Source organism: Liolophura sinensis, chromosome 3 (genome assembly GCF_032854445.1).
Source record: "Liolophura sinensis isolate JHLJ2023 chromosome 3, CUHK_Ljap_v2, whole genome shotgun sequence".
Lineage (NCBI taxonomy): Eukaryota > Metazoa > Mollusca > Polyplacophora > Chitonida > Chitonidae > Liolophura > Liolophura sinensis.
In genome coordinates, this window is record NC_088297.1 from 22,755,016 (window position 1) to 22,897,507 (window position 142,492).

The 142,492-nt window shown below is 41.4% G+C and overlaps 4 protein-coding genes and 2 long non-coding RNA genes across 6 annotated transcripts; 1 reads left to right on the forward strand and 5 right to left on the reverse strand.

Annotated features, from left to right (window-relative positions):
* The first annotated feature begins 4,529 nt into the window (after positions 1-4,529).
* LOC135463469 (sodium-dependent glucose transporter 1A-like) lies at positions 4,530-19,887 on the forward strand. The gene is made up of 3 exons (XM_064740727.1): positions 4,530-4,709; positions 17,786-18,071; positions 18,806-19,887. Exons 1-3 carry the CDS (start codon positions 4,530-4,532, stop codon positions 19,885-19,887), a joined length of 1,548 nt encoding a protein of 515 aa, XP_064596797.1.
* A 9,148-nt stretch (positions 19,888-29,035) lies between these two features.
* On the reverse strand, positions 29,036-37,910 carry LOC135463470 (glutathione peroxidase 7-like). Its single transcript, XM_064740728.1, is given in 4 exon segments — positions 29,036-29,332; positions 34,979-35,031; positions 35,034-35,121; positions 37,496-37,910. Coding segments are annotated over 4 exon segments (747 nt in total). The 5' UTR covers positions 37,805-37,910.
* A 16,501-nt stretch (positions 37,911-54,411) lies between these two features.
* LOC135464229 (uncharacterized) lies at positions 54,412-67,646 on the reverse strand. The gene is made up of 4 exons (XR_010443644.1): positions 67,320-67,646; positions 56,798-56,956; positions 54,682-54,776; positions 54,412-54,508 (listed from the first exon to the last, which is right to left on the reverse strand). It is a non-coding gene; the product is annotated as an uncharacterized LOC135464229 (long non-coding RNA).
* Positions 67,647-71,285: 3,639 nt separating this feature from the next.
* On the reverse strand, positions 71,286-73,698 carry LOC135463546 (uncharacterized). The gene is made up of 3 exons (XR_010443552.1): positions 73,591-73,698; positions 73,006-73,190; positions 71,286-71,426 (listed from the first exon to the last, which is right to left on the reverse strand). It is a non-coding gene; the product is annotated as an uncharacterized LOC135463546 (long non-coding RNA).
* A 1,961-nt stretch (positions 73,699-75,659) lies between these two features.
* LOC135463472 (contactin-2-like) lies at positions 75,660-82,408 on the reverse strand. Its single transcript, XM_064740729.1, has 7 exons — positions 81,995-82,408; positions 78,944-79,087; positions 77,784-78,125; positions 77,349-77,457; positions 76,626-76,801; positions 76,049-76,225; positions 75,660-75,826 (listed from the first exon to the last, which is right to left on the reverse strand). The coding sequence occupies exons 2-7, from the start codon at positions 79,011-79,013 to the stop codon at positions 75,660-75,662; spliced, it is 1,041 nt and encodes a 346-aa protein (XP_064596799.1). The 5' UTR covers positions 79,014-79,087; positions 81,995-82,408.
* A 3,983-nt stretch (positions 82,409-86,391) lies between these two features.
* Positions 86,392-116,187, reverse strand: LOC135463473 (hemicentin-1-like). The gene is made up of 24 exons (XM_064740730.1): positions 116,142-116,187; positions 115,256-115,285; positions 113,871-113,979; positions 113,148-113,323; positions 111,882-112,058; positions 111,356-111,487; positions 109,055-109,160; positions 108,468-108,652; positions 106,056-106,199; positions 103,060-103,203; positions 101,901-102,242; positions 101,466-101,574; positions 100,743-100,918; positions 98,972-99,148; positions 98,446-98,577; positions 96,145-96,250; positions 95,558-95,742; positions 93,440-93,583; positions 90,444-90,587; positions 89,285-89,626; positions 88,850-88,958; positions 88,127-88,302; positions 86,899-87,076; positions 86,392-86,504 (listed from the first exon to the last, which is right to left on the reverse strand). The coding sequence occupies exons 1-23, from the start codon at positions 116,185-116,187 to the stop codon at positions 87,027-87,029; spliced, it is 3,441 nt and encodes a 1,146-aa protein (XP_064596800.1). The 3' UTR covers positions 86,392-86,504; positions 86,899-87,026.
* Between the last annotated feature and the right edge of the window lie 26,305 nt (positions 116,188-142,492).

Here is a 142,492-nt window from a genome sequence, read left to right on the forward strand (position 1 = left end):
TATATAGCCTCTTAAGACCTCCCCATCCCTCTCCACGCCTCCAATCTATAACACGTCGTTGTGATACACAAGTTGTCCGTTCGTTGAGTCTTGTCCGGGCGTTCTTGGCAGGTAAGTACATACCACAGTAGACTGGAACATATAGGGATTTTTTTTTTTATTTTTATCGACAAGTTTGATGGTGGTCACAAGTAACCAGTGAAGTGTGGATTATCAAATCCTGTTTGTTATCATGAAATTAACAGTAACATGCAAAAAATGCTAAGGGACCAGGCCTGGGGACCCTTAGCTGATAAACATGTAAAAGTGTTTACTATATAAACATGCCCAGTTGGGCCTCCGTGGCTCAGTTGGTTAACGCGCTAGCGCAGCTTGATGACCCAGCAGTCTCTTATCAACGCTGTCGCTGTGAGTTCAAGCCCAGATCATGCTGGCTTCCTCTCCGGCCGGATGGTCGTGGGTTTCCCCCGGGCTCTGCCCAGTTTCCACCCACCATAATGCTGGCTGCCGTCGTATAAGTGAAATATTCATGAGTACGGCGTAAAACACCAATCAAATAAATAAATCAAATTAAACGAAAGGAATTAGCTTAATGTTTACCCATGCGAGTATTAACAACGCCGTATATTGTAAAATAAGCATAAATGAATCAGTAGAGAAATTAGTCAATCATTCAGTCTATTAATCAGTCAGTCTGCATCACTGTCTGTCTTTCTAGCACATAGAGCGCGAGGCGATTTTGTCGCAGCAATAAAGAGAGGGCAAAACAAGAAACCAACGAGAAACATACAAAATGCACATCCGTACTGAAATATTTAAACAACTATTTGAAGCCGACAGTTTTTTCTTTTAGGTTTTCATTTTATAACTGAAATCGTCTTTCAGTGACCTCGTTAAGTCACCTTGTTCACGTACCCATGGCGAAGGATCATGTCACGGTAATCTGGATTGACTGACACTTTTATCATGTAACTAACGTCTGATGTGTCAGCAATTATCGGACCGGGAGTCACTGTGCCTAGGGCATTGGTCGGAGGCTCATGGGTTATTACACGTCCCTGGCGTGCTAATCACCTCGGCCACGAAGGCCCCTACTAATGTTTCTGTCGCAGGGTGAAATATTACAATTTCAAGTAAAAACACCATAGCTCATCTTATAATTGTGAACAGTTTAAACAATTTCACAATATGTGAAACCGATGAATGTTTACTTGAAATTGAAACAGTGTACGTCTGCTGACAGCGTCCATTAATCTGACGCAGATATCTAATTAACATAATCCAGAATGGCCAATAGAAACGACCGTAATATCGTACGCAAGACATGGCGTGTTGTTGTCGTTTGCCGTGGTATTTTTCTCGTTCATTGGCTAACACGGATTAAATCACTTTTCACTCGCACCAGAAAGCCAGTTGTCTTTCGACGGAACTTCGGGTCGATAGATTTGAATGACCTGTCTTGGAGAAAGTAAGTTGACGTGTACGTCAACACCAATAGCAACCGATTACTCTCCACGAGACTTGGCGCTCCGCTGAAGAAGAAATGGAATGAAATGATCCTAGATGACAATGGACGCGAATAAAGGCGGTTTCACAAGTTATTGACCACTTCGATTTTTCATGATAAATATCGCCTTGAACTGCAGGTGTCACCAAGATTCACCAGGGGTCATTGTCAACTCATCACATGGCCGACTAACGTCCAGAGCACTGACTGAATTCCTTGATCAAATTTATTTATTTCATTTATTTGATTGGTGTTTTACGCCGTACTTAAGAATATTTCATTAGCGTTATGAAATATTATTAGCATTATGGTGGGTAGAAACTGGGCAGAGCCCGGAGGAAACCCACGACCATCCGCAGGTTGCAGCAAGACCTTCCCACTTACGGCAGGAGAGGAAGCCAGCATGAGCTGGACTTGAACTCACAGCGACCGCATTGATGAGAGACTCCTGGGTCATTACGCTGTGCTAGCGCGCTAACCAACTGAGCCACGGAGGCACCCCCCTTGATCAAATGTGATATTGATTAACTGTCAGTCTAATTAATGGCGTTTAATATTTATAGTTATTACTTGATTTCGCAGAGTATCTCTCACTTTTGTAATTTATATATTCATACGAAAATTGAGTTACATATTTGAATAGAGCCTTTCTAATTACGATTTATGTCGTTAACTTCCTCGGGTCTTCAAAGCGGAAGACTTAGTCCTTCAAGGTCGTATGAACAGGTAAAGAAATGAAGCGTGCATGAGTGTCAATGCCGTGATGATCATTGTATACTGGCCGTGACCGCCAGTGACCTATAAAGGTTTATATCAGGAAAGTCCATTGAGTGATGCTTTACAATTTGTGTCTCCAACTAAAATGGGTCGAGGACGGCAGATTTGAGGACATCCCTACGACATCAGCGGCAGGAATGTGCACGGAGCTGAGGTTTTCTTTTGCACACGAGATCTAGGGCCACGCCCAAGAGGGAGTAGCTACTGTGATATAGATAACTGTTTCCTGCATGGGCGACAGGAGAAACACATTCTGTAATGGCTGATAACATACTGCGGATAAATCAGGCTCCATTTTCGCGAAACCTCTCGTGATAATTTAGTACTATACTTAGTGTAGTATTTGAAGTTTCCTGAAACCGGGCCCTGCCCTGCCTATGGGATACAATGTGAGTTCTGAGCAGATCTTACTATGATTTTAAACATCATAAATTTTTTCCACGATTGATTTCCACCCCTGTTTCCCCTAAGTGTGACAATATGACCGCATCTGAAGTAAGAGGGGCGGGCTGACTTGACATGTTTACTATGTAAACCTGTCATATGTTTACTACAGCAAACAACTAGTAAACTCAATCATGTTTACTAGCCTGTTTGTATTTATGGAAAATGCCTAGCACATTACTATGTAAACGTTTCGCATGTTTATCACACTAAAGACATCTCTACTAAACATAGTTTTTAGGAATAAACAGCACAATGCATTTCCAATCTGTATATAACAGAAATCTGTTTATAATCGAAACATTGATTTTTAGTGGGCTAAATTGATTGTTTCATTCATTTTCTCTTAAAACTAAGTTCATTTTACGCCTGACACTTATAATTTGCGACTGCGTTCGGGTTTGCGGGTAAGCCAAGAAAAAAATACACCGACCTTCGATAGACACCTGACCAACTTCAGGCCGCAGCCGACACAGTGTGAATGCTTTAACTGGAAGAGATTCCACACGATATGGCTATGACATACATATACACAACGATCAAGAAACTATCGAATAGGAAATCTCATTTTCCGCAAGATAATTACTTATTCCTCGTCTGTGCAAATACACTATATGTACTGCTGATTCGGTATTTAGAATAAGCAGGTTACATGCTCTGTATTCGCTTGGTGATTAATCAGTGCTGCTCATCCATAAAGAGTAATGGTAAAAACTGCTTCACTATAAAGTCCTAGCATACATTGTGTTACTGCAACCATATTAGTATTATGTCACATGGTCAACATAAGCATACATTGTGTTAACTGCAACAATATCAGCATTATGTCACATGGTCAACATAAGCATACATTGTGTTAACTGCAACAATATTAGTATTATGTTACTATACTACCTCTCTGCACTCACAAAACCATGCTGTTGGAATAGCAGAATAAGTCTGTCATATGTAACAAATTGTGCAGCATTGACATAATCTGTTCTGGCATTGCTGGCAAAACATAATGTCCGGTCAGTTTAACAGATTAGAGTTTAGTGTGCAATTGAACATAACCATGTCTTTCAGATACCGGCCGCCATTAAAAATGGACATCTGTATGATGTGTCCGATCTTTAGGGTGTTTTTATCCCAGAAGAGTTTATAAATAGGTTCCTTGAACTTCTATCCTGTCGAGCGTAAGTGTGAAATGGTCCGACGGCCATTGGGGTTGATAAATACATGGTGAATTGTTTGTATCATACATAGGTTTATTCTTGCATGACTTAAACCAGACAGCAGGATATGTTCTCCAGTATTAGCTGTGATAAGTTGTAGGCCAGAACTTCAACAAAGTGTGGCATGCCGGATAAAATCATGTGTACAGAGCTCAGTAGCATGCGAGCTGATATGCGGATAGAGGATTAAAGGCGTATAACCGTTTTTAACAGTTGATAGCCTATATATATATATATATATATATGCATGGATGCATTCAACGCTAGTGTGTTGTCATCCTGTTGATGTTGTTGAAGATTGAATTATATGACTAAATATAGAAAAGCTAACATGTATGAAAGTATACAGAATTACATAATGGAAAGGGAAAAAATCGCATCTCTTCTTTCAAGTTTTTGTGCAGGCAATGAAGCAAGTATATCAATTTGTATACACAAAGGACGGTGTGGGCGTCAGCGACATGCTCCAGATTGCTGGCGGACAATTCGTCGTCTGACGGTGCTAAAGGGAGAGAAAGCTTCAGGTAATGCGGAGTACCATGCCCACCCGAGGGTGAGCCCTGAGAGCGCTACTGTGATTGGTCAGCATGGGTTGGCTGGTGTGGAACAGAACAGTCACCCCGACTGGAACAGAAGGCAGACGACCACACGGCACAGTGGAAATCAGCATGGATCCCGCCGACAGCACTCCGTTGAAATCTGGACAGATGGATAGGAAGAGGAAAATGATCGAAACGTTCTGGATATTCTGGGCCATAATGCTTGTGGTGAGTATTGTACCTCGTACTATTGTGGATTAGCGTATGACTTTAGCGGGCGTGGTACAGGGTAGTAACAAACGTGATGCAGAGCGTCATCTTCATCTCTCTGTATACATGTACAATTCCCACACGGTCTGGCACAGCCAACTTGCTAAATCGATAATAGAAGGCTGTATGTCTCTGAAGCGATCGCTGGCACAAATTCCTCCCTATCATCACTTCCTTGAGTCGTAAACAGTGTTAAACAGCAGTTCACTCGACATTTCCAGTAAATAAATTATCACGGGAATCGTTTCTACAAATATTAAAGGTGACGTGTAATTTTTAAGAATACCTTTAACAGGTGCAAAGATAAATATCTAATTCCCACAAAAGTTATGCTCAAAAAGTGATTCTTGAAAATATTTTGTCTCAATTCTAATAAATATACACATCATTGAGCCGGTCTAGTGAAAGTAGAGCGACGACAAGCGATAGCTGGTAAATGGCCACACATAAATAACTTTGAGTAAGGCCTTATGTTAGTTTACCTCAGTTAGGATTTTGTCTTAACTATTTATGTTAATGCTTATATAGTAACAAAAGACACGTCCCCTCTGGTTGAAGCAGAATTCGATAGAAATTAAAGTGATGTTAACTGCATGTTTAATGTTGTTTTGTCAAATTTTTGACATACAAAAACTTTATAACAATGTAAAGGGACCAAGGAGAATTACTTCGATCTGCTGTCATAAACCAATCATTAATTTCGAATACTAGTAATTAAACAAACAAAAAAATAGAAAAAAAAACAAAAAAAAGCAAAAAACAGGACATGTACATTGATCATTATCAACGCCGTCGAAAATACTTTTTTCTTCTTACAGTTTCTGCTTTGTAAATCTTACTATGAGCCAACCACAACAAATACTCTTGAGGACACGAGCTAGTAAATGGAAACTTGAGCCCTAACCTATATTCAGGAGTGTTGGTATTGTAACCCCAATGTCAAGACGTGTGAAAAGAAAATATAAAAGACATACAAATAGATGTCAATAGCCTAAAAAGCACCGAGAGAAGAAAGTATCACACCCCGGCAAACACATGTAGCTGTTAGAGCCCTAGGTGTCATATGATAGTTTAGCGGCAAAGCAATTAGTGGAAGAAAGGATCAACCATTACAGCACTAGCTGCTAGCGCGACATAGAAATGATATATGACATTCGTAGCAAAGTAAGTGCTGACAGAGATCGGGCACTAAACATCACAGCAACAGATGTTAGATCTTCGTGTAAAGATGGTGTGAAAACATGAATAATTAGATTAGATTAACAGACATCATACCATAGGTTTTACACATGACGACAACAAAAATATTGAGTATTTCTAGACAACTGACGTGTGATAAACTGCAGTTAATATTAGTGTTTTTTTTTAAACATAACTCTATTTTGTTCTATGCACGGTACTAAGGGGTGTTTAGGCTGTTACTTTTTTAAGAATCTCCATGGACAGTTAGAATAAAACTCTACATTGAGAGAACCCGGAACTTTACAGGTTACGTGTGACCATTTTCCGACTATGACCCGCTGCTTTAGTTTTAATGCTTTACACTGTAGTTTACATTGCCACAAACTTGCGACAGTAGGGAATCGTAGTAATACACGTCCCTTACTAGACTTTCATATACTATAATTGGGTTTTTTTCTTGTACCTCCAATACTTGGTTTTTCGTGTCGACAGTCGTTAGCTGATTTCGCATTAATTGTATTGTATTAGTTTTCATATTTCATACTGACAGCTCAAGTCACCCGTGTCCTGTTTTTGGGGTATGTGAGCGCATGGTCTGCTTAGTGTCCTATAGTAATAGAGAGCTCTGGCTCATCGGCAATAACCCACTTACATGTACAAAATGTCCACCACCTCTGATATTCAGTGGTTTTCATCTGAATTCTCCTTAATGGCTTGGTTTTTCATTGTTGTTTCCTGTAAACGTTTTCATTATTGCATACAGGTAAACGTCCGATAAAACTGAAATGACAACTATTATATCTTTTAATACCGTAAATGACCCAAAATTTAGCGCATATCTAAGTTGCACATTTTGCCTATTCTTAGCAGTCTGTTCGTCTTAGTTCGGTCTGTGTAGGTTTCCCTGGCAGGTAGGATAATATCGTCTTTAAAGACAAAGGAAACACTAAAAATCTCCCAATATGGACAAAAAAGTTGAACAATATCCTAAAAAATATATCACTATTTCCCCGGAAAATATTTAATGGCCTTTCATCTGACAACTGATTCGTGTTACTGTGTTCTTTGCCTTTTTAGCACTAAAAGTAAAAATTTTTAACTAATTCGCCACTAATTTTTTTTCACGCAATTTTTGGGGTCATTTACCGTAGAAAAAATAAACAGTGGCGGGTTAAGCGCATCACCATTGTGTCCATATGGCCCCGAAAGGATTAGGACAATCGATCTATCAACCCTCAATCAGTTTTTTTGTCACCAGCGGGCCTTTTCATGGAAACACGTCAAGGCGAACCCCGTTGGAGTAAATTGGATGGTCGTTGACAACTGAGTGACTTACGTAATCCAGTGGTTTAAGATCGATTTCGTTTTGAAGCACATGGAGATTGGCATAGAACACGTGTGGGGTATCGATAAATTAACAGCTGTCTTAAAAGGCCAGATGCCATGTATAGAACTGTTCTACGACTCGAAACATCCAGTTGTACCTAGTTCCGTAAATCTACGTGTGATTGCGTCCTGTTGTACCTAGTTTCGTAAATCTACGCGTGATTGCGTCCTGTTGTACCTAGTTTCGTAAATGTACGCGCGGTTGCGTCCTGTTGTACCCAGCTCCGTAAATGTACCCTGTTGGTCACGTGAGGCATCACATGCATGTGTTACACTTTGAAAATGGCCACCACCGACTAGACCAATGGGGCGGATAATAAATTCATCGATATATGGAGGCTTAGCCCGAATTTGTTCGACCCCTCTTGCAAGGCACAAAAAAAGCAGATGATGTATATGTGGATTTGTCTATCCTTTCATTGAATAGGAGTATAAAGTGAAAAGCTGGATGAATAGGACAAGAAAATTTTCCAAGAAACCTTAAATTTAAAAAAGACAACTATGTTAGTACGTGGGAAGGTCTTCCAGCAGCCTGCGGATGATCGTGGGTTTCACCCTGGCTCAGTCCGGTTTTATTTTATTGGTGTTTTACGCCGTACTCAAGAATGTTTCACGCTTACGACAGCGACCAGCATTATGGTGGCAGGAAACCGGGCAGAGCTCGGGGGAATCCCAAGACTATCCGCAGGTTGGTGGCAGACCTTCCCATGCAAATAATGGCGCTTACACTACTTCCCTATGATGGCACAAACGTAGAAGGCGGATTATAGATTAACAACTCTGACGTCAATATCCAGAGTTACTTTGTTTCTAGTTCACAACGTTTCCGGCTATTAAAATCTGTGTCTGGCAAAACTGGACCAATCCTGTTTTTTTAGTGTTGGTTTTTATTTTTTTTGTACGCTAAAATGTTTGCAGTTTAAGCTGTATATTTGCATGCGCTTTATCGAAGTAGAGTATGCCGTGTATTTTTTTTAACTGTATAGTTTTTCCTATATCCATCAAAGGCGCTTATTTTCCACGTCCACATTCTTTATCTGCATCTAAATTTTTTTTTTTTGCTATACCATACATTTTATCACAAATCATAGTAGAATGCATGACAAAGTTGCGGTACTTTAATGTGAGCGAAAGTGACCTTTTAGCGAATGCATGTTTAGATTTGCCTCAGGCTGTTAAACTATTTTCACATTAGAAATGTTAACTGTTTTTCTTTCTGGTTTACTAGTTAGGATAGATCCCAAAATACCAGTACAAATTCATTTTGAAAAGAAAAAAAAAACAAAAAACAAAACAAAAAAATTATAATATAAATATAAATAAAAAATTTTTAAAACTTTATAAGACAAGCTTAATCTGCCATGATGATCATTACTCACGTAACCAAAATCGGTGTTGATTGTTTTTTACCAAAATTATAGATGATTATATCCCTGGCTCTGGCATTGTATAGATGCTGGCTTCATATTGTGTGATGTGTACAGTCACGACTAGAGCATGGCATTCATCATGTTTAGTTATCAAGCGATTTACACCTGTATTATAGTTTTTTGTGTATTTACCATTCATAAAAGAACGATCATGACAAGAAAGGCGCTAGCAAAACCAACACAAAAGTGCGTAAGTTGGATTTTCACCAAAAATTTGCCTTCAGTGCGCTTTATTTCTGGCTTGGAATGTTGTGATGAGCGTTTTTAGCGAACTTAACTCATAAACAAATGACAGTATGACGTCATTAGAGGGAGAAGGATAGGAAAGGACATAAGGATGAGAAAATATATCATATGAATGATAATTGCTTCTAATTAGGGGGATGCTGTTTATGAGTTTATGTTCAGAGTGATAACAGACACAATTTACACGCAAATGTGTTCTGCCGACGACGTGACCTCGTGTTAAATATGGTTGATGCCATATGTCGAAAGTGATAATCACGCTAGTAAGTTGTACATGGGCGATATTCTATCCAATGAAAACAGTCTCTTAAAATAACGTTGAATGACGTGAATATCACGTGTCACACGTAAAACCTCGCGTGACAACATCGCAATTTGAATTACATTTGAATGTACTTTGGGAGTAATATTCAGCTCTCACTCCTTTGCTGCACAAGGATCAGTTGTCTTCAGAACGCCAGAAATTACCTCCGAATTCGTTAAACACAAGTTTTCATTGAGAAAACGTTGACTTACATTGTTGTTGTCTTTTTTTTTATCCCATTGCAGTTCATAGGGAGGTTGTCACGTGTCAGCTACTCACGTTTTCTGAAGTGTGTCCTTTGTGGGATTAGTCATGTGTTTCAAGTTTTGGTTTAGATACTTTCTTTAGCATTTTTGCATTGCGGTTATCCTCTTGAAAAACGTGAAACTCCACGTGCTAGATGAAAATCGTGATCCTTTATACATCCATTGCTAAACTGAATAACAGCCAATTAGGAACTCATTGATAAAATTAATCGCAGCCAATTGTTTGTTTGGTAATTTATTACGCTCCAGTTAACTTTAATATTTATTTAATAAAAACAGAAAAGAAAAAGCGTACGGGCTTGGTGACAATAAACGATGGACGACACTCGTTGGCCCGTTTGCACAGCCCTTTGCTCGTGGAATACTAGCAGTTGTCTGACGCCATTGTATAGTGCGCGCATTTAAATTGTAAATACCGAGCACCTATCCGCCATACACTGAGTTTGGATCAGCTGACTAAAAAATCTGAGTTATACAACTAACCTAATTCATCTTAGAAAAGTCATATGAGTCGTATGACGAGATCAGCCGAGGCATGAAACTCATCCAGTTATATTGTTGACCCACTTAATTAGTCGGACTCAGTTTCTGAGTTGAATTAGCTCAATTGTATAACTCAGATTTTTAATCAGTTAACCCAAACTTTTCTGTCAGTGTATGCATTTGGATGGACTAAAGAACCAGCTTAATTCCTTTCCATTATAAATAACGACATTATTTTAAATTGGTAAGTTGTTAACAGTTCCGATTTTTTTAAACATTCGGAAAATGTGTTGAATTATCGATGTGTTGAATTACATCAAAGACTCAGCAGAATTTTGTAACAAAATTAAAGACATTCCAGGCACAGCCCAACTGATCAGTTACGACGTCATCGACCTATTTACCAATATCCCTATAGAAGAATCCCTAGACATCATGAACAGCTTAACAGCGGACAACACCCTCTCAACACAGCCATGAAACCTGACAGCATAATCAGCCTTCTGGACTCGTGTATGCATTCCACCTATTTCACGTGGGGGGGGGGGGGGGGGGACATATATGAACAACTCCACGGTTTACCGATTGGATCCCCCCTATCACCACTTATCTCCGAAATATACATGACAGAATTTGAGAACAAAGCCTTAGCTGCAAGCCCCATCAAACCGTTGTGTTGGTTCCGTAAGGTAGATGACACATTCGTAGCACTAAACAAGACTGACAACCCCCAGTCCCTACTTGACCACCTCAACACCCAGAACAACAGGATACAGTTCACCATGGAACAAGAATGCAACAAAACCATACCGTTTCTGGATGTACTCATTAGCAAGAGGAACGACAAACTCCTCACTTCAGCATACCGCAAACCCACACACTCAGACCAATACGTGAATTACCAATCTAACCAACCTAATCGGATCAAGAGAGGAATAATATCTACTCTAACAAAACGAGCCCTACAGATATCCAGCATCAACCTCCAAGAAGAAATAAATCTCCTCAAAACAGCCTTCACCACCCAAAACCGATACCCCCCACAATTAGTGGAGAGAACGATCAGCAAAACCCTCAATCTGGCTAACAAGACCAGAGCAAGGAGACCCGACCACCCCAATATATATATAACCATTCCGTACATAAGCACTCCAAGCTACCATATAAGAAGACTCCTGCATGACAAACTGAACATACAAACAACGTTTACCTCCGCCTCTAACCTTAAAACCCTACTCAAAGCCAATGGAAAGAAACAGCCTACCCATAGGGAAGAACCCAAAGGATCTGTGTACTGCATTAATGTTACATTGTTGCCTGTTTTTGACACCACTCACTCTCTTACTGTATATATGTTGTCTTGTATCTCTGTATGTTCATAATGTTTGATAACGATGTAAGAACCTACATCGAAACGTCACCAACACAATAAATCCAGGAGTTGTTATCCATAAGTAATGCCTCTGTCAATCTATACCATCCCAATTCCTAAATGCCTCTGAAAAAAGTGTGAAATTGTTTTTAGAAACGCGTCGAAAAAACACGTTAATTTGAAATAGTTAAGGCGTTCAGAATTTTATCTTTTATTACATTTAATTTATTTTATCAGCAATTATATGGAGTGAGAATCTGTAAACTATGAATGCCGAGACTCAGCAAATGATTCTGTGAAGCCTGCGGTATTATAGCAGATGACAGGCTCATTGTCGACACGCTGGCAACTTTGAATCCAGTTGCTACTGTTTGAGATCGGATTTTCATCGGGAGGTTTCATCACGTAGAATGTATACTGTTATTATAACACAATATCCTGTCATATTCAACATAATATCCTGTTAGACTTATAGAATCTTTATGTTGAATTAATAGAATATGTGTGTTATATTTAACAAAATAGTCTGCTGCAACAACAGAATACATTCTAGCATCACTCAGTCAACAGACTTTTTGTTAAAATTAACAGATGAATTTTTTGAGTGTAGGTGATCAGTTTACACACCCATCACGTTCTGTGCCACAGAACAAGGTTCATTTTCAGGTACTCAAAAGTCAGTTGTTTAATCTCCTCATAATACTCGCCGCCATCGTATAAGTGAAATATTACTGAGTAAGGCGTAAATCACCTGTTAAATAAATAAATAAACAAGTAAATAAAAAATCACTTGTGTTTATCACAAGCAGCATAAGGCAATATGTTAGTAATTGCGTAAGAAAATGCTGTGACACCGAGTTGTTTGGCTGAAAAGGGTTTTTGTGATATCAGTTACAATGAATGTTTGGATCTATTAAGGAAAAAATGACATTGCTGTTTAGTAAAAAAAAAACAAAAAACAAAACATTGCCACTATATCACTATATTGTGACGAAAATATTGTAAAATAAACTACGTGTAACAGAACATCGTGCTTCCAATACCATGGAATAAACGTCTCCTGAGGCTAGGGCCGTGCATTTACCATGTGTTCTATAAGGTGCTAATATAAACAGTTGCAATTGCAAAACGTGGGAGAGAAAAGTGGGAGAGAAATGTATTTTTTTCTGTATTAAGCATAATTAGCACCTGCATGAATTTCCAGTGCAGAACGTGTAAAACGGCCTCCTGATTTTAACACATCAGCCCAAAGCCATGTGGTCTTTGTACTTATATCTACACAAGGATCACCAATGTATGTCCCTACACCGCCTTTGTGACAAAAGGGATTTTCAATTATAATATTGTTAATCAGCCTTATTTGGATACTAATATGCCAACAGGTCCTTGTATATAGCGTATACACAGTGACTGAGTCCATACCATGAATTCGGAAGCTGAGGTCAGACTCTACCTTTGCCTGTGGTTTGAGGTTAGATCGAGTCGGGTCAAGTCAGCTTGCCAGAGTCCGACCTCAGATCTGTAAATTTATGGAATTGAATCCGCTACAAGTTAATAAGTGCTTTACTGTGTACTGAAATTAATTTTAGGTTTGCTGTGTTAGCATGAGTCTCAAAGGTATGATCGGTTCATATTTTTGTTTCGAGTTTTTAAGTTGACACTTGAGCAGAACAGAGCACATCAAGCCATAAAACGTTGAGTAACAATAATTAAGTTAGATGTAAGTTATACACGAGCCCACTCAACTTGGGTGAGCCAACCTTAAATTCATCCGCCGTCTGACGACCTTAAAGCGCATTTGCTCACCTGAGTTGTCAGACTCGGTTCGGCTCAGCTCAGCTTATTATCAATAAATGGACATGTACATGTACTGGCTTACCAAACCGGCAAACTAGTGAAAATAAACGTAAGCCGCTTCTGTTTCGTGAAATAAAACACGTAGAAACATTTAAGAGGCGAATATAACACCATAAAAATACCACGCATAGTTAAGACATAATAATATCACAATTTTATTCCCAACACAAACCAGCTAATACTTATTAGATATATAACCATATACTGCTATACTATAAAACATCGTAAATATATAAGTTCACGATGACTACTCATCATACACAGAGAAACTGCAAGAGGGCTGCACTGGATCAAAAATATATTATGTGTTCTCGCGGTTTTTGTTTTTCCCGGAAACGACTTTTCTCTTTTTTATAATCAAAATATGTTTCTGGGTAGAGGCTAGAGCTAGCAAACATAATGGGCATGATTCTTCAGTGGCGGCAGCACTTAGCGGCATGGACACGCCCTGCCACAAGAAGACACAGTATATGTACACACATCTAATGACTAAAGGTAGATGAAACAGGTTAATAAACTGAGCACGTAGTGTAATATAACCCTTCTTGATTTTCGCGCTTGAATGAAAAAGCAAAATGAAGCATTAACAGTGCCCCCATGCGCACATTCTCTCATAAAGACATTTTCTAGTGATTATGGGATGTACGCTTGTCTACTAACAATATTTATTTGATTGATGTTTAACTTGGATGTCCTTCGATGGAAGACAAGTTGTCTACAACGAACGAAACAGAAGTGTTGACGGCTCTTATCGTCCCCACATCCCCCTCCCCCCCCCCAGGGCCTAGAAAATTTCCTGTTAAACACCGAGACTGAAACTTGCACATTTTCTGAATGGGTTTGAAGTCACGTTCATTGACATTAATTCACATACCGTTTCCAAATTTTAGTGGCAATGGCAACGATTTATAAAGTTTATATCATGTAATAACAAGGGGGTACAGCTGCTGAAATATGCCGTTATCTATAGTCTGCAGTTTTAATGTATAATTGTGTACTTTGTTCTACATGTACTAGACGTCATGCTTTGATCGTTGGCTCGGTTTCGTTCATCCATAAATATAGCCAAAGGTGTATTTAACTATGGCCTACCGTGTCACAGTTTGATGACTCTTGAGAAGGGTTTCATGATAGCTGAACATATTGGCATTGTAGTTGTAGTGCGTGGTCTGTAATTTTAAGTGCCTTTACTTTGCATTGGGACAATTCCGCTGATTCCCATGTAGATCTAACCAATGTTTGGATGGCTTAGAATTACTAGACTTCTCCAAACGAGTTGCTTGTTGGCGTAAGAATCAATTTCCTCTTCACTTCCGCCTGGTAGAACTAGCTTTAATTGCGGAAGGATATCTGTCAAGGCGGTCTGAGGAAATCACGATTCTTAATAGTGCAATCTTTAACGTGTTCAGTTTATCATCCGTTTGTGTGTGTTGACAATAGGTGCCTTTGGAAGTCGCCGAAACGATGGTCATTCCGCCTCCCGAACACGCCGGATAATTTCCGGCGAGTTCACCTTTGAACTTCGGAAATCCAGTTTACCATGACAGCATCACACGCTCGCATCCACTACCGATTTCCTTATTTTTCAAGTTTTATTTTAGCAGACTTCTTTGTTTCCATATCGTTTAGTGCAAATGTGTCAGGCAATTGTGTTTTCCATATTTACCAGCATGCATACCACGGAGCAAGTTACAGCGGGTATTAAGTTTATTTAAATACTGATTAATTTGTTCGAAGAGAAAGAAAACATGTGAGAAAATTGTTCGAGCTATAGTGTGAAGACCAGTAATCCATTACTAGGCGGAAATGCATTAGAGCCTGTGTCAGAGTTATTTATGTCTTTTATTGGTATCGAATGCCTTACAGAAAGATTTTTCACTGATAAAAAGTTTCACTGGTAGAGGAAATCATGGTCCAAGTGTTAATGACGAAGTTTTCGCTATAGTGCTGGAAAACAAGTTGTGTTTTAATGGGATAAGATGGCGAAAACGGCCTGTTGAAAGTTGCTGACAGCTGATTATTGTCAGCATGGCCCTACGGGCAATAAGGCCAAGAAAATCGGCAAATTGTCCACTATCTAGACTCAAACTGCACCTCGTGTGTCTAATTGAGTCTAATTCTGCTATACAACCCAGGGCGATATTATTTATACGATATATTCATCGTGTCTAATTAGATCGCCACGTTGGATATGTGTACAATTGCGATCAAAGCGCAACCGAGCTACTAATTTTTATTATCGACAACTGATACACTAACATGGTATACACGATCTGAATATAATTCATTCGCCTAGAACACTCCTTGTGTCTTTCCAGCATCCTTGGAAAGTGAAGACTTCTCCTGTGCATGGTTTCTTTCTAGTTTCGTATTTTACACACCTCCTCATTTCTTTGGTGTTGAATGTTATTTTGGGAATTGGTCTTGCGATGATTGACCCGGAACGTCCATTCTGGTAGGCCTCTACGAATGTTTGCTTCCCCACATAGGTTATAGTGAAGTAAGGAAACATCTAATCATGAAAAATTAACTACATATATTTCATTTGTAAAGAGTGTTTCGCCTCCACCTAGTCATAAGGACTTGACAAACGTATACCTGAAATCCGAGCTTGTCTGTTTTATCTTCAGCATTCAAAATATCGATTCATTATAATCGACCAGGTGATCGATATAGCCTATGCGGATTCAGACATAAATACATGGGCTATATATTACATGATATGGAATCGTCGATTTATAAAACCACTCCCCGCCGACGGACTCAGCCGTACAGCACAGGTACGTGGGCGCTCAGGCAGTAAATCAGCCGCTCTCAGCTACGTACAGAGGAAAGTTTTTATTAAACTCGGCAGGCCAGAAAGCAATTTCGGCCGATCTGGCGGCCGCCTTCGCAGTCTTTGCCGAACACTTCGCCCCAGGTTACGGGAGAGTCGTATAATCGATTTTCATTTCCCGGCGACTTGATCCCTGGCTAACTGAGCTTGATGTCAATGGCCCTACATTCTCTGAAGTCTTCTGCGATGCAGACCGTCAACAGCCTCTGCCATATTGTCTTTCGATGCGCTTTTATAACTCACTAAATCAGTTGTGACGAACGGACGTAATTGCTTTGGACGTGTCAAGAGCCCTTGCACATATGCAAGAGGTGTTTACATGTCCAAGTATATCTTTCAATTTCTTTCTAATTTAACTTTTAAACGCAACACAGCGCATTCAGTTAAATTGGCATGTTTAATTTGGATGACTTGTGAAATAACCATGCACCCGTTTTGCAATTTTGTTTTAGTCTAAACATTTTTTACTCCACACAGCACATTCACATAACACGGCACGTTGCTATGAACAGACGTAATTTTTCTACCACGCAAGGGACCCTAATATAAAGCATACAACTTGCTCAGGATTTATTGTTGATTATATTTTTATTTATTTGTTTGATTAGTGTTTTATACCGTACTCAAGAGTATTTCACTTATACGATGGCGGCCAGCATTGTGGTGGAAGGAAAACTTCGACTTTTTACATAAAAAAACACTGCCCATGTTAGCTGGCTCATTTGTTGCAAACAGACGCAATTGGTGAAACGGATAAACAACACTAGCACAGGGTTATTAATTTGTTTCAAGATGTAGGCCCATTTCTGAATTATATACATGAAGGTCACCGCTAAATTGTTGACTTTGCTCTGAGATAACAATCGTACCTTAAACTTAGCTTAATACTGACTTTAGTAATGAGTGGTGAGCTCAGGCTTGACCACTAATATTGGTGTTTGACATGCCAGATTACATCTAGTCTGTGGTGTGTCACAAAATTAGAAATGGCATGCTCTTGGGACGTTAACACTGCCCTTCCACGTAGAATGGGGACTTGAATGCGTGAAAGTCGTTTCTTATATGTAGGTCTTGATTCGGAATCTTGTACATGTAATTGGTTTCAAGTTGTCACGTTGAAATAGTTGGGCTCAGCCAATTTAGGTTGTTCGAATTTTATACAGGCTCATAGTCTCCTAATTTGTTAATAAGGTTGTCTTTGGAATGGCGCCCCAGTGAGGCAGCATTATACACTCAAAAAATTAATCTGCTAATTTTAACAGAAAGTCTGTTGTCTGAGTAATGTTACAGTGTATTCTTTCATTATAACATGATAATGTTCTGTCATATTCAACATAATATCATGTTAGAATAATATAATCTTTCTTTATTTATTTATTTGATTGGTTTTTTACGACGTACTCAATGATATTTCACTTATAGGACAGCGACCAGCATTCTGGTGGAAGGAAAAAAAAGGAAAAATGGAGTGTTAATAGAATATGAATAGAATTAACAGATAAAGTTTTTGAGTGTAACTATGTCTGCCAGAATGAAATTAAGGTGTGTTGAAAAGAACGTTCTATTCAAATACACAAACAAGCATTCACACAACATTTTGCTCGAAAATTTTCATATTTTCCCAGTTTCCTTTAATCAATGACTCAAAAGTTAAAATTCTGTTTCATTTCAGGGTTTTACCAACGCCATTCTTGGTCCAACGGTCGTCAGTCTCCTGTCAGTCACCAACTCCCCAATATCATACATTAACTGGATCTTCGTCCTCCAGGGTCTAGGCTTTATTTTGGGTATCCTAGGAGCCGCCATGCTGACACGTGTTGTCATCGCTCCCGTGATTCTCTCGGCCTCCATTTTTTTTGCCAGTTTTGTCAACGCTGCTCTCCCCTGGATGAGATCCTTCCCGGCGCTAGGTGGTTTCGTTTTCACGCAGTTCTTATTGAAAGGAATTGTCGATTACGGTGAGATGTCAGTTCTGATCTCTACGAGATTTGTGAGGTGGAAATTTGTGAAATTTGTTTTTGATTTGTGTACGCCGTATTAAAGACTACTTCAATTATACGACGGCTGCCATTATTGTGGTGGGAGGAAACTGGTCAGAGCCGGGGGGAAACCCACGATCATCCCCAGGTTGCTGTCAGACCTTCTCACGTACTTATGTTTTTGTGTATACGGTACCCGAAAATTCAGGGAACCATATCTTTTTTCATTCAGCCTTGTTTTCTTAGCTTTGAATTGTTTACTTTATTTGAGACGTGACTCAGTGAGTAAGGTATTCAACTCCTAACCACGAGGTGCACGAGATCCGAGTTCAATCCTGGCCATGGATTTGTGGCTTTGTGGACTCGTAAGGGCTTTTGCACAGCATCACGTTCGCCCAACAACGTCTATATTACACCAATGTGGTGTGCATATATGTACGTCACAAGTGGAAAGTTTATCAGAAATTTGGTCGGTGGCTTGCCACGGACGCTCTCTTTCCACCGCTAATAAAACTGACTGCAATCGTTTAAGTCAAGTAATATTACGCATGGCGTTAAACGGTGATCAGACAGTCATTGAAGTCAATCATTATCATATAAATCGCCACAGATTCAAGTCTTTTTTATTCCCCTCACTGGGTTTCATCACACTCACCACTGATTTCTTTAATGCGACTGTTTAAATTTTGCTTTATTTCAAATTTGTGTTGTAGGTGCTATGTATCTGTGTGGTTTGCTGTGGCCCCGTGACAATGACGTTCCGTTCCAGTTTATCTCAGTAGGTGTTGGACTTGCCGCTTTTATCGCCCCGTTCTTTGCCTATCCCGTTCTAAGCAAAGAAGCTTTCTCCGAGACAAACCACGGTATATCAGGAGGAGCCTCTACCCTTCAGTGTGAAACTCCAAGCGATTCACTCTTGGGCAACGCTTCCCTGACAGCAAACCTCTTTCCAGCCCAGTGCATGGCACAGCCCACAAACGTGGACAACATTTACATCCCTTTTCTAATCATCGCAGTAGTGATGCTGCCACCAGGTGTGGCTTTCGGCCATTACGCCGTTTCTGACAATAAACCGGAAGAGACGACATCGAACGCTAGTTACGATGCCTTACCGGAATTTGAATCGGAGGAAGGGTTGCTTAAAAAGCGGACTAACTTCTTGTACTGGTTAGTTCTGTGCTTGCTTATGGTGTTTTATGTGCCATACGGTGGAGTGCTGATAACATTCAGCCACCTATTGGCGGCGTTTGGTATGAAAAGTCAACTGCATCTGTCGGCCTCCACCATGGCGTTAATGACTTCAGTCTACTGGGGTTGTTTTCTCTTGGGGAGACTTCTCAACACGCTCTTCTCCACGTACCTGAACCAATTCGTCATAAATCTGTGTAACTTTGTCGGACTCTTCGTGTCCATTTTCATCTTAGTATTTCTCGCTGGCGAATCGGAGCCGGCGTTGTGGGTCGGCACCGCGCTTATGTCGCTCTTCAACTCGGGGTTTCTTCCGGGAGTCATGACTTGGATCGGTTCTTACGTTTCACTGGAAGGAAACGCGATATGCTTGTCTCTGGTTGGTGTGGCAATTGGTGAGCTCTTTATTCCGTTTTTGGCAGGATACGCTTTTAATATATTCGGATCTATGTCCCTGATGTACATGGTTTTGGGCATGTCGATCTTTGAATTCGCCGTGTTTGTAATTCTCTGCATCATAGTCTGTGCCAAGTTGAAAGACAAAGACGGTGGAGGAAAGATTGCTCAGTCCCAGTACGACGCCATCTCACTAACAAATGAACACTGATCATCTATAGCTATCTTTATTTATTTATTTGATTGGTGTTTTACGCCGTACTCAAGAATATTTCAGTTATACGACGTCGGCCAGCATTATGGTTGGAAGAAACCGGGCCGAGACCGGAGGAAACCCAAGGCCATCCGCAGGTTGCTGGAAGGATAGCCGGGGAGGAAGCCAGCACTGAGTTAGACTTGAACTCACAGCGACAGCCTTGGTGAGAGGCTTCCGGGTCATTTCGCAGCGCTGGCACGCTAACCCTGACAGCCAGGGAGTCCCTACCTGTACATGTAGCTACATGTATATGTGACATTGGGCACGGATCACGTAATATGCCATATGTTTTTTTGTTTTGTAAATTTTGGTGAGCAATAAATGTTTTATTCATATGCACAATCACTGCATTTCGATGTCAGTGTGGTTTGACCGCAAGTGGATCACCCAGGTACTATCCATAATAAAGTCGGCAGCTTTGGCCCTTCCTCGATTAACAATCAGTGTAAGGGAGTGGGCTCCAGAGTTCATCGGGTCATTGTCAGAAACCCATTACATCTGGTATCGTCTACTCTGTAAGTGAGATGTTATATCTGGTATCGCCTACTCTTTCATTAGGGCGTTATATCTGCTTTATTTATTTATTTGATTGGTGTTTTACGCCGTACTCAAGGATATTTCACTGCATTATGGTGGGAGGAAACTGGGCAGAGCCCGGAGTAAACAAACGACCGTCCGCAGGTTGCTGGAAGATCTTCCCACATACAGCCGGAGAGGAAGCCAACATAAGCTGAACTTGAACTCACAGCGACCGCATTGGTAAGAGGATGCTGAGTTATAACGCTGCGCTGGCGCGATAACCAACTGAGGCCCACGTTATATCTGGTATCACCTCCTCTTTAAGAGGGGTGTTGTATCTGGTATGGCCTACTCTGTAAGTGGGTGTTATATCTAGTATCGCCTACCCTGTATGTGGGGTTCTGTATATAGTAGCGCCTACTCTGTAAGTGAGGTCTTATATTTAGTATCGCCTACTCTTGAAGTGGGGAGGGGGGTATATCTGGTAAAGGCCTACTCTTGAAGTGGGGTGTTGTATCCGGTATCGCCTGCTCTTTAAGTGGGGAATTGTATCTGGTATCGCCTACACTTTAAGTGGGGTCTTGTATCCGGGTATCGCCTACTCTTTAATTGAGGTGACGTATCTGGTATCGCCCTCTCTGTAAGTGGGTGTTATACAGGTATCGCCCACTCTGTTAGTGGGGTGTTATATCTGGTATCGCCTTCTTTGTAAGTGGGTGTTATACAGGTATCGCCCACTCTGTAAGTGGAGTGTTATATCTGGTGTCGCCCATTCTATACGTGGAGTGTTATATCTGGTAGCGCCTACTCTTTGAGTGGGGTGTTACATCTGGTATCGCCTACTCTGTAAGTGGGTGTTATACAGGTATCGCCCACTCTGTAAGTGGGGTGTTATAACTGGTGTCGCCCGTTTTATACGTGGAGTGTTATGTCTTGTAGTGCCTGCTCTTTGAGTGGGGTGTTATATCTGGTATCGCCTACTCTGTAAGTGGGTGTTATACAGGTATCGCCCACTCTGTAAGTGGGGTGTTATATCTGGTGTCGCCCATTCTATACGTGGAATGTTATATCTGGTATCGCCTACTCTTTGAGTGGGTTGTTATATCTGGTATCGCCCACTCTGTAAGTCGCCTTAATCAACAATGAATAGAGTTTGTTAACTACTCAGGGAGTGGAGATTAAACTGGTGAGCTATAAAAACAGAAACTTCTGTTTAGTAAATCATAATACGGCTTTGTTAACGAAGCAAAGGATGTGCTACATGTAATTAAAGCATTCCCAGCATTATCACTGCCAAAAAACAAAGCATTTAAAGTATTTAAAGTGGGATACCCCATGCAAACAATTGGTGTATAATAAACATGAAGAACGTTTGATAAATACAAGAAGTGTTCGTTCATTAAAAGAGAAACAACGTAGATGTTTTGGAAGAACTAAATCGGTGGTCCACAGAAAGAGAAACCCCTCCGTCGACAACGCAGTCAAGGAACAGTTATTCGTAGCATTACCATTAACGCGAGAAATCTTAAGAAACTTTAGTCCAAAACGAAGCCGTTGTGTATATGATTTTAAAAGCAGATACCTGGAATGAAAATAAAAATATAATAAAAGCATGTACATGTATATCTTTATCAATGGAATCAGTTTAACAACTTTTCCCGCCTAGAGTTCTACGTGTTAAAGTCTATTTCTTTTAGCGAGTCGTCTATAATCAGTTGTCTGTAAAATCAGATATCAAAATTGCCTTTATTCAGTGACACGCAACAGTCCAAGCTCTACACATTGATACGCTGAACACCCATATTATTACAGAGAAAATGCGGTTAAAATACGTTTAAATATTTTAATAACGTTAAACTCCATCAGCTTAGTTTCGATACCAAAAAGTCATTGCCTCGGGTGACGTCATAATTATTAAAAAACATGTTGCATGTTAGGCAGTGGGCGTGAAGAGTAATTTGTTTTACCATGTCTTCACCAACAAGCGACAAGAACACGCAGTAGTACAACCTACACTACTGTATCTGCGAACAGACTACATGGCTTTAATTTCCTAACATCCATCTCTAAATCCACACCGCAGTGAATACACATATTACAAGAGATAAAATAAAATTCATTTCTCAAATTTTTAATATACTAAATGTATGAAGAGATCTCACACAACAGCTTTTTGTAATTGATGGAAACGTATATTCTAGTCCCCACATACAGACTGACTCCTTCCGGTATATTACGCATAATGCCGCTAGGGGAGCGGCTATTATTTACTATAGACACTACATTCCTCCCACCTTTCAGAGGAAGAAAATTTGTATGCTAGGTCATAATGGCACAGTATTTAACACGAAAACTGTACGTTTTCACGTCATTTAAAGTTCATTATTCATTTTCCGCATAACGTTAATATCAATTAGCAAATAAAATGTCAAATAAAGTCTCTCAAATAGTTCACTTTTGATGAACTGAATTATTTAGTAAATAAAACTCCCAATTACTATAACTAATACAGGCTTCGAATGGTTCGACTTGTAAAATGGTCACTGTTAAGAAGAGTCACATTCATTTTCAGGGTCAGTTAGTCTACACATATGCCTGGAGGTAAGTCGGCCTCTTTCTGACTCCTGGGTACCACTTCAATGTCGGGTTTCCACAGTTGATTGTCGTTGGGTTCATTGGAATGTCACTGATGTCGTCGATGTCGCCCGAGGTTGATACTGGAAACTGGGTGTCAAGGGGAACAGCTTTAAGCTGAGAACTGTTTCTAGCCAACCATTCACCATTTGGGCCTATAAGACTGATCATGGATCCTTTGACAGTCTTGACAGCGTATGTCTTTAGACTGCATCTCGTTGTCAGTTTGTTCTCTCTGTTGTTTTATTAATACTCAATCACCTGGTTTGAAGACAGAAATTTTGGCTCCAAATCTTTGATGGTAATACACCTTCATTTTTGTCTTGGCTGTGTGATCTAGAGATCATGCACTGTTGTGACAGTCAGGAGATTGATGGAGCTCACAGGTTTGGGGAGTTTTGTTTATTTGGTCGACTGAATAGAAGAGTAGCTGAGGCAGCTCCTGATGTTGAGTGAGGTGTGGCTCTATAATTAAAGAGAAATTTTAGGTATTTCTTCCAGCCCTTTCCTTGGGGAAACGAAATACGAATATCTTTGTCTGTTGTCCGCATAAACCGTTCGGCTGCCCCATTTGATTTCGGCCAATAAGGTGTGATCCTGTTGTCCCGTTACTTTAGCAAAGTGGGCAAAAACACGTGCATTAAATGGAGGTCCATTATCTGATTTAAGTACATCCACTATTCCTACTTATTGAAGCACATGTTTCCTGAGCGAAGAACAACGAGCCTTGTTCTATGTAATACCGTGTCTGAAAGAGTAAGGGTCAGTTCATGTCTCAGTTTCTAGCATCACTTCAAGTGAAGGTCATGCTTATTTCATCAACCTGATTGAGTTGCTTTCGTCAATTTTGTCTTTTCTGATTACGTTTTGTATGAACCCAGGATAGTCTGCAGCGAAGGTGATTTTGAAATGGTGTGTTCAGGTACGAAGTTCACATATTGGTCAGCAATGTCTGATCATTTAATGGTTTAGATCGTTGAGGGTGTCTTGAGAAAAGAATGGGCAAGAATATCTTCTCCCATTTGGTACACAAGTGAGAATTCATAGGGTTGGAATCGTAATTGCCATTTGACAATGCGTGCTGGGGGTTGAGACTGTGGTTTGTTGAACATTGGATCAGGTGGTTTGTAATCTGTTACAACTGTAAACGGGGTTGCCGAGGATATAGATGTGAAATGTTTCACATGCCCAGACAACTGCAAAGGACTCTCGCTCAGTTAGGGAATATCGCCGTTCAGTGCCTGATAGAGATCTGTTGGCATAAAACAGGTTACGTTGTTTCCCATTTGAGTCTGAGTTAAAAAGCCACCAAGTCCAACAGGGCTTGCGTCTACGCAGCTTTGGGTCAAAGTATGACACAACAGGATCAGACGATAATGCATCCTTAAGTTGCTGGAAGGCTGTTTGTTGTCGATCTGACCATGGTCCTGCTGTGTTCTGTGGGGCCAGCTCTCGCAGAGGATCCGCCAGTGTTGCGTAGTTTGGAATAAACCATCATACGTAGTTCGTCAAGTCGAGGAAATTCTTGACAGCAGCTGGGGTCTGGGACACCGGCATGTTCTGGATGTCATGAGCTTTCTGAACATTTGGACAAACACCATCTTTGAAGAATGTGAATCCGAAGAATGATATTGAAGATTTTTGAATTCACGCTTGTCCGTGCAAGTTTAGGTTAAGGCTCTGATGTTTAAGACGTTGCAGAGCCTTGTGTAGTAAAGATCGTTGTCTTGATCATTCTTGCCATATACAAGAGCATCATCATTGTTAGTTGTAAATGTAGCTCGTGAGCCGTGGATGTAATTCAGTCTGATGGTATCCTTGCTTAAGATCCCGTTTTGAGAACACTGTACCACCGTTAAGATCATCTATCACTTCATCAACTGTTGTCATAGGATATCCTTCACGTTGTACAGAGCGTAAGCACGTCGACGCACGATCGCACAGTGTAGTCTTTTTTTGGGTACAACGACGATGGGGGAAACCCAGGGTGTACGACCTTCTGCTGGTGCAATGATGTCTGCATTTCTAAGAAACTTTCGTTCAGCTTCTACCTGCTACCTTAAGTGAAAAGGAAAGCGACGAACAGATTGAGCCACTGGATTAACGGATGAGTCAGCGTGAATCTGGAACTGATGGCCAACTCCTTGGAAACTGTCAGAAAATTCACAAACAACTTCCTTGACATCTGTTGTAGTCAGGTTCTTAAGAAAGTCTGGTTTAGGTATGGCGTTCACTGAGCTGTCCGGAATCTGTATGTTCCAAGTATGTTGCTGTGTTAAACTCAAGAAGCGATATGCAGGGTTTGTCAGTGACGTAGAATTCAACATTGCATAATTGGTGTTCATTTAATACAATGGCTTGAAAAGTCCCGAACATGGTTAAGGGTGTGTCTGCGCCAAGCACATATACCTTAGGTTTGGCTGGTTTTAGCAGTGTGGATGCGTGTTTTGATATTGTATCATAGCTGGACTTGTTGACTACATTTACTGATGCTTCACTGTCAATCTACACTTTCAATGTGGCACCGCCTATACAAACATTTGTTGTAGGTTGTTTGGCACCAGAGTCTAAATGTCCAATGTGGTTTCTGACTGTGAACGCGTAGTCATTATCTGATGTATCATTCTCAGATGTGGAATCATCAACTGTATATGTGGCGTCCAAGTAATTTACATATTTCTCTTTCATATCCATATGTTGTCCATTCATTTGTTTTTTGTTTTGTCCACCATGACATACTTTTGAAAAATGGTTTAATTTACTGCATATCTGACCTTTAGCTGGACAAGGGTTTCCTTTATGTGGACAGTTTCCATCGCAGTTCCTACAGATATTGTTAGATCGGCTGTTTGCGTTCTGTTTCCGGTGGTTGTGTGAGCAAAATTTGTAACTTGGTTTAGCTTTGACTGGCGAATTTCAACACTGTTTCCGTGTTGTGCACGTCGGTTTGCTACAAGTTGACAGTGTTGCGGGCGTGTTCAGAACTGGTTTCGATGTGCTGGAACTACACATCTTATGTTTCAAAAGCTCTAACAACGTTGATAATATCATGAAGCTTTATGTTTACATCTCTGAAAAATCTCCGTCTAAGATGAGTAGGCTGACATTTTTCAACGACTTGAACAGCAATGGTGTCGGAGGCGTCAGTACATTCACATGTACCAGCCAAAGACCTTTGGCGAGTAACAAACTGCGAAATAGACTCACCGGCTTGCTATTGGGCTTGTTTGAATATGTATCTCTCAGGACGAATGTTTTTCTGTGGTAAGACGTAATTGTCTAGTTCTTCTGCAGCATCGGGAAAAGAGTCACCTGTATTGGATAGTCCACGAAAAACCTCCTGAGCCGATTCGCCTGCTAAATGAAGAAGTGCTCGCTTTGACGTATTATCAGTCACGCCAATTGCTGTGATGTAGAGTTCGAACTGGTCGCGTCATTTTTTCGAACGTGTTACCAGGGAAGTTTGATCGACGTCTGTCTGGAACGGGGGTATAGTGGGTAGGTTGAGTAGGCCTGCTATAGCGTATGTTGTCCGTTTTAGCTCGTCATCAAATGTAATATTTGTGAAGAGATCTCACACAACAGCTGTTTGTATGTGGTGGAAAGGTATATTCTAGTCCTCACATACAAATAGGTCTGGCTCCTTGCTTCTGGTATATTACGCATAATGCCTCTAAGGGAACGGATATTATATACTTGAGACACTACACCAAAACGTCTAAACAATTTCAAATATCGCAGTCGACAGCAGTTTAGGTAAAACATGATGAACTCCGCCCAATATCCAGCATACCACAGGTTTTTGAAATAATTCTGGCATCACCCAAGGCAATGGGCACTTGCGGTCGAAAGCGAGTTAATGGACCTTAACATCATGAATTAGAAAAAAGTGTTCTAACTTCATTTTCGTTCCCAAAATATGAGCTTCCAACATATCCACGTGTGGTTATGGGTCACTGACTAAAGGCAGTTTGGTAGCAGGTATGATTGATTTTACAGATCGCTGAACATAGGTCACTCGCAAAAACAAAAAAAAAACGAACAACAAAAAAAAAACAAGGAGCAGGGAATAAGAACTACTTCTCTTTTAGAGTGATCTCCCTTAACTCTCGTTCAAGCCTGGCAATCGTTTATTTTCTACCAAGTTAAAGGATTCAATCTCTTAAATAAAGAATGAAATTTAAGTTTAATAATATTGGATGTAATGGAATTTAATTAACATGTAAAGAAATTTTGAGCCTGTCGTATGTAAAAGCCCTGTTTTGTCAGCATTGCCTATTCGCATATTGAGTGAGAGCGTTGAGTAGAGAGCTCCAGCACTTTGCGTTCTTCTTTAAACTTTGAAAAAATCTGTTTCCTGAAAGTGACACCCAAATGTGGAAAACAACCTTTCATTTTTATAAACGTCTGAATTCAGATTGAGTTACGAACCAAGGCCTGATCCGATGGAGGCCTCGGTACAAGTGTAGAGTGACTGACACGGACAGGCTTTACCAAGCACCAGACCTTCTGGCTTTCCCGATGCAATCGGATTGTCCGTCTTCAGGTAACAGTCTGTGCATAGAGAGAATCAACATAAGATATACTGTCGGCTTTAGAACACAATATACATGTAGCAATAACGTACGTACGCACATAGGTATGTATGTAGTCTCTGGTTTTTTCTTCGTACTTAACCTATTTTCTGTCATTTGACGCTAGTAACACAGAACCAAGTGTGGGTTCTCTACCCTATACCGAGACCAGTCATATGGAAGTTAACGTAGGAAGCTGTTAGCACAGAGCCTACTCTCCCACCTATACTGAGCCGTTAGCGAAGAATCGAGTGTGAGTTCTCTCCCCTACACTGAGATTAGTCACATGGGAAGCACCATTTGTGTAATACCATTGTTGGCTTCACAACATAGTATATTCCCAGCCATAACACTGATAAGTTTTACGTCAAAGACAGACACTGGCTTTATAATCTTTTTACAATATATCTTTAATTGCACGTACAGCACTGACCGATCCTAACGATATAGGCCTACCCTACGCGTATTATTAGCGGCCCATGCGCGAATGTTGGCAGCATCCCGATCATCGCATCTTACGCGGATCTTGATCGGCCTGAGCATGTAGTCTCGTTTAGACCGCTTTATGGCAGTTTAGCCTTTGTCTACTCGCTAGCTATGAAAATGACACGAAGTATCTCCAGTTTGCTTACCTGTCAAGGCAGGCGTGGTGACCATAACAGTATAAGTTAATGGTTTGCCTAACTCTCACTCATTCAAGCCACTTAAGAGATGAGCTAGTCCAAAACATGATCTTCGAGTTGCGCTTTCCCGTTTCTCGACAAGGTTTATCAGTGTCAGTCGAAATGTAAAATCGTAACCGCATCTAAAGCTGTACTAATATTACTAACTAGCCATTCATGGTGCCTAAACTTTCATGTATATTGTTTGTTGTAACTACATACCGTATTTAGGACTTAATAGCGAATAATTTGCGGAAACAGTCAAAAATCTATGTCCGTATTATGATAAATACGTGGAATTAGTAACAACGCTGGGAACTAGACCGTTTGTGAATGTTCTATAACAAGCTTGGTGTCGAACAACGCTGCATTTGTTGTAAGTTACATGAGTTTATGTATGAATAAACTCATCTTTATATGAGTTTATTCACATGTCAGTGTATGTCGTAAACCCCACGCGAATGATAGTCGGATCCTACGCCCATCATACGCGAATCCTACGCCCATCATACGCGAATCCTACGCCCATCCTAAGCGGATGGTTCGCCCATCTTGGTTGTATGATCGGCGTATGATGTGAACATCTTCCTGTGATTTTGTCCCTCCCTACCCACATATTCCTACCCATATCCATGTCAGATATATCGCTAGGATCGAGCAGTACTGTAAAAATCAAAAACTAAACTGAAATAAAAACACAAGGCGTTCGTTAATTTAGACTTCTTCCAGCGTCAGTGTGCTTAGCCGAACCCGGGGTATAACACCTGATACCCCCACCTCCACCTCGATCTCCTCCTCATCCCAATCTCCCATATCGTTAGTGCACTGAGTCTTACCCGAGTTGTAATGTCCAAGGTTGGTGCAGATCCCTCTGTACTCCTTCCCCACGATGCTCCGTCCTATTACCACGGAGTCTGGCTCGTATTCCAAGCAGCACTCATTATCGGTGCAGTGAGTGCCGTTAGCACAGAACCTAGGGTGGGCTCTCTCCCCTATACTGAGGCCATTCACCTGGAAATTAACACAGAAAGCCATTAGCACAGAACCTAGGTTCTCTCACCTCTGCCGAGAACAAGCAACTTGGAATTAACACAGGAATCTATTAGCACAGAACAGTGCGGACATGCTTCCCTATACTGAGATCAGTCACCGTGGAATTTACACAGAAAACCGGTAGCACAGAAGCAAGTATGATCTCTCTCCACTACAATGAGGCCAGTCACCTGGGGAGGAACTCAGGAAGCCATTAGCACTGAATCTAGTGTAGGCTCTCTCCCCTATACTGAGGCCAGTCACCTTTACAGGACGCCGTTGGCAAGGAACCTAGTGTAGGTTCTTTTTCGTATACTGAGATCAATTATCTGGGTATTAACACAAGGAGACGTTAGCAAAGAACCTAGTGTGGGTTCCCTGTCCTGTACTGAGGCCAGTCACCTAGGAATTAATACAGGAAGCCATTAGCACAGAACCTAGTGTAGCTTCTCTCCCCTATACAGAGACCAGTCACCTCGGAATTAACACAAGGAGACGTTAGCCCACAACCTAGGGTGGGCTCTCTCTCATATACTGGGACCAGTCACCTGGGTATTAACACAGGGCGATGTTAGTTCACAATCTAGTGTGGCTTCTCTCCCCTATACCGAGGCCAGTCAACTGGGAATTAACACAAGAAGGCGGTAGCACGGACCCTAGCGTGGGCTCTCTATTCAGCGGCATTTATTCAATTTAATACCAAATTCTAATCCAAGTCAGAAATCCATGAGGTACGATATTTTGTGAGTCATTATAATCGCCAATGTGATGGGTATCTTTCATTGATATGAATGTTCAAATCGATGGAAATTGAAGACTTCAGATCTGAGCCAGAAGAGGAGAAAACTCAATTTGTGGTTAGTACATTGTTCTGCAGTAAAGGGTCACTGTACAAATTTTAAACTTTGAACAAAGCATTTTATTTGTGGTTGTGTTTGAATTTTTAAATTAAGTCTTAAGACGTGTGATTAATACGGACCCTGGTTAACAGGCTGGAAACTTAAAATGAGACACCAGGTGAAACAGTGAGACACCATTGGTCTTTGGATGCTTTATCGGTTTGATCATTTTTAAAACAATAACTGAGGCTTTGTTTTATGATAAACAAAAACCAACACCCGCTGTAGGGGGAAGGTATTCTAGCAACCTAAGAATGGTTGTGCGTTTCCCGAGGGCTCTACCCTGTTTCCTCCCACCATAATGCTGTCCGCCGCGGTATAAGTGAAATATTGTTGAGTACGGCGTAAAACACCAATCAAATAAATAAATTAATAAACAAGCAAAAACCAGCTTTGTATATAATAGACAGTTAATTTACCAAATATTTTATTTCCAGGAAAGTAGATTTGTCTGTGATCGATTTTAATTGATGACATCAGACTCCAGATTAGACAGACCTGGGTTCATTTCCCTTTTTGTAAAGATGGCTATGTAGAGTTCCTTGCTTTCATAAGTTCTGCTCTGAGCTTAAGAGGGGAAATTCCGCCGATTTGATCTCGTGTGATATTAGATGAATTTCATTGGACACTGTTTATCTTTCTTCATAATAACCTCGTTCACACGGGGAAATGTTCACGTTTAACTCCCCTAGGGCCGGTGGATTACGCCTGTACTCCACATTAAAAAAGCTGATCATCACCGCACGTCATTAAACCTATAGGAAGTCAATTAAATTCTGTTTTGCTGCTCTTTTCGTGTGGTGAAGGTGATACTAGTAAAACCATTCTTATGCACCTGGTTTGACTGGAAACGGTTTGTGTGATGTGAAAAACTTTCAGCATGGTTGATAATGCACACGTTTGAATTTACAGGAATATATTAATTAATACAAAGAAGAAAACAGGGTCCCCTAAACGGATATAGTTTTTCAACTTTCTGTTGCAGGTGATTCCTTAGCTTTGAAAGGCGCTGGTATCAAACTGGTAGAAGACTTTGCTTTTTCGCTTTGCCACTAACGCCGTATACGTTTGGTGGATTCTTTTGATTCAGGGGTTTGGGTAAATCAAACAAACACATAACGGTGGACTAGATACGGCTCACCTTGCTAACAGCTAGAACCCCAATAGCAACGATGGAAATCACTACCAACTTCATTCTGGATTCCAGGGATCAACTGTTTACGGACAATCACGTCTACTTTAAAACTCGCTGCTCAGTCATCCAAGGTTATCTTTTAACATCGCTCTTTTAACCCCCAGATAATGCCTCACTTATCTTACCCACGTGTTTTGGTGGAAATGTTCACACGCCGGATTTCACATTTTCAAATAGCTTATCTGAGCGAAAAATAGCTTCTGTATGCACTGAAGAATAAAAGGTTATCTATGACCGTTTTAATTTCCACTTTATCTACGATTTGAGAACATACATTTCACAAGATGTGACAAGAAGTAAATGAGTATGCTTTATGATGAACTGGTCATAGCTTGTCAAATTTCACAAATTTTTCGTTTCAAAGTGTAAGGTTTTGTTTTGACCGTCATATTATTCGTCTTTACATTTATGGTTTACTCTTCAATATTGTAAGTATACCACGACCGTCGAGAATGCGTGGTCAAAGTCTGATGGAAACCACAAGCTATCCACAGTTTAATATCAAACCACGGGAGGGAAAATCACGGCTGAATTGGGATCAGGCCCCGGTATCACTAAGTAATCTTAGACTTATGTCAAAACTTCAAATAAATTTAAAATGGTTATTTCTTAGGTAACATAGGTAAAATTGCATGAGTCTGTACAAGTACTCTCCAATGAGATTATCCTCATTAAAATGCTGGAACTAATTTCGAAATTTTACTCCATTGATTACTTCACAATTGCTTTTCTACAATGTTTCTTTCATATGAAAAGTTGGATTACTTTCAAATATGGTCGAACACCTCCGTTTCCGGAATTTTTATTTCTAGCAGGCGTGCGAGTGTGTGCGGAGGTGTTTGGGTGTGTGTGTTGAGGTGGGGTGGGGTGGTTTGGGAGAGGGGTGGTTGGGGGTTGGGGTTAAGTTGCTTTGTCAGATAAAACGCTGGTTCGGTGCAGCTATACGACCAGCTATACAAACGAGGGTACGTGATAGAATCACTGCTGCGTCGATTGTGGCTTTAAGTCAGGAAGTTTGAAAAGTAGCTGGCGCTGATCGGTGGTTAACACCTGGTACTCTGGTTTCATCGACCCGTAAACCTCCCCACCTTACGTGTGAAAAACTGAGTATTAAGTAAAACACCAACCAAATGTATATATACATTATTTGTAGCTAACACCGAAATATAACATTAGAGAACCCCAGCGCTACACTCAGCCGAGTTAAAAGATTCTCAACAAAAATATAAACGCACCAAGCAGATTTTTATATTGTTTTCTCTCAGTATAAAATACCGTGTTAACTCAAGAATTAGGGTAAGTAGTTATCATCAAATGTGACTTCAATTTCCCACAGATTTTCACATTTTGCTTATGAACCTGACAAGTCCCCTAAGGAAATAGCCAAGCCAGTGAGAGCTGGGTTTGAACACGCGCCGGATTTATGGGCAAATCAACTCATCAGAAACAAATACGTTTCGTGCCAGACAACCAGGGACATAAAGTTAAAACTGTTAACTATTTCAGATGACAAAAAACGGAAATGTTACCAAATGGAACACCGGGTATTCTCAATGAACAGCTTTATGTATGTAGCCAATCAAATAAACCAGTTTAATTTTCACACAGTTCAAAGACATTCTTTGGCTCCTTGGATTCAAAATAACAATCTTGGGGGTTTTATTTTAGATTTAGATATGTAAATGTATTTAAATTTGACTTCTTTAAATAGCAAGTAAAATATTCTTCAGGCGTTATACATCAAGACAAATAAACTGAATGTATGCAAGCTTTACACGAGGTTTAGTGAATGAACACGAAGACGTTTCCTTTATATTTCACAAAGCACAACTTCTAGACGAAAAGCTGAAGGGAATGCACCGCTGCGACGCTGAATGCACAAAGCCCCCCGGCGGCAACATTCCATCAGGGAAGGTAATCCAGTGTTTCACTGGGTTCTTGCCTTCTCGTCAAACGCTCAGCTCTTCGCCCAGAAATGATTCTTTAATTTGTAATTCAAAAAAGGAGTTAACAAAATATAGATTATTCATCAAAATTTAAGGTAAGTCCACCACCAGATTGTTTACGAAACGGTTGGTTCCGTAGAATTTCCCATCACGCTTTCTTCAAGGCAAGATAGCCGATTAACTTCCGGTACAGGGTCTTGCAGCAAAGCTTCGATGTCCTCCATAATGTCCATAGGGTTAACCCGGAAGAAAATTCGATCGACTGGAAATCCAGCACGATTTATGAGGAATTTTTCAAAATTCCATCTGACGTCACCATTCCTTAGGGGCCTATAGTATATCCCAGGTCCGTCTTGCTTGAAAATATCAGTAGTTGGAGGACAATATCCCTAAAAAGATAAGAAATATACAGATTTATTATTCAAATTGTATTTAAAAATATATCATTGTATTTATTTACCATATAAGCAGTGAATAGAAGAAAAAAAATCATAAATACATAATGTAGGTACGTTGGATAAGGTGCTGTAAAAAAGTGATATTTTAATTCATTATAACCTAAATTTACCTTAAAGCTCTAACCATCCAGTATTAAAAACGAGAAACAAAAGTTTCCACATGCAACATGCAACAAAGGGGCGAGGCTGCCATGCAACAAAGGGGCGAGGCTGCCATGCAACAAAGGGGCGAGGCTGCCATGCAACAAAGGGGCGAGGCTGCCATGCAACAAAGGGGCGAGGCTGCCATGCAACAAAGGGGCGAGGCTGCTATGCGAAGTGGGCGAAACTGCATAGACTTCATCCTTTCGCATCGCAACTTCACAGCACTTGGTATTAATGGAGGCATACTGTAACCCTTATAAACCATCATACTAACTTGTTCAAGTTTAATTCACGAGAGGGGCAATGTCAATATGGCTTGAAATCGTTTTTTCTCTTCAGTCCGATAAAACGATACGATAAGTTCGCAAAAAACTAGTTTGAACAGATGATCATTCCTGTGTAGTGTTCTTGGAGACACAGGAATGATCATCTGTTCAAACTAGTTATTTGCGAACTTATCGTATCGTTTTATCGGACTGAAGAGCAGCGGATTGCAGTGGGTTTTCTCCCGGGCTCTCCCCGTTTTTCCTCCGACCATTATGCTGGCCGCCGTCGTGTAAGTGAAATATTCTTCAGTACAGGTGTAAAACATCAGATAAATACAATAAATAAATAAATGAAACGAGCTATTTTCAAGCAAAACAAAAATGACGCTGAAGTCACTGATACTGATACCCTCCTGTTTTACTACAGACCACCGTGGAACCTGATGTTGTAAAACCATTTTACTCGATTGAAGAATGTAAACAAAAAAAATGGAGCTATTTTCTTAGACATTTGTAATGTTCTTTCGTCCGTTATATACTCCATTTTAGTGTTTTATGTAAGGCCTGAGGGAAGGATTCCCAGTGTAATCGCAAGGCTTGTTGGCTCAGGGATGGGAACTGAACAAAGACTTTGTGTACCCCAGAAATTGATTGATTAACAGCCTAAAAACTGCTATCGTGTTTCATGTCGGGAAACGAAAGTGAATTTCACATTACCTTTAGGTAAGTATACAGAGGATGTTCGTTCTTTCCGTTCACCTCGATCTTTCAAAAAGCGGGAAGTCTGGTACAAAACCGGATCCTGACGTACGTATTTTAAGTTGTTCATGAATTTCTGTCCCGTTAGCGCCAGGCTCTTGCTGAAATGGAGAAATAAATAAAAATATGTACAACCTTTTTTCTGTTATGTCGCAAAAAAGCAGAAAAAAAAACTCACATCTAAACAATGTATTTGGTGACGGAGTTTCGAGTCCAGCAGTCTGTATTGGTAATGAATGTTTATTTTTTATTTATTCGTTTGTAATGGTCAGGGAAGCGCACCATTTAAAAAATATTACCATTATATGTATACGACAAATCAATTAACAATATAGAGGATACCTATGTTATGCATTTATTAAACTTGAATGGTTTATCCTTGTAGAATCTAGTAAAATGAGTCATAGTAAAACCTTCAGACTCATGGGTCATTAGGTCATCTCGTGCTACCAGGGTAACACGCATTATGCAAGACGTGACCAACATGTGATGTCCAGTAAACACAAAGACGTACATGTGTTGTCCCACATTTGACGTCCCTGTATTTTGATACGTGATGAATAACAACACGTTGACATCAGAGATACGGAAACTCGAGACCCTGGGGACTGTCCTTAGAACTTCCAGTTTTGACACTCATGATTGTTAGTGATGATCTGCATTTGCGCAGAACGGCTGGAGAGGTCACTCTGGTGACATCGCCGTAAACAAACCTGTGGGAATGACCCTTGGCAGATGTAGGCACAGGTGTAGAATTACATTAGAATTAGTATCGCGTATCACAGGGATAAACCGCAGATAGTCTTAAGTTCGGAATGGTACACGCCCCCCACCCTTCTTCCCCACCTCAAAACCCACTATTCTGTATGATCACGATACAACAGTATTCCAAAATAACATTGTACGCAAGTAGGTAAGCCAGCCAGTTTGCAGCCAAAAGGTCTGGGCAGTCCAATTCACTCCACTAACCACACTGATTTGCAATCGTTCAATTAAAGTGAAATATTCATTAGTATGGCATTAATTAGGGGGGGGGGGGGGGGGGGCTCCGTGGCTAGCTCGCTAGCGCAGCGTAAGGACCCTGGCTTCCTCTCCAGTCGTACGTGGGAAGATCTGCCACAACCTGCGGATGGTCGTGGGTTTCCCCCAGGCTCTGTCCGGTTTCCACCCACCATAATGCTGACCGCCGTCGTACAAGTGTTCTTGAGTACAGCGTAAAACACCAATCAAATAAATAAATAAATAAATATGGTGAGAGGGAAGCATCGACCATTCGCAAGCTGCTGTAAGACTTCTCGTAAGACCGGAGATAAAGTGGTAAACATAGAAATACATAGATAGGACACAACATCGCTACGGTTAAGGTTTCGGTTCCAATCTTGAAACAATCTGAAGCTTTCAAAAATGCCACGACAATTCCAATTACAATCCAAAACTCTTAACATTCATGAATGGGCAAACTAAACACTTGACGGCGTTTGCCACTGTCTAACATAGGGTGCATTGGTATCGTGTTCATTAATGTAAATATTTACTTATGCGTTTGTTTTTCAAAATTTTTGTAAATTTTTGATAAAGTTTTAAAAAAAAATTCGGTTAGAAATCCATAACTTAGATGAACATATACATATTTAGGAATTTATCATAATGATGAGCTCTTAGGAAACACTTATTGGCAGTTGTAAAGGTTAGGTCGATGTGTTTATTGTTCAATGAACAATTTCTCAGATGTTCGTTGCGGAAAGCAGGTTCTTCACTGAATAGACATCACTACCACGTTACCACAGTCTCATCTTAAAAACTCTCAATTTCACAAAAAACGGCAAATTTCTAATATCTACGACTGCTATTTATTGCTATGCAATAGTCCAATTGGTAATAAGTACGAACAACCAATCAAGTAAATAAGTAAATAAATCAGTACGAACAATGACCCGAGACGACTGGGAACAGGGCGTTTTGGCAGAACACTGCTGGATAGCACATCTCAAATCCAAAAAAAAATTGCATAATTTTAATCTATTAAGCTGAAATTACGACTGTGTATGCAAGCTATTCAAACTATCAGAAAAAATATTTAGAAACTTTAAATATATGGTAAAAAACTGATCGATTTATAGAAGAAAACTGGTCAGACATTTTTCAAATCATAGTGTAAAACATTCAATATTCACCACCTGGTATACAGTTAAACTTTTCTTATTTTCACTGTGCGATTGAATTGATGTATCATATTGTATCTAGTGAAACTCGCTTTAGGCGGTGGTCTACACAAACAAAAGAACAACCTCGAAACTGGGCAGAGTTGTACAGATAATAGTAGTCCACAGTTTGTCGTTGATCCAGTTATTGAGCTGCTGGGTGTTCTAAAATACCGAGTGCTTCCACATGGTAGAGGGATGTAAATTTCCACAAGAGTCAGCAAAGAATATCGAAGATGGTTAGTATATTTCTGGTAGTATATATATATCCTACCTTGCCAAACAAGTTACAAGGGAATCCTAAGATTTCGAACCCCAAATGGGCGTATTTTTCTTTGAGTGCATTCAGTCCGTGGTACTGGTGAGTGGAGCCTCAGAAGCTAGCCACGTTGATGATCAAAAGAACCTGGCCTCTAAACCTGTTAAGGGAGACCACTTCCTTGTTGTGTACATCGTACAAGGAAAAGTCGTACACGGTCGTGTTGGTCAACTCTGTGTGCTCGCAAGCGTTGTGGTATCGGACCCACGCTTTGGCTGTCATCAACCACGCCAACATGGCGAGGCAGACTGCTTTTGGGTCCATGACTGGTGGGCGCTGCACCAAAGGCTGTGTCCAGTGCCGTACTTCTTGCAGTCCTACACCGTAGCCAGATACTGGGGTTCTGGTGTGTTTGCTAAGCACGAGCTTATATAACCTCCTGTGTCAGGCATCGACGTGTCGAATATCAGCAACCCAGGGGAGATCGGGAAAAGGAGACGGTCACGGTGATGCTGACGTCACAGTATACGGTGGACTAGACAGGCCAACTAACCGGCTTCATAATAACGGAATGAAAAACTTTAACGTAACCTGTTTATCCATAAAACATCTCTCAAGCATTTATAATAACTGTGAGACGCAATCTTAAGCAACGTTGCAAGCGATACGATTGAGCAATGTTACCATGGACCGATGCGATTCAGCAATATTGCAGTTGAGCGATGGTGCGATGCGATAGAGCAATGCTACACTGGAGCTATTCGATTGAGCGATGCGATTGAGCAATGCTGCATTCGAATGGTGGAGCGATGGAGCAATGAGATTGAGAATGTATCCAATGGGGCGATGGATTGACCCAATAGAGCAAAGTTAAAATGGAGCTATGGAAGTGAGTTATGTTGCGATGAAATGGTGGAACTATATAGAGCGACAAAGCTATGTGATTGAGTAATGGTACGATGTAGCGATGGAATTATGCAACGTTAAGGCTAAGGTATTTTTGTTGAAACACGAATGGCTCTTTTCGGTTGTCATAGTTGCGTAAAATTCTGGATTTTTGAAACATCATCGCGCCACGAATACATGAAACTACAATTTGTGATTGTTAGCCACTTGGTGTCATGGTATACGAAGATTCCATTCAGTCTGGGTTAAAATCAATTACGCTGATCGGACTGGTGTTCTTATTTGTCAAAAGATCTAAACATCAAGAGTTATTATATGAATATAGTCCGGTACTATCTGGAAAATATTCTTAAACACGTAATAATGATGTAATTCTGCTTCAGTGCCATATTGTTAAGGGTAACATGTAATCTGCCAGAGATGTTTAAACAATCTAGGCAAGGAACAATTTACAAATCATCAACAATTAATTCGATGTTACTAAGACTGTAAGTAAAACCGTCATTCATAAGGCTTTCACTAAGTATTCATTTATGATCATGTGTAGAAGCTATTAGATATAGGAATAAAAAATCTCTGGCATGTTAGTTAGAAAGCTGGGGAAGTTAATAAACCAGTAATCAGTTCCCATTTGTATTTATTTTGGCCCATGCCCTTTCCCATCTGCTTAGTCTCTCTGTGAGTAGAATTTGTGAATCATTTCTTATTTATTCATTTATTTGGTTGGTGTTTTTACGCCGTACTCTGAATACTTCACTCATACGACAGCGTCCAGCTTTATTGTGGAGGAAACCAGGCAGAGCCCTGGGGAAACCTACGACCATCCGCAGGTTGCAGGCGAATCATTTTTTTGAGCAGCCTTACTAAATCAGGTACTCAACAAAAGTCTCTTACACACTCGTTAACAGCGTCCTATAAAGTTCACTTTCACAAAGCGAAAGGCGTGTATTCACGAATTCTGTGATGTGGTATAGAAAGATTAGCTTCCACATTTCTTTGCCAGATGTTAAAGAAACGTGTATTATATCACTGTCATGTCTTAGTTTTTTATACTTTGTAATAATGGGTCTTTTTAACTTTTTTTACTTGATTTAAAAGTTTAAATTTCTTTTTGTGGACATTGCGTGTTATTGCGTAGTATTGGAGGATTTGTAACATCTATAAAATGTGTAGACAAAATCTGTTCCATATTTTCCTTCTGCAAAACCATTTAAATTGAATAAATGGCATCTATATGTATATGTATGTATCCTTGGGGTTTAACGTCGTACTTAACTCTTTCTCAGTCATATGACGACGAGGAGTCATTAGGTGTGTATACATATTCTGAGTCTTCTTGTGCTCCAAATTGCTGGTGCCACTGAAGTATTAAGGCCGGGCTAGGGTCTTAAGTAAAAGGTCACCACCATTTATCTTCATTGTCTAACGTAGATAGGATTTATTTATTTATTTGATTGGTGTTTTACGCCGTACTTCGAGCCACGGAAGTCCCAACGTAGGCAGGAAAACTCTCCAAGGCGTTCTCACTGAACAACAGGCATTTATTATACAGCACAACATGGGAGTGACCAGACTCTGAGGTCCTCACAGGTCAACCCCCAATCTCTTTTTCCTCCCGCTCTTCTACTTGAGAAACAACCATATTTATACTTACAATTGTTTGTTTACTTAACTATTAGTAACAGTTTCTGGTTTCAGGTATTAACTTGTTCTTTAATTACAAACACTTTATTTATTTATTTGATTGATGTTTTACGCCGTACTCAAGAATATTTCACTTATACGACGGCTGACTGATTAGTCAAATGCACATATGGAAAGTTAATCCCCACATTTAATATACTTAACTATACATGTTAACCAGCTGGACAGAGTTGACTGCCCTGTCTATAGCTTGATTTAACTATTCGTATGTCACATGTCTATTATAACTATTTCACATGTACATTACACTTGACAAACTACACGTGTGTACCCAGCTTGTCTGTAACTGGTTTACTAGTAGTGTGCATGAATTATTAGGATGATCAGTATATAGCTGGTCATAGTATCATCCCGATACCAGACATGACCCATTATGCCAGCTATTGTCGTTAGGTATGGTAATTGTTTGGGCTTAGGGGTGTACAAATCTTTGTTAGCAGTTGGTAAAAGAATGTAATGTTTCTGTGTAGGAGCGTCAGATAATTTTAACACACGATTTTCTTGTGATAATCGACAGAAGACAACATCAGCGACAACAATAAAATTCTCAGCTGTCCTGGGGTCAACGCCTTTGGTCAATGAAAGTTCAAATCCATCTAATCCTGATCCATCTACTGCCTTAGATGCATGAGGTTGTCCGTCGCTTTGTCAGGCTAAGTGCAAGCCACGCCTAAAGGCAACGAGCACTTTGTTGGCGTGACTGGAGATGTTGCTTGTTTAACGTCCTTTACCTGCTTTAAACGTTTTTGAGAGAGTTTGGAGAGGCTGTAGGACAGCCGCTAGCCATTGCTCGACAACGGCAACGAGGCTACGTACTGGGCACCATTCCAGTTCAGTTCACATCTCGCCTGCAGGCCCGGATGTGCACGTGAGACTCCACTGCACGTCGTACCTTTCAGCCGGTGACGTGAACTCAGACAAAAATTAAATCGGCATTTCTATGAGTTATCAATCGCAATTTCCATGTAGTATAACTCAAGTCTTATTTATTTTTACCGGTGATACTTCTTTGGAGCTTCTTTCACCGGCGTAGAGCGAGAGACTGCTCTCGTCACTGCTAATCACAATCCGCTGGTCCGAATGCATGGTGCCTCGTGTCACAGCCGGTATATCGCTCGATTTGCTTTAAAAATGTATATCTGTGGATTGCGAAAACCGTGCCAATTACTTCACGGGTGCTATCATCTTTCCACGGATGCCCAATTCGTGTCAGACAACCAGACAGAAGCGACTTTGTGGCCGGTATGTGAGCGAAAATCATCCAGTCCTAATGCTCCACACGCTTTTCAAGTGTCTAATATAACACCGTTATCTTTCAACATATTCGCTATAAAACTACTTTATTTATATGCTTTTCAGGTTTCTAATTAATAGGTGAACACGTAGGGGTAATTATGGAATACGTCATACAATGGCTTCTGGACGAGGGCAGAGAAGGGTAATGCATGGGTTTGTCAATGCTTTGGTGGGCTTTCAATACCTAATTCCGGCAGCTCTTCACATCACGTCACACAGCCTGGATTCGGGCCGACAAGATAGTCAGACAGTCTGACTTTATTGTGTGCTTTTTTTTTCAAAATGGAACTAGTTAGCACCATATTTTGTCTAGGAAACATTTAGTGTGAAAATTAAGTCTTTGATTCATTTATTTATTTATTTATTTGATTGGTGTTTTTACGCCGTACTTAAGAATATTTCGCTTATACGACGACAAACCAGCATTATGGTGGGAGGAAAGCGAGGAAAGCATGTCTGCTGAAAGAAGACGCAAACCTGATACACACGACGAATTAATATAATCCAAAATGACGAGTGGAAATGACCGCAACCTAGTAAGCATATTGTTGTTATAAAGTTAAGCGGGAGGGTAAGTACGGAACAAATTAAATTTTGCAAACTTCGTTGATGGAGATCCGGCCCTCTATTTACTGATCAATGACCCCAGGTATTGCTAAGGTAGCCTTTTTTTGTTAGAAATTGCGAGATACGGCAGTCGACGCACTGCCTCTGTGAAAATTATGTGAATATAAATGAAGACACACCTCCAATTCGACTGATGAAATGTTGTAACAATTTGCCAAGGTATTTTTTCGCGATGTTCGCCTAGCACGTATATTATGTCACTTTTCACGCTTATCAGTATAAACTAGTCCCTGGGATCACGATGTGATTTTAAAACTGAAGTCAAAATTCAATCATTAAATCTGGTATATGCCTTTTCATCATTTTAGCTGAAATTTGTCCCACGGTAACTTATCGAAAAGTTATCTCGTCAGCCAATATTTTGACCTTGTTACGTAAGAAATAATTTTAAAGTGTAATGAAATTCTGATTTAAGATTGCTTTGTGATCTCGAGGTCAGGTGTCATTCGACAGACCATAACATCTGATTGATTTGAATTGTCTGTCGTAGAGAGGATAGAGCCTGGACCGAGCTTGAATCTATCATTTGGCGCTGTAATTAAGTAGACACTAAAATACGTGTTATATGTGTATTTTACCTAATTATTGGCCATCGAATACAACAGCTATAATAGGCAGTGCTGTAATTTCCAGAGTATGAAACTTCAACTTAAGGCAACGGAACATCATCTTTCATCTGTGTTGATAAGAAGTAAATGACAATTGTACTGATCTGCGAATTGGAGGAAATACGATTCGATCACCTCTGATGCATGACCACAACAGTTAACGTGCACAAACCTGTGTTGAATCTAATACTTAAATTCACCGTTATCAGTATATGAATATACGAGTAAGGGATCAACGCATATGCTCGAACTCGCAATGCGAATGTTATAGCTTAATTGTGGCTCACTTATAAATGCTTCACGGCACGGTCATGTTTTACCGAGCCGTTGCCCGGGGTAACCATTCCCACCAAAACACACGTTGTTATGCTTTGTTCTTCCCTGTGCGACCTTCTCTCTCCCAGAAGGCTCCCATGTGGAGATAGACGCCATTAATCTCCAAACCTGTAAGCAGTATTGTAGTGGTTGGGTATTTGATTTCACCGATTTGAGTTGCGACTCTGCTTGTATTGTTAATGGAAACATGGCGTCTATTTACACCCGAGGTGTTAGGTATGCCGGGCGAAGATAAGGAAGGCTTCATTCAGACACACAGCGTGGTGATATCGCGTGTGTTGTGGGGCGTCAGTGATCATAGTAGAATACCAGTACGCCACATCGTGGAGGTAATCTTGAAGGTAAGCTTATTAATAATAACCATAACTTCCCCCAAAGCATATAGTAACGTTTTCCTATTTCACCGATGATGAGCCCCTCCCCCCCACCCCTTCCTTATTTCCATTCTGTGAATTCTATATGGCGTGAAACTAACCAGCCACTGGGGATATCAGTGACAGCCCGTGATCATTATCCTGGGAACCATACTGCTAAGTCTCATTTTAGCGCATCTGAGAAATGCTTACTGGGTGGTTTTCGGGAATTCAAATTAGCATGTATATTGTAGGAATCTTAATGCGAAATTTGTCAGGTACTCACCATTTCAACTCCTGTTATCCACCAGTAAACCTTTAAATTATGCCTTACATTTTGACTTAAATTTAGACTTGTGAATTCAATAGTTGTCAATTAGATCAGTTAACCTCCATTGCACAGTGAAAGTATTCATCTATTTGTTTCCTTGACTTGTGTTTCGTGCTGTAAAATATTTCACTTATACGATGGCGGCCAGCATTATATGGTGGGATCGGGTGGGGTGGGGGAATCGTGCAGGTTGCTGAGAGACCTTCCCACGTACGGCCAAATAGGAAGCCCGCTGGAACTGGATTTGAACCAGTGATTGTAATGTAGACAATTATGTACACTGAAGCATCTCTAACGCAGAAACACGTAACTGTCTATACTTGAGCAATGACATTACGGGGGGGCCTCCGTGGCTCAGTTGGTTAGCGCGCTAGCGCAGCGTAATAACCCCGGAGCATCTCACCAATGCGGTCGCTGTGAGTTCAAGTTCAGTTCTTGCTGACTTCCTCTCCGTCCATACGTGGGAAGGTCTGCCACCAACCTACGGAAGGTCGTGGTCCCCCCCCCCCCCCACACTGGCTCTGCCCGGTTTTCTCTTACAATAATGTTGGCCGCCGTCGTATAAGTGAAATATTCTTGAGTACGGCGTAAAACACCAATCAAAAAAATTAATCAATGACAGTTTTCTACACTAGAGTGATAACATTACGTGACCATGTACCTACAGTTTTTCTATACTAGTGGAATTGCAGCAAGCTTCAGAACAACAGTCAACACAGACAATGTCGACTCTAGACCACTAACACCACCCTAGACCAGTAGGCCTAACTTCACGTACATAAACAATGTCGACTCTAGATCAGTAACAGCACGTACACAGACAATGTCGACTAGACCACTAACACCACGTCCACAATATCGACTGTAGAGCCGTAACACCACGTACACAGACAATATCGATTCTAGACCAGCAACATCACGTACATAAACAATGTCGACTCTAGATCAGTAACATCAAGTACACAGGCATTGTCGACTCTAGGTCAGTAACATCACGTATATAAACAATGTCGACTCTAGATAAGTAACATCACGCGCACATACATTGCCGAGACTAGGTCGTGTAACATCTCGTTCATACACAATGTCGACTCAAGAGCAGTAACATCACGTACACAAACAATGTCGACTCTAGACCAGTAACATCACGTACACAGGCCATGTCGACTCTAGATCAGCTACACCACGTACATAGACAATGTAGACTCTAGGGTCAGTAACATCACGTACACAGACAATGTCGACTCTAGGGTCAATAACATCGCGTACACAGATAATGTCAACTCTAGGTCAGTAACATCACCTACACCGACATTGTCAAATCTGGGTCAGTAACATCACGTACATAGACAATGTCGACTCTGGACCAGTAACATCACCTACACAAACAATGCCGACTCTAGACCAGTAAACCACGTACACAGACAATGTCGACTTTAGATCAGTTATGCCACGTGCACATACAATGTCGACTCTAAAGTAGTGAAACCATGTACTCAGGCAATGTTGATTCTAGATCAGTTGCACTACGTACATAGACAATGTCGACTCTAGATCAATAACACAACGAATACAGATAATGTCGATTCTAGACCAGTGCCACGATATACCCAGACAATGTTGACTCAAGATAGGTAACACGATATACACAGACAATGTTAACTCAAGATCAGTTACGCCACGTGCACAGACAATGTCGACTCTAGACCAATAACACCACATACACAGGCGACGTCGACTTTAGATGAGTAACACCACGTAAACAGACGATGTCGACTCGATATCAGTAAGGTCACGTACACAGACAATGTCGACTCAAGCTGAGTAACATCACACAGACAGACAATGTCGACTCTAGACCAATAACACCACGTACACAGGCGATGTCGACACGAGATCATTAACATCGCGTACACAGACAATGACGACTCTAGATCAGTAACATCACGTATACAATGTCGAATCAAGATGAGGAACATCACATACACAGACAACGTCGACTCTAGACCAATAACACCACGTACACAGGCGATGTCGACTTTAGATGAGTAGCACCACGTACACAGACGATGTCGACTCTAGATCGTTAACACTGCGTACACAGGCAATGTCGACTCTAGATCATTAACACCCCGTACACAGAGAATGGCGACTCTAGATTAGTAACATCACGTACACAATTTCGACTCAAGGTGAGTAACATCACATACACAGACAATGTCGACTTTAGACCAATAACACCACGCACACAGGCCATGTCGACTTTAGATGAGTAACACCACGTACACAGACGATTACTACTCGAGATCATTAACATTGCGTACACAGACAATGTCGACTCTAGATCATTAACACCCCGTAAACAGAGAATGGCGACGCTAGATTAGTAACATCACGTACACAATGTCGACTCAAGATGATTAACATCACACAGACAGACAATGTCGACTCTAGATCATGGTATACACAATGCCAACACTTGAACAATAATATGACGTGCAGACATCAGCAATAACATTACGCATACAAACTACGTCGATAGAGGATGTCGACTTTACAGCCATAACGTCACGTATACAGGCAACATCACGTTACCTAATTCTAAAAAATATTAAAACTGTAATTTTTTTAGGTTATTTCGCAAATATTGTACTGATCAACTAGAAAGTGTGCTCTTTATGTTTGATTGGTACATCGATAATTGCCTGAATCACTTTGTAATCTGCGTTAAATTTAGATCAAGGTTTTCTGTGCCTTGTTAATCTGTCTTAATCGTGTTTATTTGAAGTCCCTCTTCATTAAGATTCATTCACATTTTGCGTTGATGATTTGACCTCTACATGGGGCTATAATTGTGAGCTTAACATATATGAAGAATGCATTTTCGCTAATCTGGCATAAGTTTTACCAACGAAAGTTCACTCTTATAGAGGTGAATGTGCATTTTGTTTTCACTGTGAATAGCTCTAGCCTTGGGATATATGACTAAAGTATGCATTCAACTCAACGGGAGACCATGTGTTAGGTATTTTTGAAAAAATAGTTCCTCGTAATGCCTCTACCATGCCAGTCAAGCTATTTCGGTCAGGATCAAACTATCAGGCTGTTCTAATTTTTGTACAGTTTCCCAGTGACTGAAGAGCAGAACTGCGGTGGCCGTTTATAAAAACGACTGTGGAATTCTAGAGTGATCACGTGACATGAGAGGCGAGTAACACTGTTGCGACATTGACGGGAACTTTGCTGTTCATAGGTAAATGTGCGTCAGTGCGCCACTGGCACCGTGACTGCCACATATGTTGTTTCAGCCGGCTCATGGAATCGGTTTTTGGCCAACGCGTTTATCACCTTTATAAACAACACGTGTGGTAATCCTCATAGCGCGTGGATATGCAGCCTGCGCACCTTGCTGGGATTAGCTAGCAACATATATATGCTTACACCTTCCGGTATACACTTAGTCAGGTATATCCTGATTTATGGTGTGTAATTGAGTCGAAATGCTTCTGCGTATCTCACAGAAAGCAGTTCAAAATGATCAATCATGTAAAGAATACGGCTTGCCGTATTGATCAGTTAATCTCGTGAAAAAATGGTGCTGAGAACTTAACGTGGATTCAAAAGAACGTCAAGGGCCTTAAACGTAAAACTCTGAGGAAACTGTACACTTTGAAAAAAATAACTAAGAAACCTGAGTATAACAAGGAAAGCACTGCGTGATGGCAAACGTTTCACAGTTTCTAACACATGACCACGGTGAGAGCAGAGAGTTGCATTCTCGTACCCGCGCGAAACCCAAGCCTAACCCCAACACACCGTACTACATGAACTTTCTCTTCCCACCTGGTACCATCTTCACCATTGTCAGCGTTTGGTACTATGGATTTTTCACAGTGTTTCCTTACGTCTACGATGACCCTAATGCAATTCTGGGACATCGGATTTTCTCCACGTTTATTCTACTTGAAATGATGTCGAACTGGCTGTGCATTTGTTTCGTGGACTCGACGTTTGGTCGACCACCGGCATGAAAGGAGGCCGCCCTCGAGGCGGAAGAATCGGGGCGACAGAGGGCGCTGTGACACATCTGGAGGAACCCCTACAGCAAAATTATTGTCCACAGAAATGGCAGTGTCAATAAACCCATTGGAGGAAAATCCAGCGCACGGCGACTAAGTATTACCGCACATCGGACGGCTCAGTGATAGTTTCCATGCCGAACAGTTTATCCTGTACGGGAGAAAAATCTCCGTCTCGCACCACTTATCTCTACTTCTCCTGGAAACCTTGTCTGGTGTGCGAGCACGTCAGGCCGCCTCGTTGTCACCACTGCGCCTTATGCCAAAAATGCGGTCTGAAACGTGACCATCACTGCTACTTCGCTGTGAGCTTGCGTCGGCTTGTATAATCAGCGCCATTTTATCGTGTTTACCTTCTGGGCTTCCGTGGCTACGGTGTACGCCTTTTGCCACTCATTGCCGTATATTTACTTACGAGTTTTTGGAGCAGACGTCGTACGTCGACCTCTTCCTTCCACTGACATTGGCACGGTTTATACTAGGGTACACCGACTTCAGGGCCGTCGTTCTCATGACGATGGAATGGTCGCTCATGTGCTTTGTTTTTTTCAGCGTTGTCTTTTTCGTCGAACAAATGATCCTGGTCTCGCGAAGTCTCACGACGTTCGAGAACGAAAACAAGATGGAAGCTGGAGGACAGTCGTGACTTAAATGGTAGGTTAAGGGCAGTGTTCGGGGAACACTGGCCCCTACATTTCCTTGTCCCTCTCCATACTGTATATGAACCAGAGGAAGACGGTATAAACTGGAAAACTATTACAAGGTGACGTAACCAAATCTAAGAGGTTCGAATCCACTAGGTATCAATTTTGTTTCTTACTTTTGTTTAATCCACACATGTGTATGTATATGTGCTATGTTTGTATCGCTCATCGTGCAATTTACTGTTGATCATTTGCTTAGCACTTTTATTTTGCGATACTGTTTTTGAACATGGGCTACAGATTAGAATTCTTTTGTTTGTATTTCTGTACAAATCTACCTTCGTATGCAGATATCTTAGATGTACAGCTCTACTGCGCATGTCAAGTTATGATAAACAAACACACATGCACTTAATAGTTATTCGCTACAGTGTTATAAAATCTTAACCAGAATGCAATAGTAGCGTTTACTCGGGGCCTACGTTACCGGAGTGGCTAGCGTGCCAGCGCAGTGCACCAACACAAGAGCCTCTCACCAATGCTGTCACTGTGAGTTCAAGTTCATCCCCTGCTGGCTTTCTCTCCCGCAGTACGTGGGAAGTCTCCCAGCAACCTGTGGATGGTTGTGGGTTTCCCATGTGCTCTGCCTGGTTTCCTCCCTTCACAATGCTGGTCGCCGTCGTATAAGTGAAATACTCTTAAGTACAGGGTAAAAACAACAATAAAACAAATCAAAAATATAATAAATACGGTCGTAGTCCCGCGTATTTAGATGTCAGTAAAAATAGAAGCCAGATATATGGTTTTCAGCGTGAATAGATTTTGTTTTTATTTTGGCGTTTTCTTAGCTGTTTTTGTGGCCTTACCCCAAAACCTGTTTGCCCTCGGTAATTTCCGTCTCAGCACTAGTATAATTTTACTGAATTTTATGAAAACAATGTATATAAAATACAAATAGTATGGAGAAAAGAGAACTGAACTAAACTGAAATTGTTTTTGCTTGAAATTATCAGCTCTGTACAGTACAGTGCAAACAACGTGTATATATTTAGCCCCGTTTTGTGTTGTATTAGATTTACTTCCCCTTGTATAAGAGTAACGTCCCTTTATATGTGCTCTCCAGATTTGAGAGGCTTCGCAAGTATGATTTGTTGCTGCGAAAATACTTTGGAGCTGTCATTCAGTCTTTGTGGCATTCTTTAATTTTCCTAATGTCTCACCAGACTTAGCGGTATATCAACAACATTACATGGTGTTAGAATTACGGGATCATGGATCTGACGGGTATACCAACTCCACAGATGGAGTGGAGCTCAGCAAATTTGCCTGAAGCTTGGCGCCGTCTCAAACAACATGTTGAGCTGAGTTTTCAAGGTTCTCTCAAGGACAAAGAAGAAGCTGTACGTATCTCTTTATACTTTGGATTGGTGAGAAAGGGCGTGGCCTTTATAATACATGGTAGGCGAGGCAGAGGAAAACGCAAAAATTACTGTGATGTCACATTACTGTGATACTCTGCCTACGTCCAGCCCAAGCTCAACCGCCATTTTCGCCACATATAAATTTGACAGAGAGGCACAAGACGATGGCCCACTTGAGCAATTTGTCACAAGACTCAAACTACTGGCACAGGACTGTGCGTTCAGGGGTACAGATGAGAGAAACAGAGATCGAATTGTGTTCATCATCGATTCACAAGCTATAAGGGAAAAAGTCATCAATGAGGGAGAGACACTTGCCCTTGAGAAAAATATTCAAATTAGGCAAAATTTTGAGTATGCTCCAGAGCAGCTTACATCCATGAAGCAGCCTGCTACCAGTGAGGGAGCCTCAGCAGCCTCACTGGTAGGAAATTTCAAACAGAGACAGAACAGGTCGAATAAACAAACCAATTACAACTCTGAACAGAAGACGGTATGTTCTTTTAACTTTCAAAGTTTCTCTTGCTATGAAGTCATGAAGTAAAACAAACGTCGGAGATCTTTTCTAAACTATATCCTCGTGAATACGCTTCTGTGAAAACAGCAAGAAATAAAACAACCAAGATCAAATTAATAAATTCGACGATGTACCATGCGATATTAGCACAATTAAAGTTATGAACGTTGACTTTCAGTAAATAAAATATCATACCTTCATATAGTTAAGTGAATATTCAATTGCTAGCTCAAGTCTACAGAAAGGCCTCAAAATTTCAATGCAGTAGATATTCCACGGGAAAACGATTAGCAACATCAACAAACTTTTATTACTTTGGCTCATACATATTCACGAGCGAAGAGTGACTTCACGACTTTCAACGGCCGTTTCACTAGGTTTACCTCTCCACTGGTTTCAAAGAAATATAACACGTTTACCGGTGACTGACAAATCAAATGAATGAGAACTAAAAATACCTCTTTGGCGCACTTCAGTAATATTTTGTTTACATTTAGGCCTACATCAAATAAATGCTTTACAAATACGAACAGTGAGTGGGCTTGTCTGGTTATATTGTTTACTCAGACATAATCAAAATACATTAAATTTTCGTGTATTAAAGTTTCCTAAATTTTACATGTGAATAAGCCAGAAAAAGGCCTGCGACTTTTCCTGAAGAGTGGACCTCCGAACTCTTATCGACAGAGTTTTATGCAGTGAAATTCTGCTGCGAAAATAAGCGCCACGGAAATTTCTGATAGTATTGTGGACGGAAGCGGTTTGTCAGTATTTGCAAAATATACTTGAAACCGTATGGAGCCTCACACTGAACATTATACATATTTAAACAGAGCCACCACTCGTGAGCCTCTTTAATATTTCCACTGTGAACCTTTGCATAGCTTCGACGTAAGTTTCTACAAAATTACTTAATTTCAGGAAAAATGCTTTTGGACACTTGTTAAATATATAAAATTATATTTGGAGCGAGTACGAAGCTGTAATTCGCTGTAGTTTAGCATATAGAAATTTGTAACGCTGAATATTTACATCGCAATCGATGTCTGCCAAGTTTTCGGTGAACTTCAGTTACCGCCAGCTGTAAAGTCAGAACCGCGAAATAAGTTAATGTCAGGAAATATAAATTAGTTTCTAGCAAATCTAGCATAGGTTTTACAAATCTAGCTGTGTTGACCACTTATCGCCAGCATGGTCCACATTAAAGGCTGGAACTGAACCCTCACCCTGTGTATTGAAAGACACGACCAATCAGCCTTGATCTGCTCCAGCTTGAAGGAGCCCCACCACCACTAAAGAAGTGCAAACGCAGAAACATTGTCGACAGACTTCGTAAACTCAAACGCCAGCGCGCTGATAATCAGAAGATATATATATGCTTACTAAAGACGTGTTCTAACTGGGCCAGTATACATAAAATTGCTTCTTGTGTGAAACACCGCTGGGTCGTAATGGCCTTGACTCCTGCAGCTTAATCATAGCTGATTCTGACCGCTATTTGCATTGCAACTACCTATCGAAATGCTAAGTAGTTGCAAAGTTGGTACCTGTATGATGCTCAAGTGATGCCGTACTATAAATATGTCGCCAAATATGCAAGGCGACACCGTCGCAATATGGCCAACGTACTGTTAAAATCGACGTTAAAGCCCAATCAAACAAACAAACGACAAACACTAATTTACAAGAGGGTATTAAGATATTATATCTCCAAATGTTGTTCTTTATGTTGACATTAACAGATGTATTTATTTATTTATTTGATTGGTGTTTTAAACCGTACTCAAGGATATTTCACTTATGCATTACGGTGGAAGTAAACCGGACAGAGTCCGGGGGAAGCCCACTATGTAAATATATATACTTCACTGTTACTGTGTATTTCAACGGCAGCGTATACATGGTTCATGTACTCAAACAATGGGCGTCATTCTTTTATGCCACGTACAGGAACAAAACACAGGACATGCGTATAGCAGAGATTCCCTAATGAAAGAGAAAACTATTAAATTCCAATACTAGGGTTCATTATTTTTAAGCATATACATGTATAGGCATAACCGGTGATATGGCCGAGGTGATTAGCACACCAGCGCGGTACGATAACTCGGCAACATCTGCGCCATGCTGTCGCTGTGAGTTCAAGTTCAGCTCATGCTGGCTTCCTCTCCAAAAACAGTGATATTCTGTATATTGGGCGTTCAGTGTGGTTTGAAGGAGGGCGACACCAATTATCTGAACTGCTATGGACTTAGCTGTAAACCCTGTCACTGACACTGCCATATTTGAAATGGTTTACGTTTTAGTAATATATAACCTTAGTAAATAAATTTCGTTTTATCTCTTGTAGTATATGATCTCACGGCGGTGTAGATTTAGAGATGGATGTTGGGAAATTAAAGCCATGTGGCCTATTCGCAGAGTACCGGCCCGGATAGCACAGTTGGTAGAGCGTCCGCTTCTGGACCGGTACATCCAGGATCAATCCTTGAGTCACACCTAAGACTTTAAAAGAGGAAGTTGTAACTTCCTCGCTTGGCGTTCAGCATGAAGGGGATAGTGCAACGTATCAGTATAATGGCTCGGTAAGTCGTCTCAGTGAAGCAGCACTGGATAAAAGAGCGGTGGAAATCCGTCCTGCTACAAGGAGGCACATTACACGTACATGCACCCTAAGGATTCCTTCGTCGTCATATGACTGAAAAATTGTTAAGTACGACGTTAAACCCCACTCACTCACTCTATTCGCAGAGATAGTAGTATAGGCTTTGTTACAGCGTGGAGTTTGTTCTAACCCCTTATTGGCGCAGCCATTATAAAACAAATTACTCTCCACGCCCGTTGTCAAGTAGGCAACTTGCTTTTGAATAATTAGGACTTCATCCGAGGCAACGAGTCCTTCGTATGGAAACTAAGCTTGTGGAATTTAACAATATGAATTAGAAAAACTATTCTACCTTGTAATAATATGGACATTCAACATGTCAATTTGTAGCGCTTGGGTTGTTACGCGCCACTGGCTAAAAGCAATTTTGGTGGCGAATATGACTGGTTTTACAGACTGCTGAATATCGGCGACTCTGAAATATGTAGACCATAGTATGCTGAGGAATATTTGGATACGCCACTATCATGGCTGTTCAGCCTCTAGTCAGACACATTGCCATTAAGATATGCGGTGTAAAACAGATTGCAGCGCGAATAGGCACTCCTAAGTGTTAGAAAAACAATTAGGAACAGAAAAAACATAACTTTGAAAATTTCAAGTATGTTTTTTTTAGTAAGTCGTGTTCACGAGATAATTGACCCATAGAAATGCGCAACTATGTCGTTCTCACGAGATCTGTGTTAAGTCATGCGCACGACATAATTATCTCGTGCTCTCGAAATTTTTATTAAGTCGTGCGCAAGAGATCTTTATTAAGTCGTGCGCTGGTGATCTTTATTACATCGTGCGCTGGTGATCTTTATTAAATCGTGCACTGGTGATCTTTATTACATCGTGCGCTGGTGATCTTTATTAAATCGTGCGACAAAAAACCTCGACAAAAACCCTTCACATATACACGTGTGTTCTATGGGACAAAAAACGTTACACATGAACACTTATGTGTGTTGTAACAAGCAGGAATGGTTACACATGAACACCTGTGTGTGCTGTAACAGGCAGGAATGGTTACACATGAACACCTATGTGTGCTGTAACAGGCAGGAATGGTTACACATGAACACCTATGTGTGCTGTAGCAGGCAGGAATGGTTACACATGAACATCTATGTGTCTTACAACAGGCAGAAATCCTTACATATGTACACTTATATGTGTTATAACAGGCAGCAATTGTTACGTATGTACGCATATATGTAGTAACAGGCAGAAATCGTTACACATAAACACTTATGTGTGTTATAAGAGGCAGAAATTGCCACGTATGCACGCATATATGTAGTAACAGGCAGAGATCGTTGAACATGGACACTTAAGTGTGTTATAAGAGGCAGAAATCGTTACATATGTACTCAGTCCTTTGATAACATATTTACTTCTAATGCAATCGTATTAAGCGTATTAAGCCGTGCTGAATTACCCCCCCTCCCCGATCCCAACGTATCCCCCACATTCTCGTATTCACCGGCACTCCTTAACCCAGAGGTATCCCCCATCTCATCGTAGACACCATTCTACTCGTCCTCTGTTGGTTTTACCTGAGGAAATTAAAAGTATCAGTAAAACTAATGCTTACACGGAAAAGTTCTCTACATCGAGGATACTGATTACTTTAAAAAGAAAACAGATACACTTGTTAGGCTGATATGTTTTTGTGAGAAAAAGAAAAGCACATCTTATGAAAATAAACAATAAATTATAAAATAATAACCTTGTAGGCGACGTATCGAGCTTGTATCTCTTCCCTGAGTTAACAGTGAAGTCTCCATCGGTTTACAACTGACACAATGAAGCATATCAGTAGGCCTACAATCACAAACAGAATTGATAGGACAATGAGAGCGGCCAGAAGTCCTGTATGGCTACCGAGACTGACAAGTAACTCAGTGCCTGAAAAAGACAGCATTTGGTAAAGATATTGAAATATGCAAAAGTGCTTATTCGGAAAATGCAACTGCCAAAGAAGTAGTCAAACGGTTGAAAACATAGACGTACACAGATTCACTTAAAACACTCATGGATTGACATGGGAAAGATTCCTCTTCCCGTCACACATTGTGTGGTCTCGCGGAACACAGAATTCTGTGACGGAAAACTGGTCACGGCTGTATTAACGTCAAAGGCAACAAAGCCTGCTTCAGTTCCACTACATACAAGGGTTACCATTCATGGGGCTTTTCAAAGTTCATGGAGTTGCTTGAGTTTTTCGTTACATATATCGACAGTGTACATTCCGATGGGCACAGATTCTGCCTCCCCTTTTGGCTGACCTATGCCTGTTCTCGTATGAATACGACTATATGAAGAAACTATTAAAGAGTAATTTTGACATTGTAAATCATTTTAACGTGGACAGCAAAACGTTCCGCATACAACAACAACATATACATGACATCTCTGAACTCTGATTAGTTACCCGTTCAAATGACTGTTGCTCAGGTGCATTACCTGCTCCCAGGTGTAAACAAGATCTCGTGTGGAAAAGACCTAACCAATCAGAATTCATTATGCCACTGATTTGAACAAATTGTCTTTGGAGTATTCCACAGTTCCTTCTTCACCGACCTCTCCCCTAGACGTCAGCTAAAACTTTTGTTGTATCCTGAATTGATACGCAATAGGATGCTTTATTGTAAGATGAGAGTGATATTTATTTGCCGTATGGAGTTATGACCCCTGGCCTAGATAGCCGATGGAGGTACACGATAGCTGAAGTTACATCACGCTATAACTGCATTCTTTTGAACTCAATGTCATCTGGTTGTCAGTTGTCGATATCACATCTTCCGATATCACATCTTCCGATACCACAGCTTCCATCCTACTGTTTTTGTTGTGACGGCGACGCTCACGTGACTCTCTGTTCCATATTTCCAAGTAGCAAAACACCATAACCACGACACCGTAACCTTAAATTTGAGTCGTTTGGGTAATTGTTTAGTTATAACTCGACGTGAAGACCAGAATGGAGCAAAATGTGGCAACATATAAGTTGTTTATATGCACACTGATACACTGACAATTATACAACAAATTCTCAAAAATATAATTATTTGCCCTAAATCACGTACAAATATATTACAAGCGAATCTTCAACGTGCTAGATAGAGAGGAAGTATTTGTAATTAATGTCGGACAGGTTGTACGGCAGACTACGTTGTTGACCCCTATGTAAGACAAGACAATCAAACACTATCTTTCTGTTGATTTTTTTTAATTAGTGTTTTACGCCGTACTCAAGAATATTTCACTTATACGACGGCGGCCTCTTTCTGTTGACAATGAGGTTATGTGGGAATGTGATACATAAACACATCAGCTTTGACTTGAGTCAACCGGAAGGTTTAAGATATTTGAAATTATCAACATAAATAACATACACATATACACCTGTAATTCAAGGAAATTCAAAATAAAGTTTCTCTCAACTAGTAAAATCCCGTGGGTCTCGCGAGATTTCTGTGGATTAGGCCTATCCTCCTTGTCATATACGATACCCGTCACAAATATGGTGCTGGTCACAAATGTCATACTTTGGTTGAGTACTGCGTTAAACATTAATCAGAGAAATAAATAAATACTTAGCTATTTGTCAGTGTCTCAAATACCCCAGGCAAAACAGGACTTGAAGTGTTTCTCGTCTGTTTCAAGACGTTGTACCGTTCGTTGTTATATGATGTCATGTGGAATGTCACAGAACAAATCTATATTAGAAGATATTCTCCAGATTGACCTATGGGGCAGGGTAACGAAATTTTTCCTCTCTAAAGCATACACCAGATATCATAAAATGAGGCACCGGTAAATCAAAACTATTTCGTTTTTACCTGTTGTTGGCTGACAGTCCTGTCCAGTATAGCCGGAGTTATACATGCCTATACATGCCCCAGTCGTCTTGTCACAGATGGCTGACCCTCTGTTCGAACAGTTACATGTGTTCTGACACGTAGGTCCGTATTTATCGTCTGGACACGGTGCTAAGAGAACTAAAATTATAAGCTGCATGTCAAATTTCACAGCTGGGAAATATCCATAATTTATTTTATTGCACTAAGCGTGAACTCACAATTTAATCTTTTGATGTCAAACAAGTTCTCTCTTTCCACCTATCATCACAACCAAACAGACCAAACTTTACTTGTCAAACAAGTTCTCTCTTTCCACCTATCATCACAACCAAACAGACCAAACTTTACTTGTCAAACAGGTTCTCTCTTTCCACCTATCATCACAACCAAATAGACCAAACTTAACTTGTCAAACAGGTTCTCTCTTTCCACCTATCATCACAACCAAACAGACTAAACTTTACTTGTCAAACAAGTTCTCTGTTTCCACCTATCATCACAACCAAACAGACTAAACTTTACTTGTCAAACAAGTTCTCTTTTCCCACCTATCATCACAACCAAACAGACCAAACTTTACTTGTGAAACAGGTTCTCTTTTCCCAACCGTTATCACAATCAAGCAGACTAACCTTTAGGTTTCAAACAGGTTCTCTATTCACACACTTCATCACCGCTTCCCAACCTTACCTTTACGTGTCTGATATATTTTCTTCTTCCACACATCGTCACAGTTACTCAGATTGCCAATAAATCTTACCTCTAGGTATCTGACAGGTTATCCTGTCTCACTCGTCATCACTAATCCCCAATCTTACGTTTAGGTGTCTAACAGGTTCAGCCCTCCCACCCATCATCACAGCTTCCCAGTCTTACCTGTTGGTATCTGACAGGTTCTCTTGTCCCAACCGTCATCACAACTTCCCCATTTTACCTGTAGAGATTCTCAACTCCCATGCGTCCTAACAGATTCCAAACCTTACCTGTAAGTGTTGTACAGATTCTCTCCTCCCACCCGTCCTCACAGCTTCCCAATCTTACATGTAGTGTCGGACAGGTTCTCCCTCTCTCCTGTCACGACAGCCTCTTAATCCTGTCCGTAGGTGCCTGACAGGCTCTCCCTTCCCACGCGTCTTCACGGCTACTCGATCTTACCTGTAGGTGTCTGACAGGTTCTCCCCTCCCACTCATTATCACAACTTCCCAGTCTTACCTGGAGTGTCGGACAGATTCTCTCAACCCACCCAACATCACAGCTTCCCAATCTTACCTGTAGGTGCCTGACAGGTTCTCCCTCTCACCTGTTACTACAGCTTCCCAATTCTGTCCGTAGGTGCTTGACAGGTTCTCTCTCTCACCTCACTACAACTTTCCAATCCCACCAGAGGGTGCCTGAGGTTCTGCCCCTCAACTGTCACTACAGCTTCCAAATTCTGGTACCGGCCCAGATAGCACAGTTGGTAGAGCGTCCGCTTCGGGACCGGTAGATCCAGGATCAATCCTTTATCGAGTCACACCTAAGACTTTAAAAGAGGAACTTGTAACTTCCTCGCTTGGCGTTCAGATTGAAGGGGATAGTGCAACGACTGGTTGACCCGTATCAGTATAATGGCTCGGGCGCGGCAGCTTACTTGCCTTCGGTAAGTCGTCTCAGTGAAGCAGCACTTGATAAAAGAGCGGTGGAAATCCTTCCTGCTACAAGGAGACACATTACACGTACATGCACCCTAAGGATTCCTTCGTCGGCAAATGACTAAAAAATTGTTGAGTACGACGTTAAACCCCAAACACTCACTCACTCCCAATCCTGTCCGTAGGTGCCTGACAGGTTCGCTCTCCAACCTGTCACTACATCTTCCCAATCCTGTCCGTACGTGCCGCACAGGTTCTCTCTCTCACCTGTCAATACAGCTTTCCAATCGTGTTCGTGGGTGCCTGACAGGTTCTCCCTTTCACCTGTTACTACAGCTTCCCAATCTTGACCATAGGTGCCTGACAGGTTCTCTCCCTCACCTGTCACTACAGCTTTCCAATCCTACCTGTAGGTGCCTGACAGGTTCTATCTCTCACCTGTCACTACAGCTTTCCAATTCTGTCTGTAGGTGCCTGACAGGTTCCCTCTCTCTCACCTTTCACTGTAGCTTTCCAATCCTGTCCTTAAGTGCCTGAGAGGTTCTGCCTCTCACATGTCACTACAACTTTCCCATCCTACCAGTGGGTGCTTGACAGGTTCTACCTCACACCTGTCACTACAGCTTCCCAATCCTGTCTGTAGATGCCTAAAAGCTTCTCTCCCTCACCTGTTACTACAGCTTCCCTATTCTGTCCGTAGGTGCCTGACAGGTTTTCTCTCTCACCTGTTACTACAGCTCCCCAATTCTGTCTGTAGGTGCCTGACAGGTTCCCTCTCTCACCTCACTACAACTTGTCAATCCTACCCGTAGGTGCCTGACACGCTGTCTCTCTCATCTCACTACAACTTTCCAATCCCACCAGTGGGTGTCTGACAGGTTCGCCCTCTCACCTGTTACTACGGCTTCCAACTTTTGTCCGTAGGTGCCTGACAGGTCCTCTATCTCACCTGTTACTACAGCTTGGTAATCCTGTCCGTAGGTGCCTGACAAGTTCGCCCCCTGACCTGTTACTACAGCTTCCGAATGCTACCTGTAGGTGCTTGACAGCTTCTCCCTATCACCTGTCCCTAGAGCTTGTCAATCCTACCCGTAGGTGCCCGAAAGGTTGTCTCTCTCACCTCACTACAACTTTCCAATCCCACCAGTGGGTGTCTGAAAGGTTCTGCCTTTCACTAGTCACTACAGCTTCCTAATTCTGTCCGTAGGTGCCTGACAGGTTCTGCCTCTCACCTGTTACTACAGCTTCCCTATCCTGTACGTAGGTGCCTGACAGGTTCTCTCTCTCACCTGTCAATACAGCTTCCCAATTCTGTCCCTAGGTGCCTGACAGGTTCTCTCACTCACCTTTCACTACAACTTTCCAATCCTACCAGTGGGTGCCTGACAGGTTCTTCCTCTCACCTGTTACTACAGCTTCCAACTTCTGTCCGTAGGTGCCTGACAGGTTTTCTCTCTCACCTGTCACTACAGCTTCCCAATCCTAGCCGTGGGTGCTTGACAGGTTCTCCTTCTCATCTGTCACTATACCTTCCCAATTCTGTCCATAGGTGCCTGACAGGTTCTTTCTTTCACCTGTCACTACACCTTCCCAATCCTGTCCCTATGTGCCCGACAGGTTCTGCCTCTCACCTGTCACTACAACTTTCCAATCCTACCAGTGGGTGCCTGACAGGTTCTACCTCTCACCTGTCCCAATCATGATTGTAGACGCCTAAAAGTTTCTCTCCCTCACCTGTTACTACAGTTTCCCTATTCTGTCCGTAGGTGCCTGACAGGTCCATTCTCTCACCTGTTACTACAGCTTCCCAATCCTGTCCCTAGGTGCCTGACAGGTTCTGCCTCTCACTTGTCACTACAACTTCCCAATCCTGTCCGTAGGTGCCTGACACGTTCTCTCTCTCACCTGTCAATACAGCTTCCCAATTCTGTCCCTAGGTGCTTGACAGGTTCTAACTCACCTTTCTCTACAACTTTCCAATCCTACTAGTGGTGCCTGACAGGTTCTCCCTCTCACCAGTTACTACAGCTTCCAACTTCTGTCCGTAGGTGCCTGACAGGTTTTCTCTCTCACCTGTCACTACAGCTTCCCAATCCTGTCCGTAGGTGCCTGACAGGTTCTCTCTTTCACCTGTCACTACATCTTCCCATTTCTGTCCCTATGTGCCTGACAGGTTCTGCCTTTCACCTGTCACTACAACTTCCCAATCCTGTCCGTAGGTGCCTGACAGGTTCTCTCTCTCACCTGTCAATACAGCTTCCCAATTCTGTCCCTAGGTGCTTGACAGGTTCTCACTCACCTTTCTCTACAACTTTCCAATCCTACCAGTGGGTGCCTGACAGGTTCTCCCTCTCACCTGTTACTACAGCTTCCAACTTCTGTCCGTAGGTGCCTGACAGGTTTTCTCTCTCACCTGTCACTACAGCTTCCCAATCCTAGCCGTGTAGCTGTGGGTGCCTGACAGGTTCTCCCTCTCACCTGTCACTATAGCTTCCCAATCCTGTCGGTAGGTGCCTGACAGGTTCTCTCTTTCACCTGTTACTATAGCTTCCCAATCCTGTCCCTAGGTACCTGACAGGTTCTGCCTCTCACCTGTCACTACAACTTTCCAATCCTGTCCATAGGTGCCTGACAGGTTCTGCCTCTCACCTGTCACTACAGCTTCCTAATCCTACCTGTGGGAGCCTAACAGGTTCTATCTCTCACCTGTTACTACAGCTTTCCAATTCTGTCTGTAGGTGCCTGACAGGTTCCCTCTCTCTCACATTTCACTGTAGCTTTCCAATCCTGTCTGTAGGTGTCTGACAGGTTCTACCTCTCACGTGTCCTCTCTCACCTGTTACTACAGCTTCCCCAACCTGTCCATAAGTGCCTGACAGGTCTTCTCTCTCACCTCACTACAACTTCCTAATCCCACCAGTGGGTGCCTGACAGGTTCTGCCTCTCACCTTTCACTACAGCTTCCCAATTCTGTCCGTAGGTTCCTGACAGGTTCTGCCTCTCACCTGTCACTACAGCTTCCCTATCCTGTCCGTAGGTGCCTGACAGGTTCTCTCTGTCACCTTTTACTGTAGCTTTCCAATCCTGTCTGTAGGTCTCTCACCTGTCACTACGGCTTCCCAATCCTACCAGTGGGTGCCTGACAGGTTCTGCCTCTCACCTGTCACTACAGCTTCCCAATCCTACCAGTGGGTGCTGGACAGCTTCTACCTGTCACCTGTCAATACAGCTTCACAATCCTGTCTGTAGATGCCTAAAAAGTTCTCTCTCTTACCTGTTACTACAGCTTCTCTATCCTGTCCGTAGGTGCCTGACAGGTAATCTCTCTTACATGTCACTACAGCTTCCCAATCCTGTCCGTAAGTGCCTGACAGGTCCTCTCTCTCACCTGTTACTACACCTTCCGAATGTTACCTGTAGGTGCCTGACAGCTTCTCCCTCTCACCTGTCACTACAGCTTCTCAATCCTTCCCGTAGGTGCCTGACAGGTTCTGCCTCTCACCTGTCACTACAGCTTCCTAATCCTACCTGTAGGAGCCTAACAGGTTCTATCTCTCACCTGTTACTACAGCTTTCCAATTCTGTCTGTAGGTGCCTGACAGGTTCCCTCTCTCTCACATTTCACTGTAGCTTTCCAATCCTGTCTGTAGGTGTCTGACAGTTTCTACCTCTCACGTGTCCTCTCTCACCTGTTACTACAGCTTCCCCAACCTGTCCATAAGTGCCTGACAGGTCTTCTCTCTCACCTCACTACAACTTCCTAATCCCACCAGTGGGTGCCTGACAGGTTCTGCCTCTCACCTTTCATTACAGCTTCCCAATTCTGTCCGTAGGTTCCTGACAGGTTCTGCCTCTCACCTGTCACTACAGCTTCCCTATCCTGTCCGTAGGTGCCTGACAGGTTCTCTCTGTCACCTTTTACTGTAGCTTTCCAATCCTGTCTGTAGGTGCCTGACAGGTTCCGTCTCTCACCTGTCACTACGGCTTCCCAATCCTACCAGTGGGTGCCTGACAGGTTCTGCCTCTCACCTGTCACTACAGCTTCCCAATCCTACCAGTGGGTGCTGGACAGCTTCTACCTGTCACCTGTCAATACAGCTTCGCAATCCTGTCTGTAGATGCCTAAAAAGTTCTCTCTCTTACCTGTTACTACAGCTTCTCTATCCTGTCCGTAGGTGCCTGACAGGTAATCTCTCTTACATGTCACTACAGCTTCCCAATCCTGTCCGTAAGTGCCTGACAGGTCCTCTCTCTCACCTGTTACTACAGCTTCCGAATGTTACCTGTAGGTGCCTGACAGCTTCTCCCTCTCACCTGTCACTACAGCTTGTCAATCCTACCCGTAGGTGCCTGACAGGTTCTCTCTCTCACGTCACTACAAGTTCCCAATCCCACCAGTGGGTGCCTGACAGGTTCTGCCTCTCACCTGTCACTACAGCTTCTCAATCCTACCAGTGGGTGCTGGACAGCTTCTACCTCTCACCTGTCAATACAGCTTCCCAATCCTTTCTGTAGATGCCTAAAAGGTTCTCTCTCTCACCTGTTACTACAGTTTCCCTATCCTGTCCGTAGGTGCCTGACAGGTCCTCTTTCTCACCTATTACTATAGCTTCCCAATCCTGTCCGTAAGTGCCTGACAGGTTCTGCCTCTCACCTGTTACTACAGCTTCCGAATGTTATCTGTAGGTGCCTGACAGCTTTTCCCTCTAACATGTCACTACAGTTTCCCTATCCTGTCCGTAGGTGCCTGACAGGTCCTCTTTCTCACCTATTACTATAGCTTCCCAATCCTGTCCGTAAGTGCCTGACAGGTTCTGCCTCTCACCTGTCAATACAGCTTCGCAATCCTGTCTGTAGATGCCTAAAAAGTTCTCTCTCTTACCTGTTACTACACCTTCTCTATCCTGTCCGTAGGTGCCTGACAGGTAATCTCTCTTACATGTCACTACAGCTTCCCAATCCTGTCCGTAAGTGCCTGACAGGTCCTCTTTCTCACCTGTTACTACAGTTTCCGAATGTTACCTGTAGGTGCCTGACAGCTTCTCCCTCTCACCTGTCACTACAGCTTGTCAATCCTACCCGTAGGTGCCTGACAGGTTCTCTGTCTTACCTCACTACAACTTCCCAATCCCACCAGTGGGTGCCTCACAGGTTCTGCCTTTCACCTGTCACTACAGCTTCCCTATCCTGTCCGTACGTGGCTGACAGGTTCTCTCTCTCACCTGTCACTACAGCTTCCCAATCCTGTCCCTAAGTGCCTGACAGGTTTTCTCTCTCACCTGTCACTACAGCTTCCCAATCCTACCTGTAAGTGCCTGACAAGTTCTCCCGCTCACCTGTTACTACAGCTTCCCATTTCTGTCCGTATGTGCCTGACAGGTTCTGCCTCTCACCTGTCACTACAGCTTTCCAATCCTGTCCTTAGGTGCCTGACAGGTTCTGCCTCTCATGTGTCACTACAATTTTCCAATCCTACCAGTGGGTGCGCCTGACAGGTTGTCCCTCGCACCTGTTACTACAGCTTCCAAATTCTGACCGTAGGTGCCTGACAGGTTTTCTCTCTCACCTGTCACTACAGCTTCCCAATCCTGTCTGTAGGTGCCTGACAGGTTCTCTCTCTCACCTGTCACTACAGCTTCCCAATTCTGTCCGTAGGTGCCTGAGAGGTTGTGTCTCTCACCTGTCACTACAGCTTCCCAATCTTGTCCGTATGTGCCTGACAGGTTCTCTCTCTCACCTGTCACTACAGCTTCCCAATTCTGTCCGTAGGTATCTGACAGGTTCTCTCTTTCACCTGTCAATACAACTTCCCAGTCCTGTCCGTAGGTGCCTGACAGGTTCTCTCTTTCACCTGTTACTAGAGCTTCCCAATCCTGACCGTAGGTGCTTGACAGGTTCTCTCTCTCACCTGTTACTACAGCTTCCCATTCCTACCTGTAGGTGCCTGACAGGTTCTATCTCTCACCTGACACTACAGCTTTCCAATCCTGTCTGTAGGTGCCTGACAGGTTCCGTCTCTCACCTGTCACTACGGCTTCCCAATCCTACCAGTGGGTGCCTGACAGGTTCTGCCTCTCACCTGTCACTACAGCTTCCCAATCCTACCAGTGGGTGCTGGACAGCTTCTACCTGTCACCTGTCAATACAGCTTCGCAATCCTGTCTGTAGATGCCTAAAAAGTTCTCTCTCTTACCTGTTACTACAGCTTCTCTATCCTGTCCGTAGGTGCCTGACAGGTAATCTCTCTTACATGTCACTACAGCTTCCCAATCCTGTCCGTAAGTGCCTGACAGGTCCTCTCTCTCACCTGTTACTACAGCTTCCGAATGTTACCTGTAGGTGCCTGACAGCTTCTCCCTCTCACCTGTCACTACAGCTTGTCAATCCTACCCGTAGGTGCCTGACAGGTTCTCTCTCTCACGTCACTACAAGTTCCCAATCCCACCAGTGGGTGCCTGACAGGTTCTGCCTCTCACCTGTCACTACAGCTTCTCAATCCTACCAGTGGGTGCTGGACAGCTTCTACCTCTCACCTGTCAATACAGCTTCCCAATCCTTTCTGTAGATGCCTAAAAGGTTCTCTCTCTCACCTGTTACTACAGTTTCCCTATCCTGTCCGTAGGTGCCTGACAGGTCCTCTTTCTCACCTATTACTATAGCTTCCCAATCCTGTCCGTAAGTGCCTGACAGGTTCTGCCTCTCACCTGTTACTACAGCTTCCGAATGTTATCTGTAGGTGCCTGACAGCTTTTCCCTCTAACATGTCACTACAGTTTCCCTATCCTGTCCGTAGGTGCCTGACAGGTCCTCTTTCTCACCTATTACTATAGCTTCCCAATCCTGTCCGTAAGTGCCTGACAGGTTCTGCCTCTCACCTGTCAATACAGCTTCGCAATCCTGTCTGTAGATGCCTAAAAAGTTCTCTCTCTTACCTGTTACTACACCTTCTCTATCCTGTCCGTAGGTGCCTGACAGGTAATCTCTCTTACATGTCACTACAGCTTCCCAATCCTGTCCGTAAGTGCCTGACAGGTCCTCTTTCTCACCTGTTACTACAGTTTCCGAATGTTACCTGTAGGTGCCTGACAGCTTCTCCCTCTCACCTGTCACTACAGCTTGTCAATCCTACCCGTAGGTGCCTGACAGGTTCTCTGTCTTACCTCACTACAACTTCCCAATCCCACCAGTGGGTGCCTCACAGGTTCTGCCTTTCACCTGTCACTACAGCTTCCCCTATCCTGTCCGTACGTGGCTGACAGGTTCTCTCTCTCACCTGTCACTACAGCTTCCCAATCCTGTCCCTAAGTGCCTGACAGGTTTTCTCTCTCACCTGTCACTACAGCTTCCCAATCCTACCTGTAAGTGCCTGACAAGTTCTCCCGCTCACCTGTTACTACAGCTTCCCATTTCTGTCCGTATGTGCCTGACAGGTTCTGCCTCTCACCTGTCACTACAGCTTTCCAATCCTGTCCTTAGGTGCCTGACAGGTTCTGCCTCTCATGTGTCACTACAATTTTCCAATCCTACCAGTGGGTGCGCCTGACAGGTTGTCCCTCGCACCTGTTACTACAGCTTCCAAATTCTGACCGTAGGTGCCTGACAGGTTTTCTCTCTCACCTGTCACTACAGCTTCCCAATCCTGTCTGTAGGTGCCTGACAGGTTCTCTCTCTCACCTGTCACTACAGCTTCCCAATTCTGTCCGTAGGTGCCTGAGAGGTTGTGTCTCTCACCTGTCACTACAGCTTCCCAATCTTGTCCGTATGTGCCTGACAGGTTCTCTCTCTCACCTGTCACTACAGCTTCCCAATTCTGTCCGTAGGTATCTGACAGGTTCTCTCTTTCACCTGTCAATACAACTTCCCAGTCCTGTCCGTAGGTGCCTGACAGGTTCTCTCTTTCACCTGTTACTAGAGCTTCCCAATCCTGACCGTAGGTGCTTGACAGGTTCTCTCTCTCACCTGTTACTACAGCTTCCCATTCCTACCTGTAGGTGCCTGACAGGTTCTATCTCTCACCTGACACTACAGCTTTCCAATTCTGTCTGTAGGTGCCTGACAGGTTCTCTCTCTCACCTCTCACTACAGCTTTCCAATCCTGTCCTTAGGTGCCTGACAGGTTCTGCCTCTCACCTGTCACTACAGCTTTTCAATCCTACCAGTGGGTGCCTGACAGGTTCTCCCTTTCACCTGTCACTACAGCTTCCTCATCCTGTCCGTAGATGCCTGAAAGGTTCTCTCCCACACCTGTTACTACAGCTTCCCTTTCCTGGCCGTAGGTGCCTGACAGGTCCTCTCTCTCACCTGTTACTACAGCTTGGTAATCCTGTCCGTAGGTGCCTGACAGGTTCGCCCTCTCACCTGTTACTACAGCTTCCGAATGCTACCTGTAGGTGCCTGACAGCTTCTTCCTCTCACCTGTCACTACAGCTTGTCAATCCTACCGGTAGGTGCCTGACAGGTTCTTCCCTTTCACTTGGTATTACACCTTTCCAATCTGACCTGTACGTGAGGGTTCTCCCCTATACTCATTTCTTTCCTTTTCCAAAAGGCTGGTTAAGAAATGTAATATTCTACTTTCAACACTACTTATATCTGTTCCCAAAATTAGAAGAATTGCGGTAAGTTGGACATCTTGCCTGATTCTGAGAGATCAATTCATCATAGGGAAACTGATTTGAGGTAGTATGATACCCTACCGGGGCAAATGTAAGCTTCTGCCCCAAAGGTAATATTTTATGGCATGATATTTTCGGTCATTTGCTGAAACTGTATTGGAAACACCTTAGGGGTTTCTGGGGAAATTTAAACTACCTTGATTACGCGGTTAAACTTCAAAAACAAACAAACAAACAAAAATTGTCCCACCCACTTGCTTCTTCCTCATTAGACGAGATCTCCGTATAGATGACCAAATCGCCTTCGCCTTTCTCCAGTCCAATCGACACCAGACAGCTGTATTTGCCCAGGATATCCAGGAATGCCGGCTCTCGATCAAACCGCGTTGCGTTGATGATCAGTGTGTTGACACATCTACGTAGACAGGATCAACAGGGTTTTCACTAACTGCCTGACCACCCTTCACCTTCGACCACCTGTATGTAAGAAGCCTTGTGATAGAGAGGGTCGGCGACAGCCCTAATGGGCAACGCCCACAAATCGCCAGTGGTCAATGAGATACTTTGCCTGGGGCCTCAAATCCAGTAATCGTTTGGTCTGAAATTGGAAAAACACAGAGGGTTTGCCTAGCGCCCAAACAAGAGACACACAGAATGGAGATGGAGCAGCTGTCTGTCCAGGAGCTGACCTAATGTCATCACTCAGTGAGCTCTGGGGCCGATTCCATGACTTGAGTCAAACATTAAAACTTAAGCACAATGCTTAGTTTTCAATTGTGGAGGTTGAAATTTGGACACATTTGTTTCAAGATAATATTGATGAGGTGGACAAAATTTTAATTTCTGAAGCCGGTGACCTTTATGCTAGTTTTATGTGGTCTAATTAGTGATGGCTGCTTCCATTTAAAGAGGTCTTTTCCTTAAAAAAAATAAAGACAAAATGGTGTGTTTTAAATCTTATCGTCCTGGCATCCTCATCATTCTTGTGACATCCAGTTTTACAGTGTAAATATTATAAAAAGTTCTTACATTGTACCTCTGTTTTAAACAATTACATCTTTTAGTGAGCTCACTCAAATTTTGACGTCTTATTGTTTTCTTTCTCTTACTGTGAGAGAGTATATCATCACACATCAGTATCTTCACATTTTCCCCTATGTCTCTTACAAAACCTTCTTTTGTAACAAGAACATACATACAATTTCTCTTCTTCACCTATTTGTTATGTCTGCAGCCTTACAGCCTTTGACCTCGATTTGACCTCGTCCTGGAGTTTAAATGTCTTACCTATGACTTTAAGGAAAACCAATGCTGATAGACACGTTAATGTCTTAACTATGACGTTAAGGAAAGCATCTGCCAGCTGATAGCCAATGCTGATAGAAATGTTAATGTCTTACCTATGACGTTAAGGAAAGCATCTGCCAGCTGATAACCAATGCTGATAGACACGTTAATGTCTTACCTATGACATTAAGGAAAGCATCTGCCAGCTGATAGCCAATGCTGATAGAGACGTTAATGTCTTACCTATGACGTTAAGGAAAGCATCTGCCAGCTGATAGCCAATGCTGTTGGACACGTTACACTGGACATTCATGCGATCGTATGGCTTACGGACGCCACTGACAGTAAGTTTTGTTCCAGACACTTCTAGTTTCCCTGTTATTCAGCTGAAAGGAAAAGGGAGACATTAGACAAAGTACTCCATGTTCCATTGCCAAGTTCTTTGAAGAAACTAAACGACAAATATTTTTTCAGTATCAATGTGGAAATAGAGATGCTGTAGGGAGGAAACCGGACAAAGACTGGGAGAAACCCACGGCCATCAGCAGGTTGCTGCCACACCCTCTCACACAGGGCCAGAGAGGAAGCCAGCATAAGCTGGAGATCAGTTGGGCTTGAACTCACAGCGATTTCATTGGTGAGGAGGCTCCTGTGTTATTGCGCTACATAGGCGTGCTAGCCTCCTCAGCCACAGAGGCCTCTCGAACTGAATAAATTAAAAGTATAATAGAGTTCTCTTGTCAACATACAATGCACCTTTGGGGTGTCTACTAGGGTAAGTCGGTTAGAAGATGTTGGAAGGTCGTGCTGTGCATAAACAAAATCGGCATCTTTTCTTTACATAAAGAAACTCAAACCATGCATATGACTGGCTGAATATGATTGGTGTTTCACCCCCATTTACTCAGGAACATTTTACTTGTACAACAGCTATATGCCCGGAGTAAACCACAGACCATTGGCAATCAAATGACGATCTTTCTAAATGTGATGCTCAGGGTTTATTGTTACATGCATATTGGCATAAAGTAATGAGCTTCACACATTGAGTGCTGTAATCCATATATTTCCATCAGGGTTTTCAGAACAGAGGACACAGGGTGGTCTCCCAAAAATTCCTCTATCACTGAGAGCGTATAAACAAGAAGTTGTGAAGGCAAGCTAGGCCTACAGTTTATCATAAAACAGGGGCAACCCACCGTTCGTTCAGATGGCAACCCTAACATTCTACCGTGTTAACATTTTGCATCGTCGTATAAGGAGTCCCCATGAATAGTCACTTCATACGTTCAATGCTTTCAAATTTAAATCATGTGAGCCTGCATTTTATGTGTCAAATACACACCCAAAACACAGCTCACTTTGTTTCTGCTATTGTTGATTTTCCTCTCTATGATGCATCTTTACAACCATGTTTTCTTTTTATGAATTTGTGGCCTAAAAGACAACCACAACTGTGCTGAACATCAATAAGATGGCCAGTGAACATGGCAAGTCCAGATATACATGACAAGTCCAGATATACATGTACACGTCAATCTTCAACCTTTGCACCCACTAAAGCCCTTTTGTCATTGGAATCTATACACTGACTTATTATGAAAATGATGGTAAATTAAAGTGATATACAGCACCTGACTAATGTTTACGTCCACCAAAAGACTAGTACTCAACGTATCCTAAACCAGCATTAAAGTTTTTTATGATTTTTTTCAACCCAGTAAAAGTTTAGTAAACCTTCGTCTTGGAAGAGTATTTCTTCCACTATTTGCACTGCAGGCCAACCATATCATTTGCAAGGAACTTGAGTGACCCTATTTACATAGCCTAGCAGCAGATGGATGGCCTAAAATTAAAATAGGATTGTTGTAACAACTGGATTCATGCTCAATTCCAAAACAAAATGAAATAAATCTAAGCCTCACTGAGGCTGGTCTATGCATCCGACTGTCGTTGGATTTAATGCTTCAATTCTGTAGCCATGGCTTCTAAGATGAGAGCAGCGCTGACCTAGTTATAGTCGAGGTCAGCTGACCTAGTTATTGCGGACGCCACAGAAAGTACCTCAGCTTGAACATGACGTTTCAATTATATTACAGTATTTTATACCATGAAACAAAAAAAGCAGCCCTTGTATGCAAGAAAGACGAAGGAGGTAAATTTAAATTTAAAACTAAGCCCTATATCATAAGATTTAATTAATTTTAAGCGTTGTCTGGTGAGCTGCCGTCTTCCCATTAATATAAACCTTCGGCATCCCTAATGAATTTTGCACTGACTCTGATATTTGTTATATAGAAACTGCTGATTACACACTAAAATGAACAACAAAAACTGTATTTGGGGGAGACGAATGTAGTTTGCACCGAGACGGTATGCTACTGTCTGACTAATATGTGATTACCATTGTTGAATATTACAAGGCTTGCAGGCCTAAATCAACTGATTTTGTAAACGATGTCAAAATGATGTCTTATGCAGCAGTTCTGTGTTACCATATGTCACTTCATGGAGTGAATGGGTAAAGGCTACGTCACAGTTTAGGCCACGCAATCTGATAGCAACTTGTTTGATTGGGTAAAATTCTCAAGATGGCTGCCTCGACTCACACCAGCCATTTGTACAGTATTGTCATTTTGTTCTACATGTTATTCGGTGAAATCTGATTAAAATAATAAAGTGTGATACTTTTTAGAAAACTTAGAGTATCGTGCTTTCCACTGAAATATATTTTAGTCAGGTGTTGTCTTGTCCTTTAAAATGAAAGCTTCATACAACTGCGTGAATTATATCTAGACACCCCGCAGTTCTCTCAGAATGTTTGAAAATATTGGATGCAAAGGCGGCTGAAAAGGTTGAAAAATTAGGGTAAATATATGGGAATGTGATTTGCTAGGTGCACGGTTGACAAGATGGACTGTAAGTCACACCGTTTAGAGGTTTGCCGTTCTGGAACCACTGTACCAGTGGATTGTCCTGCTCCCCTACAGCCGACCTTGCCACACATTTGAACTCAGCAGTCTTTCCGGCCGTCACTATCACAGATTTCAGCTTCTCCACCCAAATAGGCCCCGCTGCAAGAACGTGAAAATAAAACAAATCATTTGTTAACCTCCACAGGGTAAACACAAAACAAAAACAAGGCAGTCACAGGATTGAGCAGTTCGTAAAACTGCATGAAGTTCAAGTCATGTGATACATTCAAATACTTACCTCTAAACCAAATAAAAGTAGAATGATTGACACTGACATACATAGATATAATCCTCTAATTTATACAGTGCTAAGAACCTGCCATTAAATCAACGAGAAAGACCAGAATTATTACACTGTCACAACTATGACTGTTTATCATATGCATAAGGATTGCAGAGCAGTAAGCTTGTGTGTTTATGTAGTTGTAAATCATTGTGGTGGTAAAGGACACTGTGGGGAGTTAGTGCCTAAGTTCATTACAGAGGTATTTGATATGCAAATCAGAAACTGCATTTGGCAATCTATGTATTATTGGAGGCAACAGCAACCCTGTGAATAGGTGAGCAAAATGTTGAGCTATGAAAGACTTCTTTGGTCTTTGATATGCAAATCGCCACTGATAATTGGCTATCTGTGTACTATGGGTGGCCGCTGTAATCCTATGATTGCCTATCTGTGTACTATAGGTGACCACTGTAATCCTATAATTGGCAATCTGTGTACTACGGGTGGCCAATGCAACCCTATGATTGGCTATCTGTGTACTATTGGTGACCACTGTAATCCTATTATGCCTATCTGTGTACTATGGGTGACCACTGTAATCCTATTATTGCCTATCTGTGTACTATGGATGACCACTGTAACCCTATGATTGGATGTTTGTGTACTATGGGTGACCACTGTAACCCTATGATTGGCCATCTGTGTACTATGGGTGGCCACTGTAACCCTATGATTGCCTATCTGTGTACTATGGGTGACCACTGTAATCCTATGATTGCCTAGTTGTGTACTATGGGTGACCACTGTAACCCTATGATTGCCTATCTGTGTACTATGGGTGACCACTGTAACCCTATGATTGCCTATCTGTGTACTATGGGTGGCCGCTGTAATCCTATAATTGCCTATCTATGTACTATAGGTGATCACTGTAACCCTATGATTGCCTATCTGTGTACTATGGGTGACCACTGTAATCCTATGATTGCCTATCTGTGTACTATAGGTGACCACTGTAATCCTATGATTGGCTATCTGTGTACTATGGGTGACCACTATAACCCTATGATTGGGCATAAACTTTATACTAAGAGCTGAAAATTATGGATAGAGGAAACCGGAGTACCCAAGATAAACCGACCACTCGGTAGTTGGTGACGAACTATACCACGTGACGCACACCATATTTGTGGAGGGCAAGTGGCCTTAACAAACCCTACAATGTCAATACGGTGACATGAACACTGTTCACTGATTATCATCACTAAGGCCCTCACAAGCAGTGGCAGCGCGGAATCTACAAATTCCCTATTTTAAGCACTTGCATTTCACATCCACTAAGATATTTTGATCACTTACAGTTCACATCCAGAGAAATATTTTGATCACTTACAGTTTAGACATACAGATATGTTTTGACCATTCATATGTCAAAAAGCTTTGATCACTTACATTTCACATCCACAAAGATGTTCTGAACAGACCTCTGGCTTCCATGTACAGCTGTACAGGTGTACGTTCCTTCATCTGCCTCTGTCACATTTGAGATCTGCAATGTGTACTTGTCGTTACTGATCGTGTGACGCCCCACAGGCAGTGAGCCGCCTGTTCTGGCCCACTCTATATTGGGTAATGGGCTGAAAGCAAGATGCAGTTCAGGTTTAGTACCTACAAATATCTCCATTTGCGAATAGAAGACGTCCAGGAGAGAAAAAAAAACATGCTAGATATTAAACAATGACACAGAAAACTGAATAATTTTGATTCTATATTGACATCTAAAAATACAAGCAAAATAAAAAGAACGATCAGTGGAATATGTATAAAAGAAGAATCAATAATCATTTATTTACTGTTTAACTGTAATTTGTGAAAATCTGACCTGGATCTGAAAGGGCAAATTACAGACTGGCAGAAAGCTATTGGCATGAATTTAGGCATACCGGAGCCCTTAGCCAATGTTGGTCAAGAAATGACCCCTGGGTGATTGTAAGCCTTAAACACAGGATAATGTGATACATTCAAAATTCAACTTACTATCCATCAGGTATACATTGCAGGGTGAGTGTTTTCCCGAGTAAGGCAACAGAGCTCTCCCTGTCTGTAAACCATACCACAGTTGGAGCCCTCGAGGCGGGTGCGACTACAACATACACATAAAACCGTGAATTTGACATACTAATGTCTTCTGAGGGCCTGGGAATAAATTCTTGCTTGATTGTTACCACAAAGGCATTGTTTTGAAAATTAAATTTCACTACAGTGTTCACTACATTGGCTTGTATGTAGTGTCCTTTGTGATAGCATGTATATACGCTAAATGACCTAAGGTTTCGCCCTGGGACTCGGAAAGTTTATACCAGGATTCACTGTTACTGACTGAGGGCCGTGCGAGAGCATGAGGGGTGGTCAGGGGATTATACTGAGAGTTTAAGATTGTTATAAAAATTTAGTCTATGCTCCTATGACCAACAGTTCACGTTTTCCTCAGTTTTAATCTAAATAATTTTAGTACATGCACTTTGTAACAGGTTGAGTGTTTTATTATCGTTATTTTGTGATAAATGGGAATTTGTGTGAAAACTCCATGGGGATTCAGCGTGACTTCCCAGTGCCTTTCCGTAAGTAGAGTGTCATGTCAAACATCCATTTTTAACCTGAAACACTTTCCGTATGCATAACTATAGCAGAATTTAGCACAGTGAACCCATACTTGCAAACTAAGCCTACCAGCAAACGAGATGAAGTTGTCAAATTGCCATCAAAGCGACACTTCCACACGTGTTTGCACCCCTGCAGTTCATTTAGTCGTAATTTGAAAGACTGTTAACTTCCACCCATATTTCATAAACATGGATACTTAATTTACTTAATATAATATCGAGTCCCCTCAGAAGAAATTTCAGTCATGCAGACTGGTTTTATCTACACTTACAACCACAGGACTCTGATATTCCACCTGTCTTGTCTGTCGCCGGCGACACATAATTCACGTCTAAGGAAAACTGTATACAGGAAATCATAAACCATAGAGATATTTCTCAGTGAAATTCGTTTTTAGGCAAAATACATTTTAACACATATCCGTTTCAAAATGAGGCCTCTAAGCAGACAACCGTTCACCAGATAACAGTGTGAGGTGACTTCCACATATGCCTAGCCCGAGTAATTGATTCGTCTGCAGTGTTTCTAAAACACAGCCTGTCTTAATGCTTTCTCCAATTTCATTCATGAGTATATTTAGAGATATACATGTAGGCCTACTGGTCGAAAGACCTGCACCCCTCACTGTCAGTGACTTGACCCCATGCGGCGAGGATAAGTAACCAGAGCTAAGTGCCATGGAGGGTAATGAAACGGTGGAGGCTAATCACTCTCTTCTAACATCTTGCCGCTAACTCGTGCAAAAGTAAACCACAGTAACTCACGTGCGAAACTTTAGGTATATATGTATATTTTAGTTCAATAAAAAGATATGGACCCTAGATAAATCTTTAGATTTGGTAGCAAGCCTAACAAAAAGCTTGCCAGATGAATGCAAAATGGTCAAATTTGGTAATTTATGGTAATTAATAGACCACACTTGAGGGAACATCCCCACCATGTCATTGTGCTTTATATGTCTGTTAAACTTCAGATCAATACACGTGGTACTTTTGAGAAAGCACCCCTAACATTTACTGTAACACTGATTGTAATACACAAAACAATAAATAGTGAACTTTATAAAACATTCCCCCTCCACTTTTATGAGTTTTACAGCTCCATACAAGCAGTACTTTCTCAGTTCCCACTTCTAGATAAACCTATAATTTACTTTAACACTGATTCTAAAACACAATACACTAAGTCAGGAATTTTACCATTTACGGTAATTAATATGTTCCTAGCGAATCAACAATGGAATATCCCTCTCGTGTTATTGCGCTCTACATGTCGAAAACCTGAGCTCAATACAAACGGTACTTTTTCAGATTCCACGCCTAACACTTTGCTTTTCGCATTACTGGGTGCCGACCCTAAGGGTATGACATAAGCTTCGGTCTAAAAACTGCATAACGTAGAACGAAGGTGCTTGAGAATACGAACGTCGTGTGGCCTTAATTCTAGGCACGCATTCTATTTTGTGCAGAAACCATACCTGGGTTGACTTTAAATTTGGTGGGGCTACCAGAGACCCTGAGCTGAGCAACCACATTGTAGAGGGAGCAGTTGTACGTTTTTTCTCCAGCCAACTCATCACCCATTTCCACATTGATGAAATGTAGATCTCCTGTAAGGACAACAAAATGGTAAAACGGTGTATGGTAAATTTTCCATGAAACTCTCACACAGTAATTCAGTCACAAATCCACGAGAAAAGAAAAATTCAAAAATTGTTTTACCGGGCCACTCAATGTTGGAGATTTCCTTGACTGATGAGAACTTTGTTACAATCTGATGACACTACAAACCGTTTCTTAACCACAGACTGGAAGACAGAGAAGATACTGACCTACTTGATCAATGACGATTCGACCTCCAGTTATGATAGCTTCAGACTTGCCAATGAACCAATCATAGACGGCAGTGGGCACGCTCATTGGTTGGTCACGACAGGTTAAGGTCACGTGAGAACCAACATCATGCGTCCCAATATTCGCAACCGGAAGTGTTTTATAGTCGAGTAACTCTGCAACAAAGGGGACAAAATATTGATACAATACTGAAAAATGAAAAAATGTATAGTTAACGTACACCAAATGGATTTTATTTATTTATTTATTTCATTGGTGTTTTACGCCGTACTCAACAATATTTCACTTATATGACAGCGGCCAGTATTATTGTGGAAGGAAACCAGGCAGAGCCAGTGGGAAACCCACAACCATCCGCAGGTGGCTGACAGAAAATTCGTAGAGAGGAAGCCTGGGAGGAATCCAGCATGAACTGGACTTGATCTCACAGCGACCGCATTGGTGAGAGGCTCCTTGGTCACTGAGCTGTGCTACCAACTGAGCCACAGAGGCTCCCCAGATGGATTTTAAACAACATGGCAGCCCCACAACATACAACATGTAATGCCAACTTACGAGCCTTCTGAATTTCCACAACAGTAGACATGGATTTTCCGTGCGCATTACTGGCGAAGCATTGATAAAAGCCCTCATCATTGAGAGTGGGCCTCAACAGCTGTAGCCTCCCGCCGCTGACTTCTACAGAACCGGGCTGTTCAACGATCTTCACACCATTCCGATGCCACTCATACCTGGAACACAAACATGCACGAGTTAACACAGGTGTGTACACCATATTCTTAGTGTTTCATCAATCAATTTACAAATCAACATTGCTATTGTGGGCTCCATGAATCTGTTTACTGGACTGGTGTTTAGACAAAATGATTGACACCATGGCAGGATTTAATTATTTATTTGATTGGCGCTTAATGTTGTATTATAGTTGAAGGAAGCCTAAAATTTGTAGTAATGTAACAGAAGACAATAACGAAAAACATTCTCCAGAGCAAGATGTAAGAGTTGGGCTTTTGGATTCAATATTTTCTCTATTTATTTACTTGATTGGTGTACTCAAGAATATTTCACTTATATAACGGTGGACAGCATTGTGGTGAGAGGAAACCAAGAAGAGCTCGGGGATAAACCCACAACCATCCGCAGGTTGCTGGTCACACTATGGTTGACCTTCTGAAACACAAACACAGTGCATAAGTTGCATAAACTGACCGCACCAAACTATCCCCGCTCTCTCACAACACCTCAGTTTTCAAAATGACCATCAATAGATGAACTTACTCTACAGCAGGGATTCCATCAGCTGTACAATCTAATGTTTTTGAATCGGTTACATCCCAAAAAAATATCTTCTTTAAAAATCCACTGTTGATTTTAGGAGGTTCTGCTTCTGTAAAACAAAAAAGATGAGAAAACATTCTTTAACACTGGAAAATGTTTCTGTATGCATCTGTACCTAAATGCTTGCTGAAATGTCACAAAATAAACCACACAAAATCTAGACACAAAATGCCTGATTCTGAGAGATCAATTCATCATAGGGAAAGATGCTTTGAGGTAGTATGATACCCTTCTGGGGCAAATGTAAGCTTCAGCCCCAAAAGTAATATTTTATGGCATGATATTTTTTGTCATTTGCTGTAACTGTAGTGGGACCAAATTAGTGGTTTCTGGGCAAATTTCCAAGTGCAAAAGAAAAGACATCATGCAACTCACTTGCTTCTTCCTCATCAGACGAGATGTGGGTATAGACTACCACGTCACCTTCGCCTTTCTCCAGCCCCATAGACACCAGACAGCTGTAATTGCCCAGGATCTCCAGGAAGGCCTGATCTCGATCAAACCCCGTCGCGTTGATGATCAGTGTGTTTGACACATCCACGTAGACAGGATCAGCAGGGTTTTTACTAACTGCCTGACCACCCTTCACCTTAGACCACCTGTAGGTAAGAAGCCTGTGATAGAGAGGGTCGGCGACAGCCATAATAGGCACCTCCAACACCTTGCCAGGGTCAACGACATACTTTGGTTGGGGCCTCACGTCCAGTTTGGTTTGGTCTGAAATTGGAATAACACAGAGGATGGAGATTGAGCAGTTGTCTGTCCAGGAGCTGACCTAATGTCATCACTTAATGAGTTTCTGGGGCCGATTGCACAAAGTCATTTATGACTTGAGTCAAATATTAAAATTTAAGCACAAAGCTTAGTTTTCAGTTGTGAAAGTTGAAATTTGGACACATTTGTTTCAAGATAATATTGATGAGGTGGACAAAATTTTAATTTCTGAAGCCGAAAAATGAACTTTACGATGACCTTTATGCTAGTTGTATGTGGTCTAATCAGTGATGGTTGCTTCCATTTAAAGAGGTCTTTTCCTTTGAAATAAAATAATAAAGACAAAATGGTGTGTCTAAATTTCATCGTCCCGGCATCCTCATCATTCTTGTGACATCCAGTTTTACAGTGTAAAATATTATAAAAAGTTCTTACATGTACCTCTGTTTTAACAATTACATCTTTTAGTGAGCTCACTCAAATTTTGACGTCTTATTGTTTTCTTTCTCTTACTGTGAGAGAGTATATCATCACATATCAGTATCTTCACATTTTCCCCTATGTCTCTTACAAAACCTTCATTTGTAACAAGAACATACGTACAATTTCTCTTCTTCACCTATTTGTTATGTCTGCAGCCTTACAGCCTTTGACCTCGATTTGACCTCGACCTGGACTTTAAATGTCTTACCTATGACTTTAAGGAAATCATCTGCCAGCTGATAACCAATGCTGATAGACACGTTAATGTCTTACCTATGACATTAAGGAAAGCATCTGCCAGCTGATAGCCAATGCTGATAGAAATGTTAATGTCTTACCTATGACGTTAAGGAAAGCATCTGCCAGCTGATAACCAATGCTGTTGGACACGTTACACTGGACATTCATGAGATCGTATGGTTTACGGACGCCACTGACAGTAAGTTTTGTTCCAGACACTTCTATTTTCCCTGTTATTCCAGCTGAAAGGAAAAGGGAGACATTAGACAAAGTACTCCATGTTCCATTGCCAAGTTCTTTGAAGAAACTAAACGACAAATATTTTTTCAGTATCAATGTGGAAATAGAGATGCTGTAGGGAGGAAACCGGACAAAGACTGGGAGAAATCCACGGCCATCAGCAGGTTGCTGCAACACCCTCTCACACAGGGCCAGAGAGGAAGCCAGCATAAGCTGGAGATCAGTTGGGCTTGAACTCACAGCGATTTCATTGGTGAGAGGCTCCTGTGTTATTGCGCTACATAGGCGTGCTAGCCTCCTCAGCCACAGAGGCCTCTCGAACTGAATAAATTAAAAGTATAATAGAGTCCTCCTGTCAACATACAATGCACCTTTGGGGTGTCTACTAGGGTAAGTCGGTTAGAAGATGTTGGAAGGTCGTGCTGTGCATAAACAAAATCGGCATCTTTCTTTACATAAAGAAACTCAAACCATGCATATGACTGGCTGAATATGATTGGTGTTTCACCCCCATTTACTCAGGAACAGTTTACTTGTACAACAGCTATATGCCCAGAGCAAACCACTGACCATTGGCAATCAGATGACGATCTTTCTAAAATGTGATGCTCAGGGTTTATTGTTACATGCATGTTGGCATAAAGTAATGAGCTTCACACACTGAGTGCTGTAATCCATATATTACTATCAGGGTCTTCAGAACAGTGGACACAGGGTAGTCTCGAAGAAACTCCTGTATCCAAGGAGAGTATATAAATAAGAAGGTGTGAAGGCAAGCTAGACCTACAGCTTATCATAAAACAGGGGCAACCCACCGTTCGTTCAGATAGCAACCCTAACATTCTACCGTGTTAACATTTTGCATCGTCGTATAAGGAGTCCCCATGAATAGTCACTTCATACGTTCAATGCTTTCAAATTTAAATCACGTGAGCCTGTATTTTATGTGTCAAATACACACCCAAAACATAGCTCACTTTGTTTCTGCTTTTGTTGATTTTCCTCTCTATGAAGCATCCTTACAACCATGTTTTCTTTTTATGAATTTGTGGCTTAAAAGACAACCACAATTGTGCTAAACATCAATAAGATGACCAGTGAACATGACAAGTCCAGATATACATGACAAGTCCAGATATACATGTACATGTCAATCTTCAATCTTTGCAGCCACTAAAGCCCTTTTGTCATTGGAATCTATACGCTGACTCATTATGAAAATGATGCTAAAAATGATTTGTGTCATTTAAAGTAAGAGTCAGCACCTGACTAATGTTTATGTCCACTCAAACACTACTATTCAACGTGTATTAAGCCGGCATTAAATAGGGTTCTTTTTCCAGATACGTTTTAACCCAGTAAAAGTTGAGTGAAATTTCGTTCTGACACACCTTTAGCACGTCTCCACTATCGAGGGCAAGGTGAAGTCACCTTTACTCTACCTCTCTAACATCGAAAGTATTTTATGTATAATAATATAAGCAGTAGCCTATGGCAGATGAAAGTTGTAGAGTTCGGCAATAAAGGCGCAAATGATAAATATAGTTTTCTTGAAAACTGGACATACTGGAAGAATATTTCTTCTCCTGCTTGAACTGTTGATACAGCAGGCCTACTATATCACTTACAAGGAACTCGAGCAACCTTGTGTCAATAGCCTAACTGCAGATGCCTGGCCGGGTTCAAGTCGTAGTTGTGACCCGTATTAAATGTTTACAAAATTACAATAGGATTGTTGTACAACTGGATTCATGTTCAGTTCTGAAACAAATGGCAATAAATCTAAGCATCATTAAGGCTGGTCTATGCATCCGACTGTCGTTAGATTTTATGCTCCAATTGTGTAGCCATGTCTTCTAAGATGAAAGCAACACTAACCTAGTTATCGTCGAGGTCAGAGAAAGCACATCAGCTTGAACACGGCCTTTCAATAATTTTACAGTATTTTATACAACGAAACAGAAAAAACAGCCCTTGTATGCAAGAAAGATGAAGGAGGTAAATTTAAACTCTTCAGTTACAATAAATTCAGATTTAAAAAAAAAACTGGGCCCTATATCATAACATTTAATTGATGTTAAACGTTGTCTGATAAGATTCCGTCTTCCCATTCGTATGAACCTTCGGCATCCCTAGCCAATTTTTCACTGACTGTGATATTTGTTATCTAGAAACTGCTGACTAAACGCTAAAATGACCGACAGAAGATGTATTTTGGGAGATGAATGCAGTTTGGGCCGAGACAGTGTGATACTGTCGTTGAATATTACACGGTTTGTAGGCCTAACTCAACTGATTTTACGCCTAAGGTGGTCCATAAATGATTCAGACATGCCCCACAACAATCTGTGAAATGGCCCTTCGGCTACACGTAACTAAATCCTTGTCAACAATTTCTAAATGATGTCTTATGCAGTAGTTCTGTGTTACCATATGTCACTTCATGGAGTGAGTGGGTAAAGACTACGTCACAGTTTAGGCCGCGCAATCTGATTGATCTGATTGCAATGTGTTTGATTGGATAACATTCTCAAGATGGCTGCCTCGACTCACACCAGTGATTTGTGCAGTATTGCTATTTTGTTCTACATGTTATTCGGTGAAATTTCCCTAAAATAAAAAAGTATGATACTTTTTAGAAAGCTTTAGGGATCCTGCTTTCCATTGAAATATACTTTAGTCAGGTGCTGTCTTGTCTTTTAAGATGCAAGCTTCATACAACTGCGTGAATTATTTTTCGACACCCCGCAGTTCTCTCAGAATGTTTCAAAATATTGGTTGCAGAGGCGGTTGAAAAGGTTGAAAATTTAGGGTACATATATGTGGATGTGATTTGATGTGGATGTGATTTGATGTGGATGTGTTTTGATGTGGATGTGCAAGGTCTTAAGATGGACTGTAAGTCTCACCATTTAGAGGTTTGCCGTTCAGGAACCACTGTACCAGCGGACGGTCCTGCTCCCCTACAGCCGACCTTGCCACACACTTGAACTCAGCAGTCTTTCCAGTCGTCACTATCACAGATTTCAGCTTCTCCACCCAAATAGGCTTCGCTGCAAGAAGGCGAAAATAAAACAAATCATTTGATACCCTCCACAGAGTAAAAACAAAACAAAAACAAGGCAGTCATAGTATTTAGCAGTTTGTGTAGTTTTAAAATCTTGCCATTAAATCAACGAGAAAGAAAAGAAATTATCATACTGTCACCACTATGACTGTTTATTATACGTGTAAGGATTGCAGAGCAGTAACTTCATATGATTATGTAGTTGTAAATCATTGTGGTAGTAAAAGACACTGTGGGGAGTTAGTGCACAACTTTACCACAGAGGTCTTTCATATACAAATTGCCAACTGAATTTGGCAATCCGTGTACTATTGGAGACAACCTTGTGAATAGCTAAGCAAAATGCTGAGCTATGAAAGACTTCCTTGGTCTTTGATACGCAAATGTATATGACACGCTATCGATAAATGACTATCTGTGTACTATGGGTGGCCACTATAACCCTATGAATGGCTATCTGTGTACTATGGGTGGCCACTGTAATCCTATGATTGGCTATTTGTGTACTATGGGTGGCTACTGAAATCCTATGAGTGGCTATCTGTGTACTGTGGTAGCCATTGTAATGCTATGATTGCCTATCTGTGTACTGTGGTAGCCATTGTAATGCTATGATTGCCTATCTGTGTACTATGGTAGCCACTGTAATCCTATGATTGGCTATCTGTGTACTATGGGTGGCCGCTGCAATCCTATGATTGGCTATCTGTGTACTATGGGTGGCCGCTGTAATCCTATGATTGGCTATCTGTGTACTATGCGTAGCCACTGTAACCCTATGATTGCCTAGCTGTGTACTATGGGTGACCACTGTAATCCTATGATTGGCTATCTGTGTACTATGGGTGACCACTGTAATCCTATGATTGCCTATCTGTGTACTATGGGTGACCACTGTAATCCTATGATTGGCTATCTGTGTACTATGGGTGACCACTATAACCCTATGATTGGGCATAAACTTTGTACTAAGAGCCGAAAATTATGGATAGAGGAAACCGGAGTACCCAAGATAAACCGACCACTCGGTAGTTGGTGACGAACTATACCACGTGACGCACACCATATTTGTGGAGGGCGAGTGGCCTTAACAAACCCTACAATGTCAATACGGTGACATGAACACTGTTCACTGATTATCATCACTAAGGCCCTCACAAGCAGTGACAGCGCGGAATCTACAAATTCCCTATTTTAAGCACTTGCATTTCACATCCACTAAGATATTTTGATCACTTACAGTTCACATCCAGGGAAATATTTTGATCACTTACAGTTTAGACATACAGATATGTTTTGACCATTCATATGTCAAAAAGCTTTGATCACTTACATTTCACATCCACAAAGATGTTCTGAACAGACCTCTGGCTTCCATGTACAGCTGTACAGGTGTACGTTCCTTCATCTGCCTCTGTCACATTTGAGATCTGCAATGTGTACTTGTCGCCTCTGATCGTGTGACGCCCCACAGGCAGTGAGCCGCCTGTTCTGGCCCACTCTATATTGGGTAATGGGCTGAAAGCAAGATGCAGTTCAGGTTTAGTACCTACAAATATCTCCATTTGCGAATAGAAGACGTCCAGGAGAGAAAAAAAAACATGCTAGATATTAAACAATGACACAGAAAACTGAATAATTTTGATTCTATATTGACATCTAAAAATACAAGCAAAATAAAAAGAACGATCAGTGGAATATGTATAAAAGAAGAATCAATAATCATTTATTTACTGTTTAACTGTAAGTTGTGAAAATCTGACCTGGATCTGAAAGGGCAAATTACAGACTGGCAGAAAGCTATTGGCATGAATTTAGGCATACCGGAGCCCTTAGCCAATGTTGGTCAAGAAATGACCCCTGGGTGATAGTAAGCCTTAAACACAGGATAATGTGATACATTGAAAATTCAACTTACTATCCATCAGGTATACATTGCAGGGTGAGTGTTTTCCCGAGTAAGACGACAGAGCTCTCCCTGTCTGTAAACCATACCACAGTTGGAGCCCTCGAGGCGGGTGCGACTACAACATACACATAAAACCGTGAATTTGACATACTAATGTCTTCTGAAGGCCTGGGAATAAATTCTTGCTTGATTGTTACCACAAAGGCATTGTTTTGAAAATTAAATTTCACTACAGTGTTCACTACATTGGCTTGTATGTAGTGTCCTTTGTGATAGCATGTATATACGCTAAATGATCTAAGGTTTCGCCCTGGGACTCGGAAAGTTTATACCAGGATTCACTGTTACTGACTGAGGGCCGTGCGAGAGCATGAGGGGTGGTCAGGGGATTATACTGAGAGTTTAAGAATGTTATAAAAATTTAGTCTATGCTCCTATGACCAACAAATGTTTTCCTCAGTTTTAATCTAAATAATTTTAGTACATGCACTTTGTAACAGGTTGAGTGTTTTATTATCGTTATTTTGTGATAAATGGGAATTTGTGTGAAAACTCCATGGGGATTCAGCGTGACTTCCCAGTGCCTTTCCGTATGTGGAGTGTCATGTCAAATATCCATTTTTAACCTGAAACGCTCTCCGTATGCAAACCTATAGCAGAATTTAGCACAGTGAATCCATACTTACAAACTAAGCCTACCAGCAGACGAGATGAAGATGTCAAATTGCCATCAAAGCGATACTTCCACACATGTGTTTGCACCCCTGCAGTTCATTCAGTCGTAATTTGAAAGACTTCCGCCCATATTTCATAATAATGGATACTTAATTTGCTCAATATTTAATGGAGTCCCCTCAGATGAAATTTCAGTCATGAGGGCTGGTTTTATCTACACTTACAACCACAGGACTCTGATATTCCACCTGTCTTGTCGGTCGTTAGCGACACATAATTCACGTCTAGGCAAAACTGTATACAGGAAATCATAAACCATAGAGATATTTCGCAGTGAAATTCGTTTTTAGGTAAAATACATTTTAAAACATATCCGTTACAAAATGAGGGCTCTAAGCAGACAACCGTTCACCAGATAACAGTGTGAGGTGACTTCCACATACGCCTAGCCCCAGCAATCGATTTGCCTGCAGTGTTTCTAAAACACAGCCTGTCTTAATACTTTCTCCAATTTCATTCATGAGTATATTTAGAGATATACATGTAGGCCTACTGGTCGAAAGACCTGCACTCCTCACTGTCAGTGACTTGACCCCATGTGGTAAGGATTAACAACCAGAGCTGCTAAGTGCCTAGGAGGGTAATGAAACTGCTGGAGGCTGATCACTGGCTTCTGACATCTTGCTGCCAACTCAAGCAAAAGTAAACCACAGTAACTCACGTGCGAAACTTTAGGTCATTTACCGTATATATGTATGTTTTAGTTCAATAAAAAGATATGGATCCTATGTAAAACTTTAGATTTGGTAGCAAGCCTAATAAAAACCTTGCCAGATGAATGCAAAAAAGCTGAATTTGGTAATTTATGGTAATTAATAGCACAGAGACCACCGTTGAGGGAACATCCCCAGCGTGTCAATGTGCTTTACATGTTTGTAAAATTTCAGAACAATACATGTGGTACTTTTGGAGAAATCACCCCTAACATTTAGTGTAACACTGAATCTAATATACAAAACAATAAATAGTGAACTTTATAAAACATTCTCCCTCCATTTTTTATGAGTTTTACAGCTCCTTACATGCAGCACTTTTTCAGTTCCCACTCCTTGATAAACCTATAATTTACTTCAACACTGATTCTAAAACACAACACACTAAGTCATGAATTTTGTTGTTTCTGATATTTAATAGACAGAGGATCGACAGGAAAAACTCCCTTGAGTTATTGTGCCCTACATGTGAGCTAGCCTTGAGCTCAGTACTAGCAGTACTTTTTAGGGGCATCACCCCTAGCTTTTTGTTTAAAGCTTTTGTTTTTTTTAAAATACATAATAAACTAAGTCAGGAGTTTTACCATTTACGGTAATTAATACGTTCCTAGCAAATCAACAATGGAATATCCCTCTCGTGTTATTGCGCTCTACATGTGGAAAGCCTGAGCTCAATACAAACGGTACTTTTTCAGATTCCACGCCTAACATTTGGCTTTTCCCATTACTGGGAGCCGACCCTAAGGGTATGACATAAGGTACGATCTAAAAACTGCATAACGCAAAACGAAGGTGCTTGAGATTACGAACGTCATGTGGCCTTAATTCAAGGCACGCATTCTATTTTGTGCAGAAACCATACCTGGGTTGACTTTAAATTTTGGTGGGGCTACCATAGACCCTAAGTTGAGCAACCACATTGTAGAGGGAGCATTTGTACGTCTTTTCTCCAGCCGACTCATCACCCATTTCCACATTGATGAAATGTAGATCTCCTGTAATGACAACAAAACAATTCAGGATGCAGGGAAGAGATCCCGTACACTTTCAGTTTATTTTCTGTAAAATACCTCAACCTGTAGTTTCACTGATGATTCAATATAAGCCTGGTTCAGGAAGTTTTTACAATTTCCCTCGTTTCTAAAATTCCTCAGGCCTTGATCTCAATAAAATGCTCATTCGCAGGGCAAGATTTGTATGGTAAATTTTCGCTGAAACTCTCACAGAGTAATTCAGTCACAACTCCACAAGATAAGAAAAATTCAAAAAATTGTTTTACTGGGCCACTCCATGTTGGAGACTCCCTTGACTGAAAAGAACTTTATTACAATCTGATGACATTACAAACCGTTTCTTAACCACAGACTGGAAGACAGAGAAGATACTGACCTACTTGATCAATGACGATTCGACCTCCAGTTATGACAGCTTCAGACTTGCCAATGAACCAATCATAGACGGCAGTGGGCACGCTCATTGGTTGGTCACGACAGGTTAAGGTCACGTGAGAACCCACATCATGCGTCCCAATGTTCGCAACCGGGAAGTGTTTTATAGCCGAGTAACTCTGCAACAAAGGGGACAAAATATTGATACAATACTGAAAAATGAAGCAAAATCCAGCACAAAAGAATCAAGAATTTACACAGCTTTAGGTATGAGGTCTCTCGCTGGTTACATTTACACAGCTTTAGGTATAAAGGCCCTCACTGGTTACATTTACACAGCTTTAGGTATGAGGTCCCTCACTGGTTACATTTACACAGCTTTAGGTAAAAGGGGCCTCATTGGTGTCATTTACACAGCTTTAGGTATGAGGGTTTCATTGGTTACATTTACACAGCTTTGGGTATAAGGACCCTCATTGGTGTCATTTACACAGCTTTAGGTATGAGGGCCCTCGCTGGTTACATTTACACAGCTTTAGGTATTAGGGCCCTCATTGGTGTCATTTAGTCAAGCTTTAGGTATGAGGGTTTCACTGGTTACATTTACTAAGCCTTAGGTATAAGGAACCTCATTGGTGTCATTTACACAGATTTAGGTATCAGGGCCCTCACTGGTTACACTTACACAGCTTTAAGTATGAGGGCCTCATTGGTTGCATTTACACTGCTTTAGGTATGAGGGTTTTATTGGTTACATTTATACAGCTTTTCCAATGAGGGCCCTCACAGACTCAATACCCTAATGTATTGTTCAAGAGGCAGCCTATATGAGCGCCTGACCAATTCAGGTCCAGGTCAAAAGTAAGCCTTTGTACAGCTAACGTACACCAAAAGGATTTTATTTATTTATTTATTTCATTGGTGCTTTACGCCATACTCAACAATATTTCCCTTTTATGACAGCGGCCAACATTATTGTGGAAGGAAACCAGGCAGCACCAGGGGAAAACCCGTGACCATCCACAGGTGGCTGTCAGACCTTCCCAGAGAGGAAGCCTGAGAGGAATCCAGCATGAACTGGACTTGATCTCACAGCGATTGCATAGGTGAAAGGCTCCTTGGTCATTAAGCTGCGCTAGCGCACTAACCAACTGAGCCACGGAGGCTCCCCAGATGGATTTTAAACAACATGGCAGCCCCACAACATACAACATGTAATGCCAACTTACGAGCCTTCTGAATTTCCACAACAGTAGACATGGATTTTCCGTGCGAATTACTGGCGAAGCACTGATAAAAGCCCTCATCATTGAGAGTGGGCCTCAACAGCTGTAGCCTCCCGCCGCTGACTTCTACAGAACCGGGCTGTTCAACGATCTTCACACCATTCCGATGCCACTCATACCTGGAACACAAACATGCACGAATTAACACAGGTGTGTACACCATATTCTTAGTGTTTCATCAATCAATTTACAAATCAACATTGCTATTGTGGGTTCCATGAATCTGTTTACTGGACTGGTGTTTAGACAAAATGATTGACACCATGGCAGGATTTAATTATTTATTTGATTGGCGATTAATGTTGTATTATATGTGAAGGAAGCCTTAAATTTGTAGTAATGTAACAGAAGACAATAACGAAAAACATTCTCCAGAGCAAGATGTAAGAGTTGGGCTTTTGGATTCAATATTTTCTCTATTTATTTACTTGATTGGTGTACTCAAGAATATTTCACTTATATAACGGTGGACAGCATTGTGGTGAGAGGAAACCAAGAAGAGCTCGGGGATAAACCCACAACTATCCGCAGGTTGCTGGTCACACTATGGTTGACCTTCTGAAACACAAACACAGTGCATAAGCTGCATAAACTGACCGCACCAAACTATCCCCGCTCTCTCACAACACCTCAGTTTTCAAAATGACCATCAATAGATGAACTTACTCTACAGCAGGGATTCCATCAGCTTTACAATCTAATGTTTTTGAATCGGTCACATCCCGAAAAAATATCTTCTTTAAAAATCCACTGTTGATTTTAGGAGGTTCTGCTTCTGTAAAACAAAAAAGATGAGAAAACATTCTTTAACACTGGAAAATGTTTCTGTATGCATCTGTACCTAAATGCTTGCTGAAATGTCATAAAATAAACCACACAAAATCTAGACACAAAATGCCTGATTCTGAGAGATCAATTCATCATAGGGAAAGATGCTTTGAGGTAGTATGATACCCTTCTGGGGCAAATGTAAGCTTCAGCCCCAAAAGTAATATTTTATGGCATGATATTTTTTGTCATTTGCTGTAACTGTAGTGGGACCAAATTAGTGGTTTCTGGGCAAATTTTCAAGTGCAAAAAAAAAGACATCATGCAGCTCACTTGCTTCTTCCTCATCAGACGAGATGTGGGTATAGACTACCACGTCACCTTCGCCTTTCTCCAGCCCCATAGACACTAGACAGCTGTAATTGCCCAGGATCTCCAGGAAGGCCTGATCTCGATCAAACCCCGTCGCGTTGATGATCAGTGTGTTTGACACATCCACGTAGACAGGATCAGCAGGGTTTTTACTAACTGCCTGACCACCCTTCACCTTAGACCACCTGTAGGTAAGAAGCCTGTGATAGAGAGGGTCGGCGACAGCCATAATAGGCACCTCCAACACCTTGCCAGGGTCAACGACATACTTTGGTTGGGGCCTCACGTCCAGTTTGGTTTGGTCTGAAATTGGAATAACACAGAGGATGGAGATGGAGCAGTTGTCTGTCCAGGAGCTGACCTAATGTCATCACTTAATGAGTTTCTGGGGCCAATTGCACAAAGTCATTTATGACTTGAGTCAAATATTAAAATTTAAGCACAAAGCTTAGTTTTCAGTTGTGAAAGTTGAAATTTGGACACATTTGTTTCAAGATAATATTGATGAGGTGTTCAAAATTTTAATTTCTGAAGCCGAAAAATGAACTTTACGATGACCTTTATGCTAGTTGTATGTGGTCTAATCAGTGAAGGCTGCTTCCATTTAAAAAGGTCTTTTCCTTTGAAATAAAATAATAAAGACAAAATGGTGTGTCTAAATATCATCATCCCAGCATCCTCATCATTCTTGTGACATCCAGTTTTACAGTGTAAATATTATAAAAAGTTCTTACATGTACCTCTGTTTTAACAATTACATCTTTTAGTGAGCTCACTCAAATTTTGACGTCTTATTGTTTTCTTTCTCTTACTGAGAGAGAGTATATCATCACACATCAGTATCTTCACATTTTCCCCTATGTCTCTTACAAAACCTTCTTTTGTAACAAGAACATACATACAATTTCTCTTCTTCACCTATTTGTTATGTCTGCAGCCTTACAGCCTTTGACCTCGATTTGACCTCGACCTGGAGTTTAAATGTCTTACCTATGACTTTAAGGAAATCATCTGCCAGCTGATAACCAATGCTGATAGACACGTTAATGTCTTACCTATGACATTAAGGAAAGCATCTGCCAGCTGATAGCCAATGCTGATAGAAATGTTAATGTCTTACCTATGACGTTAAGGAAAGCATCTGCCAGCTGATAACCAATGCTGTTGGACACGTTACACTGGATATTCATGAGATCGTATGGTTTACGGACGCCACTGACAGTAAGTTTTGTTCCATACACTTCTATTTTCCCTGTTTTTCCAGCTGAAAGGAAAAGGGAGACATTAGACAAAGTACTCCATGTTCCATTGCCAAGTTCTTTGAAGAAACTAAACGACAAATATTTTTTCAGTATCAATGTGGAAATAGAGATGCTGTAGGGAGGAAACTGGACAAAGACTGGGAGAAACCCACGGCCATCAGCAGGTTGCTGCAACACCCTCTCACACAGGGCCAGAGAGGAAGCCAGCATAAGCTGGAGATCAGTTGGGCTTGAACTCACAGCGATTTCATTGGTGAGAGGCTCCTGTGTTATTGCGCTACATAGGCGTGCTAGCCTCCTCAGCCACAGAGGCCTCTCGAACTGAATAAATTAAAAGTATAATAGAGTCCTCCTGTCAACATACAATGGACCTTTGGGGTGTCTACTAGGGTAAGTCGGTTAGAAGATGTTGGAAGGTCGTGCTGTGCATAAACAAAATCGGCATCTTTCTTTACATAAAGAAACTCAAACCATGCATATGACTGGCTGAATATGATTGGTGTTTCACCCCATTTACTCAGGAACATTTTACTTGTACAACAGCTATATGCCCAGAGCAAACCACTGACCATTGGCAATCAGATGACGATCTTTCTAAAATGTGATGCTCTGGGTTTATTGTTACATGCATGTTGGCATAAAGTAATGAGCTTCACACACTGAGTGCTGTAATTCATATATTACTATCAGGGTCTTCAGAACAGTGGACACAGGCTGTTCTCCAAAATATTCCTCTATCCACTGAGAGCGTATAAACAAAAAGTTGTGAAGAACAGCTAGACCTACAGCTTATCGTATAACAGGGGCAACCCACCATTCGTTCAGACAGCAACCCTAACATTCTACCGTGTTAACATTTTGCATCGTCGTATAAGGAGTCCCCATGAATAGTCACTTCATACGTTCAATACTATCAAATTTAAATCACGTGAACCTGCATTTTATTGGTCAAATACACACCCAAAACATAGCTCACTTGGTTTCTGCTATTGTTGATTTTCCTCTCTATGAAGCATCCTTACAACCATGTTTTCTTTTTATGAATTTGTGGCTTAAAAGACAACCACAATTGTGCTGAACATCAATAAGATGACCAGTGAACATGACAAGTCCAGATATACATGTACATGTCAATCTTCAACCTTTGCACCCACTAAAGCCCTTTTGTCATTGGAATCTATACGCTGACTTATTATGAAAATGATGCTAAAAATGATTTGTGTCATTTAAAGTAAGAGTCAGCACCTGACTAATGTTTATGTCCACTCAAACACTACTATTCAACGTATATTAAGCCGGCATTAAATAGGGTTCTTTTTCCAGATACGTTTTAACCCAGTAAAAGTTGAGTGAAATTTCGTTCTGACACACCTTTAGCACGTCTCCACTATCGAGGGCAAGGTGAAGTCACCTTTACTCTACCTCTCTAACATCGAAAGTATTTTATGTATAATAATATAAGCAGTAGCCTATGGCAGATGAAAGTTGTAGAGTTCGGCAATAAAGGCCCAAATGATAAATATAGCTTTCTTGAAAACTGGACATACTGGAAGAATATTTCTTCTACTGCTTGAACTGTTGACACAGCAGGCCTACTATATCACTTACAAGGAACTCGAGCAACCTTGTTCCAATAGCCTAACAGCAGATGCCTGGCCGGGTTCAAGTCGTAGTTGTGACCCGTATTAAATGTTTACAAAATTACAATAGGATTGTTGTACAACTGGATTCATGTTCAATTATGAAACAAATGGCAATAAATCTAAGCATCAGTGAGGCTGGTCTATGCATCCGACTGTCGTTAGATTTTATGCTCCAATTTTGTAGCCATGTCTTCTAAGATGACAGCAACACTAACCTAGTTATCGTCGAGGTCAGAGAAAGCACATCAGCTTGAACACGGCCTTTCAACAATTTTACAGTATTTTATACAACGAAACAGAAAAAACAGCCCTTGTATGCAAGAAAGATGAAGGAGGTAAATTTAAACTCTTCAGTTACAATAAATTGAGATTTAAAAAAAAAACTGGGCCCTATATCATAACATTTAATTGATGTTAAACGTTGTCTGATAAGATTCCGTCTTCCCATTCGTAGGAACCTTCGGCATCCCTAGCCAATTTTTCACTGACTGTGATATTTGTTATTTAGAAACTGCTGACTAAACGCTAAAATGACCGACAGAAGATGTATTTTGGGAGATGAATGCAGTTTGGGCCGAGACAGTGTGATACTGTCGTTGAATATTACACGGTTAATTGGCCTAACTCAACTGATTTTACGCCTAAGGTGGTCCATAAATGATTCAGACATGCCCCACAACAATCTGTGAAATGGCCCTTCGGCTACACGCAACTAAATTCTTGTCAACAATTTCTAAATGATGTCTTATGCAGCAGTTCTGTGTTACCATTTGTCACTTCATGGAGTGAATGGGTAAAGACTACGTCACAGTTTAGGCCGCGCAATCTGATTGATCTGATTGCAATGTGTTTGATTGGATAAGATTCTCAAGATGGCTGCCTCGACTCACACCAGTGATTTGTGCAGTATTGCTATTTTGTTCTACATGTTATTCGGTGAAATTTCCCTAAAATAATAAAGTATGATACTTTTTAGAAAGCTTTAGGGATCCTGCTTTCCATTTAAATATACTTTAGTCAGGTGCTGTCTTGTCTTTTAAGATGCAAGCTTCATACAACTGCGTGAATTATTTTTCGACACCCCGCAGTTCTCTCAGAATGTTTCAAAATATTGGATGCAAAGACGGCTGAAAGGGTTGAAAAATTAAGGTAAATATATGAGAATGTGATTTGCTAGGTGCATGGTTGACAAGACGGACTGTAAGTCTCACCGTTTAGAGGTTTGCCGTTCTGGAACCACTGTACCAGCGGAATGTCCTGCTCCATTACAGCCGACCTTGCCACACATTTGAACTCAGCAGTCTTTCCGGTCGTAACTATCACAGATTTCAGCTTCTGAACCCAAATAGGCTTCGCTGCAAGAAGGCGAAAATAAAACAAATCATTTGATACCCTCCACAGAGTAAAAACAAAACAAAAACAAGGCAGTCATAGTATTTAGCAGTTTGTGTAGTTTTAAAATCTTGCCATTAAATCAACGAGAAAGAAAAAAACTATCATACTGTAAATCACTATGACTGTTTATTATACGTGTAAGGATTGCAGAGCAGTAACTTCATATGATTATGTAGTTGTAAATCAGTGTGGTAGTAAAAGACACTGTGGGGAGTTAGTGCACAACTTTACCACAGAGGTCTTTCATATACAAATTGCCAACTGAATTTGGCAATCCGTGTACTATTGGAGACAGCCTTGTGAATAGCTAAGCAAAATGCTGAGCTATGAAAGACTTCCTTGGTCTTTGATACGCAAATGTATATGATACGCTTTCGATAAGTGACTATCTGTGTACTATGGGTGACCACTATAACCTTATGATTGGCTATATGTGTACTATGGTTGACCACTGTAATCCTATGATTGGCTATTTGTGTACTATGGGTGGCCGCTGTAATCCTGTGATTGGCTATCTGTGTACTATGGTAGCCACTGTAATCCTATGATTGGCTATCTGTATACTATGGGTGGCCGCTGTAATCCTGTGATTGGCTATCTGTGTACTATGGGTGGCTACTCAAATCCTATGAGAGGCTATCTGTGTACTGTGGTAGCCACTGTAATCCTATGATTGGCTATTTGTATACTATGGGTGGCCACTGCAATCCTATGATTGGCTATCTGTATACTATGGGTGGCCACTGTAATCCTATGATTGGCTATCTGTGTACTATGGGTGGCCGCTGTAATCCTATGATTGGCTATCTGTATACTATGGGTGGCCACTGTAATCCTATGATTGGCTATCTGTGTACTATGGGTGACCACTGTAACCCTATGATTGCCTATCTGTGTACTGTGGTAGCCACTGTAATCCTATGATTGGCTATCTGTGTACTATGGGTGGCCACTGTAATCCTATGATTGGCTATCTGTGTACTATGGGTGACCACTGTAACCCTATGATTGCCTATCTGTGTACTGTGGTAGCCACTGTAATCCTATGATTGGCTATCTGTGTCCTATGGGTGACCGCTGTAACCCTATGATTGGCTATCTGTGTACTATGGGTGACCACTGTAACCCTATGATTGGCTATCTGTGTACTATGGGTGGCCGCTGCAATCCTATGATTGGCTATCTGTGTACTATGGGTGACCACTGTAACCCTATGATTGCCTATCTGTGTACTATGGGTGACCGCTGTAACCCAGTGATTAGCTATCTGTGTACTATGGGTGACCACTGTAACCCTATGATTGCCTATCTGTGTACTATGGGTGGCCGCTGCAATCCTATGATTGGCTATCTGTGTACTATGGGTGACCACTGTAATCCTATGATTGCCTATCTGTGTACTATGGGTGACCACTGTAATCCTATGATTGGCTATCTGTGTACTATGGGTGACCACTGTAATCCTATGATTGCCTATCTATGTACTATAGGTGACCACTGTAATCCTATGATTGGCTATCTGTGTACTATGGGTGACCACTATAACCCTATGATTGGGCATAAACTTTGTACTAAGAGCCGAAAATTATGGATAGAGGAAACCGGAGTACCCAAGATAAACCGACCACTCGGTAGTTGGTGACGAACTATACCACGTGACGCACACCATATTTGTGGAAGGCAAGTGGCCTTAAAACCCTAGAATATCAATACGGTGACATGAACACTGTTCACTGATTATCATCACTAGGACCCTCACAAGCAGTGACAGCGCGGAATCTACAAATTCCCTATTTTAAGCACTTGCATTTCACATCCACTAAGATATTTTGATCACTTACAGTTCACATCCAGGGAAATATTTTGATCACTTACAGTTTAGACATACAGATATGTTTTGACCATTCATATGTCAAAAAGCTTTGATCACTTACATTTCACATCCACAAAGATGTTCTGAACAGACCTCTGGCTTCCGTGTACAGCTGTACAGGTGTACGTTCCTTCATCCGCCTCCATCACATTTGAGATCTCCAATGTGTACTTGTCGTCACTGATAAAGTGACGCCCCACAGGCAGTGAGCCGCCTGTTCTGGCCCACTCTATCTTGGGTAATGGGCTGAAAGCAAGATGCAGTTCAGGCTTAGTACCTACAAATATCTCCATTTGCGAATAGAAGACGTCCAGGAGAGAAAATAAAAAAACATGCTAGATATTAAACAATGACACAGAAAACTGAATAATTTTGATTCTATACTGACATCTAAAAATACAACCAACGTGTAAAGAACGATTAGTGGAATATGTACAAAAGAAGGATTAATAAGAATTATTTACTGTTTAACCGTAATTTGTGAAAATCTGATCTGGATCTAAAAGGGCAAATTACAGACTGGCAGAGAGCTATTGGCATGAATTTAGGCACACCGGAGCCCTTGGTCAATGTTGGTCAAGAAATGACCCCTAGGTGATAGTAAGCCTTAAACACAGGATAATGTGATACATTGAAAATTCAACTTACTATCCATCAGGTATACATTGCAGGGTGAGTGTTTTCCCGAGTAAGGCCACAGAGCTCTCCCTGTCTGTAAACCATACCACAGTTGGAGCCCTCGAGGCGGGTGCGACTACAACATACACATAAAACCGTGAATTTGAAATACTAATGTCTTCTGAAGGCCTGGGAATAAATTCTTGCTTGATTGTTACCACAAAGGCATTGTTTTGAAAATTAAATTTCACTACAGTGTTCACTACATTGGCTTGTATGTAGTGTCCTTTGTGATAGCATGTATATACGCTAAATGACCTAAGGTTTCGCCCTGGGACTCGGAAAGTTTATACCAGGATTCACTGTTACTGACTGAGGGCCGTGCGAGAGCATGAGGGGTGGTCAGGGGATTATACTGAGAGTTTAAGAATGTTAGAAAAATTTAGTCTATGCTCCTATGACCAACAAATGTTTTCCTCAGTTTTAATCTAAATAATTTTAGTACATGCACTTTGTAACAGGTTGAGTGTTTTATTATCGTTATTTTGTGATAAATGGGAATTTGTGTGAAAACTCCATGGGGATTCAGCGTGACTTCCCAGTGCCTTTCCGTATGTGGAGTGTCATGTCAAATATCCATTTTTAACCTGAAACGCTCTCCGTATGCAAACCTATAGCAGAATTTAGCACAGTGAATCCATACTTACAAACTAAGCCTACCAGCAGACGAGATGAAGATGTCAAATTGCCATCAAAGCGATACTTCCACACATGTGTTTGCACCCCTGCAGTTCATTCAGTCGTAATTTGAAAGACTTCCGCCCATATTTCATAATAATGGATACTTAATTTGCTCAATATTTAATGGAGTCCCCTCAGATGAAATTTCAGTCATGAGGGCTGGTTTTATCTACACTTACAACCACAGGACTCTGATATTCCACCTGTCTTGTCGGTCGTTAGCGACACATAATTCACGTCTAGGCAAAACTGTATACAGGAAATCATAAACCATAGAGATATTTCGCAGTGAAATTCGTTTTTAGGTAAAATACATTTTAAAACATATCCGTTACAAAATGAGGGCTCTAAGCAGACAACCGTTCACCAGATAACAGTGTGAGGTGACTTCCACATACGCCTAGCCCCAGCAATCGATTTGCCTGCAGTGTTTCTAAAACACAGCCTGTCTTAATACTTTCTCCAATTTCATTCATGAGTATATTTAGAGATATACATGTAGGCCTACTGGTCGAAAGACCTGCACTCCTCACTGTCAGTGACTTGACCCCATGTGGTAAGGATTAACAACCAGAGCTGCTAAGTGCCTAGGAGGGTAATGAAACTGCTGGAGGCTGATCACTGGCTTCTGACATCTTGCTGCCAACTCAAGCAAAAGTAAACCACAGTAACTCACGTGCGAAACTTTAGGTCATTTACCGTATATATGTATGTTTTAGTTCAATAAAAAGATATGGATCCTATGTAAAACTTTAGATTTGGTAGCAAGCCTAATAAAAACCTTGCCAGATGAATGCAAAAAAGCTGAATTTGGTAATTTATGGTAATTAATAGCACAGAGACCACCGTTGAGGGAACATCCCCAGCGTGTCAATGTGCTTTACATGTTTGTAAAATTTCAGAACAATACATGTGGTACTTTTGGAGAAATCACCCCTAACATTTAGTGTAACACTGAATCTAATATACAAAACAATAAATAGTGAACTTTATAAAACATTCTCCCTCCATTTTTTATGAGTTTTACAGCTCCTTACATGCAGTACTTTTTCAGTTCCCACTCCTTGATAAACCTATAATTTACTTCAACACTGATTCTAAAACACAACACACTAAGTCATGAATTTTGTTGTTTCTGATATTTAATAGACAGAGGATCGACAGGAAAAACTCCCTTGAGTTATTGTGCCCTACATGTGAGCTAGCCTTGAGCTCAGTACTAGCAGTACTTTTTAGGGGCATCACCCCTAGCTTTTTGTTTAAAGCTTTTGTTTTTTTTAAAATACATAATAAACTAAGTCAGGAGTTTTACCATTTACGGTAATTAATACGTTCCTAGCAAATCAACAATGGAATATCCCTCTCGTGTTATTGCGCTCTACATGTGGAAAGCCTGAGCTCAATACAAACGGTACTTTTTCAGATTCCACGCCTAACATTTGGCTTTTCCCATTACTGGGAGCCGACCCTAAGGGTATGACATAAGGTACGATCTAAAAACTGCATAACGCAAAACGAAGGTGCTTGAGATTACGAACGTCATGTGGCCTTAATTCAAGGCACGCATTCTATTTTGTGCAGAAACCATACCTGGGTTGACTTTAAATTTGGTGGGGCTACCATAGACCCTAAGTTGAGCAACCACATTGTAGAGGGAGCATTTGTACGTCTTTTCTCCAGCCGACTCATCACCCATTTCCACATTGATGAAATGTAGATCTCCTGTAATGACAACAAAACAATTCAGGATGCAGGGAAGAGATCCCGTACACTTTCAGTTTATTTTCTGTAAAATACCTCAACCTGTAGTTTCACTGATGATTCAATATAAGCCTGGTTCAGGAAGTTTTTACAATTTCCCTCGTTTCTAAAATTCCTCAGGCCTTGATCTCAATAAAATGCTCATTCGCAGGGCAAGATTTGTATGGTAAATTTTCGCTGAAACTCTCACAGAGTAATTCAGTCACAACTCCACAAGATAAGAAAAATTCAAAAAATTGTTTTACTGGGCCACTCCATGTTGGAGACTCCCTTGACTGAAAAGAACTTTATTACAATCTGATGACATTACAAACCGTTTCTTAACCACAGACTGGAAGACAGAGAAGATACTGACCTACTTGATCAATGACGATTCGACCTCCAGTTATGACAGCTTCAGACTTGCCAATGAACCAATCATAGACGGCAGTGGGCACGCTCATTGGTTGGTCACGACAGGTTAAGGTCACGTGAGAACCCACATCATGCGTCCCAATGTTCGCAACCGGAAGTGTTTTATAGCCGAGTAACTCTGCAACAAAGGGGACAAAATATTGATACAATACTGAAAAATGAAGCAAAATCCAGCACAAAAGAATCAAGAATTTACACAGCTTTAGGTATGAGGTCTCTCGCTGGTTACATTTACACAGCTTTAGGTATGAGGTCCCTCACTGGTTACATGTACACAGCTTTAGGTATGAGGGCCCTCACTGGTTACATTTACACAGCTTTAGGTATAAGGGCCTTCACTGGTGTCATTTACACAGCTTTAGGTATGAGGTCCCTCACTGGTTACATGTACACAGCTTTAGGTATAAAGGCCCTCACTGGTTACATTTACACACCTTTAGGTATGAGGTCCCTCACTGGTTACATTTACACAGCTTTAGGTAAAAGGGGCCTCATTGGTGTCATTTACACAGCTTTAGGTATGAGGATTTCATTGGTTACATTTACACAGCTTCAGGTATGAGGTCCCTCACTGGTTACATTACACAGCTTTAGGTATGAGGTCCCTCACTGGTTACATTTACACAGCTTTAGGTATAAGGGCCTTCACTGGTGTCATTTACACAGCTTTAGGTATGAGGTCCCTCACTGGTTACATGTACACAGCTTTAGGTATAAAGGCCCTCACTGGTTACATTTACACAGCTTTAGGTATGAGGTCCCTCACTGGTTACATTTACACAGCTTTAGGTATAAAGGCCCTCACTGGTTACATTTACACAGCTTTAGGTATGAGGGCCCTCACTGGTTACATTTACACAGCTTTAGGTAAAAGGGGCCTCATTGGTGTCATTTACACAGCTTTAGGTATGAGGGTTTCATTGGTTACATTTACACAGCTTTGGGTATAAGGACCCTCATTGGTGTCATTTACACAGCTTTAGGTATGAGGGCCCTCGCTGGTTACATTTACACAGCTTTAGGTATTAGGGCCCTCATTGGTGTCATTTAGTCAAGCTTTAGGTATGAGGGTTTCACTGGTTACATTTACTAAGCCTTAGGTATAAGGAACCTCATTGGTGTCATTTACACAGATTTAGGTATCAGGGCCCTCACTGGTTACACTTACACAGCTTTAAGTATGAGGGCCTCATTGGTTGCATTTACACTGCTTTAGGTATGAGGGTTTTATTGGTTACATTTATACAGCTTTTCCAATGAGGGCCCTCACAGACTCAATACCCTAATGTATTGTTCAAGAGGCAGCCTATATGAGCGCCTGACCAATTCAGGTCCAGGTCAAAAGTAAGCCTTTGTACAGCTAACGTACACCAAAAGGATTTTATTTATTTATTTATTTCATTGGTGCTTTACGCCATACTCAACAATATTTCCCTTTTATGACAGCGGCCAACATTATTGTGGAAGGAAACCAGGCAGCACCAGGGGAAAACCCGTGACCATCCACAGGTGGCTGTCAGACCTTCCCAGAGAGGAAGCCTGAGAGGAATCCAGCATGAACTGGACTTGATCTCACAGCGATTGCATAGGTGAAAGGCTCCTTGGTCATTAAGCTGCGCTAGCGCACTAACCAACTGAGCCACGGAGGCTCCCCAGATGGATTTTAAACAACATGGCAGCCCCACAACATACAACATGTAATGCCAACTTACGAGCCTTCTGAATTTCCACAACAGTAGACATGGATTTTCCGTGCGAATTACTGGCGAAGCACTGATAAAAGCCCTCATCATTGAGAGTGGGCCTCAACAGCTGTAGCCTCCCGCCGCTGACTTCTACAGAACCGGGCTGTTCAACGATCTTCACACCATTCCGATGCCACTCATACCTGGAACACAAACATGCACGAATTAACACAGGTGTGTACACCATATTCTTAGTGTTTCATCAATCAATTTACAAATCAACATTGCTATTGTGGGTTCCATGAATCTGTTTACTGGACTGGTGTTTAGACAAAATGATTGACACCATGGCAGGATTTAATTATTTATTTGATTGGCGATTAATGTTGTATTATATGTGAAGGAAGCCTTAAATTTGTAGTAATGTAACAGAAGACAATAACGAAAAACATTCTCCAGAGCAAGATGTAAGAGTTGGGCTTTTGGATTCAATATTTTCTCTATTTATTTACTTGATTGGTGTACTCAAGAATATTTCACTTATATAACGGTGGACAGCATTGTGGTGAGAGGAAACCAAGAAGAGCTCGGGGATAAACCCACAACTATCCGCAGGTTGCTGGTCACACTATGGTTGACCTTCTGAAACACAAACACAGTGCATAAGCTGCATAAACTGACCGCACCAAACTATCCCCGCTCTCTCACAACACCTCAGTTTTCAAAATGACCATCAATAGATGAACTTACTCTACAGCAGGGATTCCATCAGCTTTACAATCTAATGTTTTTGAATCGGTCACATCCCGAAAAAATATCTTCTTTAAAAATCCACTGTTGATTTTAGGAGGTTCTGCTTCTGTAAAACAAAAAAGATGAGAAAACATTCTTTAACACTGGAAAATGTTTCTGTATGCATCTGTACCTAAATGCTTGCTGAAATGTCATAAAATAAACCACACAAAATCTAGACACAAAATGCCTGATTCTGAGAGATCAATTCATCATAGGGAAAGATGCTTTGAGGTAGTATGATACCCTTCTGGGGCAAATGTAAGCTTCAGCCCCAAAAGTAATATTTTATGGCATGATATTTTTTGTCATTTGCTGTAACTGTAGTGGGACCAAATTAGTGGTTTCTGGGCAAATTTTCAAGTGCAAAAAAAAAGACATCATGCAACTCACTTGCTTCTTCCTCATCAGACGAGATGTGGGTATAGACTACCACGTCACCTTCGCCTTTCTCCAGCCCCATAGACACTAGACAGCTGTAATTGCCCAGGATCTCCAGGAAGGCCTGATCTCGATCAAACCCCGTCGCGTTGATGATCAGTGTGTTTGACACATCCACGTAGACAGGATCAGCAGGGTTTTTACTAACTGCCTGACCACCCTTCACCTTAGACCACCTGTAGGTAAGAAGCCTGTGATAGAGAGGGTCGGCGACAGCCATAATAGGCACCTCCAACACCTTGCCAGGGTCAACGACATACTTTGGTTGGGGCCTCACGTCCAGTTTGGTTTGGTCTGAAATTGGAATAACACAGAGGATGGAGATGGAGCAGTTGTCTGTCCAGGAGCTGACCTAATGTCATCACTTAATGAGTTTCTGGGGCCAATTGCACAAAGTCATTTATGACTTGAGTCAAATATTAAAATTTAAGCACAAAGCTTAGTTTTCAGTTGTGAAAGTTGAAATTTGGACACATTTGTTTCAAGATAATATTGATGAGGTGTTCAAAATTTTAATTTCTGAAGCCGAAAAATGAACTTTACGATGACCTTTATGCTAGTTGTATGTGGTCTAATCAGTGAAGGCTGCTTCCATTTAAAAAGGTCTTTTCCTTTGAAATAAAATAATAAAGACAAAATGGTGTGTCTAAATATCATCATCCCAGCATCCTCATCATTCTTGTGACATCCAGTTTTACAGTGTAAATATTATAAAAAGTTCTTACATGTACCTCTGTTTTAACAATTACATCTTTTAGTGAGCTCACTCAAATTTTGACGTCTTATTGTTTTCTTTCTCTTACTGAGAGAGAGTATATCATCACACATCAGTATCTTCACATTTTCCCCTATGTCTCTTACAAAACCTTCTTTTGTAACAAGAACATACATACAATTTCTCTTCTTCACCTATTTGTTATGTCTGCAGCCTTACAGCCTTTGACCTCGATTTGACCTCGACCTGGAGTTTAAATGTCTTACCTATGACTTTAAGGAAATCATCTGCCAGCTGATAACCAATGCTGATAGACACGTTAATGTCTTACCTATGACATTAAGGAAAGCATCTGCCAGCTGATAGCCAATGCTGATAGAAATGTTAATGTCTTACCTATGACGTTAAGGAAAGCATCTGCCAGCTGATAACCAATGCTGTTGGACACGTTACACTGGATATTCATGAGATCGTATGGTTTACGGACGCCACTGACAGTAAGTTTTGTTCCATACACTTCTATTTTCCCTGTTTTTCCAGCTGAAAGGAAAAGGGAGACATTAGACAAAGTACTCCATGTTCCATTGCCAAGTTCTTTGAAGAAACTAAACGACAAATATTTTTTCAGTATCAATGTGGAAATAGAGATGCTGTAGGGAGGAAACTGGACAAAGACTGGGAGAAACCCACGGCCATCAGCAGGTTGCTGCAACACCCTCTCACACAGGGCCAGAGAGGAAGCCAGCATAAGCTGGAGATCAGTTGGGCTTGAACTCACAGCGATTTCATTGGTGAGAGGCTCCTGTGTTATTGCGCTACATAGGCGTGCTAGCCTCCTCAGCCACAGAGGCCTCTCGAACTGAATAAATTAAAAGTATAATAGAGTCCTCCTGTCAACATACAATGCACCTTTGGGGTGTCTACTAGGGTAAGTCGGTTAGAAGATGTTGGAAGGTCGTGCTGTGCATAAACAAAATCGGCATCTTTCTTTACATAAAGAAACTCAAACCATGCATATGACTGGCTGAATATGATTGGTGTTTCACCCCATTTACTCAGGAACATTTTACTTGTACAACAGCTATATGCCCAGAGCAAACCACTGACCATTGGCAATCAGATGACGATCTTTCTAAAATGTGATGCTCTGGGTTTATTGTTACATGCATGTTGGCATAAAGTAATGAGCTTCACACACTGAGTGCTGTAATTCATATATTACTATCAGGGTCTTCAGAACAGTGGACACAGGCTGTTCTCCAAAATATTCCTCTATCCACTGAGAGCGTATAAACAAAAAGTTGTGAAGAACAGCTAGACCTACAGCTTATCGTATAACAGGGGCAACCCACCATTCGTTCAGACAGCAACCCTAACATTCTACCGTGTTAACATTTTGCATCGTCGTATAAGGAGTCCCCATGAATAGTCACTTCATACGTTCAATACTATCAAATTTAAATCACGTGAACCTGCATTTTATTGGTCAAATACACACCCAAAACATAGCTCACTTGGTTTCTGCTATTGTTGATTTTCCTCTCTATGAAGCATCCTTACAACCATGTTTTCTTTTTATGAATTTGTGGCTTAAAAGACAACCACAATTGTGCTGAACATCAATAAGATGACCAGTGAACATGACAAGTCCAGATATACATGTACATGTCAATCTTCAACCTTTGCACCCACTAAAGCCCTTTTGTCATTGGAATCTATACGCTGACTTATTATGAAAATGATGCTAAAAATGATTTGTGTCATTTAAAGTAAGAGTCAGCACCTGACTAATGTTTATGTCCACTCAAACACTACTATTCAACGTATATTAAGCCGGCATTAAATAGGGTTCTTTTTCCAGATACGTTTTAACCCAGTAAAAGTTGAGTGAAATTTCGTTCTGACACACCTTTAGCACGTCTCCACTATCGAGGGCAAGGTGAAGTCACCTTTACTCTACCTCTCTAACATCGAAAGTATTTTATGTATAATAATATAAGCAGTAGCCTATGGCAGATGAAAGTTGTAGAGTTCGGCAATAAAGGCCCAAATGATAAATATAGCTTTCTTGAAAACTGGACATACTGGAAGAATATTTCTTCTACTGCTTGAACTGTTGACACAGCAGGCCTACTATATCACTTACAAGGAACTCGAGCAACCTTGTTCCAATAGCCTAACAGCAGATGCCTGGCCGGGTTCAAGTCGTAGTTGTGACCCGTATTAAATGTTTACAAAATTACAATAGGATTGTTGTACAACTGGATTCATGTTCAATTATGAAACAAATGGCAATAAATCTAAGCATCAGTGAGGCTGGTCTATGCATCCGACTGTCGTTAGATTTTATGCTCCAATTTTGTAGCCATGTCTTCTAAGATGACAGCAACACTAACCTAGTTATCGTCGAGGTCAGAGAAAGCACATCAGCTTGAACACGGCCTTTCAACAATTTTACAGTATTTTATACAACGAAACAGAAAAAACAGCCCTTGTATGCAAGAAAGATGAAGGAGGTAAATTTAAACTCTTCAGTTACAATAAATTGAGATTTAAAAAATAAACTGGGCCCTATATCATAACATTTAATTGATGTTAAACGTTGTCTGATAAGATTCCGTCTTCCCATTCGTAGGAACCTTCGGCATCCCTAGCCAATTTTTCACTGACTGTGATATTTGTTATTTAGAAACTGCTGACTAAACGCTAAAATGACCGACAGAAGATGTATTTTGGGAGATGAATGCAGTTTGGGCCGAGACAGTGTGATACTGTCGTTGAATATTACACGGTTAATTGGCCTAACTCAACTGATTTTACGCCTAAGGTGGTCCATAAATGATTCAGACATGCCCCACAACAATCTGTGAAATGGCCCTTCGGCTACACGCAACTAAATTCTTGTCAACAATTTCTAAATGATGTCTTATGCAGCAGTTCTGTGTTACCATTTGTCACTTCATGGAGTGAATGGGTAAAGACTACGTCACAGTTTAGGCCGCGCAATCTGATTGATCTGATTGCAATGTGTTTGATTGGATAAGATTCTCAAGATGGCTGCCTCGACTCACACCAGTGATTTGTGCAGTATTGCTATTTTGTTCTACATGTTATTCGGTGAAATTTCCCTAAAATAATAAAGTATGATACTTTTTAGAAAGCTTTAGGGATCCTGCTTTCCATTTAAATATACTTTAGTCAGGTGCTGTCTTGTCTTTTAAGATGCAAGCTTCATACAACTGCGTGAATTATTTTTCGACACCCCGCAGTTCTCTCAGAATGTTTCAAAATATTGGATGCAAAGACGGCTGAAAGGGTTGAAAAATTAAGGTAAATATATGAGAATGTGATTTGCTAGGTGCATGGTTGACAAGACGGACTGTAAGTCTCACCGTTTAGAGGTTTGCCGTTCTGGAACCACTGTACCAGCGGAATGTCCTGCTCCATTACAGCCGACCTTGCCACACATTTGAACTCAGCAGTCTTTCCGGTCGTAACTATCACAGATTTCAGCTTCTGAACCCAAATAGGCTTCGCTGCAAGAAGGCGAAAATAAAACAAATCATTTGATACCCTCCACAGAGTAAAAACAAAACAAAAACAAGGCAGTCATAGTATTTAGCAGTTTGTGTAGTTTTAAAATCTTGCCATTAAATCAACGAGAAAGAAAAAAACTATCATACTGTAAATCACTATGACTGTTTATTATACGTGTAAGGATTGCAGAGCAGTAACTTCATATGATTATGTAGTTGTAAATCAGTGTGGTAGTAAAAGACACTGTGGGGAGTTAGTGCACAACTTTACCACAGAGGTCTTTCATATACAAATTGCCAACTGAATTTGGCAATCCGTGTACTATTGGAGACAGCCTTGTGAATAGCTAAGCAAAATGCTGAGCTATGAAAGACTTCCTTGGTCTTTGATACGCAAATGTATATGATACGCTTTCGATAAGTGACTATCTGTGTACTATGGGTGACCACTATAACCTTATGATTGGCTATATGTGTACTATGGTTGACCACTGTAATCCTATGATTGGCTATTTGTGTACTATGGGTGGCCGCTGTAATCCTGTGATTGGCTATCTGTGTACTATGGTAGCCACTGTAATCCTATGATTGGCTATCTGTATACTATGGGTGGCCGCTGTAATCCTGTGATTGGCTATCTGTGTACTATGGGTGGCTACTCAAATCCTATGAGAGGCTATCTGTGTACTGTGGTAGCCACTGTAATCCTATGATTGGCTATTTGTATACTATGGGTGGCCACTGCAATCCTATGATTGGCTATCTGTATACTATGGGTGGCCACTGTAATCCTATGATTGGCTATCTGTGTACTATGGGTGGCCGCTGTAATCCTATGATTGGCTATCTGTATACTATGGGTGGCCACTGTAATCCTATGATTGGCTATCTGTGTACTATGGGTGACCACTGTAACCCTATGATTGCCTATCTGTGTACTGTGGTAGCCACTGTAATCCTATGATTGGCTATCTGTGTACTATGGGTGGCCACTGTATTCCTATGATTGGCTATCTGTGTACTATGGGTGACCACTGTAACCCTATAATTGCCTATCTGTGTACTGTGGTAGCCACTGTAATCCTATGATTGGCTATCTGTGTCCTATGGGTGACCGCTGTAACCCTATGATTGGCTATCTGTGTACTATGGGTGACCACTGTAACCCTATGATTGGCTATCTGTGTCCTATGGGTGGCCGCTGCAATCCTATGATTGGCTATCTGTGTACTATGGGTGACCACTGTAACCCTATGATTGCCTATCTGTGTACTATGGGTGACCACTGTAATCCTATGATTGCCTATCTGTGTACTATGCGTGACCGCTGTAACCCAGTGATTAGCTATCTGTGTACTATGGGTGACCACTGTAACCCTATGATTGCCTATCTGTGTACTATGGGTGGCCGCTGCAATCCTATGATTGGCTATCTGTGTACTATGGGTGACCACTGTAACCCTATGATTGCCTATCTGTGTACTATGGGTGACCACTGTAACCCTATGATTGCCTATCTGTGTACTATGGGTGGCCGCTGCAATCCTATGATTGGCTATCTGTGTACTATGGGTGGCCGCTGTAATCCTATGATTGGCTATCTGTGTACTATGGGTGACCACTGTAACCCTATGATTGCCTATCTGTGTACTATGGGTGGCCGCTGCAATCCTATGATTGGCTATCTGTGTACTATGGGTGACCACTGTAATCCTATGATTGCCTATCTGTGTACTATGGGTGACCACTGTAATCCTATGATTGGCTATCTGTGTACTATGGGTGACCACTGTAATCCTATGATTGCCTATCTATGTACTATAGGTGACCACTGTAATCCTATGATTGGCTATCTGTGTACTATGGGTGACCACTATAACCCTATGATTGGGCATAAACTTTGTACTAAGAGCCGAAAATTATGGATAGAGGAAACCGGAGTACCCAAGATAAACCGACCACTCGGTAGTTGGTGACGAACTATACCACGTACTGCACACCATATTTGTGGAAGGCAAGTGGCCTTAAAACCCTAGAATATCAATACGGTGACATGAACACTGTTCACTGATTATCATCACTAGGACCCTCACAAGCAGTGACAGCGCGGAATCTACAAATTCCCTATTTTAAGCACTTGCATTTCACATCCACTAAGATATTTTGATCACTTACAGTTCACATCCAGGGAAATATTTTGATCACTTACAGTTTAGACATACAGATATGTTTTGACCATTCATATGTCAAAAAGCTTTGATCACTTACATTTCACATCCACAAAGATGTTCTGAACAGACCTCTGGCTTCCGTGTACAGCTGTACAGGTGTACGTTCCTTCATCCGCCTCCATCACATTTGAGATCTCCAATGTGTACTTGTCGTCACTGATAAAGTGACGCCCCACAGGCAGTGAGCCGCCTGTTCTGGCCCACTCTATCTTGGGTAATGGGCTGAAAGCAAGATGCAGTTCAGGCTTAGTACCTACAAATATCTCCATTTGCGAATAGAAGACGTCCAGGAGAGAAAATAAAAAAACATGCTAGATATTAAACAATGACACAGAAAACTGAATAATTTTGATTCTATACTGACATCTAAAAATACAACCAACGTGTAAAGAACGATTAGTGGAATATGTACAAAAGAAGGATTAATAAGAATTATTTACTGTTTAACCGTAATTTGTGAAAATCTGATCTGGATCTAAAAGGGCAAATTACAGACTGGCAGAGAGCTATTGGCATGAATTTAGGCACACCGGAGCCCTTGGTCAATGTTGGTCAAGAAATGACCCCTAGGTGATAGTAAGCCTTAAACACAGGATAATGTGATACATTGAAAATTCAACTTACTATCCATCAGGTATACATTGCAGGGTGAGTGTTTTCCCGAGTAAGGCCACAGAGCTCTCCCTGTCTGTAAACCATACCACAGTTGGAGCCCTCGAGGCGGGTGCGACTACAACATACACATAAAACCGTGAATTTGAAATACTAATGTCTTCTGAAGGCCTGGGAATAAATTCTTGCTTGATTGTTACCACAAAGGCATTGTTTTGAAAATTAAATTTCACTACAGTGTTCACTACATTGGCTTGTATGTAGTGTCCTTTGTGATAGCATGTATATACGCTAAATGACCTAAGGTTTCGCCCTGGGACTCGGAAAGTTTATACCAGGATTCACTGTTACTGACTGAGGGCCGTGCGAGAGCATGAGGGGTGGTCAGGGGATTATACTGAGAGTTTAAGAATGTTATAAAAATTTAGTCTATGCTCCTATGACCAACAAATGTTTTCCTCAGTTTTAATCTAAATAATTTTAGTACATGCACTTTGTAACAGGTTGAGTGTTTTATTATCGTTATTTTGTGATAAATGGGAATTTGTGTGAAAACTCCATGGGGATTCAGCGTGACTTCCCAGTGCCTTTCCGTATGTGGAGTGTCATGTCAAATATCCATTTTTAACCTGAAACGCTCTCCGTATGCAAACCTATAGCAGAATTTAGCACAGTGAATCCATACTTACAAACTAAGCCTACCAGCAGACGAGATGAAGATGTCAAATTGCCATCAAAGCGATACTTCCACACATGTGTTTGCACCCCTGCAGTTCATTCAGTCGTAATTTGAAAGACTTCCGCCCATATTTCATAATAATGGATACCCAATTTGCTTAATATTTAATGGAGTCCCCTCAGATGAAATTTCAGTCATGAGGGCTGGTTTTATCTACACTTACAACCACAGGACTCTGATATTCCACCTGTCTTGTCGGTCGTTAGCGACACATAATTCACGTCTAGGCAAAACTGTATACAGGAAATCATAAACCATAGAGATATTTCTCAGTGAAATTCGTTTTTAGGTAAAATACATTTTAAAACATATCCGTTACAAAATGAGGGCTCTAAGCAGACAACCGTTCACCAGATAACAGTGTGAGGTGACTTCCACATACGCCTAGCCCCAGCAATCGATTTGCCTGCAGTGTTTCTAAAACACAGCCTGTCTTAATACTTTCTCCAATTTCATTCATGAGTATATTTAGAGATATACATGTAGGCCTACTGGTCGAAAGACCTGCACTCCTCACTGTCAGTGACTTGACCCCATGTGGTAAGGATTAACAACCAGAGCTGCTAAGTGCCTAGGAGGGTAATGAAACTGCTGGAGGCTGATCACTGGCTTCTGACATCTTGCTGCCAACTCAAGCAAAAGTAAACCACAGTAACTCACGTGCGAAACTTTAGGTCATTTACCGTATATATGTATGTTTTAGTTTAATAAAAAGATATGGATCCTATGTAAAACTTTAGATTTGGTAGCAAGCCTAATAAAAACCTTGCCAGATGAATGCAAAAAAGCTGAATTTGGTAATTTATGGTAATTAATAGCACAGAGACCACCGTTGAGGGAACATCCCCAGCGTGTCAATGTGCTTTACATGTTTGTAAAATTTCAGAACAATACATGTGGTACTTTTGGAGAAATCACCCCTAACATTTAGTGTAACACTGAATCTAATACACAAAACAATAAATAGTGAACTTTATAAAACATTCTCCCTCCATTTTTTATGAGTTTTACAGCTCCTTACATGCAGTACTTTTTCAGTTCCCACTCCTTGATAAACCTATAATTTACTTCAACACTGATTCTAAAACACAACACACTAAGTCATGAATTTTGTTGTTTCTGATATTTAATAGACAGAGGATCGACAGGAAAAACTCCCTTGAGTTATTGTGCCCTACATGTGAGCTAGCCTTGAGCTCAGTACTAGCAGTACTTTTTAGGGGCATCACCCCTAGCTTTTTGTTTAAAGCTTTTGTTTTTTTTAAAATACATAATAAACTAAGTCAGGAGTTTTACCATTTACGGTAATTAATATGTTCCTAGCAAATCAACAATGGAATATCCCTCTCGTGTTATTGCGCTCTACATGTGGAAAGCCTGAGCTCAATACAAACGGTACTTTTTCAGATTCCACGCCTAACATTTGGCTTTTCCCATTACTGGGAGCCGACCCTAAGGGTATGACATAAGGTACGATCTAAAAACTGCATAACGCAAAACGAAGGTGCTTGAGATTACGAACGTCATGTGGCCTTAATTCAAGGCACGCATTCTATTTTGTGCAGAAACCATACCTGGGTTGACTTTAAATTTGGTGGGGCTACCATAGACCCTAAGTTGAGCAACCACATTGTAGAGGGAGCAGTTGTACGTCTTTTCTCCAGCCGACTCATCACCCATTTCCACATTGATGAAATGTAGATCTCCTGTAATGACAACAAAACAATTCAGGATGCAGGGAAGAGATCCCGTACACTTTCAGTTTATTTTCTGTAAAATACCTCAACCTGTAGTTTCACTGATGATTCAATATAAGCCTGGTTCAGGAAGTTTTTACAATTTCCCTCGTTTCTAAAATTCCTCAGGCCTTGATCTCAATAAAATGCTCATTCGCAGGGCAAGATTTGTATGGTAAATTTTCGCTGAAACTCTCACAGAGTAATTCAGTCACAACTCCACAAGATAAGAAAAATTCAAAAAATTGTTTTACTGGGCCACTCCATGTTGGAGACTCCCTTGACTGAAAAGAACTTTATTACAATCTGATGACATTACAAACCGTTTCTTAACCACAGACTGGAAGACAGAGAAGATACTGACCTACTTGATCAATGACGATTCGACCTCCAGTTATGACAGCTTCAGACTTGCCAATGAACCAATCATAGACGGCAGTGGGCACGCTCATTGGTTGGTCACGACAGGTTAAGGTCACGTGAGAACCCACATCATGCGTCCCAATGTTCGCAACCGGAAGTGTTTTATAGCCGAGTAACTCTGCAACAAAGGGGACAAAATATTGATACAATACTGAAAAATGAAGCAAAATCCAGCACAAAAGAATCAAGAATTTACACAGCTTTAGGTATGAGGTCTCTCGCTGGTTACATTTACACAGCTTTAGGTATGAGGTCCCTCACTGGTTACATGTACACAGCTTTAGGTATAAAGGCCCTCACTGGTTACATTTACACAGCTTTAGGTATGAGGTCCCTCACTGGTTACATTTACACAGCTTTAGGTAAAAGGGGCCTCATTGGTGTCATTTACACAGCTTTAGGTATGAGGGTTTCATTGGTTACATTTACACAGCTTTGGGTATAAGGACCCTCATTGGTGTCATTTACACAGCTTTAGGTATGTGGGCCCTCGCTGGTTACATTTACACAGCTTTAGGTATTAGGGCCCTCATTGGTGTCATTTAGTCAAGCTTTAGGTATGAGGGTTTCACTGGTTACATTTACTAAGCCTTAGGTATAAGGAACCTCATTGGTGTCATTTACACAGATTTAGGTATCAGGGCCCTCACTGGTTACACTTACACAGCTTTAAGTATGAGGGCCTCATTGGTTGCATTTACACTGCTTTAGGTATGAGGGTTTTATTGGTTACATTTATACAGCTTTTCCAATGAGGGCCCTCACAGACTCAATACCCTAATGTATTGTTCAAGAGGCAGCCTATATGAGCGCCTGACCAATTCAGGTCCAGGTCAAAAGTAAGCCTTTGTACAGCTAACGTACACCAAAAGGATTTTATTTATTTATTTATTTCATTGGTGCTTTACGCCATACTCAACAATATTTCCCTTTTATGACAGCGGCCAACATTATTGTGGAAGGAAACCAGGCAGCACCAGGGGAAAACCCGTGACCATCCACAGGTGGCTGTCAGACCTTCCCAGAGAGGAAGCCTGAGAGGAATCCAGCATGAACTGGACTTGATCTCACAGCGATTGCATAGGTGAAAGGCTCCTTGGTCATTAAGCTGCGCTAGCGCACTAACCAACTGAGCCACGGAGGCTCCCCAGATGGATTTTAAACAACATGGCAGCCCCACAACATACAACATGTAATGCCAACTTACGAGCCTTCTGAATTTCCACAACAGTAGACATGGATTTTCCGTGCGAATTACTGGCGAAGCACTGATAAAAGCCCTCATCATTGAGAGTGGGCCTCAACAGCTGTAGCCTCCCGCCGCTGACTTCTACAGAACCGGGCTGTTCAACGATCTTCACACCATTCCGATGCCACTCATACCTGGAACACAACCATGCACGAATTAACACAGGTGTGTACACCATATTCTTAGTGTTTCATCAATCAATTTACAAATCAACATTGCTATTGTGGGTTCCATGAATCTGTTTACTGGACTGGTGTTTAGACAAAATGATTGACACCATGGCAGGATTTAATTATTTATTTGATTGGCGATTAATGTTGTATTATATGTGAAGGAAGCCTTAAATTTGTAGTAATGTAACAGAAGACAATAACGAAAAACATTCTCCAGAGCAAGATGTAAGAGTTGGGCTTTTGGATTCAATATTTTCTCTATTTATTTACTTGATTGGTGTACTCAAGAATATTTCACTTATATAACGGTGGACAGCATTGTGGTGAGAGGAAACCAAGAAGAGCTCGGGGATAAACCCACAACTATCCGCAGGTTGCTGGTCACACTATGGTTGACCTTCTGAAACACAAACACAGTGCATAAGCTGCATAAACTGACCGCACCAAACTATCCCCGCTCTCTCACAACACCTCAGTTTTCAAAATGACCATCAATAGATGAACTTACTCTACAGCAGGGATTCCATCAGCTTTACAATCTAATGTTTTTGAATCGGTCACATCCCGAAAAAATATCTTCTTTAAAAATCCACTGTTGATTTTAGGAGGTTCTGCTTCTGTAAAACAAAAAAGATGAGAAAACATTCTTTAACACTGGAAAATGTTTCTGTATGCATCTGTACCTAAATGCTTGCTGAAATGTCATAAAATAAACCACAGAAAATCTATGAATAGAAAAACATACCTGAAAATTACGACGTGGACTCTTAGATCAGTGTGGACTTGCACTAGCTCTGTTGTAACAATTAGCAGGTAGCAGCAAACATTACATACACTCACTTGTTTTCCTAAACATTATACTTTTTTCATCAAAAAACTTAAGCAGCTTTTCCAGCAGATTTGACCACCGATAGTAACCAAGTCAGGTACATCAGCTTGCTAAACACACTATTCTTACAAACCATTTCTACCTTGCCACTTTTTCTATTCCTCCTGACAAATCAAAGTTTACATGTATGCAAGAACAACTTCTGAATTTCACTGAACATAACAAAAGTAAAAATATGTAACATGCACATGTATCAAAAGTCAAAATTTAACAGGAACTAAATTGTTGGTGTCAATCACATTACTTGGCTGGTAGAAACGGCATTCTGCTTATGGTATTTTCATATTCACTGATGCTTTTGAATAAAGCAATAATTTACACATATAAAAAGGAAAGCACAAACTCTTTCTATAGGATTTGGTTGAAGAGAATCAGCCATTGCTACAAGCAGAATGCCTTTCCTTATTATCAATTCCCTTATTTAAAACAATTATTTGTGTCCTTAGTGGCCGGGAGAAAACTGTAATGAGACAAAATGAAAACCATGCAAAGTTGATGGGGCCTGCAACATGCCAATGGCAGCTCGTGCTATTACTAACCTATCATGAATAAATAATTTAGTCACAGAAATTTTCCTGCATTTTGATTAAAAGAGTTCAAGGGTTATTAATAAGGACTTACGGGTTTGATTATTGTCTCCCACTAATTTGGAGAACATACATGTACGACTCATAAGACCTATCAAGTTTGGCTTCGGGGCTGGTAGATCCAGGATCAATCCTTGATCGAGTCACACCTAAGACTTTAAAATCGCTTGGCGTTCAGCATGAAGGGGATAGTGCAACGACTGGTTGACCCGTATCAGTATAATGGCTCGGGCGGGGCAGCTTACTTGCCTTCGGTAAGTCGTCTCAGTGAAGCAGCACTAAATAAAAGAGCGGTGGAAATCCGTCCTGCAACAAGGAGGCACATTACATGTACATGCACCCTAATGATTCCTTCGTCGTCATATGACTGAAAAATTGTTAAGTACGACGTTAAACCCCAAGCACTCACTCACTCACCTATCAAGTTTGTGTTCAAGTGGAGGAAACCTGGAAGTGCCCATAGAAAACAATGCAGTGGGAGAGTAACTTCCCTTCCTTACAGCAGAGTGATGTCCCCTTTATCATCTGAGGGATTTGTGACATTTGATTGGAATAACTTCCACTGCTGTGTACATCTGATCAGTGGCCTTACATGCATGTACCATAACACAACCTGACAACATCACTGCACAGAGGACAATTATTGAAAGCTGCACAAGTCAGTTTGAGACATTTACAATTAAATATGTACTGATGTGACTGGTGGTTAATGGTGAACTGAAATCTCTTGTCAATAAATCAACATGGCTGTCAAGATGATCAAACAGGAGCAAAACTGTAACAAAATAGAACATCATTTCAAAAAAAAAGAATTTGGATGCATGCTAATCATCCGAGCAGGGTTAAAGAGAAGGGGGTTGGGTATAAACAAAGTCCACAAAACATAAAATACTTGGAGAGGTCACTCCACTGGTAACATTATGGCTGTTGGCATCAGCTGTAGTCGTGACATTCTGAGATCTGGTCAGAGTGTTATTTGTGCCTAAAAATTCATCAATATATCCATCAGAATAAATATTAAAGATTAACTAATATAGAGAGCAAAAAGGGGGAAAACAGCCATTAAGATCAATTATATAAAAAAAAATAACAATAAAAGGAACACATCTTGCTAATGATTCTAGTCACTTTTAAAACACAATGAATAAATTGTCCAACTTGCAGAGAAATATATTTTAATTTAATACAATAAGAAAACATAAAAAGTGGAGACAACTCTCATGGACACAGTGTAAAACAACTCTACGTCATTGGAATAGACTTACAAGTGCAAACAAAAGGCACATTGCACTAAGTCACTAACCCACAATCTGACAGTGCTGATAGCTAAGCCACCCGATCATGTACATTCCGTAAAAGAGTCAGTAATATGATTTTGTGAGCTACATGTAAACAAGCCACGACCCACATCTCTAGCAAGTTCTGACCCGCCCCGATTGTCAGACATTGCTATTTTCATTCATTTGTTGTAATTTTTACATTTAAAGGACTCAAGAAAAAAACTTGGTAAAATTGGCAAGAAGTAAGGTTTGGAGGTTGTTGGAAATCCCATTCCAGCTGTGTGTATTGGTGTGCTGCAAGTAGTAATGGAAATGGACCAGAAATTTTGGCAAAGTGGATGTCAATCCTTAATCACATATGTGACTTCCACATTCATGAAGATCTCTTTCAGAAATGCCTTCATGTACCTCTGGAGAACAGGGAGTGGCTCAGAAAAGGTTTGTAGGCCTATATTTTTAATCTGTGCGAAGAATATTATATTAGTCTACCATCAGCAGTGAAGGAGGTTTCCGTGGCCGAGGGGGTGAGCACGCCAGTGCAGCGTAATGACCTATTGGTGCCTCTCACCAATGTGATCGCTGAGAGTTCATGTCCACCTCATGCTGGCTTCCTTTCCGGCCGCATGTGGGGAGATCCACCAGCCATCCGCAGATGGTCGTGGGTTTCCCCCGGGCAATGCTTGGTTTCCTCCCATCAGGATCTCGAGCTTACAAGAATATTGATGTGATGATATAGCCCCAGTTGTTGAAGGTCAGGAAATACACTTAATTATATATATATATATATATATATATATATATATATATATATATATATATATATGGTTTGCCCAAGATCGTTGATTTTCTTGTCGAGAAATGTTCAGACCGGCATCAAGAGCTGAAATTACAGATTGTCTACACATTTCTGGTGAGTCATCCTCTCCACAATATAAGTAAACAAAAAACTTATGCTTGCTCAAGACAAGACCGTGTTCTTCAGGCATGTCAGGTGACATAACTGTATGTGAAAGAAATATACACCTGAAATGTCATGTACTGTATGTATATATATTGGACATCTAAGACAGTACAGAATCAATTTTTATTTATTTTCTTTTGTGTAATAAAAGATGTACAAAAGCTAGCCCCAAATGAGCGGGCATGGGGCTTGGAATCTTTCCATAACATTATTTGCTACTTTGCGACGAAACATGCACATTTCTTTTGTGATGCAATGGAATCAAGGAATATTCAAGCAGACATTTTTGGATGTAAATGAAAAGGATTTTTAGGCTTCCAAGCTTAGCTTGTTTAAAATGTTTTCTTGAATTCATTCTTAAACTTTTTGTTATCTCTCTAATGCTATGTCTTCAGTTGTGAACAATTTTTATTGGGTGCTCAAAAATTCGAATTGATAAGCGTAGAACCTTCACCAACTTAGAAAGGTAATAAGAAGTACAAGTACAGCTAGTGGTTTGATTAGTTTGACAGTATGCTGGATATCTGTCAGTAAAGTTTACATGGAAGTTGAGTAAGGAACAATAGACTACAGACATCAAATCAGTCTGCGTGATCTGTTTGTTTTGTACAATGATAAAACAAAATAAAAGGAGAAATGTGTCATTTAACACATAAACATGGGCTTATTTCTGCACTAAACATTTCTTTCGACTCCATTCCTTTGGGTTCCATTCCTTTGGAGATCCTTTCCTTTGGGCATCAAAGTAGGTCATCACTGGCGATGCAAAACAAAGTTTATTACAGTGAACAAAAGCGTATGTTGACTAACAAAAATCTTTGCTAAAATAAGACCAGCATGCAGGCATATAATCGTGATGAAAACAACAAAAACCGCGGCATGAGCAAATACGGTTCAATCAGGGTTGTCGACCATTAGAATATCGCACAACTACAACAACGCGAAACGTCGCGAAATCTCGACAACACAGCAACACAATACGAAACGCGTTCTAGCAACCTATACGGCGACGAGACAGGCCTACCTACAGAATGGATCTGACAGTCTACCTGAAGATCCCTTTACCTGCTGTCACATGCGTGTATGTTACCTGGCTGACAATCCTGCCCGCTATACCCGGTATTACATGGAGACGTACAGGCACCCCTCTCTTTGTTACACCTGTTTGTCTGTCGGTTAGGGCAGTCACAGTTCTGGTCACAGTTGGCGCCATATTTACCATCAGGGCAGGCCGGTGCTATGGTAGAGGACAGTTCTGTCCAGGGAAAGTGAACACGGAAAGGAAAAGTTGATCAAAACAAACTGCAAAGAAATACAGTTTGATGAATGGAATTCTACAGATAAGTGTTTCTGAAAGCTAAGATGTGAAGAATAAAACAAATCTCAGATCTTGTATAATACTAATTATACGTAACGGGTACTTGTCATACATGACACAACGATCGCACGCATTCTTCCGGCCGCCTCTTGCAGGCTTCCTCTCCGGCTTACCTGGCAAGGTCTTCCAGCAACCTGCGGATGGTCGTGGGTTTCCCCAGGGTTCGGCCCGGTTTCTCCGATTACAATCCTGGCCGCCGTTGCATAAGCAAAATATTCATGAGCACGACGTAAAACACCAATCAAATAAATAAATAAACCACACAAACTTCCCATGTTCAAATTATTATATATATCATAGTTGTCACACTCTCTGTGATTTCATCTCACGTCACCCAGGACACGTTTTACCCATGCAGTCGCTGTGACTTCAAGTCTAGCTCATGCTTGCTTACTCCAGCATCTATGTGTGGAGGTCTGCCAGCAACCTGCGGATGGTCGTGGATTTCCCCCAGGCTCTGTCCGGTTTCCGCCCACCATAATGCTGGCCGCCGTCGTAGAAGTGGAATATTCTGGAGTACGGCTTAAACACAAATCAAATAAATAAATACCTGTTGGCAATAAAAATACCAGTTATACTTCCACATTCACCGTTATGTTTTGTTTATTGATGGCCTCCGTGGCTCAGTTGGTTAGCGCGCTGTATTATTCATATATAAATAGTTGATGTGAAGCTAAAATTATTTCAGCACTTGACCTTTTATTTTTGTAGCATATGATTCTGGCATGCCTAAGGACAGGGTAGACGACAAAACCGATGGAATAATTAGTCAGCGTAGGAGTAGATCTACACATTTTTAATAATGAAAACTGCGCTGGCAAAACTTGTCAAATATCTCACATATCTCAACATGTCTCAAACATGTTACACATCGTACAAACATGTCACGCACCTGACAATGTCACAGCTCTTAAACATGTCACACCTCTCACACAAGTCACAGCTCTTAGACATGTAACACCTCCCAAACATGTCACAAATATCAGATATGTCACATATATCACATATGTCACACCTCTCAATCATGTTATCCATCTCAAACATTCCACATATCTCAAACATGTCACACGTCTCCAACATGTCACACATATCAGATATGTAACATCTCTCAATCACGTCACTCATGTCAAACATTCCACATATCTCAAACATGTCATACCTTGCAAACACGTCACACATATCAAATATGTCACACCTCTCAAACGTATCACACCTCCCAAACATACCTCTCCTCTCAAACATGTCACACCTCTGAAACATGTCGCACATATCAAACTTGTAACACCTCCCAAACATGTCAAACATGTTACTATCGCACCTGTCATACAGGAGCCACATCATTACATGAACATCAAGCAAATGTGAGTTTAAACAACTAAGGTTTACTTGTTGTGTCGTTAAACGTGTGCACCTTTCATAGGAAGAAAAGTAATAAAAATATAATAATGTTGAAGCAGGCCAGAACACAAGTGGAACAAGACTTTTCGAGTTGACTGATACACTCAAAAAATTAATCTGTTAATTTTAACAGAAAGTCTATTGTCTGAGTGATGCTACAATGTAATGTACCATTGCAACAAATTATTCTGTTAGATATAACGCACATATTCTATTTATTCAACATAAAGATACTATTAGATTAACAGGATACTGTGTTGACACTGTTGTAACAACAGAATATATCTCAGCATCACTCAGACAACAGACTTTCTCTTAAAATTAACACATTAACTTTTTCAGTGTACTCCATCCAGGCTCTATCATTATACCAAGAAACTGCATTCAAAGAAGGAAGTTCCACACCTTACATGTGTAAAAATTATATTTTTATAAATTAGTGTAGAATAAGATAATAAACGTACCCCCCCCCCCCCCCCCCATTCCAAACCGATATACAGTGTATCAAACAGCTGGAATACATTACGACGGCACCTACAAAATGCCATTTAATTCAGCTTAAATTTTCCAAATGTTTACAAATGTGACGTCACTTTGCTCGAGCCGGTTATCCTGGGGCTTCATGTTTTGCGGAATACCATGTGACCGTATAGTGACCAATGAAAAGCACGAATCGTGCTATGTGGTATATGTACCTGTTACTGGTCGACAGTTCTGTCCAACATAGCCGGGGTTACACTGTCCTGTACACGTCCCAGTCGTCTTGTCACAGGCGGTTGACTGTCTGTTCGGACAGTTACAAATGTTCTGACACGTTTGTCCGTATCTACCAACTGGACATGTGACTGTATCAGGTTGGCAGTCTGGTCCAGTATAGCCGGGGTTACACTGTCCTGTACATGCCCCAGACGTCTTGTCACAGGAGGCTGCCACTCTGTTCGGACAGTTACAGGTGTTCTGACACGTCTGTCCGTATGTACCAACTGGACACTGTCCTGTAACTGTTAAATATAAGGCGCAATACGTTCAGTCCTCAGGTATAAAGGGTGTAATTTTATTAATTTTAAAGCTTGCCAGCGCGTGTTTAATGTTAGCACCACAAAATCAGCAAATGAATTTCAAAATTTCAGAGCATTACATCGTGCAAGATCAAAAACACTGGAACACCAAACCCTCGAAAATAATAACAAAAAATTTTCATAATCCTAAATACATAGCAAACATTTTAAAAAGGTGAGAGTCCGAGGCTTCTGAGATTGTAAGCCGAATTCTACACAATTTTGGATACAGCTTTGTCTGACAGATCCTCCCATCCCACTCGTCATCACAGCCCTCCAACCTTACCTATAGGTGTCTGACAGGTTCTCCCATCCCACTCGTCATCACGGCCCTCCAACCTAACCTTTAGGTGTCTGACAGGTTGTCCCCTCCCACTCGTCATCACGGCCCTCCAACCTTACCCACAGGTGTCTAACAAGTTCTCCCCTCCCACTCGTCATCACGGCCCTCCAACCTTACTTTCAGGTGTCTGACAAGTTCTCCCATCCCACTCGTCATCACAGCCCTCCAACCTTACCTACAGGTGACTGACAGGTTCTCCCATCCCACTCGTTATCACGGCCCTCCAACCTAACCTTTAGGTGTCTGACAGGTTCTTCCATCCCACTCGTCATCACGACGCTCCAACCTTACCTACAGGTGTCTGACAGGTTTTCTCTTCCCACTTGTCATCACGGCCCTCCAACCTTACCTACAGGTGTGCGACAGATTCTCCCCTCCCACCCGTCATCACAGCTTTCCATTCTTACTTACAGGTGTGTTACAGATTTGCCCATCCCAGTATGACATCCTCCTAATCTTACATATTTTTTACGTGGCTGACAGGTTCTCCCATCCCACTTGTCATCACAGCCCTCCAATTTTACCAGCAGCTGTCTGACATGTCCTTCCTTTTTAACCCCCCCCCCCCCCCCCGATCCCGTCATCGCAGCAGTCCAATCTTACCTGCAGGTGTCTAAGAGGTTCTCCCATCCCACTCGTCATCACGGCCTTCCAACCTTACCTACAGGTGTCTGACAGGTTCTCCCATCCCAGTATCACATCCTCCCATTCCATTCGTTATCACGGCTCTTCAACCTTACCTAAAGGTGTGCGACAGATTTTCCCATCCCAGTATCACATCCTCCTAACCATACGTATATTTTACGTGTCTGACAGGTTCTCCCATCCCACTTGTCATCACGGCCCTTCAACCTTACCTACAGGTGTGCGACAGATTTTCCCACCCCAGTATCACATTCTCCCATCCCACTTGTCATCAAAGCCTTCCAATGTTACCGTTAGGTGCCTGACAGATTCTCCCATTCCACTCGTTATCACAGCCCTCCAATTTTACCTTCAGGTGTCTGACAGGTTCTCTCAGCCCAGTATCACATTCTCCCACCCCACCCGTCATCGCAGCCTTCCAACCTTACCTACAGGTGTGTGACAGGTTCTCCCATCCCACTTGTCATCACGGCCCTCCAACCTTACCTACAGGTGTGCGACAGATTCTCCCCTCCCACCCGTCATCACAGCTTTCCATTCTTACTTACAGGTGTGTTACAGATTTGCCCATCCCAGTATGACATCCTCCTAATCTTACATATTTTTTACGTGGCTGACAGGTTCTCCCATCCCACTTGTCATCACAGCCCTCCAATTTTACCAGCAGCTGTCTGACATGTCCTTCCTTTTTAACCCCCCCCCCCCCCCGCCCGATCCCGTCATCGCAGCAGTCCAATCTTACCTGCAGGTGTCTAAGAGGTTCTCCCATCCCACTCGTCATCACGGCCTTCCAACCTTACCTACAGGTGTCTGACAGGTTCTCCCATCCCAGTATCACATCCTCCCATTCCATTCGTTATCACGGCTCTTCAACCTTACCTAAAGGTGTGCGACAGATTTTCCCATCCCAGTATCACATCCTCCTAACCATACGTATATTTTACGTGTCTGACAGGTTCTCCCATCCCACTTGTCATCACGGCATTTCAACCTTACCTACAGGTGTGCGACAGATTTTCCCATCCCAGTATCACATTCTCCCATCCCACTTGTCATCAAAGCCTTCCAATGTTACCGTTAGGTGCCTGACAGATTCTCCCATTCCACTCGTTATCACAGCCCTCCAATTTTACCTTCAGGTGTCTGACAGGTTCTCTCAGCCCAGTATCACATTCTCCCACCCCACCCGTCATCGCAGCCTTCCAACCTTACCTACAGGTGTGTGACAGGTTCTCCCATCCCAGAATCACATCCTCCCATCCCACTCGTCATCACAGCTTTCCAATCTTACATACAGGCGTGTGACAGATTTTCCCATCCCAGTATTACATCCTCCTAATCTTACGTATATTTTACGTGTCTGACAGGTTCTCCCATCCCACTTGTCATAACAGCCTTCCAATGTTACCGTTAGGGGTCTGACAGATTCTCCCATTCCACTCGTCATCACAGACCTCCAATTTTACCTTCAGGTGTCTGACAGGTTCTCTCATCCCAGTATCACATTCTCCCATCCCACTCGTCATCACGGCCCTCCAATCTTACCTGCAGGTGTCTGACAGGTTCTCCCGTTCCACTCGTCATTACAGCCCTCCAATTTTACCTTCAGGTGTCTGACAGGTTCTCTCAGCCCAGTATCACATTCTCCCACCCCACTCGTCATCACTGCCCTCCAGTCTTACCTGCAGGTGTCTGACAGGTTCTCCCATCCCACTCGTAATCACGGCCTTCCATCCTTACCTACAGGTTTTTGACAGATTCTCCCATCCCAGGATCACATCCTCCCATCCCAGTCGTCATCACGACCCTTCAACCTTACCTACAGTTGTGTGACAGATTTTCCCATCCTAATAATACATTCTTCTAATCTTACGTATATTTTACGTGCCTGACAGGTTCACCCATCCCACTCATCATCATGGCCTTCCAGTTTTACCTGCAGCTGTCTGACATGTCCTTCCTTTTTAAACCCCCTCCCCCACTCCCGTCATCACTGCCCTCCAATCTTACCTGCAGGCGTCTGACACGTTCTCCCATCCCACTCGTCATCACAGCCTTCCAGATTTACCTGCAGGTGTCTGACATGTCCTTCCTTTTTAACCCCCCTCTCCCTCTCCCGTCATCACAGCAATCCAATCTTACTTGCAGGTGTCTGACAGGTTCTCCCATCCCACTCATCACCACGGCCCTCCATCCTTACCTACAGGTGTCTAACAGGTTCTCCCATCCTACTCGTCATCACGGCCTTCCAACCTTTCCTACAGGTGTCTGACAGGTTCTCCCATCCCAGTATTACATCCTCACACCCCACTGGTCATCACGGCCCTCCAACCTTACATACAGGTGTGCGACAGATTTTCCCATCCTAGTATTACATCCTCTTAATCTTACGTATATTTTACGTGTCTGACAGCTTCACCCATCCTACTCGTCATCACAGCCTTCCAATTTTACCTTTAGGTGTCTGACAGATTCTCCTATCCCACTCGTCATCACAGCCCTCCAATTTTACCTTCAGGTGTCTGACTGGTTCTCTCATCCCAGTATCACATTCTCCCATCCCACTCGTCATCACAGCCCTCCAATCTTACCTACAGGTGTCTGACAGGTTCTTCCATCCCACTCATCATCATGGCCCTCCATCCTTACCTACAGGTGTGTAACAGGTTCTCCCATCCTACTCGTCATCACGGCCCTCCATCCTTACCTAAAGGTGTCTCACAGGTTCTCCCATCCTAGTATCACATTCTCCCATCCCACTCGTCATTACGACCCTTCAACCTTGCCTACCGTTGTGTGACAGATTTTCCCATCCCAGTATTACATCGTCCTAATCTTACGTATATTTTACGTGTCTGACAGGTTCTCCCATCCCACTTGTCATCACGACCCTTCACTCTAACCTACAGGTGTGCGACAGATTCTCCCCTCCCACCCGTCATCACAGCCCTGACAGGTTCTCTCATCCCAGTATCACATTCTCCCATTTCACTCGTCATCACGGCCTTCCAACCTTACCATCAGGTGTCTGACAGATTCTCCCATCCCACTCGTCATCACGGCCCTCCAACCTTACCTACAGGTGTGCGACAGATTCTCCCCTCCCACCCGTCATCACAGCTTTCCAATCTTACATACAGGCGTGTGACAGATTGTCCCATCCCAGTATTACATCCTCCTAATCTTACGTATATTTTACGTGTCTGACAGGTTCTTTCATCCCATTCGTCATCACAGCCCTCCAATTTTTCCTTTAGGTGGGCGACAAATTCTCCCCTCCCACCCGTCATCACAGACTTCCAATCTTACAAACACCGGCCTGACAGATTCTCACCTCCCACCCGTCATCACAGCCTTCCGATCTTACCTGCAGCTTTCTGACATGTTTCCCCCCCGCCCCCCCGTCATCGCAGTTCTCCATTCTTACCTGCAGGTGTCTGACAGGTTCTCCCCTCCCACCCGTCATCACAGCTTTCCAATCTTACCTGCAGGTGTCTGACAGGTTTTCCCTTCCCACTCGTCATCAGAGCCTTCCAATCTTACCTGCGGGTGTCTGACAGGTTCTTCCTTCCCACTCGTCATCAGAGCCTTCCAATCTTACCTGCAGGTGTCTGACAGGCTCTTCCTTCCCACCCGTCACCACAACTTTCCAATCTTACCTGCAGGCTCTCCCTTCCCACCCGTCATCACAACTTTCCAATCTTACCTGAAGGCGTCTGACAGGTTCTCCCTTCCCACCCCTGAGTGCATCTTCCCGAACAGTCTTCTGTTCCACAGGATTTTCTAAAATTACAGTGACAGTCTTCTCCACATTTCGTTCGACTTGATAATGTACACCCTACAATGTAGTGAGAAAGAGGCATTGTTAATGGGTCATAACAGGGGTGGATAAAAGACGAAACAAAAAGAACGAATGTCTGCTCTCAGTGTTTGTGAGACGTTTGTGACGCTGATCGGTCGTCGGTCGATTTCTTGCACAGTCGTTGAAGGCCGTTTGTCTCCCATATATATGCGAATGCATATCTGCAGGCCAGGTATGAGAAAATTCCTCAGTAACTTGCCCAAGGTCGATAGTTTAACCCAAACACCCAGATGTCTTTCACCCATAAAACAAACCACCATCGTATATGAGAACAATTCTTTGCACTTTAATGCTGACCCACAATTGGAGACCGACCCACAACTGGAGACCGATCCACACCTGGAGACTAACCCACACCTGGAGATCGACCCACACCTGGACACCGATCCACACCTGGATCCCGATCCAAACCTGCATACCGACCCACACCTGGAGACCGATCCACACCTGGAGATTAACCCACACCTGGAGATCGACACACACCTGGACACCGATTCACACCTGGATCCCGATCCACACCTGGATCCCGATCCAAACCTGTATACCGACCCACACCTGGAGACTGATCCACACCTGGATAACGATTTACACCTGGATTGCGATTCACACCTGAATACCGATTCACACCTGGATACCGATTTACACCTGGATACCGATTCACACCTGGATACCGATTCACACCTGCATACCGACCTACACCTGGAGACTGATCCACACCTGGATTCCGATTCACACCTGGATTCCGATTCACACCTGGATACCGATGCACACCTGGATACCGACACCCACCTGGATACTGATCCATACCTGGATACCGACCCACACTTGGAGACCGATCCACACCTGGATCATTTCTCCGACCTACATGTAGATATATTAATTTGCACCTGATCCAAATTCGCACTCGGATACTGATGGAAAAACTACCAACCCACCAAATAAATCATGAACATTTCAGGTAGCCGGTTAACCGGGATAAAAAGGAAAAGCTAGGGATGAAGTATTAAATGGATGAAAGCAAAATGTACATATATGTGTGAATACTAACTAGTTTGGCAGGCGGGTCCAGTCCATTCGTCCGCACAGTCCCCTAGACACTGACCATCGGAATTTCGACACTGAACACCCTTCGCACAGTGACAGGACCCAGTGCAGTTGAGGCCAAACGTGTTTGACGGACAGTCTGCAAAGACAGATGTGTAGAACGAATGAGGAAATGATTAGTGCGTTTTGTTTTACGTAATTCTGTGTTATATTACAGGTTGTTTATGACTATCCTGTTCATTGTACGATTGATCATAATTTGTCTGGACTTCTGCATGTGTAATTTAACCGCGCTGTGGTACTCAAGCTGTCGCCGGTGAAATCGCACCCTAGTAATATTATGCATTTAAAGCTAGTTCAGGAATACCCCAAGCGTCGATAACGTTGGTTGCATCCTCTGTTTTACCATTGAAAAACTCTCCAAAAGTATCATTGTCTTGTACCAGTATGATAGGATAGGCCTGAAAGTTTTTGATCTCATGTCTTTTTATGTGCGGTTGATACTCCGAGGAGGCAATGCGGGTAACGAGTTATGCTCTAAATGTATTCAGTTTTCTGTGTCTAGCTTGTTGTAAACATCTCTGGGTCTCCGTGTGTTCTAGCTTACAGGGTAATTCGGATTTCACTTCATGTAAACATCGGTTATAAACATTTGCACATTGCACAGGTATTTCCATTTGTTGGTTATTGCTGTATAATTCACACGTTTATTTTCCTTGATTTTGATGAACCAGTTAGTCATAAAATTGTTTTCAATACAATTTTATTTTTGTGGGTGCATGTTATGTTACAGGTTGTTTATGATTATCTTGTTTATTATACGCTTGATCATAATTTGTCTGTTCTTTACACATTTGTCTGTCTTTATACTTCCTATCTCTAAATCACGTGACTTGATTGATAAAGCTCTCTGATCAGTGAAGGTAGATTTAGAAGATCGGGTTGTGCCAGGTTTGTGAATCTGTTGGAAATACAAGTTTAAAACTGTGCATGCGCCTTTGTTTGTGTATGCAAGTATGCAATATCTGGTCAGGACATGGTGCTAGGGATCTGCAACTTGCTAGTTTTAACAGTGTAGAAAACATACAAATTACATAAAATTTCAGACTGAGAAAAGAGTGAGAAAGTAAATGTGGTCTTCAATATTTTTTTCGATTGAATATATGAAAAAGTGCACTTAAAAATACTTTCATGTTGCAAGTATCTGAGACAACCTCTTGGCTTAATAATGTTATCAATGGAGATGTAACACATTTAATAAATATATTTGCTCTGGAAATTAGTCCTTTCAGCTAAAAAATGTGTTCAACAATTTACGTCTAAATAAATGCATTAGACATACATCACATCTTTATTTAGTGCTTGGTCATGTGAAGACGATATGAACCGAGAGGTGGTGCAAAATACCCAGCATATAAAAATATTAGCAATTACTCTTTCCTCCTAACACAAAACATCGAAAAAAAATATAAAAGACCATATTCGCAAATAAGTTTGCACGCTCCTTCATCTAATTTTGACATCATTTTTATGTTTTTTTTTCTCTTTTAAAGCATTTCCATGAACCGCTGGAAAAGAACCCTAACTGGGATAAAATGACGAGAGGCCGTGTTTTCATCCGGTCACGAGTGACCATTTCCCAACTATCACATTGCTGTTGGTGTTCTAGTTTTACTCTCTATGTTGTAGCCGTATTTTCACCGGTCACGAGTGACCATTTCCCAACTATCACACTGCTGTTGGTGTTCTAGCTTTACTCTCTATGTTTCATATTAAAGTGACAATGGCAGTGCCGCATTCACATCGTCGCAAGAACTTGTTAAAATCGGAACAGCTGTCTTTCGACACAAAAGTGATAACAGACACTTTTTAAACCAGATAAAATTAACAAAAATCAGGAAAAAATTGAAAATCACATTATTTTCAGCCATTGCTACGTCAATAATGGATTGAAGCGTAACGTCTAGAGTGTTACAATGTTTCAGTTTCTGTAATGTAATGTCTACAATGTGTTGTCAGAATGATGAGCTAAATGCACGGCTGTCTGACTGTAACTAGTCAAGCCGCCAGACGGTACCGTGGTAAACCGTTCTAAACTAGTACTCGGACTAGTATGCCAGAGTTTGAAATGGAATGCTTTGCGACATCAGCTTTGGACATCATGGACGGAGCGGCATGCACAACAATCTAAGACTAACTTTTGAATTTACATACTTATGCATGCTTGGGTTTTTACGTCGTACCTCAGTCCATTAGGTCACCGAAGCGGCCTCACTAAGACTTGACTTACTTGTTTGACAGCCTGTACCCATAGCTCCGGGTTCACAACCGCTGACACAGAATCCGTTCAGTCTGTTACATGCTTCGGTTTGATTGGCACACCGACAACTAAATGCACAGTTGGGTCCGAATTTGCCGTTTTCACAAACTGTGAAGAGAAGAACAGCTACTGTCAGGAATTTGACCGCCCCGCAAATAGACAAATTTCCAACAGGCCAGTTCATCTTCACTCAAAAAAGTAGCCTGTTAACTTTAACAGAAAGTCTGTTGTCTGAGTGATGCTTGGATGTATTCTGCTATTGTAACTGATTTTTCTGTGGCATATATCACGCATATTCTATCAATTCAGCATAGAGATTTTGTGAGACTAACAGGATTTTATGTGGAATTGACACAGTAATAATAATATAATAACAGAATACATTCTAGCATGAGATCACTCATACACCAGACTTTCAGTTAAAATAAACAGATTTTTGAGTGATTGAATTAACTCATACTGTGGAAATCTGAAAGTACGCCAAGCCCATATCCCGGAAACCGACCCTTCCAAAATTGGATACGCCTGGTAATTTTTGTTTCCTATGCGCGTCGGTATAATGTATCTGTATTTACATGTATCAACACATACGCACATCCTGGTTTTGTTACAACACAAAACAAGACACCAGTGTAAAAAACACGAACAAATATGCAAACAGCAAAAGGACTAAACATAGCAGAAATCGGACCCAATTTAATCTTTCGGTCGAAACCTTGATTTAATTTGAATCTCATTTGTGTTCGCTACAAATGAGAAATAGTCTGAAAATATTGCTCAGTCAAGGAAAACCTGTCTAAAACAGCAGTACTTATATAATGATTTGATCAATAAATGTATACTGTATTTATCATATAAGCTAGAAAGTAAAAAGCCTAAAAAATCCAGCTCATGCTGTCTTCTTCTCCGTTCTTATTTGGGAAAGTCTGCCAGCAACCTGCGTATAGTCGTGGGTTTTTACCGGTCTCTGCCGGTTTCCTCTCACAATAATGCTGACCGCCTTCGTACAGGCCTGAGTAAAATACATTGTATTCTAGGGTACGGCGTAAAATTCTAGTGAAATAATAAATAATGCTATAGAAAGTAAATAATGGTAAGGAAATATTTCAAAGGGAAAGAGAAAAGACATGAAATAATTTAAAGGCTAAATATTAGTGACAATAAATCATGCACCATCAAGTCAAATTTATACCAAATAGTTTCCAAGTGAATTAATATTTTTGCTTATGATTGGTTTTGTACTTTATGATTCGTTCAGGTTTGAACTGTATCATGTGTTTAACGTGAAGATTAAGTTTGTTGCCAGGCCAGAGTATTAGGGTATGATCAGTTAGTTATTGACTGGCCTGCAATTTTACATGTGGTATCCGGTACTTATGTTAAATCTTATGCCCAAGTGTGCTCACAACACAGGCTGTATAATAAGTATGTACCAAATATGTTCTTGCTATATGCGTAGCCTGCAAATCAAGTTATATTTATCCGCGCAAACAAACTGTTACATATTTGTGTTCAAATCAGCATGGTATGTAAATCAGGCTGTGATATATGTATCCACAAATCAGCATTGTATGTAAATCATACCGTTATATATGTGTGTACAAATCAGTATTGTTTGTAAATCAGGCTGTTATATATGTATCCACAAATCAGCATTGTATCTAAATCATACCGTTATATATAAGTGTACAAATCAGCATTGTTTGTAAATCAGGCTGTTATATATGTATCCACAAATCAGCATGGTATGTAAATCATACCGTTATATATGTGTGTACAAATCAGCATTGTTTGTAAATTATACCTTTAAATATAAGTGTACAAATCAGCATTGTTTGTAAATCGGGCTGTTATATATGTGTGTACAAATCAGCATTGTATGTAAATTATACTGTTATATATGTGTGTACAAATCAGCTTTGTATGTAAATGATACTTTTATATATGTGCGTGCAAATCAGAATTGTATGTAAATTATACTGTTATATATGTGTGTACAAATCAGCATTGTATGTAAATGATACTGTTATATATGTGTGTACAAATCAGCATTGTTTGTAAATCAGGCTGTTATATATGTGCGTGCAAATCAGAATTGCATGTACATCAGACTGTTATATATGTGTGTACAAATCAGCATTGTTTGTAAATCAGGCTGTTATATATGTATTCACAAATCAGCATTGTATGTAAATCATACCGTTATATATAAGTGTACAAATCAGCATTGTTTGTAAATCAGGCTGTTATATATGTATCCACAAATCAGCATTGTATGTAAATTATACTGTTATATATGTGTGTACAAATCAGCATTGTTTGTAAATCAGGCTGTTATATATGTGCGTGCAAATCAGAATTGCATGTACATCAGACTGTTATATATGTGTGTACAAATCAGCATTATTTGTAAATCAGACTGTTATATATGTGTGTACAAATCAGCATTATTTGTAAATCAGACTGTTATATATGTGTGTACAAATCAGCATTGTGCGTAAATCGTACTATCATATTTGTACTAACCAGGCTATTATATATGTGTATACAAATTATAATTCCTTTCACATGTTACTTATGAGGGGACAACCCGGGCTGTCGCATATCTGTTAACAAATTTAAGTTTCATAAAAACAGGCTGAATGTTTTTACATTTCAATTTCCTTAACATCTCAGGGTGTGTTTTTCCTTGAAGTCCATAGCAAAACCAGTTTCACCACTCAGTTGTCAGTATTATTCTTCACAAAGACTCTTTCTCTTTCTTGTACAAGCGTTATTTGATTACTACGTGTAGTCTTGAATTGAGCCCAAATATGGGCTCAACCCACAGAAAAAAGAGGGACCAAGGCTTGCTTTGTTTAAGAACAACCAAATGCAGAAATAATGCACATATTTCTTTCTGTGTGCTAGTATATTCAACTCAGGGAAGTTTCCTAAGACCCACTAAAACACTGATTAGAGTCGCAATAGGCAGGCATGTTTGCCTGTTTGCCTGTTTGCCTGTTTACCTCTTCGACCCTATCATCGATGAAAATCCTAGGTATAACACCAAGCCGCTAAATGAACACAGAACATTAATATTTCTCTCCGAAATGCCTCTTGGCGTGTTTCTGTATTCACGAATGATCTTATTGACGAATAATTCACTTATATCTTCGATGGTCAAGTTTGTCAGTGGGAAAAGGATAGGTTACTTAACAAAAATTTGTAGCCAAGACAAAGAGCGGCGTTTGGATTCCAACTTCCAACCAGAGAACTTCCCTATCGGTTATCGATGGAACAAGAGCTATACTATTCTGATGCAGTATTCCCCAGGAGTAAATCCCTACTCACCAGTCTGACAAGCGGAACCTTTCCATCCAGCCGCACAACTCTGGCATACAGGTTGGAAACACGATCTGGGGTTAAAGCAGTGACAATCCTCCCCACATTTCGTCGGTGAATCAGGGTCACACGCTGAAATGTAGAAAACACGGTTCCCCTGATTACATACATGACCACAGAGTGAAACATATGATACACGGTCACTCTGAGAACACACAAGACCACAGGCTAAAGCATGGGATACATGGTCACTCTAAAAACACACAGGATCACAGGCTGAAATATAGGATACACGGTCACTTTATAAACACATAGGACCATAGGCTGAAAGATAGGATACACGGTCACTCTATAAACACATAGGACCATAGGCTAAAAGATAGGATACACGGTCAATCTGAGAACACACAGGACCACAAGCTAAAGCATGGGATACACGATCACTCTGAGAACACACAGGACCACAGGCTAAAGCATGGGATACACGGTCACTCTAAAAACACACAGGATGACAGACTGAAATATAGGATACACGGTCACTCTATAAACCCATAGGACCATAGGCTGAAAGATAGGATACACGGTCACTCTATAAACACATAGGACCATAGGCTGAAAGATAGGATACATGTCACTCTGAGAACATACAGGACCACAGGCTAAAGCATGGGATACACGGTCACTCTAAAAACACACAGGACCACAGGCTAAAGCATGGGATACACGGTCACTCTGAGAACACACAGGACCACAGGCTAAAACATGGTATACACGGTCACTCTAAAAACACACAGGATCACAGGCTGAAATATAGGATACACGGTCACTCTATAAACACATAGGACCATAGGCTGAAAGATAGGATACACGGTCAATCTGAGAACACACAGGACCACAGGCTAAAGCATGGGATACACGGTCACTCTGAAAACACACAGGACCATAGGTTAAATTATGAGATACACGGTCACTCTAAAAACACACAGGATCACAGGCTGAAATATAGGATACACGGTCACTCAAGAAACACATAGGACTACAGGCTAAAATGTAGGATACACGGTCATTCTGAGAAAACACAGGACTACATGCTGAAACACAGGACTACATGCTGAAACATAGGATACACGGTCACATTGCAAACACACAAGACCACAGGCTAAATCATGCGATACACGGTCACTCTAGGAACACACAGGACCCCAGGCTGAAACACAGAATACATAATCAATCTGAGAACACACAGGACCACTACCTAAAGCATGGGATACACGATCACTCTAGGAACACATAGGACTACGAGTTAAAATATAGGATACACGGTAATTCTGAGAAAACACAGGACTGCATTCTGAAACACAAGGCCACGTTCTGAAACAAAGAATACACCGTCACATAGCAAACACACAGGACTACAGGCTAAAGCATGGGATACATGGTCATTCTAAGAACACAAAGAGCCACAAGCTGAAACACAGGATACACGGTCACTCTGAGAACACACATGACCACAGGCTGAAACAGGCTAAAGCATGGGATGTACACAGGCTGAAACATATGATACTCGGTCACTCTGCCAACACACAGGACCACAGGCTAAAGCATTGGATACATGTCACTCTGAGAACACACAGAACCACAGGTTAAAGCATGAGATACACGGTCACTCTGAGAACACACTGGACCACAGGCTAAAGCATGGGATACACGGTCACTCTGAGAACACACAGGACCACAGGCTAAAGCATGGGATACAAGGTCACTCTGAGAACACACAGAACCACAGGCTAAAGCATGAGATACACGGTCACTCTGAGAACACACTGGACCACAGGCTAAAGCATGGAATACACGATCATTCTGAGAACACACAAAACCACAGGATAAAGCATGGGATACATGTCACTCTGCCAAAACACAGGACCACAGGCTAAGGCATGGCATACACAATCACTCTAGGAACACATAGGACTACAGGCTAAAATATAGGATACACGGTCATCCTGAGAAAACACAGGGCTACATGCTGACACAAAGGACTACATGCTGAAACAAAGAATACACGATCACTCTAGGAATTCATAGGACTACAGGCTAAAGTATACGATACACGGTCACTCCGAGAAAACACAGGACTACAAGCTGAAACATAGAATACACGATCACTCCAGGAACTCATAGGACTACAGACTAAAATATAGCATACACAGTCATTATGAGAAAACACAGGACTACATGCCATAACACAGGACTACATGCTGAAACATAGCATACACGGTCACATTACAAGCACACAGGACTACAGTCTAAGGCATGGGATACACGGTTACTCTGAGAACACACAGAACCACAGGCTAAAGCATGAGATACACGGTCACTCAGAGTAGGAATACAGGCTAAAACAAAAGATACATGGTCATTCTGAGAAAACACAGGACTACATGCTGAAACACAGGCCTACATGCTAAAACATGGGATACACGGTCACAATACAAACACACAGGACTACAGGCTAAAGCATAGGATACACGCTCGTTCTGAGAACACAAAGGGCCACAGGCTAAAATATTGGATACACGGTAATTCTGAGAAAACACAGGACTACATGGTTAAACACAGGACTACTTGCTGAAACATAGGATACACGGTCACATTACAAGCACACAGGACTACAGTCTAAGGCATGGGATACACGGTTACTCTGAGAACACACAGAACCACAGGCTAAAGCATGAGATACACGGTCACTCAGAGTAGGAATACAGGCTAAAACAAAAGATACATGGTCATTCTGAGAAAACACAGGACTACATGCTGAAACACAGGCCTACATGCTAAAACATGGGATACACGGTCACAATACAAACACACAGGACTACAGGCTAAAGCATAGGATACACGCTCGTTCTGAGAACACAAAGGGTCACAGGCTAAAATATTGGATACACGGTAATTCTGAGAAAACACAGGACTACATGGTTAAACACAGGACTACTTGCTGAAACATAGGATACGCGGTCACATTACAAACACACAGGACTACAGGTTAGGCATGGGATACACGGTGACTCTGAGAACACACAGGGCAACAGGCTGAAACATAGGATACGCTGTCACTGTGAGAACACACAGGACCACAGGCTGAAACATATGATGCACGATCACTCTTTGAACACACAGGACCACAGGCTAAAGCATGGGATACACGATCACTCTGAGAACACACAGGACCACAGGCTAAAGCATGGGATACACGGTGACTCTGAGAATACACAGGACCGCAGGCTAAAGCATGGGATACACGGTCACAATACAAACACACAGGACTACAGGCTGAAACATATGATACACGGTCACTCTGAGAACACACAGGACCACAGGCTGAAACAGGCTAAAGCATGGGATATACACAGGCTGAAACATATGATACACGGTCACTCTGAGAACACACAGGACCACAGCCTGAAACATAGGATACATGTCACTCTGAGAACACACAGGACACACGCTAAAGCATGGGATACTCGGTCACTCTTAGCATACACAGGACTACAAGGTGAAATATGGGATATACTGTGACTCTGAGGACCACAGGTTGAACACACAGGACCACGGGCTGAAACATATGATACACCGTCATTCTAAGAACATACAGGACTACCCTTTTCCATACGTAATATCAGGTTACACAATTGCCTGACATTCTTGTTTAACCATGTGATATCATTCTACTGACTTGTCTGTCAGCCACCCATAGGCCACACCTGATTTTAGGATACTCATTTGATTAGGTACCTGTGATACTAGGTTAATCACTTGTCTGGTAGTCATCGCCGTGCCAAACGTGATATCAGGTTACTCACTTGTTTAACGGTCATTTTCTTCCCACACGTGGAATTAGGTTATTCACTTGTCTGACAGCCATCCCAGTTCCTCACGGGATATTAGGTTTCGCATTTGCCTGACATACACCTTGTGATATCAGGTTACTTACTTGTCTGACAGTCTTGCCCGTCAAATTCTGGCTCACATCCTGTCCTACAAATATCTGCGCCACAGTAGATCTTGTCTGTGCAATGGCAATCCGCCCCACATCTTGTGGGATTTTCCGGATTGCAGTCTGTTAAAGCAATGAACAAGAAGTCAGTGGTGTGCTGGGTGAGGTTCTCTGCTGTATGTGGGAGATGTGGATGCTGGAGGTGGGGATGCTTGGGATGGGGGGTGGGGGGTGGTGGGGGTGGGGGTGGGTTGGGGGAGGGGTTAACCACAAGCCTCTCATATAATTGTCTCATCCTCAGTATGTTAATAACAGGCGTAATATTTGAAGTTTTCTCGTTTGGAAATGAAATGACCAGACCTCCATGGCGGATGTCGGTCCAGTGTCAAAGTGGCCGACTTATCATGACGGATCTCCCTGTTTCTGGGATTTCCCACACCTGATGATGTGACCGACATCAACTTACGGGCTTATTTACAAGTTACCCAAGAACTAGTCAATTTTCATTTAAGATATTTAAGATTAAATACTTTTCCGGGAATTTGAAATTCCATTTTCATTAGCATTTTGAAAATTATATTCTGTGCAAATTTGTTGTTGTCTATTGTTTATGATGGGTCAAATGAATACGTCGACTGCAGGGTATTAATCTTTTTATGTATTGCGGTAGGAGTTCCTTCCCATACGAACAATTTTCAGAGAGTACCTTTCCGCATTGCAAAGTAAGCAGTATTGTAGCATTATTTTTAACTTATTTGATTGGTGCTGTACGTCAATATTTAGCTTACACCACGGTGGCCAGCAATATGGTGGGCGGAAACTGGGCTCAGGAGAAGCCCATGACCATCCGCAGGCTGCTAGCCGACATTACCACGTACAGCTGGATAGGAAGTCAGCATGAGCTGAACTCACACCGACCGCACTAGGGGGAAGTTTCAGGGTCAGACACGCTAATCTCCTTGGCCATGAAGCATTTCAGCATATGCTTAAATATATTTTATGTATGTTCACAAAAAAAGGGTTGAAAGGACTGAAATACAAATCTTGTTGATTAAGGTCCTTTTGTTATTGCTTGTCGCCACAGATGTTTGGAAATTGAATGTTTTAAAATCCATCTATGTAGACGTCAAAAGTGCATAACGCCATAGGCAGTTTATGTTTATGTAAAAGAAAAAAGAACATTTCATTAAGAGTGGTCAATTAATCAAATGCAAAAGGGTAAAATGTGACAAGTTCATTCATTCGCTATTAGTGTCGAAACCATATATCCCTCAATATATACATAGGGTTCTAAGCTATTACATCTATTGTTTTATTGGGGTCCATCTATTCCAGGGATTCTAATCCATATTGTTCAGTGTGTTTTCCTGGTTCAGCCCCTCAGTGGGCGTGCACGTTGCTACTTTTGAAAAAAAATAAAAGTCAAAAAATATGTATAGCAAGAATGGTTTGCTCGCCAAAACACGTGTACGAAACCTTTGCAGGTCGGGAAAACTTGACACTCGTGGGCCCCATGCACCACAACTTTCCCCTAGAGCCGTGCCTTCAAACAATGAAAACTATAGTTCAAGGTTATTTTATAGAACATTTAGTCCTCCCTCAGCTCTCTACATGTGCTCTATTATGTTAACTAACTATACTTGATCGGCGCTTAACAACATGTATGCAAGAGCGTTTTCTTTTATACGACGGCGGGCAGCTCTGCAGGATGTGAAAGCCTGTTTGCAAGGGTAAACTACCGCCCGTTGGCAAGATACGGATGAACTTTCCCACATGTAACGTACAGACACGCACTTAATAATGTTTGAAGAAAGTTGTCATCATCGAACGTTAAACTGTGCAAACGGGCGCACGAGCATCGCGGAGGGATTATTGTTACTACATCCCTATGAACGGTGAAAATCGCTGACCTGAGGTTAGAAACCGACAAACCGTAACACCTACATGTAACAACTGAAAGGAAACCACTATGCCACGTGTAGATCCACTTTTGCATAAATTAATATAATATAATTATAACTATTCGGGCATAAAAACTAGTTTCGAACTAGTTCTCCAAAGGTCCCAGCAATCAGTCAGGAATTTAATTGCCCTTTCCAAACAACTTTTTTGGGAGAAATGTACATAAAAATATAAGGGTCATCAAGAGATATAAAATATGCCCCAAGAATGTTAAACAAAAAAAAAACAATTTCTTGTTTTGGTAAGTGAGTGAGAGAGTGATGAGGGTTTAATGTGGTACTGAATAATTTTTCAGTCATATGTTGAAGGAATCCTTAGAGTGCATGTAATGTGCCTCCTTGTTGCAGGACGGATTTCTACAGCTCTTTTATCTAGTGCTGCTTCACTGAGACGATTTACCAAAGGCAACTACGCCGCCCCACCCAAGTCATTATACTGATTCGGGTCAACCAGTCGTTGCACCGTTCTACAAGAAAAACATTAAGATTTACCTACCTTGCGCATAGCCCATCGACAATGACGTCACAAAGATAAGAATAACTAAAACACAAGACGTCATCATTATGTTCTCGCCTCACTTTTCTCGAAGTGTTAGAGCTAACGATGCTAATGCCTGTCGCAGCTGCTACGCCTACATACCAAGTGAGTGTGATCGGGCCTGTGCACAGGGTTTACTTATGTTCGATTACGATGTATAAATAGGCTTTGAAACATGAACGGCAGTCCCAGGCAGAATTCATGCCTAAAATATACGGGAGAACAAGGAACAAAGGGACAAAATATAAAAGAGCTATTTCAGTAGGAAAACAGCTGAATTGTGTATTGTGCAATTTTGTGATATAAGTGTTGGCCCACATAAAAGAATTCCAGGCCTTCGAAACCATATGAAAGGAACCCAGCGAATGAATGATTTATGAGCGGACGAATGTTTAACTTGGCATAAAAGGTCCAAATGAAACGGGGATTTCCCTTATGGTTCTGTGATATTACATGTTAATGGATGACAGGAAAATAAAAGAAACCGTGCAAAAATACTCTTTTTAAAGCGACTCACTTACTTAGGTAGGCTACTGCTTGCTGAAGAGCCTGACTATAGCCACGGAAAATGAATTTCAAAGAAAAGCCCCATAACTGCACCTACATTACCCTTGCCTGCACTAAACTATGTCCCCAGTTTTTGCATACGATAAGTTTTCATTTTCCCTCTGACAGAAGAAAACAACAATGACATTAAATCAGTGAAATAGTCTGAAATATTAATGCAGACTCTCCTCTGATTTTGTCAGTAAACATACCATAGACTACTTAGCCAGTCGCCCAGTCCCTTCCAAGTGCCTCTAGTCAGCTAGCAACACAAGCTCTACATGTGGATATGTTGAAAGTTCATATTCTTGCACAGAAAATCATTTTTCTGACTCATTGTGTTAAACTGCATCAGCTCGGTTTCGACGGCAAGAACTCATAGATTCGGAAAACGTCATAATTGTTAGTTGCATGCTCAATATTAGGCGGACTTCAGCATGTTTTGTTGAAGGGTGACACCAGTTACCTAAACCGCTATGCCGAGTTTAATGCAAACCCTGTTTCTGACACTGCCCTATTTGATATTATTCATACGTTTTAGTATACTATAATCTAGATAAACGAATTTTACAGACATCTGAATATAGCTGACTGGCTAAGAAAGAATAGAACACAGAAGCTTACCTGTGCTACTGTATTGATATCCCATATAGGCGACATAATGAATAACGTAAGATATAGGCTGCTCTCAATGTTGTTAACAAAGGAGAGTATACGGTATTAGCTCCCGCTCCCCCCCTCCCTCCCTCTTTCCCTTTATTCTTTGTATTGGGTCACACTTATGGGACAAATATATATATCATTTCTTATGAGACACCCTATATTGAAAACTTTTGTCCCTTGTTTATTTATATATTTTATTGTTGGTTAGCGCATACCCCAGAATCTTTCATTTATAGGATGATAGTTAGTGTTGACAGCTGAGGCCATGGAGGGACTGGATAGAACCACACTGCTTTGGGAAATTAAGAGCAAAAATTTCGCGTATATGACATAAGCTATATTCAATTTCGTACAAGGCATATGGTATTCAGTCTGAACAAAACGACCATAGAGGCGTCGCCGTCTGAGAAGTGAGAGTGGGGAAATAAAAACAGTCGAGTAACTCCCATCAGGATTGCTTCACCAATGGACGATTTTTCTGTTCGAAATCTGTTATCGCTAAAGGTGAGAAACGGCTGTCATGCCCGCCTAGGAATGTTTACACATAGAATTCTCCTGCGCTAGAGTTGGTTTTGGTTACAGTGGAGATCAGGGGTGCATTCTATTCGTCGATCTGACCGCCACTGGTGACGGACTCAGTGGCCACCGGAGGACACAGTGGGACGTTCCAATGTTCCGGAAGTCAATACACGCCACCGACTCTGCCGACGTCAGACTGGCGCCACCTTTCTCCTTCAGTGGCCAATGAAACGACACGTCAGTTGCCACTACTTGCTGCAGTGGCCACTAGGGATGGAATTGAACGGACCGCAGGAAATCAGTCATGGACATGTGTTTTGCCCATGCTTTAGGAAATGCCGCTCAATCCTGATAAAGACCAAACAACCACAGTGTAAGAGCTACATTTATAGTTTAATGTTTTCAGCAGTTACATAAATATACAGATACATGTAAATAGAAGCATATTAAATTGTTAAACCGTCTTCCATGTTGAAGAAGACTGAGGCAAACTGTAACAGTTTTCGACAGCAACAGCACCTGTGTTAAATTGTGTGTACTTATGTGAACTCTGTGAAGCTGATTGACAATCAATAATACCTAGCGAATATATATGACACAATGTTGACACGTGTACCTGTACCATCATGTTAATGTCGACACGTGTACCTGTACTATCATGTTAATGTCGACACGTGTACCTGTACCATCATATTAATGTTGACATGAGTACCTGTACCATCAGGTTATCTTTACACCTGAATTTTATCAATCCAGAATATGTGTGTTAAACTCAATCTCTTTGTCTCTATCCACACTGTTTTGTAATTTTTTCAGTAATTTATCTATGCGTGAATCTGCAATAAAGACTATTCATGCTGCAGAACTAGGCATGGCCATATAATGCCCTAAAGTCCTTTGGGGTGAGCAGCACAACATCCTGTTGTATCATGTAACCTGTTAAACCTGTTAGGGCAACCGTACTTGATCGCAATAACAATAACATGGACGACCAAAAAGGTTTCACAAAATGCTTTTCAGAGCAGACTAACGAGGACAAAAATTCAGGAGCTAAAAAAAGTCTGCGAACTTAAGAAGTATCCGAAGGAAAAAGGTGTCATGTGGACCTCAGGAACAGAGTAAGACAGGTAACCTATAAACTTATGTCAACAATGGTTGACTAACGTTTTTGACAAAGCACATGACAGGATCGTTTTTACCTTTAGAGACAAAAGAGCTCTAACTGGAAAAGCCCTTAACAAAAGTTCCACCTTCGTTTAATGATGTAGTGTAAACTTTACTGAATCACCAAATTTTTACTTTGTTTGGTTGTCTTCTCTGTTATATACTTTGCTTGCCGATGTTAGAAGATAGACAGCTAAATTGTATGTGTGCTTTGCCACTGGGAAAACTTTTAAAAAAACACAAAGAGGCATTTCGGATTTATTTTATAAAGGCTACTTTGTATGTACTGCGGCCCGTACGTGTACTCGTGGAAATCCCACGACCAACCTTCCCACGTACGGCCGGAGAGAAAGCCAGCATGAGCTAGACTTGAACCCACACCGACCGCCTAGACTCCTAGGACAAAGAGGGACAAAGCTGGCGTGCTAACCCCCTCGGACACGGAAGCCCCTGTTTTATACAATTTTTAATAAAACTATCTAGAGAGCAAATTATATAGGTTCTTTGTCTTTGAAATTTTTTTAATATATACTTTAGAAAAAAACAAATGAAAAGACAAAACACGTAAGCCTAGAGTGGGGTCAAGACCCCACTCTAATAGGACATATCAATCAATCCGTTTTGCGCGCAGCCTGCTCTGGCACTTTAATCAA

What these genes read in the sequence shown, in the direction of transcription:
- LOC135463469 (XM_064740727.1), top strand. Translation starts at nt 4,530, where the DNA reads ATGGGTTGGCTGGTGTGGAACAGAACAGTCACCCCGACTGGAACAGAA. An exon ending in TCTGGGCCATAATGCTTGTG is followed by an intron (nt 4,710 to 17,785) that starts GTGAGTATTGTA and finishes GTTTCATTTCAG; the next exon opens with GGTTTTACCAACGCCATTCT. An exon ending in GAAAGGAATTGTCGATTACG is followed by an intron (nt 18,072 to 18,805) that starts GTGAGATGTCAG and finishes TTTGTGTTGTAG; the next exon opens with GTGCTATGTATCTGTGTGGT.
- LOC135463472 (XM_064740729.1), bottom strand. Translation starts at nt 79,013, where the DNA reads ATGAATGTCCAGTGTAACGTGTCCAACAGCATTGGTTATCAGCTGGCA. An exon ending in GTCTGATGAGGAAGAAGCAA is followed by an intron (nt 77,458 to 77,783) that starts GTGAGTTGCATG and finishes TTTGTTTTACAG; the next exon opens with AAGCAGAACCTCCTAAAATC. An exon ending in GATGGAATCCCTGCTGTAGA is followed by an intron (nt 76,802 to 77,348) that starts GTAAGTTCATCT and finishes TTTGTGTTCCAG; the next exon opens with GTATGAGTGGCATCGGAATG.
- LOC135463473 (XM_064740730.1), bottom strand. Translation starts at nt 116,187, where the DNA reads ATGTACATGATCGGGTGGCTTAGCTATCAGCACTGTCAGATTGTGG. An exon ending in CTTGAACACAAACTTGATAG is followed by an intron (nt 113,980 to 115,255) that starts GTGAGTGAGTGA and finishes TTTGTTTTACAG; the next exon opens with AAGCAGAACCTCCTAAAATC. An exon ending in CAAATTTAAAGTCAACCCAG is followed by an intron (nt 109,161 to 111,355) that starts GTATGGTTTCTG and finishes TGTATGTTGTAG; the next exon opens with TCGCACCCGCCTCGAGGGCT.